The sequence below is a fragment of the Mytilus californianus genome, unplaced genomic scaffold (assembly GCF_021869535.1).
Source record: "Mytilus californianus isolate M0D057914Y unplaced genomic scaffold, xbMytCali1.0.p SCAF_3, whole genome shotgun sequence".
In the NCBI taxonomy this organism is placed as follows: Eukaryota; Metazoa; Mollusca; class Bivalvia; order Mytilida; family Mytilidae; genus Mytilus; species Mytilus californianus.
This window is the reverse complement of record NW_026262679.1, coordinates 5,267,118-5,401,320: the sequence shown is the minus strand read 5'-3', so window position 1 is coordinate 5,401,320 and position 134,203 is coordinate 5,267,118. Positions and strand designations below refer to the sequence as shown.

At 32.3% G+C, this 134,203-nt stretch overlaps 4 protein-coding genes and 1 long non-coding RNA gene across 12 annotated transcripts; 3 read left to right on the top strand and 2 right to left on the bottom strand.

Moving 5' to 3' along the window:
- The first annotated feature begins 1,375 nt into the window (after positions 1-1,375).
- On the top strand, positions 1,376-2,088 carry LOC127733350 (uncharacterized). The gene is made up of 2 exons (XM_052242719.1): positions 1,376-2,011; positions 2,056-2,088. Exons 1-2 carry the CDS (start codon positions 1,376-1,378, stop codon positions 2,086-2,088), a joined length of 669 nt encoding a protein of 222 aa, XP_052098679.1.
- A 46-nt stretch (positions 2,089-2,134) lies between these two features.
- Positions 2,135-5,350, top strand: LOC127733395 (uncharacterized). Of its 2 annotated transcripts, none has more exons than XM_052242762.1 (2): positions 2,135-3,068; positions 5,047-5,350. In XM_052242762.1, exons 1-2 carry the CDS (start codon positions 2,204-2,206, stop codon positions 5,049-5,051), a joined length of 870 nt encoding a protein of 289 aa, XP_052098722.1. In that variant the 5' UTR covers positions 2,135-2,203; the 3' UTR covers positions 5,052-5,350. The 2 variants fall into 2 exon arrangements, with proteins under 2 accessions (XP_052098722.1, XP_052098720.1); XM_052242760.1 differs by having other exon boundaries at positions 2,135-3,244.
- A 16,526-nt stretch (positions 5,351-21,876) lies between these two features.
- Positions 21,877-22,503, top strand: LOC127733872 (uncharacterized). Of its 6 annotated transcripts, none has more exons than XR_007997221.1 (4): positions 21,877-22,024; positions 22,126-22,205; positions 22,247-22,328; positions 22,370-22,503. It is a non-coding gene; the product is annotated as an uncharacterized LOC127733872 (long non-coding RNA). The 6 variants fall into 6 exon arrangements; XR_007997220.1 differs by having other exon boundaries at positions 22,085-22,166; XR_007997219.1 differs by having other exon boundaries at positions 22,085-22,205.
- Positions 22,504-23,318: 815 nt separating this feature from the next.
- LOC127733871 (RNA polymerase II elongation factor ELL2-like) lies at positions 23,319-77,750 on the bottom strand. The gene is made up of 12 exons (XM_052243318.1): positions 77,619-77,750; positions 59,860-59,907; positions 48,523-48,629; positions 44,688-44,813; positions 39,002-39,337; positions 38,421-38,491; positions 34,446-34,608; positions 34,010-34,088; positions 32,791-32,938; positions 32,226-32,271; positions 31,205-31,376; positions 23,319-30,856 (listed from the first exon to the last, which is right to left on the bottom strand). Exons 1-12 carry the CDS (start codon positions 77,748-77,750, stop codon positions 30,698-30,700), a joined length of 1,587 nt encoding a protein of 528 aa, XP_052099278.1. The 3' UTR covers positions 23,319-30,697.
- A 21,332-nt stretch (positions 77,751-99,082) lies between these two features.
- LOC127733869 (uncharacterized) lies at positions 99,083-131,050 on the bottom strand. 2 transcript variants are annotated; one of them, XM_052243314.1, is made up of 13 exons: positions 130,839-131,050; positions 121,160-121,302; positions 117,321-120,526; positions 114,887-115,051; positions 110,328-110,495; positions 109,818-109,907; positions 109,303-109,384; positions 108,354-108,430; positions 107,098-107,235; positions 105,178-105,315; positions 103,090-103,235; positions 102,523-102,682; positions 99,083-100,962 (listed from the first exon to the last, which is right to left on the bottom strand). In XM_052243314.1, exons 2-13 carry the CDS (start codon positions 121,191-121,193, stop codon positions 100,876-100,878), a joined length of 4,491 nt encoding a protein of 1,496 aa, XP_052099274.1. In that variant the 5' UTR covers positions 121,194-121,302; positions 130,839-131,050; the 3' UTR covers positions 99,083-100,875. The 2 variants fall into 2 exon arrangements, with proteins under 2 accessions (XP_052099274.1, XP_052099275.1); XM_052243315.1 differs by lacking the exon at positions 130,839-131,050 and adding an exon at positions 129,437-129,541.
- Between the last annotated feature and the right edge of the window lie 3,153 nt (positions 131,051-134,203).

The following is a 134,203-nucleotide window of genomic DNA, read 5'->3' as shown; positions in this document are numbered from 1 at the left end:
CATGTAATATTAGAAAGCCAGCATTGTACAACATGGGTTATGTCCGGGAAAAAATATATCACAAATGGACTGATAAAAGTAAGAACTTGATAAATTGACATTCATAGCAGAAGGTCAAGAAGGAAATCTGATGGTTACTAGGTATGCTTAATTTGATATGGCAGATTTAATGAGTCATTTTTTTAAGGAAATCTAAAATTGACATTTTCATTGATGTTCTCTCTGTATTTTTTCCTTTGATACGATTGACAATTTTACATCGCTGTTCAGTTGGTCTTTTGGATCTATTATTCCTTTTTGTAAACACTTGCATTTGTATATTGTGTGGTGACAGTCCTTGGCAGGTACGTAATTAACTATATGAAAATTGTTATCAACTTGAATTGAAAAGGCATTGGAAACTACATTGTTCTTTGTTACCAAGTCTAATTTTTTTCGTAAGTGAAAGGTAGGTAAAATCAGGTCATGCCCATATTGGCAATATGGTACAAAAGGTCGGGTACTTGTAAAACGCATTATTTAATTGTATCTTCGAATAAAAGATTTGGAAGTAATTGGTTTTACTTATGTTTAAATCACTAGAGGGATGGGGGATGTTTAAATCACTAGAAGGGTGTTAAAATCACTAGAGAGATGTTTAAATCACTTGAAGGATGGGAATATTTAAATCACTAGAGGGATGGGGATGTTAAAATCACTAGAGAGATGTTTAAATCACTAGAGAGATGTTTAAATCACTAGAAGGATGGGGATATTTAAATCACCAGAGGGATGGGGATGTTAAAATCACTAGAGAGATGTTTAAATCACTAGAAGGATGGGAATATTTAAATAACTAGAGGGAGGTCAATATATCTAAATCATTTAATTGTGATAATCTAAAATTGTGTACAAAAATGTTAGCCATGTAACAGCAAGTACTAAATATGCACTTTTTTTTTACAAATTTGCGCGAAAATATAATTTTAAAAGTATTATCCTCCATTGCTATGCAATTGCAAAAACAATAAACACACAAGCTATTTTGCAAGTTTCATCACAGAACAAATCATTTATGTTTCAGAAGATGCATGGGATAGTAGCTCTCCTTTCCTTTTTCCTTCTGAAAAGTGTCTTAGGAGATGAAGAAAATAATGGTTTAGACACTGCGATTTTTAAAGCTTTATTATCAGCTGATGGAGGCGGTGGAGGTGGCGGCGGCGGAGGAGGTGGAGGAGGAGGAGGAGGAGGAGGAGGTGGTGGTGGTGGTGGTGGTGGAGGAGGAGGAGGAGGAGGATCAGGGTCTAGTTTATGGGAACAAATGTTTGGAGCCGACGCAAAGAGCTTCGGAGGACAAGGTGGAAATCCTTTCAGTGGGTCCTTCTTAACAGCCTCAATGGCGGATATGGGAATAGAAAATATTGCATTACTAGCATTAATGCATTCTGCGAATTCTGGAAAAAGTTCTTCGGGGATAGACATTGCTTCAAGTTCTTTAGGAATAGGAGGTGCTTCAAGTGGAGCTTCGGCATCCGCCGGTAGTTCTGTTGGCGGAGGATTATCCGGTAGCGCAGTTGGTGGTGGAGGATGGTCTGGTGGTGCTGCTGGTGGTGGAGGATGGACTGGTGGTGCTGCAGGGGGTGGAGCTGGAGGCGGAGGATGGACTGGTGGTATTGCGGGAGGCGGAGCTGGAGGCGGAGTTTGGAGTGGTAGTGGTGCTGGGGGCGGAGGGGGTGGAGCTGGTGGTGGAAGTTGGACTGGTGGTGCAACTGGTGGTGGAAAATGGACCGGTGGTGGAACAGGGGGCGGAGGATGGACTGGTGGTGCTGCAGGGGGTGGAGGTGGTGGAGCCGGAGGCGGAGGATGGACTGTTGGTGGTGCTGGGGGAGGAAGTGGTGGAGCTGGAGGTGGAGGTGGAGGTTGGACTGGTGGTGCAACTGGTGGTGGAACAGGGGGCGGAGGATGGACTGGTGGTGCTGCAGGGGGTGGAGGTGGTGGAGCTGGAGGTGGAGGTTGGACTGGTGGTGGAACAGCGGGCGGAGGATGGATTGGTGGTGTACATGGTGGTGCTGGTAGTGGAGCTGGCGGCGGAGGATGGACTGGTGCTAAAGCTGGTACCGGAGGATGGACTGGTGGTGCAACTGGGGCTGGTGGATGGACTGGTGTCAGAAGAGGTTGGCGGAAAGGCTTTGGACCAAGAAAACCGTTTTTTTCTGGGAAACCAATGCCATTTCCTGATTCAAATTTTGTTGGACCAAGCAGTGCTTCGTCGGGCATTTCAATGGCTAATTCTTTATTGAATAATTTGGTTCTTAGTGATTTATCTTCGACTAAAGGAGCAGATCGTGGTGGTAGTGGATCTACACATGCTAACATTAATATGAATGCTGTTTTGTCTGCAATAATTGCAGCAGGTAGACACGATAGAGTAGCTTTGGAAAATTATCTTCGGGATTTAAAGATGAGTAATAACGTTGTTAATCATCAAAACATAGCTAACATTATTTCAAGCCTTCAAAGTTTTAAAGGCAGAGGCCAGCAACCATCGATCGTTTTGATTGGATTAGACAGTTCTGGTAAAATAAATGCACATGGTGGTCATGGGAAAACTGAAGATAGAAACTTTGACACCGTGTCAAGAACTAAAGGCCAGTCTATGATCGGTACACATGGAGGATTTGATCCTTCGTCTGGAAAAAAGTCTAAAGATGTAAACTTAAATATAGTCGTAAAACAACAGCATCCTCTGTCAAAATCATCTCCACCAGACTTTCACAAAGGTGGACAAAATGGTAGGTTCTTTTCATTTAAAAACAATGATCTTGATAGATCAGACTTCTCACACGGTGGTTTTGGACCAGGAAAACAGAGCATGGTTGGTCAAAGCCCAGCTCAGTTTTCTTTCAAAGGGGCCACAGATGCGAATCAAGGATTCGGAGGGTCAGTTGACATGCGGAAATTTTGGAAAGATTCGGTGGGTGGAGGACAGCTTAAACCAATACCCAAACTTGTAGCTCAAAAACAAATGGCACATTTCATACAAGGAACAAACCGTGGCGACCTGTGGAATCGAATAGGAGGAAATAAAGGTATGGCAATAGCTGATTTTAAACACGGATTTGTTCCAAATGAGAATTATTCCGGAGTTGCAAATCCTGGGACTCAGTTTGAACATAAACAGCAGATAATAGCTTATCCAAAGAATATGGACCATATTTCTCTTCCTTTATTTAAAGTACCTAAAGGCACCACTAAACACAATTAGGTATGTTCTAAATGTCTTATTACCTCCCTTCCGATCTATATATTTTTAGAAAAAAAAAAAAAAAAATACGTAGAAAAACTCTTGGAATAGCTTCTTTGATAGTTCTGATAAATTCTGAACCACACAGCTTATGATGTTTCTTACACCTTCATACGTACGCAAAGCAAAAGACTTTAACTTAACTATACTCGTATGTAAAAATCAGGAGATGTGGTATGCCTTTGCCACTAAGACCATTATTCACAAGAGACCAAAGTATTAATATGTAAACAACTATAGGACACCGTCGGTCCTTCAACAATGACAAAACCGATGCCGTAAAGTAAGCTTTAAAAGTCCCAGGTTTGTGCATGTTCATTTCCTTGCCGTCTTCTATAAGTTTTGAAATCTATTTTCATAATTTTCAGTAAAAATGATATTGACTTTAATTTAGTGAATCGTATATCACTGGAATATAAAAAAGAAAATGACATATCTTTGTCAACAGAAAATTTCTCGATGTATAAGTGATATTATTCCTGTACAAGGGAACTAACTACCGAGCTAGTGATACTATCTGAGACTGACCATTATCTCTTATATTAGCATTAATGACATAGCTATCCGAAAACCCGGCTGTGTAAATGATCAGACAATGTACCTTTACCTTCCCTTTACGAACATTTATACATCAGTATCCTAGATGCTCACCTCTCGGGTAATAGTTTGATCGTTTTGAAGCGTCTTTGTAAAAACCAAAAGTTAACCCTTTTAACAAAATGTCAATGGATTTGTTGTGTTACTTTTAACATTGGCAGATAATTTATATGTTCCGATGTATTATGAATTTGGTAATCTCTTATAGTGAGACAAAAGACGTCGTTTCATACTAGTATTTAAAATAAAGATACAAGGATTTCTTCATACAAGACAATGACCGACCAAAACAAATAAGCCATTGAAGAAAAGTAAGATATTACAATAAAACAACACAGAAAATTTAAGTAAAAGAAAACAAAACCGCAAATTTAAAAAGTTGGCGTAAACTCAGATGATCCGGAAGAGTAAACAGCAGGTGTTTCTCCAGTGGCACTCATAAAAATATAATAATCGTCATATCACGGTTATAAGTCCTAAACGGTTTCACGTAAAGATGATTTAACACGAAACGTGTTTATGCCTCCGCCGCTAGCCGAAGGCGGCATTAAGTGTTACCCTTGACATAGTTCCATTTTTGTTTCCTCACTTACCTTACTAGAGTTGTGCCCTTTAGAAAATTTTTGAAAATTGCATTTTTTTTTTTCGTTTCTGCACTCTAATTTAAGTTTGCCTCATGCAAATTTTATGAAACTCAATGCACAATGCTATAAACCAGAACTCGCAGACAGAGTTCTAATTAGGACAGTGAGTCACTTACTGTTCAAGAGTTTTGCCCCTCTATAACTTGGAAAATTACAAATTTAGAATAATAGAAATATTTTAAAAAAAAAATAGCAATGTCTCAAAAAGTATGCGCTGGAGCATTCGTGTCTTCAGACACATTCTTCTTTTATTTATTTTTTTTCTTTCTTCAAAATTCTTCTTTTCTTACCAAATGGCGTAGTAATAAAAATACACTTTGAAAATGAACAAACAACACGATAACCGAAAATGACAAAAAGACGAAAAATAGTTAATAAATAATATTCTAACGTAAAACACTTAAGATTGAGCATCCTGAACCCCGGGAAAAATAAATCGTCTTTATATGTTCATATAATGCGCAGAATACATTTGTTCTCCGATATGTCATTTGGCTTGTTATAATATCATTTTTATTTCAGGTTAGAAAGATTCAAAAACTTATCCAGATAGTTGCGTCGGATTTTACAACGAGATAAATATTTACCATGAAATAAAGACGAAAATGTGTATACAATGAGTAGAATCTTAATAGGAATAGTCGTGGAAATGAATGATCATTTGTAGAAGGACATTAATGAAGCATGTAACACTAAGAAATACTATCTACGCAATAACTCAATTTTCACACAAAATGACTTACTTCAGAATATTTGCACCTTTAATTCGTTTCACCACAATTCATTTCATGTCAAACAATAGTAATTGTTAATATATAATGACTAATGGGGATACAATTGTTTGGTTACATTTTATCATTATTAAAAAAGTCATCAAAGATACCAGGCTTATAATTTTATACTCCAGACTCCGACTTCATACGACTCATTAGTGCCACCCGTATTAAAACAGTTATAAGGACAAATAAAACACAAAGTTGAAAAGCTTTAAAAACCGATTATTCCGAAAAGTTATGTCAAATACGGCTATTGCAATCTTTACTTGGGGTTGAAAAATCTTAGTTTTTCGAATGATTCAGCATTTTATATACAGCGAATTTAAAGAAAATGAACATATCAATGATATTTCACGTCAACACAAAAGTGCTGACTACTATGCTGGTGATCCTCTCGGGGAAAACTAGTCTACAAACAGTGGCATCAATCCAGTTGTTGCAAAAACTCGTCAAAGATACCAGACTCATCGTTTCGACTACATATGACACTTTAGTGGCTCTCAAATTAAAACAGTTGGAAGGCCAAATCAACTACGAAGTGATAGAGTTTTCAAAACCGAAAATTCAGAAAAGTTGGGGGTAGGAAACATTAGTTTTCGAATAATTCAACATTTTCAAAATATGCAGTAAATTTACAGAAACTTAACATACCAATGATATTTCATGTCAACACGAAAATAATTGTGATTGATTTGGTTGATTTGGTTATCATATTTGAACTGCCAATGCAACATTATTGGCAATGAATAAGAATGTTTTCTCTTTTTTAATCTAATGACTTATCTTTGTTTATTTTTATATTTGCTCTAGCAACTTTATTTAGAACTTATACCGTTTGAAATATCATTATTCCATTAGCAATGATTGAAACAAGTCTTAATTCTGTTCCGCTACATGTTCGAACAAATATTGTATATTTGTTATCGAATTGCAACTCAATTGTCTTTTCTAATTTGCTCTACATGACGCTGTTGTCATCCCTTAACGTACGTCTATACCCAATTTACATTTCCATAATCTCCTCCAAAACCACCAGGCCAATTTGAACCAACCTTAAAAGTTCGTTCCGATAACACGACCACCAAAAGATATAGTTGATGCTGATTGGCCAGTTTTAAATAATCTCTACTGAATCTGCATTGCGAAATAAAGGCAACAGTAGTATACCGCTGTTCGAAACTCATAAATCGATAGAGATAAAAACAAATCCAGGTTACAAACTAAAACTGAGGGAAACGCATCAGATATAAGAGGAGAACAACGACACAACAAAATCGCAACATTAAAATGTATCACACACAGAAACGAACTATAATGTAACAATGGCCATTTTCCTGACTTGGTACAGGACATTTAAAAAAAAAATGATGGGTTGAACCTGGTTTTGTGGCATGCCAAACCTCCCGCTTTTATGGCAATGTTAAATATAACATTAACATGACAACATTACAGGACATGACTACAATACAAATAAATGGGAGAACATATAGGACAAAGAAACACACGAATAATAGCTAACAAAAGGTACTAGGTTTAAAATTTAATACGCCAGACGTGCGTCTCGTCCACACAAGACTAACCAGTGACGCTCAGATGAAAAAAGTTTGAAAGCCAAAACAAGTACAAAGCTGAAGAGCACCGAGGACCAAAACTTCCAAAAAGTTGCGCCTGGGACAAGAACATCCTTATTATTTAGAATAATTTATACTTTTGCAAACAGTAAATTTTATAAAATGACTATATAATAGATATACATGATAAAACCGAAGTGGGGACTAACTACAGAATAAAAACGGATACATTACATAAAACAACTTAATCCAACACATAAAAATACACAGCCGAGTTAGGGCCTGCTCCAAAGCCTCAACGCACAAAGTGACGTCACATTTGAAATTCTAAAAAAACACACAAAGTGACGTCACATTTCAATTTGTAAAAATATTTCCCAAAAATAATATAGAATTAGGATTGATTCAAGATTAGATTTGTAATACTGACATTACATTTATTAATAACAATGAAAATAACAATACTATTAACATCAAATTGTGGTAGTAATTAGACAATTAATTGTATTATCTAGCTATGTCGGTGTTTCTTCTGAATCAAACTGTAAACCAAATATATCGTATAAATTTCGTTGAACCAAACTTACATCTAATAAATGAAGGGGGTGATTAATTATCTTTACCCTAACACACGAATATAACAGAAAAGACGTTAAGACATTTGACAAAATCCGACGAGAATAACAAATATAACATCAAAATAAAATACATGAATTTGGGATAGAAAAGTACAGTGACACGTCTTATAGCAATGCGGTTTCACACTCAGCAAAACAGTCACAATCGGGAATAAGTCACGTTCGGTAATTAAAGGATCAGACGACGTAATGACAAACCACAATCTAACACGTGGTAAATATGTCCTTAGTTAGTTTGGACAACGACACATTGTATGGATCAACCAATTCGTGATGGTGTCCGTAAAATTTACGGAGTGTCATTTTTAATCTGTCCTCCTCATAAATTTGGTGGAGCAGTTTCTGCGTAAGGAGCACACTCCTGTATATGAAGTCCGTATAGTGTGAACAAGCACGAGAATAACGTATCAATTAAGATATGTAAACACCATACGAAGGGGCAGAGGGTATGTTATTGCTGAGAAATTGGAAATTGATAATTGGGAAGTTGAAATCGTCCTATTTATCATAGATTTTCGTGTGAAGTCGTTCATCTGTGTCAATATTGAGGAAAAGATCAAGGTATGAAGCAGTCCTTCTAGTATCAGTAGTATCCTTAATTTCAAGTTCACTGGGATATATGAGATGTAAGTATTGGCTGAAATATGGGTTATTCAATGATAGAACATCATCAATATATCGGAAAGTAAAATTAAAGAATTTCGCCAGGTGCTTTTTCTTTTTGTCTTTTGGAAGGTTGTGAATGAATTCTGCTTCATACGAGTACAAAAACAAATCGGCCAGTAGGGGTGCACAATTAGTTCCCATTGGAATACCGACTGTCTGTTGAAATATAAATCCTCCAAACTCAACAAATATATTGTCGATCAAAAAGTCCAGCATTTTGATAATATCATCTTCAGTATATTTTCTGGTAGATTCAGTGTGGTTTTTCACAAAATATGAATAATTGTAACCCAAAACAAGAAATTTTTATCTACGATTCCCATTTTTATACAAAAAGCTCTGTTTAATGAGATGGTGAAGTCGATCTTTCAACTGAGCATGGGGAATAGTAGTGTAAAGCGTAGAAAAATCAAAAGTCTTTATGTTGCTGCAAAATTGCAAAGATTGTGATCGAAGATTAAGCAGTAGATCTTTCGAATTTTTGAGAATCCACATCTGGTTAACACCACTGGTAGAATATATCTCATCACAATATTTTTGAAGCCCATCTTTAACTGTAGAAAGAATAGTAGTCAGTACTTAAGAAAGATGTTTAGTCGAACATTTTGATGACCCAGCTATGTATCGTTCTTTATATGGATTTTTGTGTAGTTTTTGGTTGATGTTGATACCAAAAGAAAGAAGGACAGATTTGTGAGTTTGTAAAATTTCGTCCTTGGTAAATGATGTTAAAGAATATGTAGGGTTACCAGTAGTTCAATTTATTCCAAGCTCTGTTGTGAGACATTGCAAATAATGGTTTTTACATATGAAGACAATATTATTGGAAGCTTTATCTGCTGGAACAACAACATATTTGTCATGCAAAGAGGATAAAGCATCCACATCATCCGGATTTTTGAAAGGGTTAGTAACTCTTGTGCTCATATTGCATCGTAGGTTTTGAATGCGCTTCTGAATGCATGATCGAATAGCTTTGATCCATCCATTTCAGAAGTGTCCAGTTCTGGTTCGTCTGGTTCGCGCTTTACCCATTTTCTTGCATAGTCCTCAACTGCATCCATCAGTAACTTGAAATTCTTTTTCCAGTTGATGGGCTGGGGAATTCTATATTTTGGTCCCTTGGCTAACAACTCTCTTAGTTGTTCATTGGTAACGATGCCAAGGTCACCAGTAATAACATGACCAGCTGGACTATACTTGTATTGTGACGATGCACATGAGCAATCCGGAGGCTTGGATTTCACATCTTTGAGGTCAAAGACCTCCAAAACTCTCTTGTGGTTGAAAATCTTGGATGCAATAGACTTGGTGTAAGTATAAGAAATAACAGGTGTAGCTTTATTTTTGAAGTAATCAGGTATAATTTTTTGTACAGATTTCTGATGGAAAATATTGCTAATATTTACAGCATCTAAACCTTTATTGGCGAATTCTACCTTAAAAAAATTACGTTTTTCCTCATTTTTGGATGTAGTCGATACGGGTTTGAATAGTCTATGGTTAGCAATGTCCATGATTATTGCAACTAATCTATACAAAACAGAACGAGAATCAGTAACGGAAGGATTTTGGGCCTCTTGAAATAGTAAAAAAAGTTTTGACAATGGAATGGAGTATAATTTAGTTCTGATATAATGAATTCCTAAAGGTTTTTGAACAGACGTTAACAGACTATCAATTGTCACGGTGTGCACAGCAGGTGGTATATATTTTCTGTGACCATGACTTCTATTTCGTCGAGCAGAAGTATTAAATAATTGTTATGTATTGACATTACTACACCTGGGACTAGACAAAATACCTACACCATCAATTTTGTCATTGCATCCATAGGGAATGGCTGTTCCCAACTCTCTTATCCAAAAGTCTTCTCTTTGTAAACGATATGGTGTACTCAATATGGGGTCATTTGTTGAATGATATATTTTCTCTATAATCCGGACTTTCATTGAAACAATAGAATGGTCAGGCTGATTGAAATGTTATAGAGAAATTTGTTGTTATTAGGATCATTTACATTAGACCGATGATCATTCATTCTAAAATTGAGTCTTTGTCGAGTTTCCCCGACGTAGATCAATCCACAAGGGTACATTCAATACCGTACACAATATTGGAAGCAGTGCAATTCGGATCCTCATGACTGTGTGTATTGTAACTTTTGGTGGTTAAATTACTTTGAAAGTGGGTATCAGATATTAGTATATCACAGGTTTTACAATTTTTACGGTTACATTTGGAAATAGAGCAATATTGGTGGTTGTCATTGAAATCTAAAATATCTGAAAGTTGAACAGTACAGGGCCGAATATAAACAAATTTTTATAGTACAATGAGGATTCAGAAGACTGCACATGTGTCATTTTCATTACATCATTTAAGATGATCCTGGGGATACCTGATAAAATCGGTGTTGTTGTGTCCTTGACAACATCCGATTGACACCTTTTTATCCTGGGCGGCATGTCATCCAGTAAAATATTTTTTTATTCTACTAGTTTTCATGCTTAAAACGTAAAACGTCTGAATCTTCAGAAGATTGATGTACAAGCGATCATCGTTTAAAGTGGATGTGGAAGCAAATTTAACATGGAGGCACTTGTGACATACAGTTCTCGCCGAAATCCTTTTGCAAACACATTTTAACCTTTTCTAAATCTACCATTATAATTTTAACATTAGTAATACAAGTTGTCTGAAATAAATAATAAACGGTTGCCGAAGGCCACTACGAATAACTTGCATAAATTCTTTATAATCTTTCATTTAATATATAAACATCACTCAGATTCTTGCAAGAACAGCAATTATGGTAATTAAATAAAATTAATGTGATACTTCATTGGCACCACAACAAGTTTATCTTGAATGATCTTCAAGTACGTTCAATGCCAGAAACATTGTGAACATAAAAATAACTAATTTTACGGAAAACGCCGAAGCCATAGGAGGAAAACAAATATTTTACGGTTAATGCAATCTTATATGTTTTCATACTATTTCTGCCATTTTTTTATTTGCTTTTAAATATTTAATAAAAAACTAAATGATCTAAGTTATTCAAGAAACACGTGTCTCACGAAGGTTATTCCGGAAACATGGGTTTTATGAAGATTATTTCCGAAAAAAAAACTAATCAACGATACCAGGCTAATAATTTTGTACGCCAGACGCGCGTTTCGTCTACAAAAGACTCATCAATGACGATCGAACCAAACAAGTGAAAGGCCAAATAATCGTGTCGTGTTCACTGCGGATGGTATGACTCACATGAATTAGAAGATGTGGTATGATTGTCAATGCGACAACAATACACTAGACACCTAAGGACGAGGAAGTTAACAACTCATTACATAAAGTTTGTGCTTGTCAATTGTTTCCTGATAACAAGAGCTTTGTCACGGATATCTATTTAGCACATTTTTTTTGCACCCATTGTAATGTTTCAAGTAAAAACCTCAGTGACAAATTAAATTCGGTGTGTCAGAAACGAGGAATTGAGGACGGGATTGTGACTACGACAAGTAGAACATATGCATATCTTTATCTCTTGCACAGATATTTCATCAAAACACGATGGCATCAGTTAAACTTTTGGGTATTTTAAGATATTTGCAACAGATTGCTTGTAATTTTTCTCTGTTTTGTCTCTTTTCTCTAATCATTCTTTGATTTTCTGTTGCATTCAAAACAGTAGGACCTTAGCATTACTGAAAGAGGTTTATCCGACAGAATAGCACTTCTAATACAACAACTCAATTCTGTATATCGGTAACTGATGGACAGTTTTGTGTTTGGTGGTCATTTGATGAGAAAACCAAGACACTTGATAATAAAGAGCTGCGCCAAAGAATAAAGTTCCATAATTTCTCAATGTCATATCAGAAATTTATAAAAAAAACTACAGGGAGTTTATTTCAATAGATATAAACCAGTCACAAAGTTTCATAAAAAAATCTCAAAGCGCTTTTGAGTTATTGTACGAAAACTGGAAAATCCCCCCTTTTTTCTGAATAAAATCCCATAACTCGGAAACGTAAAATCTAAAATTTATAAAAATCATAAGGGAGCTTACGTCAATAGATATAAATAATAAACCAAAGTTTCACGAAAACTACTCAAAGTATTTTGAGTGATTGTTCGAAAAACTGGGAAATCTCCCTTTTTAATGAATAAAACCCCTAGGAAATATAAAATCTAAAAATCATAAAAATCGAAAGGGAGCTCACGCAAATTTTTCAAGCGTTTTCGAGTTATTGTCCGACATGTTGACAACGGACGGACGGACGGACAGAAGGATGGACAAGGTATACCATAATACGTCACGTAAACAGGCATAAAAACTGATGCAACCAAAAAATCATTGAAAGCATATTTCCCCTTTGGTAAACAGTTATTTATTCTTATGACAGGCGAGGCTGAAACGATTGGGATCATTTTCCTTCGTGATACGTCAAAAAAAAATGAGAGATAATTTTATCTTATATCCAATAGAGTAGCTATTAGCAAATCAATTATCTTAGGATTTATTAAAAAAGAACACACACACAACTGTAGTTTACATCTGGAATACAACATGACTTAATGATAATAAAACAAAAGGCGGAAGATACCAAGGGGACATTCAAACACTCGTCAAGTCGAGGGAAACTGACCTAGTCAGAGCAAAAAATAAACGAACAATCACGAAAAGATAAACAAGAGTCTACAAAGTACTACAAAGAAAACTAGTGACTATATACGCCATAATGTCTTATGTTGTACTAGTAGAAGCAGAACCATAACCCATGCGACAATAAAAAAATATATGGGTGTGATTGTGCAATGAAGAAAAAAGAAAAATATATTTAGGTGATACAGTTATCAAGGGCAAGATATGCTCGGTGTACGTTTCACAAATTGCACATATACGGCAAACGAGAGACGAAAGATACCATAGGAATATTCAAACTCATAAGTCGAAAACAAACTGACAATGCCATAGCAAAAAATGGAAAACCAGCAAAACAAGCAAAAGACAAACAATAGTATATAAAACACAACATAGAAAACTAAAGACCGAGCAACACAAACCACAAAAAAAAAGAGTTGATTAAAGTCCTCCGTTTGGCTTGTGCAAATGAAAACATCAGATACAGAGTTCGCAAGGGTCTTTTTTAAAAGGAAACCGACCAGAAACATTTATAGAAATAATATCGCACTGTCACAACATGTACACACATGCACACGTGCATGAATCTACTAGATATGAACAAGACTCGTATTCCTTATTGGTATAAGTGATACTGTAACGGTACTTGAATCAAATGCAACAGCTAGTAATCAAAGTATTAGTGATCATGATCTATAGAAAAAAGTGAAATAACAAAAATACTGAACTCCAAGGGAAATTCAAAACGGAAAGTCCTTTATAAAATGGCAAAATCAAAAGCTCGAACACACCAAACAAATGGAAAACAACTGTCATGTTCCTGACGTGGTACATGTATTTCCTTATGTAGAAAATAGTGGATTAAATAAAGGCAACAGTAGTATACCGCTGTTCGAAATTCATAAATCGATTGAGAAAAAACAAATCCGGGATACAAACTAAAACACATCAACTATAAAATGAGAACAACAACACAACAGAAACACTAAAATGCAACACACACAGAAACGAACTACAAGATAACAATAGCCATTTTCCTGACATGGTACAGGACATTTAAAGAAAAAAGTCGTGGGTTGAACCTGGTTTAGTGGCTAGCAAAACCTCGCACTTTTATGGCAATGTTAAATATAACACTAAAATTACACCATTACACGAGAGGACTACAATACAAATAAATGGAAGAACATACAGGACAGAGAAACACACAAATAAACAATACAATAGAACATTACGACAAGCTAATAGTTATTAAAGGTACCAGGCTTATAATTTAATACGCCAGACGTGTGTTTCGTCTACATAAGACTCAACAGTGACGCTCAGGTTAAAAACCTAGTTTTATAGCTAGCTAAACCTATCACTTGTATGACAGTCGCATAGAATTCCATTATATTGACAACAATGTGTGAGCAAAACAAACAGACATAATAGGTAAAAATGTCAAAACTTGGGGTATAGCAGTCAACATTGTAATATAATCTTAATAACTATATAAGCAAATAACTATTTCAACAAAGAAAAACAAAATGGAATTGTTGAAAGAAAATGAAAATTATTGCCTCCTCATAGCGATGACGAAACTTGAAATTAGTTTACCACAATAATCATAGAATCAGCAAACAAATGTGTACCAACAATCACAAAATACAGGATGACACCGTTAATTAGAAATTCAGGCTAGGGACAGATTAATATTTTTTTACAAATAAAATCCGATTTGATATGAGAAATGCAAAAACGTGTTAAGATTAAAAAGAAAAATATGTTTAGATAAGTATTAATAAAAATTAAAAGAATAAAGGAATATTATTAATTAACAATATTTGAAAATAACTCAGATGCTTGTAAACTTCTTGCGAAGAGCCTAGTTCTATTGTATTTTCACTAAAACGATCGAAAAAAAGTATAACAAAAATACTGAACCCCAAGGCAAATTCATATATGGACAGTCCATAAAAACTGGCAAAATCAAACGCTACAATTCAACGGATTGAATATAAAGAGTAAATTTCATTTGATCTTGTTGTTTTGATAAAAGTCTATGTTATATAACAGATTAAATGACAAACAAGCACCACTCCTATAATTTGATAAATAAGGTCAAAATACGAAAGAAATTATGAATAATATTTTTCAAGCCTTAGAGAGTTATGACATTATATTTTTTTATATTCTGTAGTGAAAGTAATGAGTTTGCTAAAGCGGGTACTGCTCGCTTAAAATTAAGAAGTAATCGTTCAATGACAGGCTTCATTTACGAATTTAGAAGGAGAGCAAAATTTAATGAAACACACGATAGACAAGGTTTGTGTTTTGCGGGTATAAATTATCAGTCCTCCTCTTCATGTGTACATTATAGATATTAACATAAAAACGCAATTTCGATTATTGGCAGTAAGATAAATACAGTTCGAAATTTGTGATTTTTACTATTATCGAACATCATTTGTAAAGATCTGCAAACAAGTGTTATAATTTGCAGTATCAAAAAAAGTGCAAGCTTGCAAACTGACAAGTGGTGAATATGGCAAATATGAATGAAGTATAGGCTAATCTTTTCTTTCCTTTTTTTTGTTTTCATGTTTTGATTCTTAAATATTGTTATCATATATTAACTCTTGATATGTGATAAAATCTTAGATTTGTAATGATAGGTTAATGAACCACAAACTTTGTACTAGGTAAAGGTCATATGTTTTATATTTGGTTTTAGTTTATTGTATATCTTTATATCTTAAACTTTTAAAGCTGCGTTGTAAAATTTTAACTTTTAATAAAGGCATTCAAATGTGCGCCGACGGACACATTTCCAAAATAGGAATGTAACATAAACTCCTCTTTTTTTAAATAACAAATTGCTTTCTTTAAAAAAAGAAAAGCAATACGTGAACATAAGACCGCTGACTGGTCACCAAAAGATTGTTGCTGAATTTTTGTTTGCTTTCAATTGAAATAATTGACTGTGAATAGAAGAAGATAATGATGAAGTTAAACTACCTTTATTAAAATATGTAATAATGTGTACATTCTTGCACAAGTCAGTTGAAAGCAATGTTGGATAGGTGTGAATAGAAAAGTGTATATACAGCTACTACTTGAATATACATTTTAAAGCTCGACTATTTCATTTAGTACTTGGGATTGTACATCATTTTTTATAATCCTATTGCTAATCCCAGTTTCTACAAACCGGATGTATAATGCAAATTGCACAAACCAATCGCAATATAAATTTAAGCACTCAGTTTGCTTTATAATCTGGGTGCATTTATTTTATCTATCACATCTTTATATTTTGTTTCCTGCATGGATTCCTTCATATTCTCAACTCGTTATTGAAGTTGTCTGTACTAATGGTAGATGTTGTACAGATAAATTTAAAGTCCATTTTCCATGTTAAGTGAAACCCTGTGGCATGCAACTTATAAGAAGGTTTCGTATATTTTTCTTGAGAGTAACACACCAGCTTCATTTGGACCTCTTATATAGAGACTTATTTTGGTCTCATAAAACATCTCAAATTTTAAGGATTTCCTGATTTTACTTAAATCAATCCAAATATTCTACAGGGAAACTTGGTTTGGAAGAATATCTTATTTTCAGAAGTCTTATGAATACATGAACATACTCTCAAAAGAACCAAATTCTATAAAAAGACATGTAGATATAAAAAGATACCAGGATTAACATGTTGTACAAAAATGTATGTCAGACGCGAGTTTAGTCTACAAAGAATCATCAGTGACGCTCGAAAAAAAATAGTTAAAAAGGCCAAATAAAGTACGAAGTTAAGTAATCTATTCCTTGGATAGAAAATCCTTGGCATTTCGAAAATGTCAAAGTTTATAAAAGGACAGTGACTCAAAAAAGAAAACAAAAGAGTAACAACTATGGTCAGAAAACCGTAAGCAATGATGACCGTGCTTGAAAGTCACATGGAAAGCTCTTATTGCCTGTCCTGAATTTAGATAAGAAAAGCGAAAATTCGCATTCGCAAGTGAAATTAATATTTATGAATGAACGTGGTATTTTTGCGCAAGAAATGGTAAATTGAAAGCATACGCACTGATACTCTGGATAAGAATACGCATTTGCGTCATCGCATATTTCAATCTAATAGTTGAATTTAGATGTCAAACTACATGTACCTACCTCGAGTGTTTTAACTCCGGATTCATTGACATTAAATCCGGAATTTTTGTGAACGCAAACCGATAGTGTGCGTGTCAACAGGGTGATGTATAATGTGAATGAATCAAGACGTGTAGGATAGCTGACCAACACAATGAATACATTTTTCAAAACCGTACCATAGTACAAATATTTATAGACGCTATAAGGTTGAAGTAATAAAAGAAGAAAATAATAATTAGCATTATGATATATAGTAATTAAATTTTGTTATGTTTATTGTAAAATATTAATTATGTTTTTTGTGAGATGCAAGGATTTAAAATCCTTGTGAATTGAAACCACGCAGGTATTTTTTCATTCACGACCGTTTAAAATTTAGATATTTAGCTAACTTTGAGTAAGCATCCCTGCTCATTGGTGCTCATACATTACATATAATTTTCATAAATGTAATGACTGATCAAACCTGTGAGACATAATGCACGTATACATTACAATTTTAATTATATTTTATAAGTATTAGGAATAAATTCAGTCTCGATTTTACCTTAACAATGAATATTCTCTCAGTCTGGTAGTATCTATTAATGAAATTAGATACTTTTTTACAGAAAAATCCTTTTGATTAATTATCTTTCCGCTTTCCGACCACTGTGTTTCTGTCCTTAAATAAATATTTTTAACAGAAATATAGTTTTCTTAATTTTCTTCATTCTTTCCGACATTTTCTCATGCTATGATTGAATACTAAATATCAAATGAAAAACGTTCAGAAATAATCAGTTTATTCTGGGTCATTGTATATCAATAAACTATTCCCAGGTTTATTAAATACAACACACACAACGCGTAGATGGACCGTCTCATTGCATGAATTATATAATTGCGTTATCATTATACTTGATATTTAATAAACATTCACATTATTTTGTCAAAAGGCAAATAGGTTCTAACATATAAATGATTTTTAGAATGCAACCTAGTCTTTATTGTTTTACTTTCAAATCTACAAATGAACCGTTTGCCGGATTGTTGAAATATACATTGTCACGTTGTAGCCTATCCATAGAGGAACCGTATCAAAGACATACATAACTACCTGTATAAATGATGGAAAATTTTCGAGACGTTCCGAGAATCGTGATTCCGAGGATATCTAGTGGCCCATAGACACTTCCAAAACTCGCCAATATATAAGCGTGAACCCCTCAGGGGGTTCACGCAAAAATTAAAACTATAGGACTCAGGCAACGACAGTAGCAACTTATTTATCACTTGAATTATGGTGCGTTATCTTCAAAAAAGTTTAGTTTTGGATTAGATTATGGGTATGTGAATTAAACATTAAGGTTTCATATTTGTTATTCAATCAATTAACAGTACTGCTAACATTCTTATATCTAAATACACTTCCATTGTATGTTCTTTATTTATTTTTTTTCTTAACAAAGGTAACTTATCTTGTCATTTTCATACAACATACAACATGTTACATACAAATCACTTGTCATTTTGTTATGTTTATTGTGTATTGACGAATACATACTAGTTATTATGATAATAGTTGTAATGTGGTCAGAAGTAAATAATAATTTGAGACAGTTATTGATGACGGAGTGATGTGGGTGGAGGATGTACACGACACGGGAAATTCAATATTCTTACTTTTGTACTTTTTAGGCATGACATTTACCTCCCTCCTCCCATAAAAAAGAAGAAACTATGGATTCAGAAGAATTAACTAAACTACGTGAGGGATGAGAAAGGTTTGAAAAAAGGAAAAATTGGTAATACTTTAATCAACTGAAAGCAATATCAAAGTACAAGTTCGATTGATAAACGGGTTGTTTTTACCCTGATTCACTTGGAACACCATGGCAAGAGAAGACAAATGCAATGCAACGGTTAAAACTCTAAGAAAATGTATCTTTATGTAGATTTCAGAAAGTTGGGTATTGGCTGGATTGAGAACACAGTGTAACAATAGAACAGTTCTTGGATTTTAAGATATGTACTGAAAAAAGTAAAATAAAAAAAATACTGGACTCCAAGGAAAATTCAAATCGGAAAGTCCCTTATCAAATGGCAAAATCAAAAGCTCAAACACATCAAACGAATAGAAAACAACTGTCACATCCCTGACTTGGTACAGGCATTTTCCTTATGTAGAAAATGGTGGATTTTAGTCTGGGAAGACATTGATTTATTTAAAAGTTGAAATTGAATTTGAACTAGCTTTCAATAACTGTGTGTACTCTTAGATCGGTACTTTGTGTTTTTTGTAAAAAAAGGGGGAGGTCCATAAAACCTGACAAAAACAAACGTTCGACCATATCAAACAACGGAACGAATGGAAAACGACTGTCATATTCCTCGATTTTCTGAATAAAATGGTGAAGTAAACCTGGTTTCATAGCGAAACCTCCCACTTGCATGACAGTTGTTATAGTTCCGTTATATTAACCGCTGATTTTTAAAGTCTGTTCTTATGTTGTGCTGTTACACCACTGTTCCAGGTTAGGGGAGAGTTGAGCGCTCACAAATATGTTTAACCCTGCCACACTCTTTATGTGCATGTCCCAGATTTGGAGCTTGTTAGTCGATGATTATCTTTATTGCTGTCTGCCATATTTACTTGTCGTTTTTATTTCTAGCATTAATCAGAGCGTTGGTTTTTCTTATTGAATTGGTCCACATTTTATCACGTGCGTACCTTGTATAGCTTAATTTACGGTTGTCTAATTAGTAATCATACTACAGCTCCTTATTTTATAGTATATTCTACAAAAGCACGATGACTATCGACAACAACTGGTGTACAAAAGTTTGATCCTTGTATCTATGATGAGTTTATTTACAACCACTGGGTCGATGCCACTGCTAGTGCAGGTTTCCTACCTTGTGGTTTCACCAGCCCAGCAATTTGTATTGTCATGAATTATCATTGATATGGTCATAATTATAAATGAATTGTTTATAAAACTTTAAAATTTTCGAAATTCTAAGAAATTTCTACCACAGGAATAGATTACCTTAGCTGTATTAAGCAAAACCTTTCGGAATTTTGGTCATTTTGTAGACGAAACGTGCGTCTGGCGTTCATAATCTTAATCCAGTGTATCTGTGGTGAGATTATTTACAACCACTGGGTCGAAATTTATTGAATGAAATACTTAGTTTTAAGGGACTTAAAAATAGTTTTTTTTTCAACAAATGTGTTATCCCGTGTTTTAAATATTATTAAGGTAAGTCAAACATTCAAAAAACATCTGTGGATTGTAGATATTTCATGCCAGAAAAATAGACAACCAAAAAGTGTTTTAGACATCATTTGTCTTCTGTGTTTGGGTGAGATTGACTGCCTTTGGATAGTTACAGTTGGTCCGATTGATTTGTAATAATTATTGTCAACCATAAGTAACATCAAGTACCACAGGCAGTAATCTCAGATTTGTTTAACTTATATACCTTTATATAACACAAGGTACTCAACTTTCATTTTCGTGAAATGACACTCGGTCGCAAATTTTTGGTATTTTCTATCATAGTCCGCGGTCCTGTATCCCAATTAAAATTATTAAACCGGAAATCAGCAATAATTTATCTACACAATTGATGTATAACACACCTACTTTTGCTTTCTAAGTTAATTCATGGCAGGCCTTCCAAGTAGTCCAACACTAAGCCATATCCTCATATCATAATATCATAACATTTGGTTGAGGAACGAAAATGAAACATTCAGCAATTTTTCCATTTGTAAAGGGACATTACTCTAGAACGATTAAAGTGAGGTCACCAAAATTCAAACTTGATCTGTGTTTTGTGGTAATAAGTATTGTGTATAAGTTTCAAAATATTTGGTTGAGGCAAACTAAAGTTAGAGAACGGAAACCAAATTTGGGACGTACGGACGTACTAACGGATGGACGAGGGTAAAACTTAATGCCCCCTCTGCTATGGCGGGGGCATAAAAATAATTATAATGAAAACCGTAGCTACTATCCGTTTAATGATATATTGTAAATTTAGAAATTATTGCGTGCATTTATTATTGCAATTTTTGAAACATGGACAATAATGCAAGATTAATTATTGCGATTTCGGGATATCTGCATACAGATATAAGATATCAGAATGCGAGTTTTTTTTATTGTGATACTCAACCAGTTACATTATACGCATCTATAAAAACCTCGCAATAATTTCTGAATTTACAGTATCTTATTTAAACTTGAACCCTACATGAGCAACATGATGGGTTCCACATGTGGAGCATGATTTGCTTACCCTTCCAGAGCACCTGAATAACACCCAGTGTGTGGTGGGGTTTGTGTTTCTTAGTCTTTAGTTTTCTATGTTGTTTTTTGTGTACTGTTGTTAGTCTTTTCGTCCATTTTCGTTTTTTGAATATCCCTTTGGTATCTTTCGTCTCTCTTTTAATACTCTTATATTTACCATTATTGAAATCATATTATTTGTCAATATCTGTAAAATAAGGTGTGACAGCAGTGAATAGCTTTTCAAATAGTTCTAGGTTGATTGCCAATCATAATCTCCATAGATTTAAACCAACATATTATCATTATAACCATAAAGTAACAAGTTATCAGAAATTGCCCCTCTCTTTGGTGCTAAGTGTTTTCAGTTTCTGATTGTGTAGCTTTGTTACAACCATTAGATTAGCTAAGACACACATGAGAAACACAAGGTGTTTCCAAAATGAAAACTAGAACCCATATTATTTTTGCAATGCGTGATTTATTATGTCAAAAATAAACATACAGGGTACACAAGCAAAAAATGCAACAATGATATAACATGGTATCATACATCCACTCCCCATTCCAATATCATTCACATACCTGTCAGTCATAACACTGCTGACAATCAACATTAATAAATTAAATGTAACAAGGAAGTAATATAACCTTGTGCTTACAAAATGGAAGACTTGTCAAGTAATGGCAAATATTGAACACTATAACATAAAGACAAATACAAAGTAAGATAACAATATTCAGAATAAAGTATTATTATACCCATATCTTTCTCAAGGTTAACAGTAGGATAACAGTATACAGAATAAAGTATCATTATATCCAAATTTATCTCAAGGTTACCAACCAATGACAGTCTGTCAACAAGTAGATCTCAAGGTTACCAACCAATGACAGTCTGTCAACAAGTAGATCTCAAGGTTATCAACCAATGAGTCTGTTAACAAGTAGATCTCAAGGTTATCAACCAATGACAGTCTGTCAACAAGTAGATCTCCAGGTTATCAACCAATGACAGTCTGTTAACAAGTAGATCTCAAGGTTATCAACCAATGACAGTCTGTTAACAAGTAGATCTCAAGGTTATCAATCAATGACAGTCTGTTAGCAAGTAGATCTCAAGGTTATCAACCAATGACAGTCTGTTAACAAGTAGATTTCAAGGCTATCAACCAATGAGTCTGTTAACAAGTAGATCTCAAGGTTATCAACCAATGAGTCTGTTAACAAGTAGATATATACAGTGACAAAAGTAACAGATATACACTGATTTTCAGGAGACAGTTTTCTAGTTTGACTGCCAAACCAATATGTCAGCTAACACCAGATTGATTTTTCCAGTCTCTGATAGACTTTCAGATATCCCTTCCTTAATAAAATTGTAGGAATTAAAGTGGAGATTTGCAATTTTAAAAGAGACTTATCTATTACTAGAATTTAATTACTTCACAAACGTTTATTTTATTGTTGTCAGCATACAACCCTGAATAGTGGATATCACAATGTAAACACTTTCAAAAGACATTATTATCATATCTTTCTATGTATTTGAATTTGAGATTAAATTTCATAGTTTACAATTTGTATTCCAGTTCTCTGAACAGAACTTTGTTTCAACTTTTACAGAACATTCAATTTATATTCAGATCTTATTTATTCTTTTTGACTCTACAGTTATATTCTGTGACAAAATTAAGCACAGAATAAATGAAAAAATATACATGTATATAAAAATAAGGAGATTTGGTATGATTGCAAATGAGACAACTATCCATCAAAATTCAAATTAAGTGAATGTAAGCAATTATAGGCAACCGTACTGCCTGTCTTTTTGCACAATGAATATGTATAACCATTTATCTTCATTCATTTAAAGTCAAGATCTTCCATTTTGAATACACAAGATCTAAATCAATTAATTAACGAGCAAATCATTATTTACATTTCAATGTAAATGTACATGCAAAACAGAACAGATAACAATTAACACAGACAGCAGTGAACAAGAAATTTTTAATGTTAACTTTGCATAAAACAACCTATATTGCCTGCCATTTATTTATGTTTAGATCTTGGAAAAAATGGGACAGCTTCAGTTTACAGGAAATATCTACTTGACTCTGACTAGAATAAACTAATTATGTCTTACACAGCTAAAATAAATGTCAGTGGCCACACTATAGACACTTAATGGCATCTAATTTCATTTAAGTTTACTTGTTTATATCGATCAATCAAATATAATAATCCAGTTTTAGGATTATTTTTTTTTAATTACAATAGCTTTCCATAATTAATTTCTCTTTTGACCGAGTTGGCTATAATTCATTGGTTTGATGCTGGAATTTACTTTCAGAATGCAATTCATTAAGCAATAACACTTGATATTCCCAATCAATTTGAAAAGACATTTACTGTTGATATTTGTAACACAGACTTTTGATAATTTTAAGAAAAGAATGGAAGGTTGGTGTCCATTCTATATAGAAAATCATTAATTGTGGAGTAATGCAGAGTGATGCCTTGATTTCTTTTTTCTTAAACATGAAATAATATGAGTTATTTCCCCTTATAAGGCTTATTTAAAACTTTTGTTAATTCTAGTACTGCCATATCTCATCATTTATCCCATCAGTAATACTATAAGCTTAAACAAGCAGGTGTCCACAAAATAATAAGAATAAAAGTTTGGTTTAATACAATGATAGGCTTGTATCTATTACTTCACTGATATCAATTATTAATGATGGACTACATAAGATATCAGATTTGATGAGAAAAGTATTTTCTAATGATTTATTTGAGAAAATACTGAACATATTACTTTACACCGGCTGTGTGTAAGAATTGGTGGCAAACACATCTGATAAGTTCAATGGTTATTCTTATAATTCAGGTTTTATTTTGTATGGTACTGTTTTGAAGAATGAAATACCATATATTAACTTCCATTTGAATAGTGAGGATCACTTTTTTTCTTCTTTTTTTGTTCATTCCTTACTCATTATTCAAAATAAAGGACAGCTAAAGGTCATTAAAGTTCTTTAATCTTCAAAAATAAATGATCAAAAATCTAAATTTCATAACACAGCTGGTTTCATAAACCATATTTTTCTTAATGACTTTTTTTTCTTATTTTCCATGATTTTTGGTCAATCGTTATGAAGTTCCCCATTTAGTCTCTACAATACATATTTATTTCAGTGAATCCTATAACGTAGGGTCAGAACACTTGTAAACATCAGCACCAATAATTGAAATAACAGTAATAACACTTTTATTGATATTTACTAAAGTTGTGTAGAATTCTGAACAGAATACATGAACAGTCATTCAATTACCTTTCTTTACCTTGTTTATAAATATTCAATAATGAACTACATTTTAATAATTTGATCAAACATTCAGGAATTAATTGCCAGAGTTTTTATACTTTATAAACAAAGAAATACCCCTAAATACAGAAATGTTATGTTTAGGATTTATTTTTGAAGATTTAAAGAAGTCAAAAGTACTACACCTTTTTTCACAACCCACGAAATATATTTACTTATATTTTGCCATCAACACTACTAAGTTATTCTTTATAAGTAACAGAAATGATAAATGTTTGTGCATATTTTTTTTTCTCATATCTTGCTCCTGCAGAAGTTGGTTTATAGTATTTCTTTATTAACCATACAAAATGTTACACCTGGTTTGAGGATCTAGTATGGGGTTTACAGAAATTAATGCACCAAATCTACTGAAAAATGGCCAAAAAATAGGGCAAAAAATATAGAATAGAGCATAAGGGGAGCTATAAAAAATAGAGGATAATGGCAAAAAAATAATAAGAATACAGAAATGGATGACCCCTTATCCAAACCCTCTGGTTTGACTTGCAGGTTTAGAATATTGCAATTGCGGTAAGTAGATTGTATAAATGGACATTCATTTTGTTTTACATGGCCTTATTTTGTTTTCCTTCAAGATAAACTGGTTTGTAACATATGTAACCTGTAATGTATCAACATCCATATGACATATGATAGAACAAGCTTATAGAAAGTCATTCAAATCTTCTATTTACAGCTTCATCTATCATTCTTTCCATTTCATTGACAAATTTGATATACACATTAAAATCAAATATTTTACAAATAAACAGTAAAAGGAAAAACTGAACCCAAAATAAAATCTGACTGTATACAATTATGTACAATTAAATAATTAGAATAAATTAAAGCACTAGCTATAATTCGATAATTTAAATGAGAATAAATTATAGCACTTGCTCTTTCATGTGGTTCAGAATACCCTATATTTAGATAGCAATTCATTATTTGCCTCTCTTAGCTGAACACCTGAGCATTAAAGGGAGATAACAAAACTTTGATAATGTATACCCCTGTAAATCCATTCAAACTGTCATATACTGTTTCCATCACTGACCTGTACGTACATACTAACTTAGTAACTTCTATAAAACAGACAGAGATGAATTACTTATGATTTTATAGAACATCATGAATAGCACCAAAATACTGCATAACAAGTATATATGATTGGAACTTTATCTCTTCATAAGATATCTTTATAAAGTTGTACTTGAGCATGAATATCATTTTTTCTATATTCAGTCATTCCATTTCTTATAGCATCAAAAATATCCACAACAAGAAAAAAAGTTAAAAGAGTCAAAGATAAATTTCCCAGACAAAAGCTGACTTTGGCCATTAATATTAAATTTCTTATCATTACCATTTAGGTTAAACCTCTGTACTCATTTCATTCATACAAGATATTATATATCTACAACCATAGTCTGATAAAAATACAAATTCTCAAAAATAATGACAATTATCACAGATTGTTAACAATGTCAATGCTATCATTTGATCATGAAAGTGCACATGCACTCATTCTCACCAATCAATTAAAACAAATCACAATTCTTATTCTATGGTTTTACAGTAAGTTTAGAAAGTTTACATCCTTAAATGAACAAAATAAAGTTTTGAATATAAAATCCAATTAAAGTGATCACCATATCTTAAGGATGTATTCTTCTGACGTTTCAGTCTCGTTGAAATCTCGTTCTGGAATTATTTCCAAAACATGTGATACAAGTGGAAAATATCAATGAATTTAAAAAATATTATAATCAAACTTAACTCTGTGAAAAAATTGTGTATTTACAATAAGTAGTTTTTAAGTAATAAAATTTTCAAATTTTATAACCAATCAAGTCAGTCTCATTAGCCAAAATGTTGTGAAAATGGGTGAGGAGTACAAGAAATGATTTTACCAGATACATGTACATCCCATATTAAATTTTACTTGTTAAATTTCTTAGATATGTATTTTTTCAATCATTTACAACAAAGAAGTTGAAATAATATGCTTTTTGTTCTAAAAAAAGAGAAAAATCCCAAATTTACAAAATTGACAACATGGTAAATATGACACTAAAAAGCAACAAAATTTTATAAAACTTTCTTATATCAACACCTACCTATAGTTTTTTTTAAGTCAAATTTATTCAGATTGGTCCACTTCATCTTAAGTGAAAGTATGAAAAAAAGTTTAATTGTGAAACTGTGATTTTTTTCATGATAATAGCAAAAAAATGGGTAAAAATTGATGAAAAATGGGAAAATCATCAAAATTGGGTACTTTCAAATGGCTGTAGCAAAAAAAGTGCACCACCATATGAATTTTTCTTCACCAATTATTTTTTTACAGTCATATAAACCCAAAAATAAGGTTAAGAAAAAAAGTTTAGTTCTAGAAATTTTTGGCTCCTCAGAGGTGTACATCCTTAATAGTAAAGTTACTTATTGCCTTTTTGATGCCAAATCATATCATCTATTTGTTTATCCAAAAGATCTTTTGACATTGTTATCTTGGAAATTAAATCAACCAGATAGAATAACAGATCCTGTGTCCACGCTTCCCTTACAAGGATCTGAAAACACTCCATCCATCCTATTTTAAAGATCTCTTAATAACAGGATCTGCATTGTTATCAGATTGAAATTAAATGGAATGTTATATAAAGTTTTAATGTCATTAAAAAATAAATCTACCCCAAGAATTTTACATATTTGAGTTAACAGCTGTAACAAAAATTATTTCGTTTTCAGTATAAAAGTTTTGCATGATGAACAAGTGGCTAAACTAACTGTAAAATCATGATAGAACATAAAATTCACTTTTCTAACATGCATTTATGAATACAATTGTTTATTACAAGAAAAACAGGTTTTCGATTTGAAACTTTCACTATGAGAAACATTATCTGCATAGCATACACAAATTTTGATATTATATGACATTACTGTCTATTCATGAAATTTCACGAAATCTCAAACTAACCCTTAACTTTTCTTCATTTTAAGCTCTTAAAAGTATAGCCTATAACAATAATTTTCATTTTATCTATTTATTGCTTTAATCACTCAATCTGAGATGTATCAGGATGTTTGCTAGTCATGTTGTTCATCTTGATTTTTTTTAATCAATAGCATTAATATCTGGCTTAATATTTAGTAAATGTACCTAAAAAAAAAAATATAACAATCATTTTAGATCCTTCCAACCTCCTTAATTAAAGACTGAACAGATGATAAAAACAGATTAATCTTATTTTCATTGCAACTTTGATTTTACTTTTTCGTCACCTTGTATTAATTGCTTCAAAATAAAGGTCTTTAAAAGAATACAACTGCATTATTTTTTCAACATGTATACCTCATAACTAGATGTGTCAATCAGTTATTTGACAGCACCAAATGGCTTTATAAATATATACCCTCAAACAATCAATGCTATTCATGAATTTTGATCAGTTATTTGAGGCACATTGGTAGTTTTACACAAATATCAGATTTCACAACAAAAAGTTAAAATAATGACCTTTGACCTTTGAAAGACAGGTAGTTGTGTAAAATATGATAATTATGGCAATAAAAACATTCTGGCTTCTCAATGTTATTTATCTCCTCTTCAGTTTGGAAAGAGAGGTTTTGATTAAACTTATTTTCAAACTTTGGCAATTAAGATGTTTTATTTCATTCTTTATCAATGTTATGGTAACAAAAATTATTTATATGAAAACTGCTCCTAAATAAACCATCATCTTTGTCCTACATAAAAAGACATTTTCTAATATGTTTTGTGTATAATATGAATACTTTCAAATCTCATATTTAAATAAAATGCATAAAACATTTTCTGGTTTTAATAAGTTCAAAGCACAACATATGGAATGAAAGCTTTAACAGTGAAACCTTTCTAAACACAAAATATGTATATCATTAATACTTTCAATCCAATACCATTAAGCCCCCCTTCACTATTTTTTTTAAACTAAAATGAATCAAAAGCATTCCTTAATTCAAATGTTTTACAACATATGGGCAAAAATATTATTTAATTTTATTCTCAATCTATCCCTTAATTATTGAATTATCATTCTTTAGTTTTCAAAAGCCATGTACCAACATTTCTTTATCAGTAAGTAAACTACAGGCCTATCTCCTTGACCCCTTTAAACATTGAAGCCTCCAAACAACCTGTACTGCTCACCTGGACTGAAAGACAGGTTTATAAACAAAAATTAGATGTCATATTTACAAATGTTCCAACAGTCACAATTCATATGTGTACTACTACAACTAATCCTGACTAGATACAGTAATGGAACAAGGCTAACAGAAATTAAAATTGTTCAAAAACCATAATTTTCTACAGTCAAATATCAGTATAACAAGTTGAATTTGGCTGATTAATAGAGGAATTTGTGCATGTAGACCTCTAACATGGCAACAAAAGGGAAGTAATTCTTGCTCAAATTGAGTTAATCAAAAACTATCTGTACCATGAAATGTTGAATTGCCATCTTGCCTAAATTCTGTTCAACTTAATGAATAAAATGTTGGTTGGTTGACATCAGCACAAGATAAAAGTTTCAACTAAAAATCTAAAAAAAACATTCTGTTTTGGTTCAAATTGGAAATGTTTGTTGAAGAGATAAAGATTTGTTTTACAGTGTAAATGCATGGACCCATGGATGACAAGTAATGGCAATACTTCACTTTGAGTGAGTAGAGGTCAAAAGAGAGATAAGATCTAAGTTTAGATAGGTTTCACCATGCATGGAATGTGTCAGGTTTTAATGCTAACTTGAGCCCTAATAATACTACAACACTGTTCAGAATACTGATATGACTAAAGGACAATGTAATGAACTTGGAGAGGTAAACTTATTAAAGCAACCCTTGACCTTAATTAAAGATAATAAGTTTCATTTTTTTAATTTAAACACTCAGTTTTCTAATTTTTTTTTAAAGCATTTTTCTTATTCTTCGAAACATTCCGGTAATATATTTGTATGTTGAAACATACAACAATACACCAATAAGGCATGTTGAGTGCAATACATAAATAGTTTTCTCAATGAAATAGTATTCAAGTTAAGTAATGTTTTTATCCTTCCACCTTTTCCTTTATTCTGCAAATGTGAGAAATACTCAAATTTAAGTGATTTAAAAAAAATGTTTTTTTTTTCTTTTTTTCTCACTCAATATGTTATCTTAGTGTATTACCTTTATTTAAGAGAAAGTTTATTTGTAGTAATCATAACATAGAAAACAGAGGGAAAAATGACACCTACCCTCCCTATCTACACACCTGGAAATAGATATCTCAATCACTGAATGATGCATATTAAAGATGTCCAGATATAAGTTTTACCCAATGATTCAGACATATAATGCACTTGTAGAGCAATGGAACATGTTTCAAATTGAGTTATCTCCTCTTTATCATAGAAAAAAAACAAATGCATTATACATAAATCAAATACTTAAGTAAAATATAATTTATGTTGCTTCTCCTGATATCTCTATTAAATGATGTTATAAGTATATAAATAACAAAGCAGACAAGTAAGGTATCACATTCCATTGTATTACATTATTCTCAACAACATCAGGTAACAATGTCACTATTCTCAACAACATCAGGTAACAATGTCACGTTTTATATTTGTCAACTAAGCAGACTCATTTGTGTAAACATTGTAAGAAACAAACTGTGAATTCAGTATTATTTGTTAAAGAATTTCTATAAAACAGAAACTACTTTTTAAAACTTTTCCCCCTTTTGATATTTTTATAATATGGCACTTTATAGTGAACTTCTGTCACCAATTTTCTCTCACAAATAAAACATTACAAATACAAATTTCATTGAGAATACTATTTAGCTTTCCTGAACACTGAATACACATTTGACAAAATGATCACATGTGAACACATACATTCATCACATAGCTTACACAAAGCAACTCATACATCACATGACTTAAAAAGCGAAATCTCCAGATCCATTGGCCAGAAACATTGTTACAAAAAAGTAACAATTAGGTTGTCAACAAAAATCCACCGCAGAGGTGGAACTATCGCTATGAATCCACAATAGCTTGAGATCGGTCATAATCTAATATTAACTCCTTGATAAAGCCCAATTTTTTATGTAAATATTCAAATCTTTTTTTCTGTTCAATGTACTTGATATCTTCTTTCTGTACTTTATACTCTGTCCTGATTAATTCCTTTAACTTCTGCAACAATAGAAACAACATTTTTTTTTTTATTGTACAAAAACTCTGAAATGTCAAATACACATTTTTAAATTCTTATTGTGTTTACAGCTGACTTTAACAAATATGTTATTATATCCAAGGCATAGCTTCTTTTTACTGTATTTTGATGGAAAGAACAATCTTGTCAAATTTTAAGCTCTGGCATGTTATCAGTTCTTTAATACAAATTAAATCAACATCATGATGTATAACAGTGTAAAAATCCAGGATTTGACAGCTTACTATGCTCATTAAAAAAGCCCTAAGCAAAAACATAATTTTTGACACATTAATGTGCTATTATTTAATATTGAAAGTAATTTTTACCTCAAATTCTTCCGTTCCTTGCTGTGTCTGTCTCATTTTGACTTCCAGGTCAGCAAACTTCTGCGTCACTTTCTCTACGTTCTTGTGAAGATTACGATACTCTTCATACTCTAAGTTAAATTCCTGTTTGTATTTATTTCTCTGATCCATACTCATAATATTATTATATTTGCTGAAATGTGAAGTTCAGAAGTCAAAATTTGTAGTCGAAGAAAAGGAGTTGTATCTTTTGTTATTACCCCAGTTGACCAAAAGAGAGAGAGAGAGAGGGGTGGATACTCCAAATATGTGTTGAATCCTGACACTTAATGTGTCATCACCAAGTCGTTTTTATTTTCTATATCTTGGTTTATTTTTATCCATATATTTCCTTGATGTTGATTGCAGATATCCGAGACGGATATTTCATATTGTAAGGTCTATGTTGTGATGAACATTTGATAATGTCACGACTATGTTCGGAATGTTGACCTCAAGATGTTTTTTTTGTGTGTAGTTGTTTCTAGGTTCTCGTCTTATTAACATCCACTTTTAATTGTACTGTCAAATTCTTAGTATTTTATGTTCTGACTATTCTAAAAGTTATGATCATTCTATACTGTTATGAATATATACATTTGAACCCTTTCTATACTTTTTTGTTATATAATAAAGTTACACGTTAATTTAAATAGAAATCAATAGGTTTGTTAAATTTATTTTTCTCTTTTTACTTAATATCAGATAGCCTTCCAACTTTTGGTACAAATCATCATAAATTCATTTGCAAACATCTTTTCACTCCCTCAGGCAGAGCTGACTTTAGATAAATTTTGATTTTCTTTAAGGCCCATTTTGGTCATATTGCTTCAAAAGCTTCTGCATTTTTACAAATCCCTAGCTTTCAAATGTTAAGGTTTGATCATTCTTGATAATGGTAAATCCAGAAAAGTGCTTCACACACAAAAAATGAGTTTTATTTTCATTTCATATGAGTGTTAAGAGATTATTCCTAAAGACGATCTATATATCATGAACTTACTTCACAAAGTCCAGATCACTGGTTGTGGAGTCTACATTGGAAGAATCTGTAACAAAAATAACAAATCTTAAAAGGAAATAGCTCAAAACCACATTTTTTATAACTTAAAATAGACAGTTGGCTCATCTTTCTGCATAATGGACAGGGAAACGTATATGAGGTATGCCATATTTTATATGACAGACAATTTAAAAATCATCTTCATCCAATTTCTTCAAGTAAATACTTAGTGACAAGACTGTATCAACTATCCTTCTTAGCCTAATATCAAAGACATTTGATATCTCAGACATTTCTGACTATAAATGCAGATTATAAATGATTGAAAAGAAATTGATATTGTTCTTATAAAGATAATGTAAGATAAAAGTATATATAGGTACAAGGTGTCCTTCCTATAGGAAATGTTACCAAGTTACACTGAACATGCTATAAAGTTCACAACTTTCAAGAATTTTTGCATTTAACATTTCTAATGACATTATAGAAGACAGTACAATTATAATGTAGTATTTTAGATTCCCCAAACTATATATATAAGATGATTTGGTTTCAATGCAAGTACCATCAATATTCTCTTTGGTATGTTTCCTGTCATGCCCATTGACTGATGATGTCACTTCCTGCTTGCTTTTAATGGTTTTATCATAATGTGATATCCTCTTCTGTTTCTTACTTGGTGGGAGTTCTACCGAGGGTTCAATTGGTCTTTTCTGTAACAATATACATGTCTCATATTAACATTCTTGTAACATAAATTTAACTGTTACCCATGCCACATTGGTAGTGTAAATCATCCAATTAAATGAACATATTTAAATTACATATTTCTATAAATGTCAGTATACTTTTACATATACTTAAAATAGATTGTCAAATTAACAATATGTTAATGAATAACAATGGCGACAACTATGTTTTGTGTTAGCATAAGACATTTACCACCTAGCCATATGCTGAGGATTCTGATATTTGGCCACTAGTATTGAAAAAAGTGCTTTATCTATTGTTTAAGTGTGGAGATAGATAATTTTGTCTAATCACTAACACATATGTCATATCATAACAGAGTGATGATTTCTTTATGCTATATAAAACAATTTGATTTCATGTCAATTTTCAGAAATATGAATCCTCACAAGAATAGATGATTAGAAGTTTTTGACCTTCACCTTTCATCTACTGATAACAAGACCTATAGCTTTCTTTTACTGGATAACAACAAGACCTTCTTCACCTTTCACCTACTGGATAACACCACCTTCATATTTCTTCTACTGGATAACAACAAAATCTACACATTTCTTTTCCTGGATAACAAGCCTTCACCTGTCACCTACTAGATAACAAGACTTTCACCTTTCACCTACTAGATAACAAGACTTTCACCTTTCATTTACTGGATAACACAACCTTCATCTTTTACCTACTGGATACCAAGACCTTCATCTTTCATCCACTATCTACTGGATAACAAGACCTTCACCTTTCATTTACTGGATAAACTGGAGACTGCTCTAGCAGTTAGGGACTGAATACAGTAACTGCAGATTTCTCAGTATGCATGCATAAATTTCTAGGTATTAATTACACCACAGATGTCACAAATCTTTAAATTCTGACAAGCAAAGATAACCACAATTTCAAATTTAGAATACAAACTTCGCCCCCATTCGGAATATACACACTAAATGTCTAATAAATGAGCTTTTTATCTTATCGTCAACCTGTAAAATACTGATAAATGTAAATATGTGCCAATAACCATGTATATATTGTTTTACCTGTGGTACTGAGCTAGTAGGACTGTCAGGTGAAGGATGACTGGCAGGTGAAGCTGAAGGGGACAGACTCTGTAGTTTGCTGAAATTATAACTCACTATATTCAAATCACCTTTATATTTTTCATTGTACATTGTATTTTATTAACATTAAATAATAAATATGACAAAAAATATTTTGTCATTTAAATCCACTGCAGTCTTCATTATATAATAGTAACTTAACACAACTTTCATTTTCAGCCAATACTATTGTTGGATTTTAAATAAACAAAATATCTTATATAAAATAAAATTTCTTCCTTTTTCCATTTCACCGACTTCTGATCACACTACTTAAGGTGCATGTATCCAAATCAACAAGTATTCATAAAAGCATATTTAAATTTTTTTTTAATCTTTATTGAACTAAAAGCTGTTACAACAACAATGTTTTTACCTTTTGACTATGTCTTTATCACTATCTGTATAAAAAGGCCAGTCTAGTGAGACATCTGCATACAGATGTTTAAGGAGGTAATACTTATTATCACGAGGATTAAGGGAAGCCACACTTGTTACATGCTGTCCAAAGCTGTCCTTATCTTTTTCTTTCATGCCATCTGAAATATTAAATTGAAGGTACACAATAGAATAAACCCTTTTTGACTTTCATGACATCTTTGATGGATTAATGTCTTTATTAGCAGAGATGTCACAATATTCCAGTGATTGAGTAGGATATATCCATTCTCTCACTCATGTTGTTATTTTTCATAGGATTTTTAATCTTCTTTTTTGTAGTTGAAACTATTTTATCTTTACAAACTTTGTACAATCAACATTGAAATGAAACTAATCAATAATAAGTAAATTAGCTAAAACAACGGTGTACTTCAGATTGTGTAAAAAAATATGCTTTGACAAAAACTTATTGATTTTTATTTATTTTAGATTCAACCTCTCTTTTAGGAGACAGGTCTATAGAAGAAATTTCCCAATTTTGTATCAATATAATTGGGTTTTCTACAGATATATTGAAATAGTTGACACCTATGTTATTGGACAGTCTATATGCTCAATATACATAACAAAATCCTTTTCTCATCCTTTTGTCTATGATAGATGGACTAGATTACAACTTATATCATACATTCTCAAACAATAAAATATCCTAAATGTGCCCCATTAGATGGCAACCAAATATTTATCAATCAAAATCTCAAAAATACATACTGAACATATAATACAAAACCAAAGACGCAAAATTAAACACCATTGAAAATCATTTAAATAAACAAAATGGCCTAACAGAACAGCCAAATCTACAGGAATACAAAATGATGTTTTATGTAAAATATTTCATTAAAAAAACATGCAATATGTACTTCAATGAATAATAAATGATTGTGAAAATAGCTTTTAGTTGTTTACTTATAAATTCTACCACTGAATTGAGAGTGATACTACATTTCTCATCTCAAGACAATTAAATTACCACTGAATTGAGAGTGATACTACATTTCTCATCTCAAGACAATTAAATTACCACTGAATTGAGAGTGATACTACATTTCTCATCTCAAGACAATTAAATTACCACTGAATTGAGAGTGATACTACATTTCTCATCTCAAGACAATTAAATTACCACTGAATTGAGAGTGATACTACATTTCTCATCTCAAGACAATTAAATTACCACTGAATTGAGAGTGATACTGCATTTCTCATCTCAAGACAATAAAATTACCACTGAATTGAGAGTGATACTACATTTCTCATCTCAAGACAATAAAATTACCACTGAATTGAGAGTGATACTACATTTCTCATCTCAAGACAATTAAATTATCACTGAATTGAGAGTAATACTACATTTCTCATCTCAAGACAATTAAATTTTCAAACTTAAAGCACAAGGTTTACTGAGCATTTTAAGTAGAACTGTGAGAGTGGAGAATCATTTTATCGCACCAGATATGGTGGTGGAAATTTGTTTCTCTAATGTTTTTAGAATAGATGTAATCAAATTTTATACACTGGACGTTAAGCAATCAACTATCAATCAATCAAATTTTATATCCCTTTTTTCAGTGATCTACTAAAATATTTTCATTTGAACTGTCTTTATAAACAGGGTAACTTCAGTTATATAGACCTTACCCAACCAAAAACCATTGTAAATAGTAACAATTATAGAATATTGATGTAAATAAGATGTATTAATTCAAAATAAGACTAAACAGGTCTTAGCAGATATAAATTTCACTATTTCAAATTTCAAAATACTTGAAACTTGAACATATTTTTACCGAGATGATGGAGTGAGTTTGTATTTTGGAAGGAATATATCTTAACCATGTCAATGACATCTATAACATGTATATGGAATTCGGTGTATGACATGACCTAACTATAGAACTGCAGGAAGGATGTTTCTATCCTGGTAGCCTCAGGCAGATCATCTTACATTCTCAGTCTTTAACCTTAATGATCTTCTGAATGTTTAACATAAATAAAAATGTCATTATTCTGACATAATTACTCATTAATTCAGGTAAATTCCACAATTTCAATGTGTGGAATAATACTTTATTAGATTAAAGTCTAATATTAATGATAACCCGCTCACGTTTTATGAACTATAATAACAGTTACTCAGTTTCTCAGTTCTACCCCCCAACTAAAATCACAAATAATGTATATGAGCATGTTTATAATACAACAAAGATTTGAGTAGGCCTCCATGTTTGTTGTTGAGATATCAATACACATTATATGACAAGTTAGAGTCAAAAGAAGATAGATATAATATCACATGTTACATGTTCTGTTGTTAAAGTCATGCAGAGACTTCTGATAAAGTTCAAAATCATTAACTTATCATAAGATCTTCCTTCAGTATTTAGAAACTGTTTGCTTGTATTCAGGTACATTTCCTCTAATATCTTTTATCTATTATAGTTGTAGATTTTATGATTTAGTTAAAAAAGAAATTAACAGGAAAAAATCTCAGATATCAAAATTATTTGATTAAAGTTTTTTTTATATATTTGCCAACATTTAATAAGAGAACAGCAATGTGTTGCAAAAAATTCCTCCATGGTTCTATATCTGTACTGTTGTCTGTAAAATTGTATTTACAGCTCAAATTGACATTACATCACTTTCTAAAAATAATACTTCTACTTGAAAGCTCCATAAATGTTGTTTGTTTTTTTAATCCTGAAAATGCTTGCATATTGTTTCCTTGATATTCAATAACTCCTTACTTAAACAACACATATATACTTCCTATAATTTGGTGTAGTGAAATCCATGATTTTACTGTAGGGAAGTTTACTTGAAAAGATGATTTCACAGTTCACACCTTTAATAGGCAATTTATAAACAATACTAGAAATATGATCTATCATTTTAAGTTTGTAGATTTGTAAAAAAGTAAATGTTATGATCATTACTGTGCATCTAAGAGCCAATTGGATGTCCTCTAAAATCATTTTTCTTAAAGGAAAATCCCTGTGTGCTGGTTTTAAAACTAAACATGTTTCATTAATTTACAATGGCCTTGCATATAATGAATAACATGTACTTTTGATTAAAACAAAAACATAAATAATTGTGGCAGTGCATAAATATCCAGTCAACTAGTCTCCAAATCTAAATGTCAATAGAAGAGTTTTTTTTTAGGTATATGTTTTTCGTCATACTTTTTCCCCAATCATTAGCAAAAATAGTTAAAACTCACGAGAGGGTCATAAAGGGAGTACCACAGATAAAAGTGTAATAAAAGTGTGACTTCTCAATGAATTTAAACTTATTTTGTAATATGTGCATTTTCACCTCTGCAAACAAGGCTATTCCAGCCCCCCCCCCCCCCCCCCCCCCCCCCCCCCCCCCCCCCCAAAATAAAACATTAGAAACAGGTGGCATTAAATAATCCTTAAGTACCTTCTAATAAAAAAAACCTAAAATTTATAATCCTATGAATGTATCATTCAATAAACAAAAACATGTTACAAAAATATTACATTCCTTTAAGGGATTCAAATATTATGAAACATAAAATAATCATCTAAAAAAAAAAAGTTTTACAAAATTTGTACAGTACTGGACTTGTTTATTCATGTCTGCAACTGGACGTTAAGCAACCAACAATCAATCAATCAATCATGTCTGCATAGTAAATGTCATAACATACTCTTATGATTATTTGAGAAGAAGTGAATGCAGCATTTTCCTCTGAAATTTACGTAAAATAATAATAGGAACATTGATGGTCTGACACTAGTAGCATAATGGGGAAAGAAATGGACACACAGAATCCCCATCACTGTTTATTATATGTAATTATAATAAATAAATGAGAACTGACAATAAGGGGAATCTGTCTTAAAGTACAGTAGATGTATCTCTGTTCAAATGAACTTACCTCTTTTTAATCGCACCAATAGCTCAGGTTTCTTAAACGGCCTTACAGCTAGTAAATGTAACAGTCTTTCCCTATAAAACATAATTAATAGTTATATTTACATACCAGGAAATCATGGATATTCAGAAGGGTTATTAACAGTCAAATTACACTCTCAATCTATGAGTAAAAAATTTACTCCCAAGCAAAAATCAATTATTATTCATATATATTTAGGAAATCTATTGCTTTTTCCATATTCATGTAATTGTTATTTGTGAAGCAAAGTGCTACCATGGTAACTTTAAGTAGGTCATTTGCATTTTTTTTAGGTGTTTAAAAGCCATTCAAAAAGCTTCAACTTATTCTGCAAAGCATTTCTTTCTAAGGAACATGGAAAATATTTAAAAAAAACTTTAATGATGAGAATGAAAAAAATTTATTTGCAGATTTTTGGAAGTTCGTTATGAACATCACAAAAGAAACTTTTTTTACTAACAAAATCAAACTTTAAAATTACTTTTCGCACAGATGTAACAACACTTGCAAAAAATAAATGAATGCACCACCTCTGATATAATTAAAGTTGAAAGTTAACTTACCTGAAAGGTTTTTGCATCACAGCAGGATTAACTGTACTAGCAGGTTTTGTAGAAGTAGGGATGAATCCTTTGTTAAGATTGGAAGACGTAACAGCATTATTACGATGAAGCGCTGATGTTGTTGAGGTGACAAGGTTTGTTGGAGGTTGGCGTTGAGGCACTGACACAGGCACAGGCATCGGAGAAACCACAGTTGGCTTCGGTTTATTTTGGTTTATTGCACTTATTGTTGGAGATGGTTTGGGTTGTGATGTTTCAAGTTCTCGTTTTGGATTTTTAATTATGTGTTTGACCCTTTTACTAATATTTGGTCCACTATGTTTGATTTCCTGGGTTCTGAAATAAGAAAAAAGATGTATTTATTAAAACCTTTCATGATGATATTACACAGGCATGTTCTGAAACCTCTCTATAGCAAAGGTTGTCCTATTAAAGTGAATGACAAAACCAGGATCTATTTATTACAGAAATCCTATATTTAACCCTCCTGAACATCTTCTTAGCATGCTTATGAATAAATGAGGATGTTGGATAAACATCAATGAAACAGCTACCCAACAATAAAAAAATAACCAAATGACATTAACAGGACAAGACACACTTCTGAACAGGTGTTTATATCATGTTCTAAATAGTCAGCAGTTTGGACAAAGATCAAATTCTATAAAAAGTTATCTTAACAATGTTTATTAGATCCAAAAGTACCTCATCATAAGATGTTTATGTATCATATATTATATATGCATTTAGTTACTATGTCCAAATATATATAAATATTATATCTAATGACTTTCAGATTACAGTCAATGTCATCATTAAAGCATTAATACAAACATAGGGAAATGAAGCTGACAATTTTCTACCGGTTTGTTTAATCATACAAAATTATTGCAGTTTATATATCTAATCGTACAACAAAATGACACTTTATGTTTTTCTTTTTTTTTAATTTTTCATGAATAATGACCAAAAAATTGCCTTTTATTCAACATCAGATTTGTTTTTTGCTTTGAGAAACTAAAATTCCTTCATACTGAAATGGACATTTCTAACTTTTTCTAGCAATATTTAATGTACAAATCAATAATATTTTTTATTATGAAATTTTATACTTTGCAATTTTTCATAACTCAAAAGGTTTAAAATCCAATGTAATACAAATCCTACCCATTGCTTATTGATGTGTTAATCTGAGAACCTTTAAAGATCACAGCTTGAAATGTAGTTAGTTCTCTTTAATGTTTTTTTCTAAAGGAAAATTTACAAAAATATTGACAGAAGTACATATATTAATTGACAGTTTTATGAACTTGTAACAAAGGAGTTATATAATAATTTGTATAACTAATATCTAAATCAGAAAAAATAATTGATATTCAACAGTAATTTGTCATTTAAATATAATTGTTTCTTTCTATCAATAACACACAGATGTGATACATGTAACAAAATCCTTTAATTTAAGTTCAGTTCTCTGTTATGTTTTAACATCAACAATATATTTCCAGTGAAATTGGTAATGCCTGTGTGAAAGTTGTTAAATCAATGAGTTTAGCATATTTAATATCAAATATTCTAACTTTTAATGAGCTACCTTTTTGTACTGTTTACAAATTCTATTGTAAACTTCTCTGATGGAAGACAAATAACCCAAAATTTTAATTAATTTGAACAACTTTAAATGAACAAGTTCCTCATACCAATGCACACAAGGCTTTTAACCTGATCATAGAAGGAGGTAAAGAATTCTTGGAACAGCTGCTTTAGCTGAGAGCCAAACCGTTGTATATTACATGCATCAACAGAAAAATCCAGCATTGAAAATAATTTCAAACAGGTAAAACTGACAAACTTTAAAACTTCTACATAATGAACAATGATATTTTTTAAATTCCATTTTTTAAACTTTACAAGAAATCAGAACAAAGTGAATTTTTGTTAAAGTTGAAATAAATAAATAGTGAATGTGTCCAAGGGACACAGATGATGCCCCAGCTTGCATATAACATTATAAAGGGACATAATTCAAGAACGATAAAAGTGACGCTACCCAAATTCGTACTTGACCTGAGTTTTGTGGTAAAAAGCATTGTGTATAAGTTTCTTAGCATTTGATTGAGGCAAACTTAGTTAGAGAATGGAAACGAAAAATTCAGAACTTTTTCATTTGAAAAGGGCATAACACTCTAGAAGGGTAAAAGTGACGCCACCAAAATTCAAACTTGATCTGTGTTTTGTGGTAATATGCATTGTGTAAAAGTTTAATAACATTTGGTTGAGGCAGACTCAAGTTAGAGAACGGAAACCAATTTCGGGACGTATGGACGTACAGACGGACAAGGGTAAAACTTAATGCCCCCTCCGCTACGGCGGGGGCATAAAAAGATATGTGATAAAATTATTTTCGTAACAGACAGTAGTCAAAACCAAAACTGACAAACCTGAACTAGAACCTCACAGAAGATATAAACAGACAAATACAAACAGTAGTAAGTGAAGAAGACACCAAACAATTTGGCAAGTGAAGCCCCTTATAAAGACTTACCCATTCAGTTCTATACATCTGTAAGAACTTTTTAAGTGAAGCCCCTAATAAAGACTTACCCATTCAGTTCTATACATCTGTTTGCAAGATATGACAATTGAACAGAAAAATATATAAGAAACAACCTTGAATTGGTCACTTCACCTGGATGGCAATCTAATGCACATTAAACCCATATCCCCTTTTATCTGATACATGTTTATAGTGAAACCCTTTTTAATGGAAGTTGGCCAAATCTTTTCTTCAGACGCTTACTCAACCAGAATGTATCATACTTTTAGTGTTGAGCATTATGTCTTCTACAACATAAAGAAATTCAGGACTGATAGTGCTAAGTCTTCTATAATAGTCAATAAAATGCTCCGCTGGGCGCAGCTTGATACGACAGCAGAGGTCGAACCCTGAACAGTTGGGGCAAGTATGGACACAACATTCAAGCTTGATACAGCACTGAATTTGGATTGTGATTAAATATTTGACACAGCATAGGTTTCTGACACAGAATGAATGTGGTCTAAGAACTCAAAATTTTGAATTTACCTATTCAAACCATATCATTATTATTTGCTTTAACATATAAATCAGAAATAACCAATTTAAAATGGTAAATTTTAAAGAAAAAAAAAGGAAAAAAAAATCCCTCCCCCAAATTTTTTGAACCTCCTTATGATTCATCAACCCCAAACTCAATCCCAGCCTTCCCTTTGTGGTATGGTACCTTGCAGTACAATTTCAGAGAGATCCATACACTTGAACACAAGTTATTGTCTGGAAAACTAGAAAAATGCTTGATTTTAGGCCCCTTTTTGGCCCCAAATTCCTAAACGTTTAGGGCAATTACCCCCAAACTCAAACCCAGCTTTCCCTTTGTGATATGGAACCTTGTAGTACAATTTCATAAAGATCCATACACTTACACACAAGTTATTGTCCTGAAACTAGAAAAATGCTTATTTTTGGCCCCTTATTCCTAAACGTTTTGGGCAATTACCCCCAAACTCAATTCCAGCTTTCCCTTTGTGATGTGGAACCTTGTAGTACAATTTCAGAAAGATCCATACACTTACACACAAGTTATTGTCATGAATGTTTGTTTTTTGCCCCTTTTTTCGCCCCTAATTCCTAAAATTTTGAGGCAATTACCCCCAAAATTAATCCCAGCATTCTCTTTGTGATATGGAACCTTGTGGTACAATATCAGAGAGATCCATTCACTAACAAACAAGTTATGTCTGGAAGTTACAAAAATGCTTATTTTGGCACCTTTTAGCCCCTAATTCCTTAACTGTTGGTACCATAACCCCCAAAATCAATCCCAACCTTCCTTTTGTGGTATTGAACCTTATGGTAAAATTTCATAGAGATCCATTCACTTAAACTAAAGTTAGAGTGCGAAAAACACAATGTGTCTTGGACGACGACGACACCAACGTCATACCAATATACGACCACAAAATTTGTTTGCGGTCGTATAAAAACTTCTGGACAGTTTAAAGTACATATCTAGTCAACTAGCCTATCTAAGAAAATCTTAGTTCAGTTTTCAGAAAAATTACATGCAACAGAAATAAGACATGAGATAAAATTGTAACGAGAATATCAAATGAACAATACTATAAATCACCTGTTGTTTTATTTTTACAGGTTTATTGTCAAAGTCATAACAGTGTATCAAAAGGGAAAGATTTATTGTCAGTGAAGGATTTTATGTACATTATAATACATGTACTTGTTAATTCAAAGACTTAATATATGACTGACATGTTCCACATGGTACAAATCACTATACAAGGAAAAATACATAAATCAAAAAACATATCTATACAATTACATAATTGATGACTTCATAATACACAAAATAAATGTACAACTATCAGAAAAAATTATTCAACTTTGAACTCTAGAAGTTACACTTCAGGCTGTTGTGACGTAAGGTCATTCTGGCCATATATTAGCCAAGTGGTTTTAAGAAAAGGTATTGCACAAAACATTTTCATTAAAAGTTCACTAATTATATCAAATATTAAACTGAAAGATTACCATCTAGGGATTATCCCTGCCAAAATTGGTTTATATTGATTACATCAGATTTCCAATTGCAAAGAAGAGGGTACAATTTGGTGCTTATTTGGCCCTGTGGAAAACTTAATGGATGATACAATCATTGGCTACTTTATTGGCTAAATGTAGGCCTTGTCTTTAGGAAAATAACAATATTGGATTAGTCTTGATGACACAAAATGATTTTGATGTCAGTGAAGTGAGTCATAGTGGCTATTTACCAAATTTTGGCAAAAAAAGAGAGGCTAAATTCATAAACACAAGCATCGCTTAAAACCATTTCCTATCAGCAAGTAAATAAACATAAAATACTCATCCTGTGTGAATATCTTTTTGGGCGAGACTTGTGCTCTATTTTATTTCTTAACATCTGTGCAATTACAGAATTTACTGTCTTTAAATTGCAGTATTACCAATGAATGGCACTAATTTTAAAATAATACCAAAATGTTTTATTATTAAAGAACATAGATTTAACATGTAATTCTGTAAATTTGACAGAATTTTAAATAGAATTCATATTAGGGCCAATATGACCCAAAGTCATACTTTGTCCTTTAATTAAAAAAATATTTTCATCTTTATTGTAACAGTGACCAGTGGACTTATTTCCTAAACAGTGACCAGTGAGTGGACTTATTTCCTAATTTCTGTAAAAAGCAATAAAGGATGATTGGTGTAAACCTACAAAAAGTTGTCTGTTGATCAGAATATTCCAATTTCCTGAAAAAAATATGGATTGAATGCTGTATGAACCTGTTATCCTTACCTAACTTTACCCCATTCCTATAAACCTGTTATCCTTACCTAACTTTACCCCATTCCTATAAACTGTTATCCTTACCTAACTTTACCCCATTCCTATAAACCTGTTATCCTTACCCCATTCCTATAAACCTGTTATCCTTACCCCATTCCTATAAACCTGTTATCCTTACCTAACTTTACCCCATTCCTATAAACCTGTTATCCTTACCTAACTTTACCCCATTCCTATAAACCTGTTATCCTTACCCCATTCCTATAAACCTGTTATCCTTACCTAACTTTACCCCATTCCTATAAACCTGTTATCCTTACCTAACTTTTCCCCATTCCTCTTGAGCACTTTTCATTTGTTCTCTGGTTTGTTGGAAAACATCACTAGTGGCTATCACTGTCATTTTATTGGTCATAGAACCCTCAAGTATCATGTGGTTTCCATTGCTGCAAAATAACAATTATAACCTTTATGTAGCCAACAAAATAGGACATAAATTCTACCTCTGTCCTCATAATTTATGTTGTGCAGTATTTAAGATCCTCATGTTAAATAAAATGAAAATAACACTATTAATGTGTTGCTTCTGAAATGATTTAAAGACAAAACAAAACCTCAAAAATAATGCAACACCAGTTCTTATTGTTCCATTACGGAAATCTTGGATCCATTATGTCAAAATATTCCAAGCAGACTAGTTTGAAATGTCAGTTACTGGTACTAGAACAATTGTTATGCTTAAAACAGATTTCTACTGATTCCAGGCTTTTACTGAATATTACAGATACTGGAAATCTTGTCAAGTTATAACAGTTTCTACTGAGTCCAGGCTTTTACTGAATATTACAGATACCGGAAATCTTGTCAAGTTATAACAGTTTCTACTGATTCCAGGCTTTTACTGAATGTTACAGATACTGACAATCTTGTCATGTTATAACAGTTTCTACTGATTCCAGGCTAGGCTTTTACTGAATATTACAGATACTGGAAATCTTGTCAAGTTATAACAGTTTCTACTGATTCCAGGCTTTTACTGAATGTTACAGATACTGACAATCTTGTCAAGTTATAACAGTTTCTACTGATTCCAGGCTAGGCTTTTACTGAATATTACAGATACTGGAAATCTTGTCATGTTATAACAGTTTCTACTGATTTCAGGCTTTTACTGAATGTTACAGATACTGGAAATCTTGTCAAGTTATAACAGTGTCTACTGATTCCAGGCTGTTACTGAATGTTACAGATACTGGAAATCTTGTCATGTTATCACAGTTTTTGTTTAAGACAAGAGTGCACACGCTGAAATGTCTCGCCTTCTTTACTAATCATTGATATTATGTTGATAGTCCTAAATATAAAGCTTTATTACAACTGTCACATAAACTTAACATTAACCAAGTAAACTAAACATTTGACCAATGAACCATGAAAATGAGGTCAAGGTCAGATGAACCATGCTAGGCAGGCATGTACAGCTAACAATTCTTCCATACAACAAATATAGTTGACCTATTGCTTATAGTTTAAGAAAAACAGACGAAAACACAAAAACTTAACACTGAGCAATGAACCTTGAAAATGAGGTCAAGGTCAAATAAAACCTGTGTGACTGACATATAGATCATAAAATATTTCCATACACCAAATATAGTTGAACTATTGCATATAGTATTAGAAAAAAAGACCAAAACTCAAAAACTTAACTTTGACCACTAAACCATGAAAATGAGGTCAAGGTAAGATGACACCTGCCAGCTAGACATGTACACCTTACAATCATTCCATACACCAAATATAGCTGACCTATTGCATGCAGTATTAGAAAAAAAGACCAAAACTCAAAAACTTAACTTTGACCACTGAACCATGAAAATGAGGTCAAGGTCAGATGACACCTGCCAGCTAGACATGTACACCTTACAATCATTCCATACACCAAATATAGTAGACCTATTGCATACAGTATAAGAAAAACAGACCAAAACACAAAAACTTAACTATAACCACTGAACCATGAAAATGAGGTCAAGGTCAGATGACACCTGCCAGTTGGACATGTACACCTTACAGTCCTTCCATACACCGAATATACTAGACCTATTGCTTATAGTATCTGAGATATGGACTTGACCACGAAAACTTAACCTTGTTCACTGATCCATGAAATGAGGTCGAGGTCAAGTGAAAACTGTCTGACGGGCATGAGGACCTTGCAAGGTACGCACATACCAAATATAGTTATCCTATTACTTATAATAAGAGAGAATTTAACATTACAAAAAATCTGAACTTTTTTTTCAAGTAGTCACTGAACCATGAAAATGAGGTCAAGGACATTGGACATGTGACTGACGGAAACTTCGTAACATGAGGCATCCATATACAAAGTATGAAGCATCCAGGTCTTCCATCTTCTAAAATATAAAGCTTTTAAGAAGTTAGCTGACGCCGCCGCCGCCGCCGCCGGATCGCTATCCCTATGTCGAGCTTTCTGCGACAAAAGTCGCAGGCTCGACAAAAACTAGATATAAGTAAACTGATTTAACTGTATAACATACTAGTTATAGGTCGATAGGCACTGGTCAACTGAACATGCAAATGGGGTTAGGGGATTAAAGGGGTATCTTTGATTTGTTGCTTGTTATATACTTTCATATTTTGTAATTAAATTATGCAACATTCAGACATAGCTGAGAAAAAATTCATCACAATGTATGTTTAATATACTAAAAGAAACCAAATGTGTCTTCGGACGACGAAGGCGCTGCCGACAACAAAGACGACATGACAGCATTATACTAACGCAAAATTTTTTGCAGTCGTATAAAAAGCATAATATCAGGACAAAGTCAAACTCATTACTTAGTCAGCAAATTCATTACCTACATCCTATTTAAAATTAGATTAGCTTTAACTTTTTTATTTTTAATTTGTGTGTAAGGATATCTTTATATTATTGAATTTCTACTTATATAATTCAAATTAGCATGCATCATAATCCTTATCGGATGAATATCAGATATTGTAACCTCAAGGTTTTTGCCATATTTTGTTATATATAACTAATTAAGATTTTATAACATGGTCATGACTGACAGCTTATATCTGAAATACATCATGTACATAGACAAAAATAACAGCAACTTATTTTACCCTGGAAAAAACTATTTAACACTTAAAACATAAAAAAATAGAAGCATATACAATGGCTTAACCTTACATTTTTTGTACAACCCTGCACATAAACCCCTTTTCTGTACAATACTGCAAAAAAAAAATCATTTTCTCTACAATCCTCGACATAAAACCCATTTTCATTACAACCCTGTTTATAAAAACACATTTTCTGTGCAACCCTGCATAAAAAAAATATTTTCTGTACAACATGTATATTTTTAATAACATTTGTGTTTCTTGCTGTTGGTTATTTACTTATATTCCAACAGACTGAAGAACCGACAATTGGTTCTGACAATGAGTATCTTGTCTTTACTCATCCTGTTATCTTGGTTATTTACTTATATTCCAACAGACTGAAGAACCGACAATTGGTTCTGACAATGAGTATCTTGTCTTTACTCATCCTGTTATCTTGGTTATTTACTAATATTCCAACAGACTGAAGAACCGACAATTGGTTCTGACAATGAGTATCTTGTCTTTACTCATCCTGTTATCTTGGTTATTTATTTATATTCCAACAGACTGAAGAACTGACAATCAGTTCTGACAATGAGTATCTTGTCTTTACTCATCCTGTTATCTTGGTTATTTACTAATATTCCAACAGACTGAAGAACTGACAATCGGTTCTGACAATGAGTATCTTGTCTTTACTCATCCTGTTATTTTTACATATGGGATAGAAGGATTTTCTTGATTGAAATACATGTAGTGTCCACACAAGTAAATACAAAACAAACTAATGCACACAGTAGTAACTTCCTTTCTTGTTCAATATAATAAACCTCTCCTGCTCATAAATGATGTATATACTGACCCTTTCCCCAAATAAATTAATACCCTGTGGCAGCATGGTGTCAAAACTACCATTTTCTACTGACATACCCAAGTATAAATAAGTAGATGTGGTATTATTGCCAACGAAACAACTATCCCAGCCCCACTGCCCCAAAAACCAACACATACCTTGGAGCAGACTGCTGTACACAGTCATAACTTGGTTCTGATAAAGATGCTAAAGAAAACTGGAATGTTCTACTATCATCAGAGGATTTCTTTGGAATTGTAATGACCTGAAAAATAAGAATACATGTATAATGTAGACTTACAAAAATATAGTATCTTGCAATCAATCTTTTAATTATACAAATAAATGTATGTTAACATTTTTTAAAATACATGTAGTATACTATGATTTCATTTATTTTCTTGGATACCAATTTTCGCCGATTGAGGAGAACTTATATTTTCGTGGATATTTGATTTCATGGATTTGCCTAAGTCTGTATATATAAGCATGAAGAAAATATGTATTTCTTTGAACATTTAAACCTACGAATCCACACAAATTGGTATCCCATGAATAATAATAAAATGCTTCGCTGGGGCGCAGCTTGATACGACCGCAGAGGTCGAACCCTGAACAGTTGGGGCAAGTATGGACACAACATTCAAGCTTGATACAGCTCTGAATTTGGATCGTTATTAAATATTTGACACAGCATAGGTTTCTGACACAGAAAGAATGTGGTCTAAGAACTTGAATTTTTTTAATTTACCTATTATGGTCCAATGTCCAAAATCAAAATACATGGTTAGATTCAGCATATCAAAGAACCCCATACATTCAATTTTTGTTGAAATCAAAAAAATTTTAATTTTGGACCCCAACTTGGACCAATTTGAAAACTGGGCCCATAATCAAAAATCTAAACACATGTTTAGATTCAGCATATCAAAGAACACCAAGAATTCAATTTTTGTTAAAATCAAACAAAGTTTAATTTTGGACCCTTTGGACCTCAATGAAGACCAATTTAAAAAACGGTACCCAAATTAAAAATCTAAAAACACGGTTAGATTTGGCATATCAAAGAACCCCAATAATTCAATTTTCGATGAAATCAAACAAAGTTTAATTTTGGACCCTTTTGACCTCAATTTGAACCAATTTGATAGCGGGGCCTACAAATAAAAAATCTAAATACATGGTTAGATTCAGCATATCAAAGAACCTCATATATTCAATTTTTGTTGAAATCAAACAAAGTTTAATTTTGGACCCCAACTTGGACAAACTTGAAAACTGGGCCCATAATCAAAAATCTAAACACATGTTTAGATTCAGCATATCAAAGAACCCCAAGAATTCAATTTTTGCTAAAATCAAACTAAGTTTAATTTTGGACCCTTTGGACCTTAATGTAGACCAATTTAAAAAACGGGACTTAAAATTAAAAATCTAAATACATGGTTAGATTTGGAATATCAAAGAACCCCAATAATTCAATTTTTGATGAAATCAAACAAAGTTTAATTTTGGACCCTTTTAACCTCAATATGAACCAATTTGATAGCGGGGCCCACAAATAAAAATTCTAAATTCATGGTTAGATTCAGCATATCAAAGAACCCCATATATTCAATTTTTGTTGAAATCAAAAAAAGTTTAATTTTGGACCCCAACTTGGACCAACTTGAAAACTGGGCCCATAATCAAAAATCTAAACACATGTTTAGATTCAGCATATCAAAGAACACCAAGAATTCAATTTTTGTTAAAATCAAACTAAGTTTAATTTTGGACCCTTTGGACCTCAATGAAGACCAATTTAAAAAACGGTACCCAAATTAAAAATCTAAAAACACGGTTAGATTTGGCATATCAAAGAACCCCATAAATTCAATTTTCGATGAAATCAAACAAAGTTTAAATACTGGACACTATCTTGGACCAACTTGAAAACTGGGCCCATAATCAAAAATCTAAACACATGTTTAGATTCAGCAAATCAAAGAACCCCAAGAATTCAATTTTTGTTAAAATCAAACTTAAGTTTAATTTTGGACCCTTTGGACCTCAATGTAGACCAATTTTAAAAAACAGGACCCAAAATTAAAAACCTAAATACACGGTTAGATTTGGAATATCAAAGAACCCCAATAATTCAATTTTCGATGAAATCAAACAAAGTTTAATTTTGGACCCTTTTGACCTCAATATGAACCAATTTGATAACGGGGTCCACAAATAAAAAATCTAAATACATGGTTAGATTCAGCATATCAAAGAACCCCATATATTAAATTTTTGTTGAAATCAAACAAAGTTTAATTTTGGACCCCAATTTGGACCAACTTGAAAACTGGGCCAAAAATCAAAAATCTAAATACATGTTTAGATTCAGCATATCAAAGAACCTCATATATTCAATTTCTGCTAAAATCAAACAAAGTTTAATTTTGGACCCTTTGGACATTAATGTAGACCAATTTGAAAACTGGACCCAAAATTAAAAATCTAAATACACTGTTAGATTCGGCATAACAAATAAATAAATGTGATCAAAGATTTTACAAATCTAATGCGCCATACTGTGCAATTAAAGATTACTTCTTGAAATTTTTCAATATTTGAAATTTGAAAAAAAAATAATATTTGAAGAATAATTCTTTTTAATTTCTGAAATCTGAAATGAGAAAAAATTGGCCCCCCACAATTTCTTTTTATCCCCCCCCCCCTTTTTCCCTCAAAAAAATTCTTTCCCTCAAGATATGGTCATAATCTCAATTCAAATTTCCAATGGAGTTGGCAACCATAATTACCCATTTAAATTTACCATAGTGCTAACTTAATCTATTTTATAATAGAATTAATAAAAATATAGTGTCAAATCTTTCATATGGATTTTTTTGTAAAAAAAAAAGATGAAAACATTTGCAGATATTTTTACTGGTCTTCCTTTATAAATATGCATTTCTTTAAACATAATTTAAAAGCAGTGTAAGGGAAGTAACCAAAACGTATTTGGATTACCTCCCTTACACTGTTTTAGATTATCTTTATTGTTCATTAACCATTACTTTATACATAATTTAAAAGCAGTGTAAGGGAGATAATTTCAATGATGTATTTGATTTATCTCCCTTATACTGCTTTAAATTATGTTTTGTACTAAAGTATTTGTCCATTAACCAGGACAACCTTGTTTTTCCCCCTTTTTTGCCCCTAATTCCTAAACAGTTTGAGCCATAACCCCCCAAAGCAAATCCTAACCATCCCTTTGTGGTATGGAAACTTGTAGTATTATTTCAGAGAGATCCATACACCGTTCCACAGTTATTGTCAGGAAACTAGAAAATGCTCATTTTTGGCCCCTAATTCCTAAACTGTTGGTACCATAACCCCCAAAATCAATCCCAACCTTCCTTTTGTGGTATTTAACCTTATGGTCAAATTTCAAAAAGATCCATTCACTTAAACTAAAGTTAGAGTGCGAAAACCAATATGTATTCGGACGACGACGCCGGACGACGACGACGGACGCCGACGACGACGACGACGCCAACGTCATACCAATATACGACCACAAAATTTTTTTGCGGTCGTATAATAAATACACATAAATTGGTATCCCATGAATAATAATGAATCCAGGTAAATTGGTATCCCATGATTAATAATGAATCCACGTAAATTGGTATCCCATGATTAATAATGAATCCACGTAAATTGGTATCCCATGATTAATAATGAATCCACGTAAATTGGTATCCCATGATTAATAATGAATCCACGTAAATTGGTATCCCATGATTAATAATGAATCCACGTAAATTGGTATCCCATGATTAATAATGAATCCACAGTACAAATATCTTTTCCAGGTATCCTGCTTCTAAGAAACAAACTTCAGTAAGAGATCAGAAATGGAAAATTCAGCAATTTTTCCATTTGTTAAGGGGCATAACTCTAGAATGGTTAAAGTTACACCACCCAAATTCAAACTTGATCTGAGTTTTGTGGTAATAAGGATTGTGTATAAATTTCATGACATTAGGTATAGGCAAACTAAAGTTAGAGAATGGAAACCAATACTGGGACTTCTGTCTGTGACGGATAAGGGTAACAATTAATGCCCCCTCCGCCGCGTTGGCGGCATAAAAAACAAACATTTAACAAAGAATTTATAATTTTCTTTGAAATTTCAGGAAAAAGACATCTACACTAAACACTACCAACACACTGACCTTAATTTTGCTGGACTAACCTGATGAACTAAAAAAAAAATCTTTTTTTATCTGAAACCACAAACATTTTTTCTTGTGAATGAAATGTATTACAGGAAAACATGTAATTCCCTCTAGTAGCAGAGAAACTAGAAGTTTGTGTATATCATGATATTGTTTCAATAAATGTTGACATAGATTTTATATGTTTTTGAAATTTTTATTATTACAAAACAAAGGCCTTGACCCACTGATCTACTTTTTTTTTTTTATGTCAACCCTTTGAGTATGAAATGGTGACAAACTGTTTTAGTATGGAAATTAAATACATTTTGTTCTAAGTTAGTCTTTTTTTTTTATCCCATCTGTCACCATTTAGCGTTCATTGGATAAGTCAACACAAATAAAAGAAATTTTCATTACACTGGAGGTTACATGAGCCTATCTTGCTCACATGGAATATAAAGATAAAAGTAAATCTTTGAAAAAGTAAACAGATAGATAACAATGTTAGGTAAGGGCAATGGCTCATACGACCTTTCACCAGGTGACCAGGTGAACTAACAAAAGTATTTATTTGATATACTGAAACAGGTGTTTATAGACAGTCATTAAGGTGATACTATACTTGAGTGAAATACCATTCATTACATCATGATAAACATTTAAACAATTTACCTACAATTCTTAGTTGTTCATACTTGTGATATTTTGGGTGGAAAATGATTCAGATGTACCCATGAGAATGTACACATACAAGTTGTCATGAGAACATTCTGAACCTTTGCATGATGATTTAAAGTAACTTTTCATCTATCAGAAGTTTAATTGTATTTTGAAATTTTCAATAATCATATTGTACAAAATATATATATGTAATTCATTAAAGATTATTTTTTTCTTTAAAAAATGACCTCTGGTTTTACACCTTTTCAATTTAAGTTCTTAGTCTGTTTTTTTTTTTTTTTTGGGACAATTGAATTACGCAGCTCCATTAAATATTGTTTGAAATTCATGAAAATTTGAAAGATTCCACCATACACTTAGTTCCTAAAATTGATTGTTACCTTTAGAGGAAAAACAAAACTCATTTTCTAATCTATTTCTCCTGGGAGACATCACAAACTCTCTACATATACATATAAGCCTTTAGGAAACCATAATGCTTTCCTATTTGCTGCTGACACAGGATGAGTCATGGACATGCTTAATTTCTACTTTCTTTTTGGCTAATTATTATATATTTAATTGATCCAACTTTTTGTGTACTATACATATGTGGATATCTATTTTTCTTTTTTTTCTTTTTGGGCTGCTTGTTTGTTATCTATATCAACCACACTTGCAATAAAATGCATTAGTATTAAAAAAAAAAACATGCTATAGATTCTTTATCTACGTATTCTTTAAGAACTTAAATAGTTCTCGTTTAACTTTTTTTTTTTTTTTTTTATCTCATTGTTTGTATTGTATTATGAAAAATTATTGATGTTGTAATGTTTATGCCCTTTGGGGCCCATAATTGGAAATAAAATATCTTATCTTATCTTATACAATGTAGGAAAAGGTAAAAAAAGAAACAATTTTTTTATCAGAGGAAAAAAAGGTCTGATTTGAGTATGTGATATGACAGTAGCCAATAATTTGCACAATTTCATTATTCAGTTTAAAAATAAGGAAAAGTGGTATGATTGCCGAATAGACTCTCTTTACCAGACTTTAAATGATTTAACCAATTATAGTCCCTCTATGCCTTCAACAATGAGATAAACTCATACGGTATAGTCAGCTATGAGAGGCCCAAACAATGAAAATGTGAAACAAGTAACGTAACGGTTTAATTTATAACAATTGAATCTACAAAAAAAAAATATGACAAATATGACTTGGTACAGGCAGATGAAGAATGTGGCAAGGTTAAACATGCACATTATGTATGTCAAACTAAAATTATTATAGGAAATGTGAAGAATGGTTTATTAATATTAATGTAAAAGGCAAAATAGTAAAAAAATGACAAGGTAAAATAAATTGTGCATATGGATCCCATGTATGGTACAAAAATAATTCTTCCAATACCTAACATATCTTTATTTCCTAGTACTCAGTACTAGTAGTGGTCCAAATTTCCTGTATTTCACCCCATTCAGCTAAAATTGGATAACCTATTTAATTAATTTCTTACTTTACATGATAGCAAAGTGTTGAGTAATAAACAATTCCTATATAGTAATATTGAAAGTTTTTTTTTAGGAAAGCATATTTCTAGTAAACTGTTAGCTTGAAACCGGATTAACTGACGTATCTATTTTCAAAATCCCAAAGCTTAAAAGATCTAATAATTAGCTATTAGGTATATTTACTGATAAACTTTAACTGGTTAAAACCTAGTGTGACTTTTAGAATAATTACCCCATGTCTGTCGACAACTAATTGAATATTACAGCTTATTGAGTGGGTTTATCTGTACAATATTGTGCATTAATGGAGGCCACAGGAACAATTAACAAACACACACACACGCACATAATTCTCTTATTATATTCTGAGTGGGTCCTTTCAATGAAACCTATCCCCACAAGAAGTTAAATCTAAATATGAATTATATTTCCGGGAATCAGACCAAAACATAAGGTTTAAATTCCAGTCATGACAGTAGGAGATCTAACACACGTCATAAAATATATAATTTTACTGTTCACTGATCATAGAGGAGGGTATTAATTTAACTAAATAATCACATCTTATATATTTACGATATGTGACATAATTCAGAAAAAGATGCTATAGTTGTTTTCTAACAATTATCAGAGGGACAATGGTATACCAACTACCTTGTCAACAGGTACACAAAAATAACTCATATTTAGGCTTCTGCATATTTATACTACACAATTATAAATACAATCAGGAGTCTTTATTTTCACCTGACATCTATGTATTGACAAGGATAAGGATTTAAAAAAACAAAACTTCAAAAAAAAAGTTTAAATATCAATGGTAAAACAGGAAAATATGATGGCCCAAAAAATTAAAATAGAAGGCTCCAGCAGTCCATAAACAAAAATAACCAAAATACATCTAAAGGTCATGGTTAAAACTCTCACAAGGTAAGGGAACCTCTTGATGATGAGTTTTACAACTTTGTTTTGATCATGCATTAATCTTACTTTGTGACCTACAATCTGATGTGGAAATGAAAACTGATAACCTTGATTATTGCCAACACATGTCAACTGTTTAATTATGTAACAATTTTGTGACTGTCATGCAAGTAATAATTTATTGCCTAAGTTTAAGTTGTTGTAAAATTTACTTTTAAACCAAAAATAAGCCAGTTTCATTTATAAATTTAACTTGTGTGCTGTCCGGCAATCACTTGCCTGCATAAAACTACAAGTATTGGGACGTACAGACAGACATAGACGTATAGGGTTAATCTTAATGTCCCCTCCGCTATGGCAGAGGCATAAAAATACACATATATATTTTTTCAAACAGTTCACTAAACCATGAAAATGAAATCAAGGACAATGGGCATATGACAGAAGAAAACTTCATAACAAAAGGTATCTCCATACAATGTATGAAGCATCCAGGTCTTCTACCTTCTGAAATATAAAGCTTTATACTAATAGTTTATGCTATCACCGCTGCCTGATTGTAAACCCTATGTCTCTCATTCTACAACTTTCCTTGCAGGTGAGTCAAAAACAATCTGTTTATCATGTGACACTCCAAAAACCTATCTCACCCTAGATAATCTTTACTAATCCTAGAGTCCAGTTACCCTTACTAATAGTAGGAAGCATGGGTAACACCAGAGTCCAGTTACCCTTACTAATAGTAGGAAGCATCAGTAATACCCGTGTCCAGTTACCCTTACTAATAATAGGTAGCATCAGTAATACCAGAGTCCAGTTACCCTTACTAATAGTAGGTAGCATCAGTAATACCCAAGACCAGTTACCCTTACTAATAGTAAGTAGCATCAGTAATAACTGAGTCCAGTTACCCTAATTACTAATAGTAGAAAGCATCAGTAATACCCGTGTCCAGTTACCCTTACTAATGGTAGGTAGTATCAGTAATGCCAGAGTCCAGTTACCCTTACTAATAGTAGGAAGCATCAGTAATACCCATGTCCAGTTACCCTTACTAATAGTAGGTAGCATCAGTAATACCCGTGTCCAGTTACCCTTACTAATAGTAGGTAGCATCAGTAATACCAGAGTCCAGTTATCCTTACTAATAGTAGGTAGCATTAGTAATACCCAAGTCCAGTTACCCTTACTAATAGTAGGTAGCATCAGTAATACCAGAGTCCAGTTATCCTTACTAATATTAGGTAGCATTAGTAATACCTGAGTCCAGTTACCCTTACTAATAGTAGGTAGCATCAGTAATACCAGAGTCCAGTTACCCTTACTAATAGTAGAAAGCATTAGTCATACCTAAGTCCAGTTACCCTTACTAATAGTAAAAAGCATCAGTCATACCTAAGTCCAGTTACCCTTACTAATAGTAAAAAGCATTAGTCATACCTAAGTCCAGTTACCCTTACTAATAGTAAAAAGCATTAGTCATACCTAAGTCCAGTTACCCTAACTAATAGTAAAAAGCATCAGTAATACTCGTGTCCAGTTACCCTTACTAATAGAAGATACCATCAGTAATACCTGAGTCCAGTTACTCTTACTAATAGTAGGTAGCATCAGTAATACCTTTGTCCAGTTACCCTTACTAATAGTAGGAAGCATCAGTAATACCTGAGTCCAGTTACTCTTACTAATAGTAGGTAGCATCAGTAATACCCGAGTCCAGTTACCCTTACTAATGGTAGAAAGCATTAGTCATACCCGAGTCCAGTTACCCTTACTAATAGTTGGTAGCATCAGTAATACCTGAGTCCAGTTACTCTTAATAATAGTAGGTAGCATCAGTAATACCTGAGTCCTGTTACCCTTACTAATAGTAAAAAGCATCAGTAATACCAGAGTCCAGTTACCCTTATTTATAGTAGGTAGCATCAGTAATACCTGAGTCCAGTTACCCTTACTAATAGTAGGTAGCATCAGTAAAACCTGTGTCCAGTTACCCTTACTAATTGTAGGAAGCATCAGTAATACCTGAGTCCAGTTACTCTTACTAATAGTAGGTAGCATCAGTAATACCTGAGTCCAGTTACCCTTACTAATAGTAGAAAGCATCAGTAATACCAGAGTCCAGTTACCCTTACTAATAGTAGGTAGCATCAGTAATATCTGAGTCCAGTTACCCTTACTAATAGTAGAAAGCATTGGTAATACCCGAGTCCAGTTACCCTTACTTATAGTAGGTAGCATCAGTAATACCTGAGTCCAGTTACCCTTACTAATAGTAGAAAGCATTGGTAATACCTGAGTCCAGTTACCCTTACTAATAGTAGGTAGCATCAGTAATACATGTACATGTATAATGATTCATAATATTTATATCCACTGCAAAAACAGACTTTTTTTTTATAATTTAACAATCAATCTTCAAATGAAGGAACAATATACATATTAAAATGTGGTTCATTCTGCATAAATAAATAACTAGATCACAAGTACGTGCATAGCAAACTGGTTGTACAGGAAGTAAGGTTATACAGAATGTTACAGATAAAATGTAATATTGCATGTTTATTTTCTATCATGTACATGTATCTTGAGGGTTTAAACAGGTCAACGTATTGAAACCCTGATTATATCCAGTTGTAAAATGACAGGTGAACAAACTGACAACAGGTGTAAAACAAAGGTCAAATACCTGCCCTATTAAGCTTAAAGGTTATATATACCATGTGTACTGTGCCATGTGGACAAAAGGCAACTTTTTAAAAATAATCAAAGCAATGCATTCTTAAATAAAAGAATTTTTTCTCAAAAACTGCCTGCTTCACACCTCATAATAACAAATAATCATGTATTTGACATAGAACCTATATATCATTAATCACAAAATGATAAGTGCATAAATTGCATTTGATCTTTAACACACAGTTGGGTTTTAAATACATAAACATAAAGCTGCTGACAAAATATGATCAAATATGAAGTAATTTTGTTCAGTGGTACTCAAGTAAAGTGTGACCAGAATATTTGTTAGAATAACAGACAAGGTCAATGCAAATTTAAATAGCCCCCACTTAAGAGTTGATATATAATCTTAACAATATCAAAAGCTGAATTTAATATTTGAAGAAAACAAAATGTTGACTATGGAATGACACAATATATATATATAAGAAAGCTTTAATCTCACCAATCAATGATGGATGTACATGTTACACCATGTCACAACTTTCATATCTAGTTTCACTGGACACAAAAATTATTGAGATTGTCGTTGCACAAATATTTTAAAAGCACAATTTAAATTCTTATTGGACCTATAATATTTATAATGCATGCCATGTATGTAAGAGTCACATAAAGTGTTGTGTGACACAGTAAAATATGAAGAATAAATCAAAGACGTTCATTTCACTATATGTCATTATATCATGTTGTATACTTGTACAGTAAAACTTACATTTATAGACTCAAACATCATGATTGTATGTAACACTTGAAGTTTTTATAAATTCTACACTACATTATGGTCAAAATCTACATAAGCTTAGAAAACAGCTATAATAAGACCATATGTTGGTGGTCATTAGCTATATATATAGGTTGTAAGAGATATGTATGTAGTGGTGGGTTTTTACAGTATAATAACTATTGTTCAATAAAGTCATTTGTAATATATGCAGAGATGGAGTTTCATGATAAACTTATTCAGTAATGATCTTGTTTTGGCATTGAAACGTCTCATGAACTCATTTCTAGTCTGATTTTAATGAAATTTTCCATGTTAAAGCAGAATAGGTCAAGCTTAATTTTCTTATTAGCATATGTTTTAATTATTAAACTGTTCAGCATTTTGAAAAAAAGAAAATGATTTTTTAAGATTACATCTCCAAAATAATTGAAAGTTACTTGATAAACTTAAAATAAGAATTAAAACAATAAATAAATTAATACCAGTCTGAAGTGTTATCTAATCTTAGGACAGAGGCTTTCTCTGACCTGCATTCTTACACCAAGTTCTAGATTGTACGTTTGAATTAAAGAGATGTGGGGTCCATGAAACAACAACAAAACATCACAACCAAAAAACATTTATAGGTCAACATACAGACTTCAAAAATAGACTGCCCTGAGAACAAATAACGGACTCTGATTTCCGGCTATTATTGGAAAAATATGTGATATATATACTTACCCCCTGACTGCCTTGAAACTGAATACTGGGCTTTGGGTTACTACCATTCTGAAAATACAAATACAAAAACAATGAAGATCCAATGAAATTGATTTATCTTCAGAATACTGAAAACCACATTTTACTTACAACTTGTGATGGAAAGGATTTCCTTCATTTACTGAGGACCTGAATTAAAATACACCTTAGTCATGTGTTTTATACAAAGGAGTTCCTGCTGACTGAAATCGACAACAGTTTGCCAAACACAAAGACTTATGATTTTCAGACATGTATATTTGTATCATTCCAGACTAAAGTTTAAGTCAGGCATGAAATGTAATACCTTTGTAAAGATAAATAACTAAAACTTTCCATGTAATGCATTGATTAAGGAATCAAACCATTTAATAATGCTAAGAATTCACCAGACTTACAACACATAACACTTTTCCAGACAGATTTTCTGTTTCAGTCAGCAAAAAGTTCAAACAGTCATTTTATAGGAAGAAAAAAAAATTTTGTTCAGTTTCTAAAACTATTTAGTCAGGTTACCATAACATTTATATGATTTTTACAATTAATGGGTTCGTTTGAATCACTGACTCACATCTAGTCAATACCTTATACACATATTCAATTAGAATATTATAGTCTTAATATTCTTATCATTTGCTTATATGTACTTTAATAATTCTACATGTTTGATTAATAAATCTAGTTTAATAACAGAAACTTAATTCATTGATTGTTGTATGTATATCACAATAGAAACTAAAGAGAAAGTCGGGAGTCTTATAAATCCAAACCCTAATGATTTCAAATTAGTATCTTGAATACAACTGCCCAAGTTTTGGCCAATTATTTTGACTGTATTATGTAGTAATTTACTATAATTGTAATTGTTTACATCCTCTACATGTTGTTTGTTTTATACAGGTCATGTTTGTAAACATTACAGATAGGTGATGTCATTTACCTAGCCTCTTCAGTACTTGTTCATCTAAATGGACATGATAAATGTAGAAAAATAATCTCTAATGTAAACACATAAAATACCCAGCTAGTGTTGTTGTCATTATAAATCAGACTTTGAATAACTTTCTTTTATGATTTCAGGCAAAAATTATTGAAAAAGCTCTTTTTGTCTTTCTTGGGAGATTATTTAAAGTGAAATTTTCAGATGAGACTTTAAAATATACAGGAAGCTAAAGTGAAATTTATAAATAGATCCCTTAACCAAAAGCCCTAAACAATTGATCATTCAGCTATTAAGTTTGTAACAAATACTGAAAAACACCAACTTATTCAGGTGAAAATGAGTTCTCAAAAGCTGTCTTTTCCGTGTCATAAAAGCCTTTCAGTTTTTCAGCGTTACAAAAAGCCTTAAAATTTTTCAATGCATGTATGTACTTCAGCCAGTATATCAGCAAATCAGAAATGGAAAGAAATGCCTCATGTAGTGGAGTCATGAATTTTCTTGAACTATAAATATGTTTCATAAACTGACAACAGCATGAATGAAAAGAGGTCATGTATGATCAAATGGTCTTATCTTCTTATTATTTGTATGACCCCATGTCACCTTTACCTCACGTCATGAACATTCATTACGTCTTTTACTCTAGCGATGTATTTATTTTGTGCCTCTGATGATCTTCCATTATAATTTATCACACAAATATAAAAGTCTTGCATTTCCGTTTAAATTGATGGATTGTTATGGAAACTTAGGTGGAAATGAGATCAGTCAATAAATTACTTTATATATTTTTCACTTCTGCATAAAACTGTAACAGGTTTCAAAATTAGCAGTGATCGAGAGGTAACATTTACCTAAAACAAAGCAAGTTTTCTGATTTTAAGGCAAACCACTAACTTTGCAATGTCCATTGTTTTCCTCCTTTGATTTAAGCTATTGATAGAATTTCTTCTCCCCATCAATGATCTATTACTTCATGTTATACCCGAGTGTAAAGTTTTAGATGATCACAGTTAAACCTCCCCCAAACCATATCTAGTCTTTTTTTAAACTCAAAAATAGACTGACAGACAGCATAAATACACTAAGAATAACTCAAAAGAAGAATAAATGCACTAAGAAAACTAAAAAAACACAGACTGACAGACAACGGAAGTATATTTAGAAAAACCCCAAAACAGAGACTAACAGATTACCCAATAGATATAAGAAGATGTGGTATGAGTGCCAATGAGACAGCTCTCCATCCAAGTCAAAATTTATAAAAGTTAACCATTATAGGTCAAAGTACGGCCTTCAACATGGAGCCTTGGCTCACACTGAACAGCAAGCTATAAAGGGCCCAAAAAATTACTAGTGTAAAACCATTCAAACGGGAAAACCAAAGGTCTTATCTATATAAAAAACGAGAAACGAGAAACACTTATAAACCACATCCAATAAAATTGAGAATGGAAATGGGGAATGTGTCAAAGAGACAACAACCTGACCATAGAGCAGACAACAGCCGAAGGCCACCAATGGGTCTTCAATGTACAAGTACATTTAGAACATCTCAAAAACAGACTGACAGAGTGAGACAATGTGAGTACATTTAAAAAAACTTAAAAAACACAGACTTACAGACAGCATAAGTAAAATCTTATAAAAACTACAAAAACACAGACTTACAGACAGCATACATGTAAGTATAATCTTATAATAAAATGCTCCGCAGGGCGCAGCTTGATACGACCGCAGAGGTCGAACCCTGAACAGTTGGGGCAAGTATGGACACAACATTCAAGCTTGATACAGCTTTGCATTTGGATCGTGATTAAATATTTGACACAGCATAGGTTTCTGACACAGAATGAATGTGGTCTAAGAACTTAAAAATTTTAAATTGGACATTCACCTATTATGGTCCAATATCCAAAACCTAAATACATGGTTAGATTCAGCATATCAAAGAACCCCAAGAATTCAATTTTTGATGAAATCAAACAAAAAACGTTTAATTTTGGACCCTTTTGACCTCAATGTGGACAAAGTTGATAACGGGGCCCAAAAATCAAAAATCTAAATACATGGTTAGATTCAACATATCAAAGAACCCCATATATTCAATTTTTTTTGAAATCAAACAAAGTTTAATTTTGGACCCCGATTTGGACCAACTTGAAAACTGGGCCCATAATAAAAAATCTAAATACATGTTTAGATTCAGCATATCAAAGAACCCTAAGAATTCAATTTTTGTTAAAATCAAACTAAGTTTAATTTTGGACCCTTTGGACCTTAATGTAGACCAATTTGAAAACGGAACCAAAAATTAAGAATCTAAATACACGGTTAGATTAAAATTTCATAGAGATCCATTCACCTAAACTAAAGTTAGAGTGCGAAAACCAATGTGTCTTCGGACGACGCCAGACGACGACGACGACGCCAACGTCATACCAATATACGACCACAAAAATTTTTTTGCGGTCGTATAAAAACTATAAAAATGCAGACTAACAGACAGCATACATGTAAGTATAATCTTATAAAAACTATAAAAACACAGACTTACAGACTGACAGACAGCATAAATACACTTATAAAAAGGATACAGTTAAGATTATAATTATATAATACAAACAAATCAAGCCTTAGTTATTATAGCAGGATATAGTATATTTGTTTAAAATTTGATGATACAATAACATGTAAACATATGGGCTAGTGACGTCAATCTTAATAGCTTATTTGACAAACAGTTGGTCTTCAAGTTCTTATTTATTCTTAACTATCTGATACATTGTATATCATCATGCCATCATTTTATGACCTTTTAACTGAAAATAATTCATGGACAAAAAATTAAAAAGTTCATATCTATTTTAGTTTTCATGAAATAAGAATGCCTAACCCACATACAATGTATATAATATATATATCATTAAATTAAGTAATCAATAATATCTTTTAATGTCAATGACCAGATTAATGGAATGAAAAATAATGTACTTTTAATAAGTAACTTTAGCATTAAATAGAAAATGAATTATTGAATCATTCAAGCTAAAATAATCTAGTTATCCCAAAATAGATTAGTGCAACACCCTGTCCTCTTTTCTGTGTTCCCCACTGCCCACTTCAATCACAAGATTGTACATATTTGTATCTAAACACTTTTCAAACTATATATGAATTTCCTAAGTACAAATTGATTGATTGATTGGTATTTAACACCATATTCAGCATTATTGTGCTATTTGTGGAGGTCAGTAAAGTTATTGGTGGAGGAAGCCAGAGTGCCCCGAGAGAACCACCGACCTTCAGTAGTAAAAACTGACAATCCTAGTCAATTAAGATTGGAGTCAAGCACACCTGCCATGTGCAGGTTTCAAACTCACAACCTCAGTGTTGACAGGCAAATGATATTGTTGTTTGACTACTTAGACCACTCGGCCACTTAGGTCCCTTATTAGGAACAAAATTTGTAAGGGTTTCCGAGGAACCCTGTGTCTCGCCTACGATTGCTGCTGTCAGTGTAAAAGTGTAATGTTGACTTAAAAAGTGAGTCCATTTATCAGTAAAATACATAATGTTAAAAAAGATTTAAACTTTCTCTTTAGATGCTATTTCTTGGTCTTAAAGATTAGCTTCTGTCCAAGTTTCATAACAATCCATGAAGGTTAACAAACTTATCGTGTCAAAAAAATCTAATCCCAGACTGTCAGTAAATGTTAACTGTAAAATTAGTCCATCTATCAGAAAAATACTGAAAATGAAAATATATCTTCGAAAGTGTGCTTCAGACATTATCTCTTAATCATAAAAAAGTTTCATAAAATTCTATGAAGGTTTGACAAAGTAATTGATGTGTAACAAACTTTAACCCCAGACTGGATGTAAAAAAAAACTAAGCCCATTTATCAGATATATAAATCAAAATAAATATTTTCAAGATTTGCTCTGGATACTGTATTTTCTTCATAAACAAGCTTCTGTCCAAGTTTCATCTAATTCCATGTAGGTTTGACATAGTTATTGTTGTCCAAAAAAACTTTAACCACAGACTGAACCTAATTGTTGATGCCGCCGACGATGGAATCTATGTCTAGCTTTAGCGAAGGCTTCACAAAAATGAGTTGTATATGATAAAAGATGGTAAAGTAAAACAAATGAAATGTTACAATTGATTATAATATCGATATTTCTTATAATTTCAAGTTATATTTATGTGCCCTTTTTGTACCAGAAAGCTTGATGCAGTGCCCTTCTTTAAATTCCTTTATTATCTATTTTTCCAAAATCTCAAAGTGAGGTTTCTAATTACTTCATTGTATCAAGAATAAAATGCTCCGCAGGGCGCAGCTTGATACGACCGCAGAGGTCGAACCCTGAACAGTTGGGGCAAGTATGGACACAACATTCAAGCTTGATACAGCTTTGCATTTGGATTGTGATTAAATATTTGACACAGCATAGGTTTCTGACACAGAATGAATGTGGTCTAAGAACTTCAAAATTTTAAATTGGACATTCACCTATTATGGTCCAATATCCAAAATCTAAATACATGGTTAGATTCAGCATATCAAAGAACCCCAAGAATTCAATTTTTGATGAAATCAAACAAAGTTTAATTTTGGACCCTTTTGACCTCAATGTGGACAAAGTTGAAAACGTGGCCCAAAAATCAAAAATCTAAATACATGGTTAGATTCAGCATATCAAAGAACCCCATATATTCAATTTTTGTTGAAATCAAACAAAGTTTAATTTTGGACCCCGATTTGGACCAACTTGAAAACTGGGCCCATAATCAAAAATCTAAATACATGTTTAGATTCAGCATATCAAAGAACCCTAAGAATTCAATTTTTGTTAAAATCAAACTAAGTTTAATTTTGGACCCTTTGGACCTTAATGTAGACCAATTTGAAAACGGAACCAAAAATTAAGAATCTAAATACATGGTTAGATTCGGCATATCAAAGAACCCCAATAATTCAATTTTTGATGAAATCAAACAAAGTTTAATTTTGGACCCTTTGGACCTCAATTTGGACCAATTTAAAAACGGGGCCCAAAATCCAAAAATTAAATACACGGTTAGATTCAGCATATTAAAGAAACCCAAGAATTCAAGAATAAAACTCCATTGAAATTGGTCAAGAAATAAGCAATTTATACGAAGTATCTTCTTTTGCACAATACTGTGCAATTAAATATTTCTTGCTATTGCGCAATACTGTACAATTGACAATTTCTTGCTATTGCGCAATATTGTGCTATTGGATATTTCTTGCTATTGCGCAATACTGTGCAATTGAAGATTTCTTGCTATTGCGCAATACTGTGCAATTGAAGATTTCTTGCTATTGTGCAATACTGCGCAATTGAAAATTTCTTGCTATTGCACAATACTTATTATATAATAATTTACACATCCTGTTTGGTGTGTATCTCCTACCATATCATTATTATTTGCTTTTAAATATAAATCAGAAATAACCAACTTAAAATGGAAAATTTTAAAAGAAAAAAAAAATGAAAAAAAAAAAAATCCCCCCCCCACAAATATTTTGAACCCACTTATGATTCATCACCCCCAAACTCAATCCCAGCCTTCCCTTTGTGGAATGGTACCTTGCAGTACAATTTCAGAGAGATCCATACACTTGAACACAAGTTATTGTCTGGAAACTAGAAAAATGTGTTTTTTGGCCCCTTTTTGGCCCCAAATTCCTAAATGTTTAGAGCAATTACCCCCAAACTCAAACCCAGCTTTCCCTTTGTGATATGGAACCTTGTAGTACAATTTCAGAAAGATCCATACACTTACACACAAGTTATTGTCCTGAAACTAGAAAAATGCTTGTTTTTTGCCCCTTTTTGGCCCCTAATTCCTAAAATATTGAGGCAATTACCCCCATCATCAATCCCAGCCTTCCCTTTGTGGTATGGTACCTCGCAGTACAATTTCAGAGAGATCCATACACTTGAACACAAGTTATTGTCTGGAAACTAGAAAAATGCTTATTTTTGGCCCCTTTTTGGCCCCCAATTCCTAAACGTTTCGGCAATTACCCCCAAACTCAATTCCAGCTTTCCCTTTGTGATATGGAACCTTGTAGTACAATTTCAGAAAGATCCATACACTTACACACAAGTTATTGTTATGAAACTAGAAAAATGCTTGTTTTTTGCCCCTTTTTTGGCCCCTAATTCCTAAAATTTTGAGGCAATTACCCCCAAAATCTATCCCAGCATTCCTTTTGTGATATGGAACCTTGTGGTACAATGTCAGAGAGATCCATACACTAACACACAAGTTATGTCTGGAAGTTACAAAAATGCTTATTTTTGGCCCCTTTTTGGCCCCTAATTCCTTTACTGTTGGTACCATAACCCCCAAAAACAATCCCAACCTTCCTTTTGTGGTATTGAACCTTGTGGTAAAATTTCATAGAGATCCATTCACTTAAACTAAAGTTAGAGTGCGAAAACCAATGTGTCTTCGGACGACACCGGACGACGCCAGACGACGACGACGACGACGACGCCGGACGACGACGACGCCAACGTCATACCAATATACGACCACAAAAATTTTTTTGCGGTCGTATAATAAATGGAATCAAGTGGTAATGCATATCTTAATCTAAAAGAATAACAAGAATGTGTCCATAGTACAGGGATGCGCAACTTGCACTATCATTTTCTATGTTCAGTGAACCGTGAAGTTGGGGTCAAAACTCTAATTTGGCATTAAAATTAGAAAGATCATATCATAGGGAACCTGTGTACTAAGTTTCAAGTTGATTGGACTTCAATTTCATCAAAAACTACCTTGACCAAAAACTTTAACCTAAAGAGGGACAGACTGACGAACAAATGGATGGACGAACCAACCAACCAACGAACGGACGCACAGACCAAAAAACATATATGGTACTTAACCTATATAAACTTCTATGGTAGGTGGTAAGTTTGGTTCAACAGCATAAATGTTAATATGTACAGACAAAATACAAGTATTTTCACACTTGACCTATATCATGCAGGAATGGATTAGACAGGGGAGCATGTGATGCCCCCATCCTAAAAAAGATAAATGTGGAATGTGTCCATGGGAAACAGATGATGATGCCGCATGCATATCATATAAAGATAACTAAAGAACGGTAAAAGTGATGCTACCCAAATTTGTACTTGATCTGAGTTTTGTGGTAATAAGCATTGTGTATAAGTTTCATAACAAATGGTTGAGGCAAACTAAAGTTAGAAAACAGAAACGAAAAATTCAGCAATTTTTATGTTTATAAAGGGGCATAACTCAAGAACGGTAAAAGTGACACCAACCAATTTCAAACTTGATCTGTATTAAGTGGTAATAAGCATTGTGTAAAAGTTTCATAACATTTGGTTGAGGCAAACTAAAGTAAGAGAACGGAAACGAAAAATTCAGCAATTTTTATGTTTATAAAGGGGCATAACTCAAGAACAGTAAAAGTGACGCCACTCAATTTCTAACTTGATCTGTATTATGTGGTAATAAGCATTGTGTATAAGTTTCATAACATTTGTTTGAGGCAAACTAAAGTTAAAGAACGGAAACAAAATATTCAGCAATTTTTGTTTATAAAGGGGCATAACTCAAGAACGGTAAAAGTGACGCCACCTTATTTCAAACTTGATCTGTATTATGTGGTAATAAGCATTGTGTATAAGTTTCATAACATTTGGTTGAGGCAAACTAAAGTTAGAGAACGGAAACCAACTTTGGGACGTACGGACGGACGGACATACGTACGTCCAGACGAACAAGGGTAAAACTTAATGCCCCCTCCACTATGGCGGGGGTCATAAGAAAATAGTAATTTATAGGTAAAATTACAGCCAATTTCTAGTCAAATAATGAAGCACTCCAATCTCCTTCTTTACATCTAGATCTGTGTCTGTAATTTGGAACAAATAAGAAACGGTTATATAACTAAAATGAAGCTGTGAAAACTCAGTGGGTGTCTGCTCGTAATAAAATCCATGTGTTTCCACATGTGAATAATGTAATGTGAACAGGTTGTTAGCTAAATGATATAAATACATTTTTTTTAAAGTTTACAAAATGAAACAGTCTTTTTTTCAATGATAATACTTTCTTATTATCATGATTATGATTCTTATATATTTTAATATAACCAAGTATAGTTCATTCAAGTGACATGTGGAATAGATCTTGTCATGGATGCCACACATATTACAGACTCTCAATTACACAAAACATGATGTGTGGAATAGATCTTGTCATGGATGCCACACATATTACAGACTCTCAATTACACAAAACATGATGTGTGGAATAGATCTTGTCATGGATGCCACACATATTACAGACTCTCAATTACACAAAACATGATGTGTGGAATAGATCTTGTCATGGATGCCACACATATTACAGACTCTAAATTACACAAAACATGATGTGTGGAATAGATCTTGTCATGGATGCCACACATATTACAGACTCTCAATTACACAAAACATGATGTGTGGAATAGATCTTGTCATGGATGCCACACATATTACAGACTCTCAATTACACAAAACATGATGTGTGGAATAGATCTTGTCATGGATGCCACACATATTACAGACTCTCAATTACACAAAACATGATGTGTGGAATAGATCTTGTCATGGATGCCACACATATTACAGACTCTCAATTACACAAAACATAATTACACAAATAACATGACAATAAATAGGTATTAGCCAATGTCAAAGTGCCTGAGGTGTGACATCCTGATGGCCCATAAATTAATATTTTACACCTTTGTACACAAAGACAGACCTAAATGTTCTACAGGAAGTAAAGATCAGCTGTTACATGTATTTTGTAGTCCACTAAGGTCAATCAGTTGTAACAAAACATCAAACATGTACATGTAGTCCACTGAAGTCAGTACCTTGTAACAAAACATACAATATTTATACATTGTAGTAAAAACATTAAAATATATGTAAATGTTTTGAAATATTTGATTTGACAATCTATTGAACTGTTTCTTGATTAAACAAGCAATTTAATAATATAACTAACATTTTTATAGTTCAAATAAAACTTTTCTTCTAAACTGAAGTAGATTATTCCTTTACAATATTACAGTGCAAGTTCTGAGACTAATACATGGACCTTAATTATACATGTATAACTATAGTGCTGTAACCCAGCAAATATGACTCATGAGACAAATTATGTACCACCAATAAACTGAATTTGAGTGCTCGGACCAATACATGGACCTTAAGTATATACCTTTAGTGCTGTAACCCAGCAAATATGAGAAAAATTATGTACTTCCAATAAACTGAATTTGAGTGCTCAGACCAATACATGGACCTAAATTATATAACTTTAACCGTGGAAATAGTATACACTAGAGATTATCTCCCTTAAACTTAAATCTCTCAAGGCAACCTACATCCCAAGACAACTAGTATAGGTTCCTTCTACTAAAATAAACATAAACTGTGTTTGGAGTAACAGACCAGTTCTTCAAATTGATCTTTCAAGGTAGAATCTGACAAAATGGAAAAAAAAATGACAAAAAAAAATGAATGCATGCTTTAGATTTATCTTATAACTTGACAGAAATTACCTTTGTTATACATATATTTATATATTTTTTAATGAGATTGACTGTACCCAGTAGTTCACCAGTACATATATAATAACTTTATTGCTCTTTGATGGAGAATGAATCAAACTTTTCTCCAATCCTGATATCATCAGTGCAGGTCATACTAGTATGTAAATTTTCCATCAAGGTTGTTTGTTTTGGTTTTTCTTTCTATAAATAAAGAGTTCATATATACTTATGCAACTGCAAGTGAACTTTTTTGTTGTCAAGATATATGTGTATAGATTTGGATAGTGGATTATTTTCTATCTTGACCTAGTCATAAAGCTTCCGAAGAGAAAAAGTTTGTGAAACAACTAACTTCTTATCTCTTTCCATTTGTCTGACCTATTAAACAACTCTACTTTTCAAAGATAGCATCACCAAACAACAAATTAAGTAGGTAAGCCAGACAAAGGTGAACATCAAAAAGTTATTTACTAAATCATAAAGCAAATATACAGTACAACTTCTTTCCTATAAAATATATACCACAGGGGTACTACAATTTTATGGGTGAATACTTCTAGAACTCCAACTGTGTTGTCAAGTCAATTGTAGTCAGATCAAAGGTCACTAATAATTGATTAGAGTGTAAGGTTATCTGGTACCTTATGTAACATTACATACTTATTACCTAAATGCATACTCTTTCTTATTTCAATATCAACAAAAGTTTAAATGAACTGGAAGTTTGTTCTATGTTTATCTACTGTTTCCTACTGAAATTTAAAGTAAATGCTTTCATCCAGTTGATAGATTACTTTATTTTTAATCTTTGCTTGGAATAAATAAAATCTTGAAACCTAAGGTCTTGTATTCTTTTAATGTAATCATGTTTGTGGTCTATTTATCATTCTGTGGTGACCACAGCAAAGTTTCCATTTGTCTGGCATTATGTATCAGTCAGGAAAATATTGTTTGGCATTAAATAGAATTGTTTCTTTATAAAAACTGTTTAAAACTAAATTCAAATATTTTAATTGAGTTTTTATTATTGTTCCAGTTACCTTAATCTGCCTCTATAAGCATGATAAGGTAGATGAGACAGAAAATCAATCAAATCAAATGGAAAGATTGGTAATAAAAGAACTACTGGGGTAGATGTTCCATTAGCCTTTTCTCAATAAAATGGACAGTTCCTTCCTATAGACTATAGTACAATACAATGAAGTCAATTGACCTTGGGCAAGTTTTTTGGTTTTAGATATAACGGATCTTACACAAAGGCTCAACTACTCAAATAGTACCCCACCTGATATTTTCCTAGTTTTATACGAACATAATAATATGTAAAATCAACAACACTGAATATTATCACCAATATACATATCCTAAATTTTATCACATGATACAGTGTATATTTATTGATAGCAATATGTGACCTTACAATTATATTTATTTCTTTTGTTAATTACTCAATGAACTGTGATAAAAATTAGCATATATGACATTATACATGTACATGTCATTTAAATAATCCAGCAGGTGCACCTTGGTGCAGTTCAATATCATTTATAAACAACCTCAAGTATAGCTCAGTAAACATACTTGTCAGTGCAATGTATTGACCTGGTTATACAAAATCTGTCAATTATTCATCTGTCAGCTACTGGTGCAGTATTTCATGACAACATTGCTAACATTTTCTGGTGCAGTATTTCATGACAATATTGCAAACATTTATTTATAACTGATTCAGTATTTTATGACAATACTTTTATCATGTACTAGTACAATCATTGAAAACCTGATAATGTACATGAAGTGCAGTAACTGTAATAACCCATCCCAGAGGTTATCTTATTCCCATGAGTTGTCTATATTGTCATGTTGAAATACATGTACTGCAGTAACTGTAATAACCCATCCCAGAGGTTATCTTATTCCCATGAGTTGTCTATATTGTCATGTTGAAATACATGTATTGCAGTAACTGTAATAACCCATCGCAGAGGCTATCTTATTCCCATGAGTTGTCTATACTGTCATGTTGAAGGTGTACATGTAGTGCAGTAGCTGTAATATCCCATCCCAGAGGTTATCTTATTCCCATGAGTTGTTTATTGTCATGTTGAAGTACATGTAGTGCAGTAACTGTAATAACCCATCCCAGAGGTTATCTTATTCCCATGAGTTGTCTATATTGTCATATGTGTACTATTATGATACAGTTAAAATTACAGTCAAAAACCTAATTTCCTCTTCTAGTTCTGGAATGTTGTTTTCATCAGATTACTTTATAATGAGCTACCTACATATATACATTTCTTATTTACAGTGAATAATTACATGTACATTTTGTAGTACTTCAAGTAATTCAAAACATATCTCTATTTTGGTTTAATGACATTTGGCCCACTTCCTAAAGTATTCTCTGTACTAGGTATGACTTAGGTTTGTTCCTGACACTTTAATGAATTTGATAATCTTATTAACAATGTCAATTTAGATGTAATGAGAATTAATAAAAAGTCCAATGAAATTCTGTGTGTTATCAAGGTGTGAAAGTCTGAATATAGGTATAGTCTTAACAAGACCAAAGATCTTAACCCCATGGGAATTCATCAAACAACACAGATTCAGTAAACAATTTCTGGACAGTCCCATAGCTTGGATATGAGTATTTTAAATAGTTGAAGCACTCAGATGACCAAGTTTCAATACTTATGGTTTTAATACTTTGAATGGCTGAATAAATTTATTACACTGGAAATTAATATGATTTAGGCCTTTTAGGGAAACCCAATCTGAAAAGCCAATTACATAAATGGTATCATGGGTTTAGGTCTGGAAAATAAATGTGTACACCTTTCAATAAGGTCAGGTTTTTATCACCATTTTGTATTAATTTTGGAAACAAATTATGGTCTTCTGGAAATAACAGGTTGGAAACAACCCCCCAAATGAGGGATATCCCTTAAATGAGGGATATCCCTTAAATGAGGGACTGTCCCTCAGACAAGGGGTCATTTTACTGTTGTAGAAAAGAAAAAAGAAAAACTTACATTTTTTAACTTAAAAGGGGGAAAATTCATTATATTTGGAACAACTTTTCTAAAAGAGGGGTCCAATTATTTTTCAATAATAAAGAAGATACAAGTCCAGGAATATTGCAAAATTCTTGGACATGTTTTGACCATATAATACCAGATAGATGTATAGTTCTTTGGGAAAAGTTTCTTCAAATAATATAAATATTTGCTCATTTGTACTAAAAAGTGGTTTTTACTAAAAAATATGTTTTATCACTTGAAATGTACCCCTCATTTGAGGGGTTGTTGCCAACCTGAATAATACTGTCACTATAGTTAAGTATAAATCTTGAATGATTTTAGAACAACGGTAAATTGTAAGATATTTCATGAAGTGAATGTGGTAAAACAGTCATTATAAGTTCGTTAATGCAGTACTAGTGAATCGTATAAATTCATCAGTTTGAAACAAGACCAAAACTGATTCTAGACCTGCGTCCCTGCATGCCATTTTTTCAGGTAACATGTATACTGAAGCATAACTAATCATTCACTTTCATTAAACACAAACAAAATGTGAACAAAATGTCATGTACAATGAGTGATTCAAAATATCAGCAAATAGGAAGTGACTGCATGGCTGATTTAAAAATTAATAAATCTTTATACAACTAAACATCCTCAAGATGCAGACAAAAATGAAAATATTCCAAGATGAGTTTAATGAAATTTTTCTTTACCCAATGAGTGCCGTAAAAATTCAACTGATTTACAAACAGGAACTGGCTACACAACGGAAGTAAACATTGCTTACTCGCCAAAACGATATTTTTATCTTTCAAAAAGTTTTTACTGGTTTCAACAGAGAATTTTAAAAGTGCTTGTTCAAAAATGACCAAAAAAAACTTTAGGATAGGCACTAGAAATTAGAGTTGGTCATGTTTGCTGAATGCTGAAACCAATGTATTTTTTATGCTCAACTTTTACCATCAGGAATGTCAGCTATTCTAAGGCCCTAGGTAAAATGCTGAAGAAGGAGTAGATTACAAAAGATGGCTACAACAGAACTAAAACAAAATCAAATGCACATACACCTGAATATTTGCTTTAAAACAAATCTTAATTAATCAATATGCAAAGCTTTGGGTTTTAGCATTGAAAATATCCATAATAATAACCATAATTATGCTAAATAACTTTTCATTTCATGTATATATCTATACGCAAAAATGTTGAAAAATTTCTTAGTATACTGTGAATTCATTATTATTCGTTGGATACCAATTTTCGTGGAGTTCGTGGGTATTGGTGAACCACGAAATTAAATGTTCAACGAATAACAAATTTTCTATAGGCTTGTATGCAGACTTCGGCAAAACCACGAATTTAAATATCCATGAACATGCAAGTTTTCCTTAATCCACGAAAATTGGTACCCACGAAAATAAATGAATCCACAGTATTATATAGATTCTGTTCTGTAATAATACTCAATTGCAGTACATTTTAACACATTATGCTATAAATGGGTTTTTTAAATATCTTGACCACACAACAAATCTGTAGTTTTTCAAACAATTGAAAGGCTGTAAACATTTAATTTATAAATATGCCCATATCACTGACATTTCATGTCAAGACTGAAGTGTTGACTACTTGGCTGATGATTACATCAGGGAGGAAACCCCCACCACCAATGGCAACGATCCAGTTGTTGACTACTTGGCTGGTGATTACCTCAGGGAGGAAACCCCCACCACCAGTGACATCGACCCAGTTGTTGACTACTTGGCTGGTGATTACCTCAGGGAGGAAACCCCCACCACCAGTGGCAACGACCCAGTTGTTGACTACTTGGCTGGTGATTACCTCAGGGAGGAAACCCCCACCACCAGTGACATCGACCCAGTAATTGACTACTTGGCTGGTGATTACCTCAGGGAGGAAACCCCCACCACCAGTGGCAACGACCCAGTTGTTGACTACTTGGCTGGTGATTACCTCAGGGAGGAAACCCCCCACCACCAGTGACATGGACCCAGTTGTTGACTACTTGGCTGGTGATTACCTCAGGGAGGGAACCCCCACCACCAGTGGCATCGACCCAGTTGCTGACTACTTGGCTGGTGATTACCTCAGGGAGGAAACCCTCACCACCAGTGACATCGACCCAGTTGTTGACTACTTGGCTGGTGATTACCTCAGGGAGGAAACCCCCACCACCAGTGGCATCGACCCAGTCGTTGAACAAATGTTACAAAAATATCATTTAAGATACTAGATTTACAATTTTATCAGACATGAGTTTTGTCTATAAAAGATTAATCAGTGACGCCTGAATCAAAAACTTTAAAGGACCAAATAAAGTATGACGTTTAAAACCATTAAGGACCCACAATTCTAAAATTAAAATATATAAAAAGGTTAACAGGTTTCTATTCAATTGCTATTTCTTGGTCTTCATTTAGCTTCTGTCCAAGTTTCATAACATTTTCTGAAGATTTAACAAAGTTATTTTTGTCTGAAAATTTTGTTCTGAGTCCGTATGTCAATGTGAAAGTTCTGCAAAAAGCTAAGTCTGCATAACAGTAAAGTAGTGGAGAAATGGAGAAAAAAATATATTTGGAAAATTTTGCTTCAGACATTATCTCTTAATAATCATAAGAAAGCATCTGGAATCTGCCGAAGTTTCATGTAATTCTATGTATGAAGGTTTGACTAGGTTATCAACGTCTTGAAAACTTTAAACACAAGACTACATGTATATCCAAGTTTCATTAATTCCATGAAGGTTTGACAAAGTTGTTAGTGTCTAAAAAAAGGAACTACATACTGAACCTAAATTATGCACAGCCAATGACAGAATATAGGATCGCTATGTCTTCCTTCATCAACAAACAGGCCATATGAACATGATGAATTTTATGTCTCATTGATGAATAAAGTTTAATTATTAGTTGCTGATTTCAACCGTAGCAAAACATTTATAGGTTGTAGTTTGTGAAGATTGAATGCATTTAAGAATTTAAAGATAATTTTCACTGCTGTAGGATAATTTTCAATTTGTTTTTTTAAATGTTGACTTAAGGTCAGTTTCTGTGTACATGATGTAGGGCTCTATAGATATAAAACAGATTAATCAAATAACAAGTATGTTAAAACTATATAGGAACAGAAGTAGAAACAAAGTTCTAATCACTAAGTACAAAAACTACTTTTTTTTAAAGCAAGGGGTGTTTATTATGTGCAAGAAAGTTTCTTGAGCTCTGCTAAAGGTAGCTTTTTCAGAGTGGGAATTGACCACTCGACAGCTTTCCAAATGTGAGTGAACTTTTAAATTTTGTTTGGTATTTACCCTCAATAACTAGCCAATTTGTGAAGCTGCTGAGACTGTGAAAATGAATTACCGCAGTCATGACAGTGAGAAGTGGAACCACTGAATTGGTCCATTCTAAAAGTCTAATATTCAATAGTCACATCTACATTGTTGAATTGCAAAGTAATATATCATTTTTACTAGACAGTCCATAAATGCATCAGCTTTTAAAATTATAAATTCAAAAGAGGCTTGTGACTGTTTTTTAAACAACTATTAGGTAAAACACATATTATGAAAAAAATAACATTAGTGCTGCATGCAACATGAAAATAAGCATCGTATTTCAAATTTGAATGTCATTAACTTGTAATCTGAAACTAAACAAAAATCTGGGAAACATATGTTTCTCTGCAAAAGTAGGTTATAGAACATTTATGAAGTAGAATCATGCACTAAGAATCACAAATTCCAAAGAAATCCTCATAGATAACTTGGTATCTATGAATAGTACTGACATGAATTAATCTCGTCAGAAAGGACCAATGAAGCCCAAATATTTGTGGTACTGATTTTTTTGGTTTAGCGAAGTTTCACAGGTCCACATATGGTTCGGGGAAAAACGGTTCATTACAATAATCCACGGGACACCATGAATGAAAATATTTTGTACAAATAGTGAACTTCACACCTAAAATATCAAATCCTTCAGTAAAATCAGGAACAATAAATATACGCAAAAAATATTCGAACTAAAATCTGTTGAGTTTGCAATTTTCCATTGCCAACACCATATTTGTACAGACAATTGTGTGATATTTTTCAGTAAAACGTGTAAATTTTACCTTCAATTTTAAATATTCCTCTATTGCTCTTAGTGCTGAATCTGTTAATTTTACTTGAACGACCGTTTTTTGGTCGTGAGGAGAAAAATTTGAAGAGAGCCCGTATTTCTGGCCTTCCACTAGCGCGGCCATGTTGGGTCTGATCACAAAAGTTACTGTTAGGGAAAATTTCAAAGTAAATTTTTATTTAGAGTTTCCGGTTGGTTGTCGATTGTCTGTTACACAAGATATGAATTACAAAAAGCAAAGTGATTTGATACTTAAGTTACTTTTGATATACACACCACATATAAATATATTCTTTTTATTTTCCGATTTTTTAAAACACAAATATAAATACTAATATTTAGATACATTGTGATACTTTCCCCATGTAGAGTACGATTGGATAAAACAGCAGACGGAAAGGGTGCAAACCGGAAAATAATAACTGTTTAATGATAAAAATAAATAATAATGAAACTACCAAGAAAAAAACACAAAAATCACAAATAGATAAATTATTTCGCCAGAGAAGTAAAATATAAAAAAAAATAGTAAGTACGTTCGAATGTCAGAGTTTTCAATCTAGCATACATATATCGATAGTTTAAGAAAAAAAAATGCAGTATTGGACTTTTTCAAAGCCTGAAAAAAAAAGAATAATAGAATAATAAAAAAACAAAAGATAAAAACACATGACAAGCAAATACGAAATAAACAGATTTCCAAACGCTTATCAGATACCAAACGACTGCCAATTACTAAGATGTTGAAAGCGTGACCATGATTTTAGTAAGGTAATTTGTCCGAAAATTCATTGTAATAAACCAGAGGATACATCAAGATATTTGCTTCCGTACAATAGGCGGCTGTATACAGAAAGGGGGTGTGTAGAGCACCCCAAATTCGGCGGATACAAAAGACTAAGAAAATGACAGTAAATCTTTGTATGTCAAAAAGTAGGATTAACACTAAACAACTTCTTGTCTTTCAACTTTCATTGCACCACCAAACCCTCTTCAATTGTTTATGAAAAGTAGGTTGATTTTAAAACTTGATTGTTTCAAGTATCATAAATTATGAATATTTATATAAATAGAAGTTTCATTGTAGTATTTGATGAGCACACGTTTGAATCTGGGTATACGATATAAAAACTCCTAAAAATCTAACCGGTTGATTTTGTAAATTTGCCAAGAAAGGCATTCAAAATTCCGCGGAAACTTTACAAACTCGTCATCAAATCGGTTGCGTGATTTGAAAGCAGCTGCAAAATATCACTAACATGCTGTTTATTTTATAATGCGAGATCTAATATAAAAAAATCATAAAATTGGATCATGAACTGAATCGGAAGACTTTTTACTTTTTTATTATCAATGTGATCCAATTTATAAGAGTATAGTCTCTGGTATAGTGTTTTAAAAAATGTACGACGGGAATATATGCATGACGATATTGAATGAATAAGACAATTGCGACGACACTGAATTTAGCGCCAACAAAAAAAAAGGGGGGAGGGGGGGAATGGGATCTCCAGTGTTTAAAAAAAGATTTTCTAGTAGTGAAAATAATTTTGACATCTTGAAAGGCATGTGGAATGTGTTACAGAAAAAAGATTTAAAAAGCCTTTCAAGACGTCATAATTATTGGGACAAGTGTTCTAGCAAAAAGTAAGCACACGGATTCATGTTTTCCTTTTCCGATCGACCGTGCAGTTCCGAAAGAATGTTATATCGTATAATTGTATGCAAAAATCAACGGTCGATGTTTTTTTTTTGTATGTATTTGTTGAGTGGCAAGAAAATTGCGTAAGGCTGATTGTAAGGATTCCACATTTTTTTTATCGCACGTACCCTTCATTTTGCTGACTTGGTTACAGGCATATAATATAAACAACACTTTGCAACATCTTTCCATTTAAAAGATGTGTTATTTTTTTGGAAAAGTATTAAGATCTGAAATGTTGTGCTTATTCATGTATGAAACATGCAAAAAATCAAACTGAAATATCTCGGGGGGGAAAAAGGTATATTTTCTTTGCATATTTCGAGAGAGCATATCAACGTACATTGCCTTTGTGTCAAATTTTCTATGAATATCCAATGTAACATTTCATCTGTATCGTATGCTCTTATTAAAGAGATATGGCCAACTTCCCCGGCAATCATCTCACTCGAGTTATGAAAATCAAAAAGTTGCTAGAGACTTGAATATGAAAAGGTCTATATAATATAGATAAGAGAGCAATTTAGAATGTATCCATATAATCAAAATTTAGAGAATTTAATTGATTATTGTATACTAGTATCAAAAACATTCATATTCAAACAAAATTTTGCACCGATGGTCATCACAAAACAAGTAAGAACTTTTACTAAAAGACAAAACAAAGCTTTACTTCCGAGATACTAGTAATTCGGATAAACAATGCATGTTCTTCTTATTCATTTTTTTATTAAAACTTTTAATTTACCAAAATCTATCAAAATTGTAGTTTTGTGCATTCTTTTTTGGCATTTATGTCGTCCTTACAAAATAATACGCCATAATGTAGTTAGTTTCTTTGTAGGGAATTACATATACACATCCGTTTGACAAAGGGCACATTTTCTTGCCCTCATTTTTTGTGATATATAAATATATTTGTATTTAGAAACGACCCCTTTACAACGGGGGCACTTGCAGGCGTGGTACCTCCAAATTCGTCTACAATAGAGTTTACAATGACTATATGTACAATCAAGTAAAATACAATTAACATAATATCAGAGTTAACAAGGAATGAGCTGTCAAATTGACAGCAAACTGGGCTTTCTGTATTTTGAAAGGCACTTTCAGGCTTTTTTTGACTTGCAAAATTCTATGCATATTTTCCAATCTATCAAGGACCATAACTCTTAAACGGCAAAAACGGAAATCTTCAATATCAAACTTAACCTCCATTTTGTCATCAGTAACAGCATATTAAAATTTTATTAGCATTGTCTAAACGGTTCATAAGCAATTGCATGGAAACAACATAAAGTGCAAATTTACAGTATACCAAGGACCATTACTCTTGAATGGCATAAATGAAAATCGTCGATATCAATCTTGACTACCATTTTGTCATCAGTAACAGCCGATATTAAAATAGATAAACCATAGGCAGAAGGATTCATAAGTTTTTGAACGGAAACGAAATAAAGTGCCATTTTCCAATATATCAAGGACCATAACTCCCGAACAGTAAAAGTGAAAATCGTCAATATCGAACTTGACCTCCATTTTGTCATTAGTATAAACATATTAAAATTTGAAAAGAATCGGTTACAAGGTTTATCAGTTATTGCTCGCAAACTGTTGGCAGCCGCCCGCCCGCCCGCACACCGCCCGCCGTAAATCACCAAAATAATAACTGTTTTTTTTCCTTAGAAAAACTCAGTTAAAAATTGTTACCTATTAAAAGAAGTTAACTTTCATAAAAGACATTTTCCAAGATCGAAAGATCTTTGAGAGTACATATCACTAAACAGCTTTGTACCAAACTGTCCATGTATGTTTACTGACATGTGGATCAACATGATAAAGATAAGTCACCAGGCAGTATGTTTATTTTTTATGTAAGACATTAACTATGTGAAGCAATACCGGGAAAAGTTAATACTCAGATATTCATTAATATCAGCATATAACTCGTTTCGGTATATGCAAGACATTCGAGTACGAAGTATTCCACGGACTCCTCAGATCTACATTAACACATTTGACAAATGGGAGTCTCGCTCAGATTAATTATATACACAACTTAATTCACAGGTTAACAGTTTGTTCGTGTTAACAATTTCAGACTTGTAGACTTAAAAGCAGCAAGCGGTAATGTCATATTACTTGCTTTTCTCTTTTACTAACAGACTTTGAAAAAAATCAAATATATTCAAGTTAACATTCGAATTAGTTAAGTGATCCAAATCAATACATTTATCATATTAAGCACTTTAGCTCATCAAATATAATTCAACATAATCTACATTTATTCCAAGTCATGAATCCTAGCGATACTCTTATTTCGCTAGTGTTGAATTATATTGTTGATTTATATTGTTATGTTTCAGGTTTTGTTGACTTGAAGCTGATGACGTCGGCCAATACAGCACAACCGTGTGTGATAGATGGTCGTATTACAGAATTCCATGCGGCGTAATGTATTTTATGGAGTGGATTGTTGGAGTGGAGTATTGGAGTGAACTTTTGGAGTAAAGTTTTTGGAGTGAGATTTTGGAGTGAAATTTTTGGAGTGAGATTTTGTAGTGAAAATTTGAAGTAAAATAGAACACAAAAATAAGAGAAGAACTACAATTACAATGTTATGTCCGAGATTTGGAGTTAGATTTTTGAGTGAAATTTTGGAGTACATAGTCTATTAGGCAATATGGGATGCGTGGTTGCATGTTTTTTTTTTTATAATAACAAAATACGAGATATGAGATACATGAAACAAAATATCTGTGAAATATACTAAAATTAATATCACAATTAATTAAGCCGAAGTTTCAATTAAGCATGGCAGCAAATGTCATTTAAAGTAAGCATGTACTGAAGGGTTGAGTACAGTGGAGTTGTGGACCGGAGTGGAGTGAAGTGGATTTGTGGGTTTATTAATTCAATAAGTAAACCAATTTTCAATATACAGTTTTTATTCAGTCTGAAAACATGGAATCACTTGTATGTCTAGTAAAACTTTTAACTTCATTCTTTGATTATGATATGATTTTTGATAATACATTACATATAATACTTTGTATCAATATTATAACTAACTCAAGGTTATACGTGTATCTCCAAACATGCAAAGTTGAGGTCACACACACATATTTGAAGGTGCTTTGAAATAGTGTACTGGTTATAACTTTTTACTTGAAAACAAAGTTTTGTTATTTTTTGAAAATACAAATACAACAGCATAAAAAAACAGCAGCCTCTGACAAAAAAAACAGAACTTTTAGTTTTATAACATTCTGTATTTTTTATTTAAAAAAGTTATGAATTTGCTTAATTTGTGACAGATTCGAATCTTGAAGAAATTAACATGTATCTATGGAGATCAGGATCATTCATTAAAGTAATTCTGAATTAAAGAATAAACCAAAAAAAATAGTGACTGATTTGTTTTAACATAAAAGTATAGTTAATTATTTATCCCATGATTAATAAATAATTTTGATATATTTCAATATTGAAGGAGGACGGTCAATTAAGAATAGGACCTAGTCACACCCATGAAATGTAGCATATCATATGAGATAATTTGTCAAATGAACAAATCATTGGTCACTTCTGAAAATAAAAAAATATACTGACAATTTGTTGAAAGATGGTAAGTTTATGTGGAAAAGATCATAAAATTGCATTTTATCAGTACCCATTTTATCGCAATGCCAGCAATTAAACAATTTTAAAGGCAGAGGCAATTGGTGTAACAATACATCTTAACATCCTATCATAGTTTTCTTTTAGGTGCAACATCAAAAGATAAATGTAGGATTAACAAGAAATTGGAACCCGAGCCAACCAACTACAAAAAAGTTTATCGCCAGAGGGCTGATTTATAAATAAATTTAATGGGTGATTGGAAGGCACTTTTTTTTTTGCATAAAACTAGCGATGACAGGTCCACAGATTTGTTTGTGCCGAATTTTCATGCAATTGAAAAAAATCTGCCAAGAACCCCCCCCCCCCAAAAAAAAAAACCCAACCCAACCCCATTTTTGTATCCGAAATTGACCTTTTGATGTAAATCCTTAATAGAAAAATGTCTTGACATATTTTCTCAATGAAAATCTCGGACATAACATTGTAATTGTAGTTCTTCTCTTATTCTTGTGTTCTATTTAACTTCAAAATTTGACTCCAAAGTATCACTCCAAACATTTGACTCCAAAATCTCACTCCAAAAATTTGACTCCAAAATCTCACTCCAACAATTTCACATCAAAAGTTCACCCCAACACTCCACTTCAATACTCCACTCCATAAAATACATTATGCCATCCCGTACAGAGGTATACGATTAAAAGATCCGTGATCATCTAGAAATTAAGTCATATACTTGAACTTGCGCTCAAAGTTATCTTTAAATAAAAATTGATATGGTAAGCAAAGGTCAATGAACGTGTAAAATAAACACAAAGATATTTCTATTCACTAGTATTTCTTATTTGCATCTAACCATATAACCTTGAATTAATTTGTTTGTGTTAAATTCTAGATTCCACTTCGATGCAAATGTAACTGTTATATTTAGCTGATGCGGAGGTTCCTCGTTCTTCGGACTTCCCGATTAGGACTACATAGTCAACAAATGATAAACAATTCAGTAGTTGCGAGAACAGTTTGATGCCCAAATTACTGATATCAAGCATTTTTACGACGTCATTCATTCGAACAGAGAAAAGAGCCGCGGACACAAGACACAACGTTGTTTTAGGCCCCGCAATAAAAAACAATACTTTATTTGATACATTATTGTAAAGTGACATGAGCAGTTTCCAACACTTAGCATGGATGCATGTTTTCCATCTCGCCAGACTCAGTCAAAAGCTTTTGATAGGTCTAGAAAGAAAGCTTCTGATAGGCATAAAACACGCGAGAACCCATTTTACATTTTCAGCTTTCAGAAAAGACAAATACATTGTACTTTGTATTGTAAAAATATGGTCTCCCGTTATTCCATTTTTTCTAAAGACCTCCCACCTCGCCTTGACCATAAATCGAACAAAAGAAAACAAAAAGAACAAAAGACAAACAAGTTCACAGAACTAAATATGAAAAAAACTGAGGATTACAGCAACACGACCCCTTCGAAACAGGAGGTGATAACAAGTGCTCAAAAAGGGCAAGTTATTCAAGCTTCACAAGTAAAAGAGAGGCGAAAGAAACCAAAGGGACATTCAAACCGTTCATAAGTCGAAAATAAACTGACAACACTATGACAAAAAACAAATAGAAAAGAAAAAGACCAAAAGACAAACAACCGTATACAAAACACAGCATAGAAAACTAAAGACTGAGCAACACGAACCCCAACAAAAACCGGGGTTATCCCAGGTGCTCCGGAAGGGTAAGCATATCCTGCTCCACATGTGGCATCCGTTATGTGGCTAATGTAAGTACAATGATGAGTCTAATTCGGTAGGTCACATTCGGGAAAAAAGGAAGGCGGGATTATGGTTACGACGATTGGAACATATCCGTCGTCATCTGTGAAACAGATATTCCGTAACAGTCAACCAACTCGTGACGGCGTCCGCAAAATTTTCGAAGGGATGATTTCAACTTCACCACTTGGAACTCTTGGTTTGATAGCTTCCTTGTGAGAAGCAACCCCTATCAAGGAAATCATGATAGGAAACGCAAGCCCTTGGATATTATATCAGTTGGGAGATATATATATCCCATATGCAGGCGCTGCTGGAACGTTGCTACATAGAAATGGAAAGTTCACAATTGGGAAGCTGAAATGATCTCTTTTGTCGTAAAAGTTTGTTCTCAAACCGTCAATTAAACATTCAATGATAAGTCGCATAAGGTGATATCATTTCAAAGGGGTGATTTCAACTTCACCACTTGGAACTCTTGGTTTGATAGCTTCCTTGTGAGCAGCAACCCCTATCAAGGAAATCATGATAGGAAACGCAAACCCTTGAATATTATATCAGCTGGGAGATATATATATATCCCATATGCAGGCGCTGATGGAATGTTGCTACATAGAAATGGAAAGTTCACAATTGGGAAGCTGAAATGATCTCTTTTGTCGTAAAGGTTTGTTCTCAAACCGTCAATTAAACATTCAATAATAAGTCGCATGAGGTGATATCATTAATAAGAGATAACAGTAGTGTTCTGATATTCAAATCTCGTAAATCCATTTTGAAATTTATAGTAAATAACGAACACCGAGAAATCGCTTGATCTCGAAACGGAGCGAAACAGGGTGCGTCAATAGGATAAGCGTCTCCTACTATTATGGATCACCCGCCATGAAAGAGGAAAGGTGGAATGGATTTTTGGCCAGAACAAATAAACATATCCGTGGTCGTCTGTGAAACATGTATTGAATAACGGTTAACCAAATCATGATGATGTCCTTAAAACTTTCGAAGAGACGATTTTAACTTACCAAGAAAACCAGAAGAAACAATGACAAGAAACGCAAGCCTTGCAATATTGTATCAAGTAGGAGACGTTAACTCCGGAACTCCCAATTGCTACATAGATATATAGAAGGTTCACAAAAGGAAAATTGAAGTCATCTCTTTTCTTTTTTCCTCGATCTCTTTTTCTTCAATCGACCCTCACTCTTAATCTTAAAGATTTTTATATTTAAGTTAAGATATGAAATAGACCTAGCTGTATCTGTGGTACCCTTTATCCATCAACATAGCGGAAAGTGCAGTGAGAACATTATGTGGATTCCTTTCAGTCTTCCTTAGAAGCACCTGTATGAAATCCGACTTATACGAATAAAGAAGCAAGTCGGCGGGTTGAGGAGTATAGATGACTCCCATAGAAATGCCGAATGTCAGTTGAAAAAACACGTCCACCAAACGTAACAAACATGATAACAGTAAACAAATCAAGTATCGTAATGATATCGGATTCAGAAAACATTTTGTTAGAGTCAGATTGTTTTTTACACAGTTCCGTAACCGAGACAGATTACTAAGTACGTGTGTGATCGTTTGTAAGTGTCATGTAGGTATATGTTGGAATTCCAAGTGAATTGTCAATATACAAAATTACTTATTTACACTGTACAAGAGGCCCGACGGAACATCACAATCAAGAAAAGAAAACTTAGCAAAAGGAAAGGAAAAGACGTCTGTATTATTAGAAAATCGGTATTAAGATTACTTTTAATATCAAGGTAAAAGACAGTGGTCATTTTAAATGTTTGATTTAGTAAGAATGGGTTAAGGTGTATAAATTTCAATTATATATTTAAAAATCTGGATTGTTTACAGAGAATATATTATATAAATATCTGCAGGTATTGTTATAAATATTTATCAAGAGGGTTTTCGTTGGGTTTTATGAAGTTTCGCCATACACCGTGATTTATGGCAGAAAAGGAATAAAATCAGGCAATAAGTGGGACACAGTTAGTTCCCTTCGGAAAACAAATCAGTTGCCAGCATACTTTCCCTAAAGAAGAATATAAATATAATAAAGCAGATAAACAAAGCTAGGGATTTAATGATTTCTTTACAAGTTTTACTAGTGTTTTTTTTTATAAGTTTTATTATTGAAAAAAAATATTGACAATTTTAACAGATACAGTTTTACCCAGATTAATCGAAAGACAATTTCTATCAAATAGGGAAATTTCCATTTGATAAAACTGAATGGAATTATAGTACACAGAGTAGAGAAATAATTTTCAAGGGAGACAAACTGACCTTCAAAGGAACATAGGTTATCCAAATTTCTTAAAGTATTTCCCAATCCAGAAATGCTTAATACCGGTGAAGCTTTGTCCTCATATGTAATAACAATTTCCCTTACAGTTTTAAGAGCACAAGTCAGAAGAACCGACACGTGTAGTTGGTAAAGTTACTGGAGGTCAAAATTTATAGAAGACAAGACGACTCTTCTGATATTTTAAGAAAAATGTCAACGAAAGCGTCTCTTGTAAGTCCAGACACAGGCACAAAGTATCTGTCCACCCATTCATGATGGTAGCCGTAAAATTTGTGTAGTGTCGATTTTAGTCGTTCTTCCCCGTAAACTTGTTCTATAAGTTTTTGCTTGAGGTGGACACGATTGTGAAGAAGTAATGTGAATATGTATGCGCGTTATGTATTATTTAGATGGTTATGTAAACTTCATACGATGGGACACTGGGTTTGTTACAGACAAAACATATTATTTGAATTGTGTCAATATCAAAGTACTGGCTATTACCAAAATGGTACTCTCGGGGACTGATAGTCCACCAGCAGCAATGCATGTCCTGCGGTAATCGGGTACATCCTTGATATGATTTCCGTGCGGACAGTAGTATGTTTTAATAACAGTCAATTGAATGGATCTGATGTTCCCTATCCAACCAAACGTGAATATGTTCTGGACCATATGAGTATTTGGAACATACGCCTATGGTCATAAGCATATGCGTATATACTCATATGGTCTTTGTATTTGATACAACGTACGTTGCATTATATATGGCCCTTCAAGGTGTCATAATTAGGAGTTTCTAATTGTGACTTATTTCAATTAAATAGTAATCATTGATATATGATTAACGAAATAAAGTGAATTTTAATCACAAATTAAAAGTAAAGCCAAAGCATTTTTACATGGTCATTATCGAGTTTTCCTTACTAAACTCAATATGTCGACTTCGACTTCAAGGAATATTTGAAAGAACCGTTAAACTAGCAGTCAACTGTTTAACCCTCAGGTACTTGGTGGCACTCTCTTTTTTCTTCCGTCTCCTTTCATTTTGATATTTTGATTTGTTTTTATTAAATTAGAATTTCTTAAATATTTCAAATTATTTTTATTTTTTTTTAATTTGATATTTTTAGTTATTTATTGTGTTCAAGCTCCTATTCATAGAAGAGGGACGAAAGATACCAGAGGGACAGTCAAACTCATAGATCGAAAACAAACGGACAAATAATATTACAGATGACACAACATAGAAAACTAAAGACTAAGCAACACTGGAAATAAGTTTTACTAACTTTTGTGGGTCATCCTAAGATATTAGGCTACAGTGAAAATCTAGTCAAGTTAAATTTCGTTCATTATTTAATCTAGTCTAATCATATTATCAAAATATCATGAAAATTATCATAATTTTATTTTTCATTTCTTAAATTGAAATTTTTAGTAAACATGTATATCATTTTAGTGTCTATAAAATATGTCTAGTGCTATATCTGTGTCTTTGTAATATTGTGTATCTGTCAAATTCATGCCTTTTTATCTTGAATAAATATATATATAACACGAACCCCACCAAAAACTGGGGGTGATCTCGGGTGCTCAGGAAAGGTAAGCAGATCCTGCTCCACATGTGGCACCCGTCGTGTTGCTTATGTTATTACAAATCCGGTAAATAGTCTAATTCGGTAGGTCACATTCGTTAAAAGGGAATGGTATTGTAGTTACGACAAAAGGAACATATCCGATATCATCTGTGAAACGGTTATTCCATAACGGTCAACCAACTCGTGATGGCGTCCGTAAAATTTACGAAGGGATGATTTCAACTTCACCATTTGGAACTCTTGGTTTGATAGCTTCCTTGTGAGCAGCAACCCTCTATCAAGGACATCATGATAGGAAATACAAGCCCGGGAATATCGTATCAATTGGGAGATATATACTCCGTGTGCAGGCGCTGCTGGAATGATGCTACTTAGAAATGGAAAGTTCACAATTGGGAAGCTGAAATCATCTCTTTTGTCGTAAAGTTTTGTTTTTAACCGACCCTCATTGTCAATTTCTAGATGTAAGTCCATAGGAGTTTACAATCACAAAAGTTTATACGTGAGCCATAAAAGTGTCCTGTGAAAAAGTCTCCATCCGGACCACCCGGACACTTTTTCACAGAAAAACTATATTTAAATGGTGCGAAAAAGTGTCCACTTCATCGGACATAATTTCATGATAAAATACTATTAAATTCTGTCCTGTAAAGGTTGATTTTCAATAATAGGACACTTTTTCACAGTAAAAAGTATCCTTCAAATGGAGATAATAAAAAAGTAACTGAAGTGTTTGAGCTATATTTAATTTTCTATTACTAAACCAAATCAATTAAGAACCAGAAGGTGTTGAATTCCAAATAGATATAGGAAGATGTGGTATGAGTGCCAATGAGACAACTCTCCATCCAAGTTACAATTTATAAAAGTAAACCATTATACAAAGCTTTTTCAATTATCTTAGCTATAAAGATGTCGACAAAAAGTATCCCCAGCCTCAATTGACAACGAGAAAAGAATTATCAGGAGAAAAGCATCCAACTATAACAGTATTTATGAGTACTATTCTTGAATATTACATGATTTTGTAAATGAATTACACGCATTATTATTCACTTAGTTCATATTCAGTTCTATTATTTGTATTACTGTTATTGTGTGTATTAGTACGTTTTATTGTATAATTTATGTTTAATTACACATGGTGATGATCACATTTTTTTATGAATTCAATACTCCAGTGTACCTGCCATGTTTTTAAAATTTTAATAGAGTCAAACCCCCATGCTAATTTCAAAACTTCAATTTAGATAAAGAACTGAAGCTATGTATACATTTTGTAGGTATTGAGAGCTAGTAGACACTTTTTCATGTGAAATACTGTCCTTTCTATGAAGGACACTTTTCCATATGAAATATTGTACTTTCTTTGAAGGACACTTTTTCACAAATGTGGACACGATTTCATAGGTAAATATCGTCCGCACGAAATTTCATAATAACATTATGTCCGTGGACACAATTTTCTGTGGAAAAAGTGTCCGGTGGACATAATTTCATGGCGGACAATATTTAATCCTACAATCCTGCGAAGGAAATAACCAAACGAGTATATCCTCTCATGGTCCGACCATACGCGTTTGATATGGCCATGACCATACGCGTATGGTCCAAATACTCATATAGTTCGGAACAAATATAAATTTAGACATTCAGTAAATAATGTGAATATGCATTAACACGTCTGTTGTCGGTTTTGATTTAGTGACGTACGTGTTTCTCCGTTGTTGGAACTGGTAATCCAGTCACGTCATTAATGGCTTCGTTTTTATCTGATGATCTTGATACGTATACGTCACATAGATAAGAATGTCTGTCACAATTCATGATGGAAACTTCAAACATGATACGATTGTTTGTAATCTTGATTTGTCATTTTAGTCGATTTATTAGATTGAAACCTCGGTTAAATACTGTTTCCCTAATTAACGACAGTTTAGATAAAAAAAAATCAAGTGTATTACTAAAAGTATTGTTGACTGTGAAATAAACCTGTAACCATGCTCGATCAATAATAAAAAAAAAATCTTTACTTCAATGCAATTTGGTCTCTGGTGGAAAGTTGTCTCATTGGCAATGCTACCACATCTTGTTACTTTTATATTTAGAAAAACCCAAACTACCGTGATATTCAGATACAACGATCATACTTCAGAAATTGGCATAATGTTCATAGTAAAAAACACCAGAAAGGATTAGGAAGGAGGTTTTCAAAATTAGTTCACAGCCTTAGGTTTAGCTGTACGCCGAAAATTCGTGAAATTTATGTCATATTTATGGCTCTTGGTAAATTAAATTAATGTAAAACAACGAATCCTGTGAAAGAAAAAAAAATTAGAAAAAAGAAAAAAACCAAACAAAGAACCAGCACCACTAAACCTGTGTAAACACAATCTTTTTATTAGCATTTGCTCTGGCATTATTTATCCAACTGGAAACTGGCTAAACATATCATATTAAATACTGCTTTCAGCTTTCGCCATAGTAATCTTAACCAGTTGTATTTACTGCTGTTAATATAAGCAATGACAAATTCCGCGACAGGACGAAAAGACATATCATGAAATGTATGGGCAAGTTTTTTCTTCTTTAATATTTGGGATTTTATTCTAGCTTAACTCAACTAGCCTTTGAACAACTATGTTCGTCACACTGTTCTTAGTAACTACAGATTATAATGATCTTATAATTCAGCAGCTTAACAGTTATGGACACTTTTTGAACCTATCAGATACCACTACTTTCCGATTGTGGATACTATGAATTGTTCGATGTGTTGAATGAAAACGAAATTTTTCTCATGAACTGCCAAACAGAATGATTTTATTTTTGGTCAACAACTTGACATTGATGAGTTGTAACGTATGAAACTTTTTAGATATGTCGGACACCTACTTCCTATTTCCCGAATCTTGAATTACAAATGGAATGTGCTAAGCAGGTTAACGTATGCAACTTCTATATTATGAGCCTGCTATTTTTTCTCCGTTTTTAAAACTCCTGGGTCGATGCCATGGTTGGTGATCGTTTCGTTCCCAGGGGTTTGTAGTTATCTTATGCTGACATGAAATATCATCGATACGGTAATTTTCTGTAAATTTATTGTAAATAAAACGCTAAAAATCATTCAGAACACCAAGTTATTTCTACCCCGAGACAATAGTTGTCTTAGCTAGATTTAGCACAAGTTTTTTTAATTTTTAATTTTCAATGCTCTGCAACGTCAATATTAATTTGACATTCTAGCTGTTTAGATTGGAGCTCCTCCGACGAGTCTTATATAGACCAAATGTGTCTTTATGTTAGATAAAGATAAAACAATAGCATTTTTTTCTAACAAAGAATAAGAAACTTCTAACCAGCAAATACATTGAAAATTAAGGATAATACAAGATAAAAGATGCCATTCAAATATATGTTTGGAAAAAAACCAATTTAGGACCATTTCGAATACCGTATATAAAATACAGGATTTTAGTTATAATTCAAAGAATACATAATCAAAATTGCACAATACGGAGTAGTTATGATTCAAAATATTTCTTCTATAGACCATTTGAATTTGTTGGATTTATCAGTATCCAACATAACTAACATAAATATATATGAATGGAAACAAAGTACAATTTTGATTTTTACAATATCGATAAAGCATAAATATGTTATGACAAAATATGATTAAATTACATTTTAATGTCCATTCCATGTCTAATCGTTTGACAAGTTTTCAATGTTTCTATTGATTTCGTAGACTTTTCCCCACTATCGTGTCCTTGCTCCACATCTGTGTCCTATAGCTGGTGAATATCTGTAAACATCAATTTTTGCATAAAACCAGACCCCTTGTTGTGTTACTATGAATGGCGTAAAACTCACCAAAGATAACAGGCTTATAATTTGTTACGCCATACGTGCGTCCTGCTTTACAAGACTCGCCAGTAAAGATTAATTCAATAGTTAGAAGGCCAAAATCAAATACAAAGTTGCAGGGCCGTTTTTCTGTGACCAAAACGAAAGACGATAGACTAACATCAGTCCACAAAATACTATCACACATTTCCGTAAAAACAACAAACATTGTACATCACGAAACCCGCAAAATAAATTGGAAATGAACTCAGTTGCTCTAGAAGGGTAAGCAGTTCCTGCTTCACTTGTGATCCAATTTGGTTGACGAGGCTTTAATGACATAGTTTAATCAACTATATATGCAACCTTTAATGATGCGCAAGTGCCAAATAATCGGTAAAATTCTATTAGAACTGTTTAGAATCTCGTAAATTTATTTTCAATATACAAACCAATTCATGAGGGAATCGCCTGAGTTGAGTTTTACACATAAAATGTATCATGTTTATCATGAAAATGCAGATCAATGACTACTGGGTAAATGGTACTATTTGTCCTACTTGGTTTTATCAGCTCTTTATTTTTGATTTTTTTTTATTGTATAATATTTTGGCCTCGAAGCAATACTGAAGACATTGTCGAAATGCGCATCTGGTGCAGTTAAAATTTGTACCTTTAATGTTATTACTACCACTGGATCGATACCTCTGCCCTTGGACTGTGAGTCCCAAAGGGTTTCACCAGCACAGTAGCCAGTACCTCTGTAATGGCATGGATATACGGATATTGTGTTATTGAAATTTGCTGTTACAAAATTTTGGAAGTCATTTTGACTTGAGGAAAATATCTCCCTCGTACAAAGCTCTAGTTCCTTGACCGGGTTTGGCTTTACTATACGTCCTTTTTTGGTTTTATCAGTTGTTCAATTTTAGAATAATTTTGGATTTTCAAATATTGTGGCCTTGAGCATCACCGAAGAGACATTAATTGTCGAAATGCGCATCTGATGCAGTAAAATTGGTACCGTTAATGCTATTGAGACCGTTTGATAATCCAAGAGAATCTGTGCAGACCAAATGGTCGGGAACAAAATCCAATTTCTTTGTTCAATCATAACCTGTCCTGCTAAGCATACCCCACTTGTAATTCAAAGTATCGAAAAAGGGTTCATTCGTCATCACTGTTTGGCTAACTCGGCTGTGAGTTTTTATGTGCTGGTTTAAGTTGTTTTATGTATCCGTTTTTATTCTGTAGTTAGTCACCACTTCGGTGTTATCATGTATATCTATTATATAGTCATTTTTATAAATTTCCTGTTTACAAAAGTATGAATTATTCTAAATACTAAGGATTTTCTTATCCCAGACATATAACCTTAGCCGTATTTGGCACAACTTTTTGGAACTTTTGGTCCTCAATGCTCTTCAACTTTGTACTTGTTTTGGCTTTCGTACTTTTTTTATCTGAGCGTCACTGGTTAGTCTTGTGTGGACGAAACGCGCGCCTTGAGTATTAAATTTTAAACCTGGTACCTTTTGTTAGCTATTATTCCTATGTTTCTCTGTCCTATATGTTCTCCCATTTATTTGTATTGTAGTCCTGTCATGTAATGTTGTCATTTTAATGTTATATTTAACATTGCCATAAAAGCGGGAGGTCAACAAAACCAGGTTCAACCCACCATTTTTTTCTTAAAATGTCCTGTACCAATCAGGAAAATGGCCATTGTTATATTATAGGTTGTTTCTGTGTGTGTTACATTTTAATGTTGTGTTTCTGTTGTGTCGTAGTTCTCCTCTTATATTTGATGTGTTTCCCTAAGTTTTAGTTTGTAACCCGGATTTGTTTTTTCTCAATCGATTTATGAATTTCGAACAGCGGTATACTGCTGTTGACTTTATTTAAGCTTCTGACTAAAAATCATGTCATCCTGTTAAGTTGTTTCTGAGAAAAGTGAAGAAAGTATTTGTTGGACGAACGGATGGACGGACAAGTTGGTTGCAATATAGCCCCTTTCTTGAGTGAAGTCCGAGACGTCACTGCACACACAAATGCATCTAACCAACTAAGATATGTGCGCTGCATAATATTGAGCCAACGGAACATCACGTCCAAGGAAAGGAAATTTAACCATAAGAAAGAAAAAAAATGGTTAGAATATTACAATGAGAAATTCTAATCAAGATCTAAAGTAAGATATCGGTCACTATAAATATTTGAACTAGTAAAAATACGTTTAGGTAGGTAGATATATTTATGGTAAATTCAGAAAAAAACAATGGATTGTTTTGTACAGGGAAAGATCATCTGAATCAGAGATTTTTTAAAATTGGTGTTTTGTTGGGTATTTTGTGAAGACATTTGTCTGTCGTAAAAGATTGCTTGGCTGTGTTTACACCTCTATATACACACAAGTTTAAGAGAGAAGTACATATATTTACTTCAGAATATGAACGAGACCATAAGGATAATTCAGTTAGAAATCTACTACTTATATGTTAAAAGTTAAGGCAGATGACATGATAGCGTGACAGAGCTTATTGTCAAATTTTTAAAAATGAAATGGCAAATTACATTAACCTACAGTTGATCAACATATACAAGCAGTAGTATCAAACAGAAAGTGGTCAAACAAAAGAAAAGATGAACATCGATAAACTATACTGTCGCCTTTATATACAAGGTTCTTCTTTCGTAACCCCCTCCCTGTTTAGGAATACTTCAAATTTATATTATAGAATCCGTTACCACAAAATACAGTGTATATACGACAAACATTGCACTACACAATTTTAAAAAGAGAATCCATCTAATAAATATTTTTAATTGTCAGAGTAACTGAATGCTACACTTAAAGACCGATCAGTTATGATTGACCGACCATCACACAATGGTTGTTTGTCAAATAACATAATCATTAGAGCAAACTATTTGCATGGAAAGTTTTCAAATCAGTTGACAATGTAATTTGTTCAATCCCCTTTTGCATATTCACATCGTCTCAAAAGAGTAATATTTTTTCTGTACCTGGTATTGACAATTTATTATCAGCTGAGTTATGCATTGATTCCTGTTTTCATTCTCGCATTTTGTCGTCTTTGACTAAATTTGAGATTGTATCCAATACATTGAGGATTTGCCTATTTCTTGATGGTCAGCGAAAAGCACATGGAGTGTAGTTTTATCGGCAGGCTGTTCTCAATAAGTGCTTTACCGGGTATATCTCCAATTTATACGTCCAGTATGTCTATCAACCACATGAAAAAACACTCTGTTGGTGTATGATCGAAAAGTTGCTTCCACTCAATTACCCTAATAGAGTTGATTAAACTTACTTCTATTGAGTGCAGTAGATTTATATATCTTTTATGGAGTTCAGCAATAAGTTACAATTCTCCCTGATGTCATGTTCAATTCGTGGTAATACATATACATGGTGAATTGAACAAGCAGTTCTTGGATTTAGACCATTATACCCATGTATACGCCAGTTTAATTCAGGGAATATAACGAGTCTTCTAAAGAAAATAGTGATTTGGCGGCACACAATTTATATAAGTGTTGTTATGAATTTCTAAGATGTAGGACTGCATGGAGAGCAATGTCACCAAAAAAATAGTGAACGGAATAACCAATACCAGCTAAAAGTTGGAGAAGATACCAATGGGGCAATTAAAAACTACAAGTCGAAGAAACAGACAAATCCAACTGACTTAAACTTGAAGCTTTAAAGAGCCCATGTTGCTTCGCTCACCTGAATTATGTACATCATCAATATTGCTCACTCTGTATCATTGCAGACTAGAATATAATTCATTACCAACATCTCTTTTGTGATGATCGTGTCTTGCAGTCATGAGTAACAGTCATAATTGAAGGGCAATGAATCCTATAAGGATTTGTCTGACAGTTTTGTCCATGTTGATGTATTTAGAGATCTTGTCCTGCTGAATTTTTTTTATATTTCTATTTCACTATCGATCTATTGAAGCTTTCGAGATAAAAAGCAAGTACGCAAAAAAGGTGAAAAAGGTTATTTCAGGCCAGTAACTCTCATAGAGTCAACCAACGATTTCGGCCATCTACACTTTAGATATTAGATCTTAATTGTCTCTTGAGGATTATTTTTGCTCTTCAAAATGTCTCTATATTTATATAAAGCCTCACTTTAATAGGTAAAAAAGAAGGATAAAAAAATCGTCATTAAATGGCAATAACTCCAATAAGGAGCCAACTGAATATTTTGCGTATGTTTAACTATTATGTATATCTTTCTTGCTGTTTAAAGTTGTTTTGTTTTATCTGTTATGGTTTTCAAGATAATAGACAAAAATGGAAAAAGGTAAAATTTCTATCTATAGAGGTATTCAAAATAATTGAATAAACTTTTTATCCCTATGTTCCATTTTAAGGAAAGCCAAGTCGACATTCCGCGCTCTTTTTAGTTCATTAGAGTACACAGACAGCAATATAATCAATTTGAAAATCGGCCTTAAAAGAATTGAGAAAAAAGTTTTAACACCAACTTCACCTTTGAGAGTTTCAATCTTTTTTGGTAAAACTTACATTAATCAAACGACAGGTCATTAAAATGTACATCATTCATATGGCAGATGATGCATGCATATCAGGAGATGCTAAACATATTGATACACCCAATCTTACTCCATTTGGAGTTAAGTGATTCCCTCAGTTGTTGTTTGTTACCTTCGATTGTCTTCCTAATCGATTTATGATATCCGTAAACTACTGCTGCCTTTATTTATGAATAAAAGTAGATCATTGCTAGAACTGAAGTAGAAAGTTCTGGGTCAATGATACCAATTTGGGTTTAACAGCACACCAGTAAAGATATCCATTCAATGGCTGTAGATTATACTCAAACAAAAACTACCATGTTAATAAGGTTTGGAATGCTTTTTTCTAGGGGTTTAAATTTCACCAAGAATTCTCAATATCCAAATATTGGGAAGCCAACATGAATAAAAAGGTGTGGAGCATAATGAGAACCTATTTCAGATTTTAAAAAGAACACTGACAAATACAGTTAAAGTTAAGTTAAATGGGTTATAAAATGAGGGCGATACAACTTTTAAAACAGGCAGGTTTACCTTAAATTTATTGTTCATATAAAACACATCATTGAAAAAACATCAGACATTGTCACAACGATATAGCGGATTCAAAGGAATTAAGGTAAATTTCACATCATAATTGAATTTTGACCTATACAGAACTGAGATCAATGGAACCACTCATTGATTATAAAAAACAATCTACCTTTTGGGAAAAAAGCATTAATAATCAAAGAATAAATGAAAGGACTATATCATGCTTTGTACAAGACTAACATGCTGATCAGTATTTTATAGTGTTGGCTTGCAGGGTATCAGTCAGCAGGAAGTCATGTCACAAACAATCTGGGCACAGTATTCTCACTCTGAGCCAACGAATCTTTAATTGCTCTTATTACTACATGCTGCATGTTTGGTGGAAAAAAATTGAATAAAATGAGATAAGGGGTATATGTCAATAAAACAGTAACAATACCAACTCAAGTCTTTGGAATTTCCCAGCAGTCATCAAACCCATCCATGGGCTCTGAAAATCAAAGATAACATGCTGCATACAGGAGACTACCATAGTAGTTTGGTTACATGTGAAAATGGAGCATATGGCATTGAAACAACCCCACACATTCAACAAAACCTGACACCTGGTGGTCACTGTACAATATCCAATTAGAAAGTTGCAAAATTTTACAGCTGAACTGAGTTAGTTGAAAATAAAATAAGAGTGCACACGCCTGTTTTACTGACCATTGATTTCAAGTTGAAAGTCTAAAAGATAAAGGTTTTACTACAAGTATCACATAAACTAAACACAAAAAATTAACAATGACCAATGAACCACAAAAATGAGGTCAAGGTCAGATGAAACCTGCCAGTCTGACATGTACCCCTTACAATCATTCCATACACCACATATAGTTGACCTGCTGCTTGTAGTATCTGAGTAACGGACCTATCACATAACTTTAACCTTGATCACTGATCCATGAATTGAGGTCAGGTTAACCCTGTCTGACGGACATGTAGACGTTGCAAGGAACCCATATACCAAATATAGTTATCCTATTACTCATAATAAGTGAGAAATTCACATCACAAAGAAACTGTGATTTTTTTTCAAGCAGTCACTGAACCATGAAAATGAGGTCAATGACAATGGGCATATGACAGACGGAAACTTAGCTACATAAGGTATCTGCATATAAGGTATGAAGCATCCAGGTTTTCTACCATCTGAAATATAAAGCTTTATAGAAATAGTTTATGCCGCTGCCAGATAGTATTACCATTGTCTCGCAAACAACTTTTGTCTAGCAAACAACCTATGGAGCTAATGCAATACTGTATCATCAAAATACTTCTTGGTCCAATCCACAAAATTTGGCATCCATGAAATAATATAAGTACAATGTTTACATTGTTAGTATGTTAGTATCAATAAAACAAATATATTAAGAGAAGAAAAAGAAACTTATAAACTGATTGACAATACCTTATACAAAAACAACAATAGATATCAGGATTTGGAAACATTTTATTTACAAACTATTTGGCACTGTTGGATTTATCACTATCCAATGTAATTATCTGGATATAAACTGAAACAAATTATAATTATATTTCTGAGACCATCAATAAAACATATACATTCTATGACAAAATATGATTTAATTACATCTTAATGTCTATTCCATGTATAATTACAATATGTTTGATACTTTCCAACCTTTCTATTGATTTGTTTACCTTTTTTACCAGGTAGCATCCTAGTATTCACTGTTTTACCATCAATATAAAGGCTTGATGAACGCAACAAAAGATTAAAAGAGTTTCAATAGAATTGTTACAGAAACCAGAAATCATTTTTATAAGTTTTATGGACACAGGAACAAATATTGAAAAATCTGATATCCAGCTCCGTAAAAAACTATAATTGTTTTGATTTGTTTTGAAATGAAATGAGCAAAATTGAGTATAACAAGGACACTTAAGCAATGAAGATTGCCAATTGGAATGATTAAGTATAATAATTACAACTTATTTAAATAAAATAGGTACTTATACCAGAAACCAGTTACCTGTAATGCTTTGTTTATGCAAAATCTTAAATGAAGGTTTTTTAATGTGTAATTCTTCTCATTCTTTTATGGCTCTATGGCATTAGGTTCTATTTGTTTTTGTTGTATTGTTGGTCAAATCAGCAACTTGTGTTATTACATATAATTCTTAAATGGTGTTTCACTATCTATTTATGATTGATGGCATGTATGATCCAAAATTATTCAAAGGTCAGTTTTTTATTAATATTGTCACATATGACCTATGCTACTGATTCAATAATGACATTAAGAAACAACCCTGTAACAAAAATAAATATGCTGTTTGCATTCCCCTTACGAACCACAGTCAGGGTCAAACTGAACAGTACCATATGCTCATATTGAAACTCATAGATATAGTATTGAGCTTAAGCTTTAGTTTTAACTTTATTTTAATGAAACACTATTAAGAGCAGTGGAATGCTTCCAATGTTGTTTTGACAATTTTCCTTGTAATCAAAAGTCAAAATTTATAAAAAAAATCAATAAACATAACTTATATTTGACACAATTAGAGATATTAATGAACTATAAGCTTCTGTTTAAATTTTAAAATAAAACAAAAAAAAATATTGATTTTGATCAGTGAAATGCTTAAGGAGCATTTTGTCAATCTCTGTTAATATATTGAGCATAATTCTAAAAATTATAGAATAGGACTTGACTTCATTTTACGTAGTTAATAGCATAAAATAAGAAACATTAGGCAATAACTTTCCAATATAAATGACCAAATCAATTTATTCAGCATTTAGCTACATATAATACATTAAAATTGGAATAACTTGATATCACAGAACAGTATTGGAATGTAACATTTAATGATAATAATCTACAGATGATTAATTACATTAAAAAAAAAAACAGTTAAAAAATGAGAGAAAATATTACAATTTAATTATTAATGTCCTCTTTTTTATTATCACTAGCCCTGCACATGGTGCCACATATAAGAACAAATTGATTTCTGTCACAATCGAATGATATAATGGTAATATGTGTACCTACCAGTGACAAACATTTTTTTCAGTTGAAGCTATCTGTCCCCCTTAACAGCTTGTTACTTATTGATGGCAGACAACATGGACTTTGACATTTGTTCATGCAATTTAAATCTTCTTTTTTCAAATAACATATGTTTTTGAATAAAACAACCACATTTAAATGCATAAAAATTTGGATCACAATTTTATATCAGGCTTCTGCCACTTCACAGCATGTTCTGAAGAGTAGCAACAGATGATGACGTTGATATTGATGTTGGAGTGTTCATCACTATGGCATACTCACCCACAGCCTGAAAACAATAAATAATAATAAAATTTAAACTGCCAAAGCCCTCTATTAAACATAAATATGAGAAAAATGTTAATCATTTTCTGAGGTTTTAGTTAGGTGTATGTGAACTAAAAATCAAAAACATTTGTTAGAAATCATGCAGTTAAATGTTTCTACACATCATGTGGTTTTAATTTTAAAAAACCAACTCAAATTGAGACTTTATCAAATCCTTGAGTGTTTATCAAATATGAGAAAAAGTATCATTTGAATGAATTTTTTGACTGACTAAAAAATCCGATGTAATGTCAATAAGACATATCTTATGAACTTGCAACCTAATTCAATGTAAAGGTGAAGTCAGTACAATTAATTTTTATCATCTTTTATAATTATATTTGAGTATTATCTTTTGTAAACAAGAATTCTGCCTACCAGAACATTGCTCGATTCAAACCAGACATTTCAATTAAATATTTCATCTGATTTTCTTTCACAATATAAAATGACTATAAATACTGAAGACATAGGGCAACAAATTATAATTTAAATATTTATATAAGGCAACTAAGGGCATTATTAGAAGTTACAACATTGGTAACTGAATTCACAGAAAGAATTTTTTTGCAGTATTTTATGAAAAAATATGGACAATCAGAAAGGAATCCATGTTGTGTAAACCAATTTTCTCCCAAGTGGTAAATTTGATTTTTAAATTTTATCAAAAGCTGTTAAAATAGATCAAATGCTCAAAAAACATTTCTGAAGGTAAAGTCACATGAAGCAAACTGTTTCACCTGAACAATGTTGATTAGAATACCAATAACTTTTCATAAGCTCTGAAATTCAAACTGAAATGAAAAATGACCCGTTGTGAAAAAAAAAAACCCAACTGGTTGACATTTGCATAGTAAGGGACGTAATGCTTTAACAAAATCAGCAATTCTTTTTCATACTGGTTAAATTCCTTAAAGTTGTAAGAGGAACTTCTGCCATCTTGGATCATAAAATAGCAGAAATCAATCAGTTTAGATATTTGCTGAAATATGCAAATTTTGAGGCAGGAATGTATTTCATTCATAAGACTTTTCAATTAAGTGAGGAAAATAATGTGATTTTATTCATAAATATGATAGATTTTAAAAATTAAGAATTTTTTTTGATATATTTCCGAAATTTTAAACATATCTTTATACGGCAATATAACTCTGATATTTTGATTTTATCAAGGAATGTACAGTATATTTTTCTAATATGTATTATGGAAAGAAAAAAATATACGGTAACTCATTTTTATCATTTAATATTCTAAAAGCAATTTATAAGAGCTATCTTGTATTTTATTTTAAAGTTCTGTAAATTAGTTTTCTTTCTATTCATATGATAATGCTTTTACCAATGTAACTAATACAAAATGTGCCAATTTTCTCAACCTGTACTTTAAAAAAAAACTCAATGTCATTTTCATTTTTGGAAAAAGCACAGTATTAACTATATTTTGACCAGAAGGAATACATTTGGTTGGTCGTTTGCTTGAAAGAAACATGAGTGTATAATAAATCAAACAAGTTATGAATACCTTATAAATGAGGTTATACTCGTCTTTAGTGTGAACTACACCAGCTCTCTCTTTCCTCATTTTATACACAGTGTTAAGGACATTGACTGACCTCTTGTCCTCAAAAGATCTCATACATATGTCTATAGTAATTAGAGCACCTGTCCTTCCTGTTCCTGGGCTATAAATGTTAAACATATGTTAATATTCAGATGACAAAAAAATAACACATCAAAAATACTAGAGAAGCAATAGATAGTAAAAGTACACAAAATTGATTTGTTTTTATGTGGATTTTATATGCTAAAAAATTTATTACAGATACTAGGTGAGCAACCCAGTATATGATGAGGTAACATCTTCTAGGTTTTTTCACTTCTTCATTTTTAGACTGAATGATCAACCTTTTAGTTCAATTTTTTTTTAGATTCAAAACAAAGATGTAAAAATGTAGAAAAGTAAGAATGATTGATTGCTTTTTGTTTGCTTTATATCCAGTGGCAAATATTTCATACATTATCAGGACAAAATTTGTGCAATCTCGCAAAATCCGAACTCTAAAGTCAAATTTAGACAATAATAATATACCTGCAGTGTACAACAACAGGTGCCCCACTGTCTTCATAGTAAGGTCTGGTATCTAATACAAACTTTACTAAGGAGATAGGTTCTGGTGTACTGTCTGATGGCCAACATGTATACCAGAAGTGACGAACTTCTCGCACTAAATTGTTCTACAAAAAAAGTCAGTATTACAGTTAAATAAAATGAAAACCTATATGATAATAAAAATATGATATGAGACAGGAACCATTGCCAAAGGCTCAATGTGATCATTTGTTTTTATCATTCATTAATCATTTAATTCTTTGTTGAAATAGTATACTAAAACATTAGTGGGGCTACAGTAGGGTAACCCCTCACATCATAAGGTCACATCTAAAAATTGAATCATGTCATCTGTCACTTTTAAGCAAATACACATTTTTAAAGGTCATGGGTACTTTTAAATGAGACGTCAGGTTGCAAGGTCTTCTGCAAACCCCCCCCAAGGTCACAGGTCAGACCATGTTAGAGCCACATTAGGAATAAAATAAAATTTTAATTCTTCGTTGAAATGATGTACTGTTAAACTTTTTGGGACACTGTAAACAAACTATCAAATTTCGCAAAAAAAAGAAAAATAACACAAATATGAATCTGGTGAATCGGTAAAACTTGGATTTTCCCTTATATAAAAACATCAGAAAATAAAAAAAATAAATTGCTGCAATGTCAGCTAGAAAGGACTAAATCTAATGCAAAATAAAGTATCAGCAAAAATAAGGTGTACAGTAATTCAGATCAAACTCACATATATGACATAGAAGTTCTGGGTTTAACTTTCAACAAATGTATACATACTGTATCTTATCTTACTACCAGATTATCACTTGATGTAAAGGGTTATAAGTACTGGTAGTCTATATATAGAACATATAATCTGAGTAATAGTGGACAACCTACCTAAAAAGAATACCAAACAGACCAAAAATATACTACTTCTTATTCTTGTATTGAAGTTTAATTATGCAGTTAAACCAATTCTGATTAGAAACAAGACCAAAAACCATGTCTGGACCTGTGTTGCACTGTGCTGTTTTCAAGAATAGCCTTCAGTGCCATGAAGATTGTAGAAAATATATAAATGTATACCTAGAAACTTTTGAGTAAAGGAATAGAGTAAATACTAAAATAAAAATTTAATAATTTTACAAACATTTCACAATTTTTTTAAGCTACTGGTCCAGTACCAGTTACCGTCAGAAATTCACAGTTTTTCTCAAATAACTTAACAGGAAATACTTTTGGAAATATTCTTTTATCAAGAAAAGGGTTACCAAAAATTAGGTCTAGGACCATAGATTTGGACTTTAATTGCTCTTATATTCAGTGATAAGCAGGGTTTTTGCTTGAAATCTCATTGATATGAGAACCAGTTAACATCACTTATGAATCTAGTTCCTAAATTATAGAAATGTCCTATTAATAAGAAAATTGTTGTCACGTTTTGCTGTTTGAGGCAAACAGAGATGGAGGTTTGTCAAATGAACAAACAATATCGTCATTTCGTCCATAAATTCCGAATCTCTCTGACGTTCACTCAATCTAAACAGATCTCAAATTTATGTCTGGAATTAACAAGTTACACTGCGTTGAAAGGGATCATAGAAATTGATTCTAAAATTAATAAACCTTTTATATTCCTTTGAAGGAAATTTTTTGTCCAAAGTAAGTTTTGATATTACTTTATCTAAAATCGAGGGTGTCATAAAGTTATGACGTCATGTCCCAGCACTTGTATCTTCCAACAACGGGGTAAAAGAAAAAAAAAAATTTCCTAGTCTTGATTGAATCAAACAAAACCAAGTTTTTTAAAATAAAGTATTTTATGAAGATGATAGCAGTATGCTGCATTTACTCAACATGCAATATTTCATTTATGCTATTGCAAACATTTTATAAAGGAAAAGTTTTATGATTGCGAACCTGATGCTCACACATTTTTTGCATGAAGAAAAACATCCCAATAATTTCTGAATTTTTCAGAACTTTAAATAGTTCAAGAACTAAACAGTACAACATATAAGTTTATAACTGTTTAATGAATCTTTCTCTTTTGAATTGTATACATACCTCTATATCTTTGATTTCTAATACTGATACAATGTATTCCTGGTGAACTTCTTTCTTCTTCAGAGTAATAATAAAATCACTATAGGTCAATCTGTTCTCCATACCTGTCTTCTCTGGCCAGTATGGTATACATCTTGGCTGGAAAAAAAACCAGTCTGCATTTGGATATAAGGAATAAGTGAAACAACCTAAGCTATGTATAAGTCTTAAATGTTTTTCAGTACTTTACAATGTCTACAGACCATTCAATTCCTTTAAACCAAGATCATGATGATGTACTGAGAGCCATTATATCCCAGCTCAATGTGGTTGACTATTATTTGCGGTAAGAAAAATGAGACAAAAATTTCCTTTATGTGCATGACATTTAATAGATATGTTTATAGCAAACTAGAAGAACATCAAACTAACTAAAATTTTCACACAGTTTGGCATACCATATATTAACAAGCTATGACAGAGTTGCTGAGAAAAATGTGACAGAAATGTGTTACGGACAGAGGTAAACCAGTATAGACCCTCTTTTTGGAGCAAGGATATAATAAATGAGTAGTCAAATTATCTTTCAAGCAATTTATAATTTACACCTTGAGTCATCAGATAACAATTTTATGTGCGCACAATTTATTCATATTTTGAGTAACCTTAATTGTATTAATGTATGTTGGAAATCAGCCTTCAAAATATATTTTCAATTACTGTGACTTGACTGTAAGTGTTGCTCTCCACCTATTGCAACTTATTCAAAATTCTGACCAAATTGCAATTTGTTTAATAAACCCAAACTGTTCAACTTGTTAGAAATTTGAACAAACTGCTGTAGAAAACCACAGTCAAGTCACGAAAGTGCAATGTGGTAAAATAAAGCATACTTACAATCCTATAAGACTTCAATGATATTATGAAAAATCTGTCTAACAGTTTGTATACAAATTTTATTGTTATTGTCATGCTAGAGGTGATAGTTAGTAGTAATTTTGAATTGCTATAAAAATGTCCAAACTAAGCTTTCATACAATTTTTCTTTCGAAAAGTCTTCTATATTCATATGAATCAGACACCATTTTAATAAAAACATCTTAATATTCAGTAAAATATATGTGAAATTACAATACATTGTTTATAAGTTTCCATGGGAGATAACCTTAAATTATTATTCATTTGAATATAGAAGACTTTTTGAAAGAAAAATTGATTATCTCCCATGTAAACTTATACACAACGTATTTTAATTTCACATATATTTTACTGAATATAAGATGTTTTAATTCAAATGATGTCTGATTCTTATGAATGCAGAAGACATTTGGAGAGAAAAAATTGAATGAAAGCTTAGTTTGGACATTTTTATAGCAATTCAAAATTACTATCTATCACCTCTAGCATGACAATAACAATAAAATTTGTATACAACCTATTAGACAGATTTTTCATAATATCTTTGAAGTGGAATTAAAGTCTTGTAGGATTGTAAGTATGCTTTATTTTATCACATTGCACTTTCACGACTTCACAGTGGTTTTCTACAGCAGTTTGTTCAAATTTCTGACCAGTTGAACAGTTTGGGTTTATAAAACAAATTGCAATTTGGTCAGAATTTTGAATAAGTTGCAACTGGTGGAGAGCAACACTTACAGTCAAGTCACAGTAAGTGAACCAGTATTACAGTTAAGTTACAGATTATAACCCAATAGAGTGAGGCCTTGTAACTATAACTTCAACTTACTGTAAATTCAAAAATTATTGTGTGCATTTATTATTGCGATTTTATAAGAAATTACAAAAATACAAGATCTATTAAAGCGATTTCAGGAAATCTGCATACAGGTATATGTATCAGATATCAGAATATGAATAGCAATACTCAACAAGTTGCATTATAAAAACTTTGCGATAACTTCTGAATTTACAGTGTTATACCTGTCCTCTCTCATCCATATCAGTTAACATCAGTATGACCCTTGATTGCTGTTCCCACACCATTCTCCAGAAATCACCAGCTGTACTAGACAATGGTGCCTGTGTGGCTATGTAAGCTCTTAAATCTTCTTTATACCCCTATATAAAAATTACAATCTGTTTAAACACTTGTTTAGATTCTACTGGTTGGGTTCAAATTATATACTTCAATAGTGTAAAAAAATCATTTTATTTATTTTCAGCTAGTGCAAGTAAGGCCTTTAAGCATGGCCATTGTTCTATGGACAACCTAAAATCTGTGACTTGAAGCTTGCAGTTTTCATTAAGGACTAGAGTGTCATATTGGTATAGACCTGAACTAAAGGATAGTGATAAGAGCCATCACAGAGGGCCCTGCTGCTTGTAAATAAGTAAATTTGTGACGAAAAGTTAGAATTAGTCAGGGTTATTCCATTTAGTCTTACCAATTTTTAAAACTTGAATAATTGCATCTTTGAATAATTAACAAAACAGTGTAAATAAAATCATCATAGGTACAAGGATTAAAATTTTGCACACCAGACATGCATTTTGTCTACAAAATACTCATCAGTGATGCTTTAATCAAAAAAAGAAAAAATCCAAATAAAGTACGAAGTTAAAGAGCATTGAGGACCCAAAATTCTGAAAAAAGTGGATTGATTTGCAGTTATAAATAGTTTTATTATCTCTCCTGACAAAATCAAGATTCTTTGATTCATGAACTCAGGTTAATAAAAAAATATCTTTGAAAATCAAATAAAATGTTTATACAAGTGAAGAACCAAGAATAATGAACTTTTGATTTTGTCTTAATATTCACAAATTTAAAAAATATATTATAAAATTTACATAATATATTATTAAAGCAACAATACTAAGATTTCAGCCACCAGATGGGGTGAAATGGATGCTGAGTTTAACAGTATCGATCTACCGTAAGTTATACTTTTCAAGCTGTATTTAGTTTAACATCATATTATTATTATTTTATGGTTTGTTTTATATTGGCTTGTATTCTTACATGTCATAAGTTTTATTATCTATATAGCATCAATACATTTTCTGATTTTAGCTGGTAAAAGTAATTGCAACCAATTTGCTGTACAACTTTTACCGAATTAGAAACTTCAAATAAAACTCTAATCACAATTAAAAGATGTAGTTTTGGCCTAGAATATTTGAGGATTTTCTGTTAACCATTTGAAGTCAATTTCTCTCTAAATATTAATCCTTACCGTTATGTAGTTGGCATTGATATAATCTGAGAAATCTTCACCTGGAATCTTCTGTAACTTTACTCTGGAATGTGGAACTGTATACAAAGAAAAGGAGTAGCTACACAATGTAATCTGATATGAGTATGAAACTAAAGTCCCTAAAATTCATTATTAGTCTATAGTGCATCAGACACACAAGATTCTATTATCAATTTGGTATGTAAGCTTATAGCAACCTTACTATTAGTCATATACATATGTTGGTTATTTTTTAAGAACTTCATCCTGTCAACCCTAGACAGACTTTTTTTTTAAACATGATTTTATCATAAGACTTGCCTTTATACATAAACATTGCTATCTTGACATATATGTTATTACTGTTATAATATAATTCTATGTGTGATTTAATATAATAAATTAAATGAATTAAATAAAAAGAAGCAATATCAGAGATTGAATTTGAATATAGATTCTACCACTGCATCAAATGTCATACGATATTTATCCACTCAAGACAGTTAAATTTTCAAATTTAAAATGTGAGGCTCGTCGAGCATTTTAAATATTTATAATTCAACTGTCAAGAGTGGATAAATATCATATTGCATAAGATTTGGTGGTGGAATCTGTTTCTCTAATGATTTTTAGACATATATAGACAATTCTAATCCTTCTTTTTGAATGAATTGCAAAAAGATGTGTTCTTTTTATGTGATGTCAACAGGCATGGTTGCCTTTTTTTCATGACGTCATAATAGGAGATTCAGAGGAAAGCAAGAAAAAATTTAAAATCATACTCGAATTTTGACCAATTAAGAACTGAGATGAAACAAGCCACACGTTGATTAAATAAAAATAATCAACAGGTCAGGAAAAGGATAAATCAGCAAGGAATTAGAGAAATATATTTACACACAATGTTTTTCAATGTATAAAGTTGATGACATTGCAGACATAAACTTACATGGAAGTACATTGGCAAATCTATTTTTATCTTCTGCTCCAACTGGCACACATGACAGTCTAGGTGTTTCATTTGGAATCAACTATTTATAAATAAAAAGGCAAACGACATGAAAAACATATCAAAATTAACATTTAATTCCATGAGATAAAAAGTAAGATTATGAAACACAACCAAAATATAAAAAAATAAAAACTTTTAAATTCAATAAGCAATAAGGGGAGATAATTTGTCATAGAATCCAAGTTTAAGTTTTTTTGATGGACACAACATGTGTTGTTTCATATATCAAATTAAAATAGGATTAACTTAAAGAAAAAAAAACTCCATTAAAAGTGTCATTCAAAGATGCAATTATTCAATTTTTTTCAGTTATCTGTTGTTTTACTTTTGATATTCAAATTTCTGTAAATCTTTAACAAATAGTATGAAGATACATTTAACAATTATAAGTGCCTGGTTAATTACAAATAATGTTTATTTCACATGAATTATGCACTTTTGACATTTACTACCTGAAATTCTTGACAGATAGCATCAGTCTCCAAGGAAAAATCTGTCAGTGTTGAATACATTAGTGGATGAGATGGATCATTACAGTTCTCCTGAAAAGTAAACAAAAATTTAAATTAAATTCACTGCTTCAGAATTTAATGCATTTTGGGTAATATTTTTTAATTATTATTATTCTACATAAGGAAATGCCTGTACCAAGTCAGGAATATGACAGTTGTTTTCCATTAGTTTAATGTGTTTGAGCTTTTGATTTTGCCATTTGATAAAGGACTTTCTGTTTTGAATTTTCCTTGGAGTTCGGTATTTTTGTTATTTTACTTTTTTTTTCAAAAGCTTACACCATTAAAACATTGACTGCCTTCTATCAATATTCCACCTCTGACATTTTATTGATTTAATTACTTTCAAACTTTTTTACTTCATGTTCATGCTTTCTATAGTTTTGTTATCACTAAATGAAGTAAAGTGATCATCCCCTGTGTTTATAATGATAACTAAAATATATTTACATCACTGATATCTAAACCTGGATTCCAGAGTCCACTGTTGGGTCGAGACTTGGATACAACCCCCAAAGCTATTGAGTTCAAACTCCTGGTAGATAATCGGCTGGAACAACTACCACTCCCAGGGAAGTAGGGGTGCATTCTTTTTCCTGTTCTCTTGTGAATTATCAACTGTAAAGCAGATTCTAAATACTTTGTAAATATAGACAAACTAATCCAAGAATTGTATATGGAATAATATTCCAAAAGTGTCTGACCAACACATTACTTCATACATACATCTATTGCATGAGTAGGTCAATATTTTTGATATTTGAATTCTTGGTTAATTTATTCTTTTTATTACATTGACTTTACATATAATCAAATTAAGAAATAATTCTTTCAAACCATGTTTTATGCTCATTTTAACATGGTTAGGCATTATATTTGTCAATATCTTTACACCGAGCTTTAGCAGGATGTAAAGATATTGACAAATATAATGCCTACCCATGTTAAAATGAGCATAGAGTATGGCATGATAGAATTATTTGAATTCTAATAGGAAATTTTTTTTAGATTTTGTACCTGGAGGCTGACCTTTTACACATGTTTGAAAGGCAGCCATTTTAAATTAATGAAGCCAAAACGTAATAAAAAAAGAAATAAACCATATAAGATAAAATAAATTGCTTCGCCGAGCGCAGCTGGATACGACTGCAGAGGTCCAACCCTGAGCAGTTAAGGCAAAAAATTAAATGTTTGACACATAATAGGTTTCTGACACAGAATAACTGTAGTCAAAGAACTTAGAATTGGTTATATGATTTGAATTTATATTCAATTTTTTTGCTTTTGTGCAATTCACTATGCTGTTGCGAATTGCCCCCCCCCCCCCCCCCCCCCCCCCCCAAAAAAAAAAATTTACCCCCCCTTTCTTTTTAATTTCTAAAATCTGTAATGAGAAAAAAAGAATTGTTCCTCCGCCCCCCCCATTTTTTTTCACCTCCCCTCCCCCTCCCCTTTTCCAATCAAAAAATCTTTCCCTCAAGATATGGTCATTATCTCAATTCAAAAATGATTAGATACGAGATTTGATGAGCTGGGGGCATTATCAGTTTATTGATTTATCAGATCGGCATCATTATTACTGTAATCAGATTATTTATAAAAAGTGATTGATTACACTGACAGATTAAAACAGACTATTTTGACCGTTATATGGTAATTAATCTTAATTAAAAAAATGGACAGATTCATGCTGTGATGTTCACTTAGCAGATATATTCAACAAGTTACGGGTGCTATTTCATTACCATATCTTAGGTCATAAAAATAAAAGTCAATCAACACCTAGGCCATATGGTATCATGAAGTTTTACCTTAAACTATGTATCTCAACAGGCGACAGTTGGACAAAATTAATATACCCTTAATAATTATAATCATGTTCTGACAGTTACCGTTAAAACATATGTTCAAAATACTAGCTCTGATTGCATGCGTCAGAGACATATAACATTGTATTATATGTCTCTGCATGCGTGTATTAAATTTACATAAAGGTATCGAGCTTAATTCAAATGCATCAGATATTGACAATTTTGAAAGGAGGGGGATCTGGGTCGTTCAGCATTTTATCTTGTCTTATCGTGAAGCATACATAATATAGTATGCAGAATATCTAGTTAATTTCAATGAGATTTTATAAGATCTTAAACAGAATAAAAGATACTTTATATATTTTTTTATATCTTCAGAAAGTAAATTTTCACACATATATATAGTTTGGCATTTGATTACATACTTTTAATGAACAGATCTGTTGTATATTTATTTTTGTGTCAGAAAATTCACGTTAATAGGTAGAAAAATGATAATAAATGTGAAAAAAAATATTGTTATAATACAATTAATTTAGAAAAAAGTACCCCCCTTAGACAAAAAAAAAAACAAAATACAATGATAGTCGTCTTGTCGAAAGCAAGGAGATCTTCAAGATTTATGAGTGAAATAACTGCCTACTTGGATCTTTTGACATACATCCCTTTTTTTGTCAAGCTTGAGAAATTTATTTCGCGAAAGCGAGACTTGGCGATCCTATATTCCGTCGTCAGCGTTAACGCCGGCTGCGTCAGCATTTAGGTTCAGTCTGTGGTTAAAGTTTTGTTTTACATCAAAATCTTTGTCAAACATAATGGAATTTCGGGAAATTGGGACAGAAGCTTCATGACCAAAATACAGTATCCAGGACAAAATTTTGCAAATATTTATTTTCATTTTTCTGTATTTTATAACTAAATGGACTTCGCTTTTCCTTAACAGTTAAATTCAGGTTTTGTCTCAGGTTAAAGTTTTTCATGCAGTCATCAATGACCGTTTTGTTTAATCATCCAGTTGCAAGTTAAATGCATATCCATGCAGGTCAAGATCATGATAATGATATATGAATGTTAAAACTGTTTTGTTCTACATTGCGCTGGACTTTTCACTTGTTTCTTCAAAATGCAACAGTCCGAGTAAAGACATTGTATAGCTTATTAGTGGGTGTGGCTTTTTTGCTAAGAGTTTAATTCCATACGACAAACTGTACATAGCTGCTTGTTTTTATGGGAATTTTTTTATTATGGGTTGAACAAGGAACGTATGTACTATTCCAAGGTTTAACGATCAGACTATTTATACAATATTGAAAACATAACATTTATGAAGCCATGGTTATAGTTTATTGAATACTTCGCATAATATCATTCATTATATCGACTAGCTTTGTGCTATGACAAGAAACAACTTTTCAAAAAGCTCCGTATTACATGACAATCACATGGTTTAAATTGTTTATCTATATCCGACCGACACAAGCCAAAGAGAATAAATTATGTGTCACCGTTGAATGATATACTGTTTTTGGCAATAAATGCCATTACGTCAGCATGTATCAGGAAATTATTCTCCATCTCCAAAGATGATATTTCTGCACATAAACTTCCTCGAAGTTCTTGGAAGCTTCCAGGGACTTGTAGGCCCTCGTTCCTTCTTTATCAAACATTTTGTTTTGGTTATTTGCAAGGTTAATTTCAAGTTTCCTTTAATTTTCTTTCCCAATTTTCTCCGTAATTTTCAAACACTAGGTCTCGAAATTCTACACAATATTTTTTTTTTACTTTATTAAACATAAACATAAACCAAAAAACAGATGACACTCAACGACTTCACAGGTAAACGGGAAAGCGGCTGGCATCCTTTACATCGAATATTAATTTGAACCAAATGACTTTGCCCCCAGTTCATCCAAATCTTGCATATTCTCGCATGAATTTTAATTAAACGCTTTACCCACTCAGAACTCTAGGTCACGAACAAGCTTTCCCTGAACTAGAGTATTACCCATTTAAATACATCATAAAAGTCTTAAAATAGAAAATGACATACATAATCATGTCTAAAAATAATATATCTTTAATCAGCATTTTTATTAGTAACTTCTAAAAATAAATTGACAGCTAATCACCTCAAGACAATACAAAATTTCTTTATACATAATTTTAAAGCAGTGTAAGGGAGGTAATCCAAATTTAACATTGTACTTAAAAGTGATTGTCCATTAACAAGGAAACCCTTGTTTTTCCCCCTTTTTTGCCCCTAATTCCTTAACGGTTTGAGCCATTACCCCAAAGCCAATCCTAACCATCCCTTTGTGGTATTGAAACTTGTTGTACAATTTCAGAGAGATCCATACACCGTTCCACAAGTTATTCTCTGAAAACTAGAAAAATGCTTATTTGGGCCCCTTTTTTGGCCCCTAATTCCAAAACTGTTAGGACCATAACCCCATAAATCAATCACAACCTTCCTTTTGTGGTTATAAACCTTGTGTATAAATTTCATAGATTTCATAGATTTCTATTTACTAATACTAAAGTTATTGTCCGGAAACCAAGTGTCTTCAGACGACGACGACGATACCGATATACGACCACAAAATTTTTTGCAGTCGTATAAAAAAATGAACAGATACATGTTGACTTACTTTAAGAATGATATTATTTAATTTCCTAGCAAATAACACCAACACAAATGTCAATTTTGATCTCCAGCGTTGTTTAAAAAACATCTGCCACAGCAATTTCAATTGTGACATCAATCACTTTCAGCCCATGTTCTATTGGATATAAGAACATGGCTTTGTTTTCCAAAGCAAAGAAGAACATCACATAAGAATAGAAAATGCATGGAATTTATCTTTCTCAAAGATTTCTCTCTTCTTTTTGATGCAATTTCTTTGTCGTTGACAACACCTATTGTTGTATGACTTCAGAGGAGTAAAATACAAGTTCTTTTTCACATGTGAAGTATTGGTGTTACTTTAACTGAGAAATCATGGTATTTAAATGAAACATATGAAATAGCTTATTTCTACTTTATATTTTTTTTTATATTGAATCCAAGCTGATAATACTTAAAACTAAACATAGTTTTAAATATCACATTCTCCATTGATCTAGGGAAAAAAACCATCTGTATCTGTAGGTAAATTTTTTTCAAAGTTATAATATGGAGTTCTATTCATGAAACCATACCTGCAAAATCAATAGAGCCACACAACAGAAGCCACCTACAGCTGCGATGGAAATGGCTATTGTAATACCAGTTTCTATTTCCTCGTCTATCTTTGAAGCACTCTGTCCATTTGTAGGATGCATTTCATCTATGTTTGGTTCATTCACAATCTTTACACTCTCAAGCTATAAATTACAACAATAGTTTTATGAAACATAATTTTCTCTGATTCTTCACTCATTACTGTCACCAAAATTCTAAAGAATTCTCTAATTTTTTTAAGCGACTTTGTGAAAAAGTTCATTATGCTGGATGTAATAATTTTTTCATCCACCAGAAAATCACTTCGGATGTCTATAGGAGCAGAAACTGCCCACCTTCCTGTAGAACCTCAGTTTTCTTTTTAGGGTTGGTGCAGCTCTAGTTTTCTGTGTAGTATTTTATGGAATGTCTTTTCATAGTTTTTCTATTAGTCATGGCTTTGTGTTTTTTCTTCCACTTATGGTTTTTAATTGAGCCCTTGGTATCTTTTCAAGTAGAGTGGTAAACTCTATATATCAAAGGATGATATAAATTACAACAAATATGTCACTGATATTTCTTTTAAAGTAGATTTTCTTAAATTATCCTGAAAGAGAGTTTTTGTAAAAAAAATGTTAATGTACTTATTTTCAAGAAATATGAAAACACTAATCTCATTATTGTCTCGCTTTGAAGGAGTCAAAAGCGAGACATAGGTATGCTGTTTTACGGTGTCGGCAGCGTCAACAATGTATTAGTTTGTGATTAGGTCAGTTTGTGGAAAACCACTAGTGGTAGGTCAATGATATTTGGTATTCAGTTGAATTAGCATTGGCACATCTCATTTCCATGGAGATTATTTGGCCTCCTCCTCCTCCTCAGTCATGGTCTATTGACTTTGAAACTTTTGCTTAGTTGACATGTATTAGTTTGTGATTAGGACTACTGACTTTGAATATTTTGCATAACTTACATGTTAAAATATTGCTATTTTAATTTCAACATTTGCATTTTACTATCAAAATAACAAAAAGGCGAGACATATGTCTGTGTCAACAGTTTATTATTTGATATATATCATATTTGAAATTGATTCTTGTCAAACAAACAAAAAATCATTAAATAGTCATTATGATGGTGACTGTTTGCATCATCACTTTCAGTTTTTTTTTTTTTTATTTAATTTTTCTTTATACTTCTGAAAATAGTTCAAAACAGGTTGGTTTCTACTCAAGTAATTATCTCCTCCTGAATTGAAACATATGAACAAAAGTTATCTCCCCTGTCCAACTAACCTATTATTTTATTCAAGCATAGGGCTATCATTCTTACAAATTTCTAAAATATATCATTTAGTTTATGTTTAGGTGTTGTAAGCAACTGCAATATATTTATAAGAAACCAACTAATAGAATAAGCAACATAACTTATGGTGTTTTAATAGCTTTCTTGGTATCTATTCCAGTGGAGTGTTAAAATCTATATTTCTCTGTAAGGAGATATACATAACAACAAATATGATACTGATATTACTTTGAAAACAGATTTAAAAAAAGTTATCCTGAAAGAGGTCAATATACTTATTACCAAGGAACATGAGAAAGCTACTCTCATATACAGTATGTGTAACTAGAGAGAGGTGATTCTTATAAATAAATCACATTTTCTCTTCTAGGACTTGAACCCGTGACCTATGTATTACAAGTCAGCGCTCTAACGAACTGAGCTAAAGAAGTACTTCCCTAGCTCAACTGCTTATGGATGGCTAATTATCTACTTTTGAAGGGAAGCATTTCCTTCACACATGTAAAGAAATCATTCTTGTCCAAAGAAATAAAAAAATATTTCTATAAGGTTTTATGATGGTGATTGTTAACATTATCACTTTCAAGAATAAAAATGAAAAATAGTTTTTTTTATCATTTTCTTTATATTTCTGAAAATAATGTAAAAACAAATTGGTTTCCTCTAAAGTAATTATCTTCTCCTGAATCAAAACATGTGAGCAAGAGTTATATCCCCTGGCCTTTTAACTTATTCTTTCATTCAAGCATAGGTCTATTATTCAAATATATCTTATAGAATATGTTAAGCTGTTGTAAGCAACTGTAATATCTTTTTAAATTCTAAAAACATACAAGAAAACCAACTTATAGAATAAGCAACATAACAAAATGGTGGCCAGTTGGTAGCAAGCATATACTCTGACAGTTTTTTCATCAATATGAAATATTAATTGGATCTACAGAACAGATAGACACATGTGCTTCACCCAACAATTATTATAAGCTTAATAAGCATTTTAAGAACCTTATTATTCTTGACTATAAGTTGTACTTTTTTATAATATTATTATCAACTTTCCATTTAAGCATTCTCTTCACAATAATTTAACATTTCTTTAAATGATATATAAGTTTAATCAATACTTACCTTTTTCCCATATAATTCTGATGACTTCAGTCCAGGTTTGATATTTTTGGCCATATCAATGGTCAGACTTCTATCTAGTTTTCCCGTAATATCTAAGACATATATCTGTATCTCCACCTCCTCCTTAGGATTATCCCAAGGCTGGTCACAATCATCTGCTATAGGGTACTGTAACTTTATTTGTTCCTGACTAATCTTAGATTTCTGAGTATTGTACATTATATTTGCTAGTTGTGACACAAAATTCTGCTGTAGTTCACAGAATTCATACAGAGTCATTTTCATGTCTATATTTATATATATTGATGATGTAGGTCTGTCTTTGTTCTTTGATGGTGTAACAGTATGTTGGTTAGATGTCACCGTAGGAGTAAAAGAAGCAGTATGTTGGTTAGATGTAGGAGTAACAGATTCTGGTAAGTGAACCTCTGTTGATATAGTAGATATTCCTGTAGAACCAATGTAAGAAGTTGTTGGTCTGTATTGAGAACTAGTCAGTACATTTGTTGACTCACTTGCTATAGACTTCTTGTGGTTTGATTTGGAGGAAACTTCAAAGACTTCTGGTATTGAGGTTGTGATCATGTCTGGTAATGTAGTCTCAGTGCTGGATAAGATTGACGATATTATTTTTATACCCTGTAAAGTATTAAAGTCAGATGAGTACAATTCAGTATAAGATGGTAAACTTGTTGAAACAGTTCCTGTAATTTCCTGTATAATATCCTTTGTTGAACTTAAAACAGATAAAACATTCATTGATGATACAAGATGTGGAGAAATAGAAATGCAATCAAAACAGTCTATACTAAAATATTGACTCGTGTATGACCCAGTTTGCTGTTGACTTATAGAAGGTGTAGACATTTCAGATGAAGATACAATAAAACTTGATTGCAGTTTTACTTCAGGTACTGATATCTCTGGAGATGTGGATGATTTCTCTGTAGAACTTGGTGCTATTATGTAGGAACTTTCAGAAGATATACTCTGAGGTAATTTGCTAACTCTAATTGTTCCAGTAGGAGTTATGGATGGTGAAACAAGTGTTTCATTAAAACTTGACTCTGTAGTACCATGGGTAGGCTCTGTTTGGCTGTGTATACTAACACCTGAATGTCTGTGTTGAGGTCCTTCAGTTAACTTAGATACTGGTTTTCTAGTGGTAGTATGGGTCATTCCCTCCCCATCGTGGGGTAATAAATGCTCTCCTTCAGTGATTTCAGGCTCTATTTTTCTTGTGGTAATTTTATTACTGGATGTAGTGAACTCATCAGGGAATGGATTCTTCTTTACAGTTACCTTTGGTGTCATCTTCTTAGTTGTTTTCATAATGACTGGCCCTTCATGATTAGGTATGATTTTTGTACTTCCAGTAGCCACCCTGATAGTTGTTCCAGTGTTTACTAAAGGTGTACTGTAAGATGATGATGTGTGCATGGAATCCCCATGTTGCCCCTCAGTAATCTCAGGTATCTCAGTTGTAACTAATTCTCTTTCTGATACCTCTGGTTCTGGTTTTTGTGTTGTTTTAAATATCTCTGATTCATTATGAGGAAATAAATGTTCTGTTTCAGTTATTTCATTTCTTCTTGTTGTGGTCCTAGATATGATCTGTCTGTGTTGAGGTCCTTCAGTTAACTTAGATACTGGTTTTCTAGTGGTGGTTTGGAACATTCCCTCACCATCATGGGGTAACAAATGTTCTCCTTCAGTAATTTCAGGCTCCATTTTCCTTGTGGTAGTTCTGAACATTCCCTCACCATCATGGGGTAATAAATGCTCTCCCTCTGTAATTTCAGGCTCTATTTTTCTTGTGGTTGTTCTGAACATTCCCTCACCATCATGGGGTAATAAATGCTCTCCCTCTGTGATTTCAGGCTCCATTTTCCTTGTGGTAGTTCTGAACATTCCCTCACCATCATGGGGTAATAAATGCTCTCCTTCAGTGAGTTCAGGCTCTATTTTTCTGGTGGTAGTTCTGAACAATCCTTCCCAATGTCCTCCTTCAGTTATCTCTGGTCCTATTTTCCTAGTTGTTGTCCTTAACATATCATGGCCATGTTGATGAGGTAAGACCTCCTCCTCAGTTACAGTAGGTAAATGTCTTCTAGTTTCTGTAGTATGTGAACTATGTTCCCCTTTATGTTCATCAGGTATGATCAGACCACCTTCCTCTGTAATGTCAGTGTGTTTAGTAACAACTACAACATGACCTTCATGTCTCACATTTTCAGTTGAGATCTCAAAATGAGGCTCTTCTATATGTTCCTTTCTGTCTGGTTTAAGTACTGGTTCCTTGTCATGACTTTCTGGTAACTGTCTTACAGATTCATGTTCTGTAGTAACAGGAAAATCAATTCCATGCTGAATAATTCCAGACATTTTCCCTCTGTTGTTACCATTTTCTCCACTTTGACCATTTTCCACATGATGACCATTTTCTCCATGCTGTCTATTCTCTATACTATGACCACTTTCTCCTAGATGATTATTATCTGTACCATGACCATTCTGATCACTGTCTGAGAGCCAGTTTTCTTCCCCACCATTCATATCAGGCAGATCTCTGACTGATTCAGTGTAGTCTTGTACAAATGGATCATACAACATATCAGTAATCTCAGAACCATGTCTAAAATAATGCTCATCTAACTCTGGTGCTTTAAGTTCTGATTCAGTCCCATGGTCACTACCCTGCTCTGTAACATTAACAGACCTATCATGATGAACATGTGAATCCTCTGTATTTGGTACCATTTGACCATCTATTCCCGGTGCCATCTTGTGTCCATCTGGAGGCAGGTGATGACGATCTAGTTCTAAGTTTTCATCTCTATCGTTAGATATATGAAACACTTGCTCATTTCCATTAACAATTTGTTCATTGTTCCCATGCTGCCTTGACTTATCATTCAGGTGTATATCATGTGTTATATTAAGAATTTGTTCTTCAGTGTTATTGTTAAGACTAACAGCATTGTTTTCATCAGCATGATGTCCTCTTTTTTGAACTACAAATTGGTCATTGTCTATTCCACTTGCAGTTAGTATTCCATGGGCATTGTCTTCATGATGAACACCAGTAATGTCGGATATGACTTCCTTTCCTTCACTATCTAGTCCGTTATTATGATTGATGTGAAGTGAGTCCTTACTGTCTATGATAATTGGGACTCCTGTTCCGTACTGCCAACCTCCAAGACCTAAAATATCAACAAAAGTCTTCTAAAGTTTCAAACATTAAAACATGTTAACTGATTACTTGTTCATACTCAGTATTCTTTTTGTGCAAGTTGGAAAATTTAAATTTATGCAAATTTTTTTGTCATAATAAGAATGAATAATTTTTTAGAAAAAAGACATTCTTCTTTCTATTTATTATCATAAATATGATACATTGCAATAATGGCAACTTTTAGTACTAAATTGAAATTTTAGCCAGAAATATGGAGCATTATCAAAGCTACTCTTTTATAACTGAATGAAGTTATCTCCCTTGGGAAATACTATAGGTCAATGGAAATGCAGAGAATCAGTAGGATGTCAATAAATAATCCAATATTAATTATATTACTGCAGATTATAAACAAGAATGTTTCATTACTCAAAAGGTGATTTAAACAAGGGATTTAAAGCAGCTTGAGTCTTTGCCAAAACCAATATTCACTCTCAAGCAAGGGAAATAACTAGCTTGAAATGATGCTTTTAGAGTCTGATTATTTTGGAATTGAGTTTCAGGGGAGGACACTGGAAGTATAATAACAAAAAAGAATAGGTACTAAATTGTTGAATGGATTTTCCAGATGACATCCTAGTTTCATCACTTGAGTACTTACAAAGTACAACTAAAAGGAAACTGATGCTTGACATCACTTAGTCCAAATTATGTGGTCTGTGGGTAAATACTGCCATCCTCTGAGGTTAAACAACACTTCTAGGAGTAGGTTCTTTATATCTAGTTCATTGTTAATCATTCAATCTGCAAAATATAGAAATCTTTTCAATGAAAAAATGCAACTGTGATCCTGATCTTTTCTCATTAATACACAGCAGAGTAAGTAAAAATAACGAGGTCCAATTTGTTAGCCGGCATGACATAAAAACAAAGAATCAAAGAATCCAACTATATATATAACTTATATAGGACAATGGTGTTGATTAAAAATTACAATATTCCAGGCCCTTTTTTTTCCACATAATTAATATTACCAATAGTGAACAAGTTCCGGGTCGAATCCGATACCGATACCAATTTTTCTTACTTTTCTTTCTTTGTAGTAAATTCTTCTACTATCTGGAGCAACACAGAATATCTGTGTAACAGAGCAACGGATTTAAAAATATGTGTATAATAAAACTTCTTCTGCATGTGTGGGCCTAAGTTTATATCTTCACAACTACACAGAAGAATATAGTCTATACAGCAACACAGTTATATACACATTAACCAACTACTTATAAGAAAACGTAATGTACAGCATTCTTAATCTAAAAGTCTACTATTTGTTTTAAAACAGTATATGTCACATGTAGTTTCCCGTTGTAGTAAGAAAACCAGGAAAGTTTCAAACAGAAAAATTTTGAATGCAGAGAAAACTGTACCTTATAATCAGCATGACTTTATCAGATGACAATACGAATACTAAAAATCCAATTTGTTAGTCTGCATGACGTAAAAACGACTAATCAATGAATTCAACTTTATATATAACTAATATAGGACAATGGTGTTGATTAAAAATTACACCATTCCAGGCCCTTTTGTTTTCCACATAATTAATATTACCATTGTGTTAAATTTTCTTAATAACCTTTATCTTGAGAGATGAGAAGTACCAAGGCTTTTAATACCAAAGATAACAGGCAACATCTGAGAAAGGGTTCTTTATTAAATTGGTGTAATCACACAAGCTTTACACACTGGTAAATTCAAGGAAAGTAAAGATTGTGACTTCATTTCAGACATTCTCGGTAAAATTTCAAGAAAGGCATAAACATAAATAAATTAAAGGCCAAAACTTTCCTTCCTTCGATGTCTGATAAATCACTGAAGCAAATGACAGGTGAACTTTATCTGATGCACATGTATGCTAGGTGACCCAATACAATCATTCTTCACAGCAAATAACCTATTACTCATAGAAGATCAAGTCCTCAGAATAACCTATTACTCATAGAAGATGAAGTCCTCAGAATAACCTATTACTCATAGAAGATAAAGTCCTCAGAATAACCTATTACTCATAGAAGAAGTCCTCAGAATAACCTATTACTCATAGAAGATGAAGTCCTTAGAATAACCTATTACTCATAGAAGATGAAGTCCTTAGAATAACCTATTACTCATAGAAGATCAAGTCCTCAGAATAACCTATTACTCATAGAAGATAAGTCCTCAGAAGTAATTTCACCATAAAAGTATAACCAAATACATTCTCTTTTTGAATGAAATAAAAGATAACAGCTTGAAGCCTATCATAAATATTGGTGACTCAGGACAAAGTATATTAATGAAATTTGCATACCTAGTATCATGGCCTTTGATGGGACATGTTTTGAAATGATTTGAAATGTTTTTGAAATATATATGTGCTTTTTTGTAGACATTAAGCTTTGTGGTGGTTAAATAAAGCTGAAGTAATAAGGTACACATGGTGATTTGTTATAAAACAGTTTTTTAATATTTTTATCAAATATTAGAAAAAGACTTGCAGTGCTTGCATAAATACTTGCATGTAAAATATAAGCATCCTTTCCTAGCATTTTTATATACATGCAGTTAATCATTAGATGTAAAATTTCACACAGATAACCAAAAATTATTATATTCTATGTCACGCATTCATCTCAATGTATTTTATTTTTTACATGCTCCTAAAATAGCAAAAAGGTCTGATAAATGGACAAAGCTGACTAGGGACAAAGGTATGAAGAAATATTTGCAAAGTTCACAGAAATGCTCACAAAAAAGGAAAGGTGTCAGAACCCTGTCAAACATGTACACCTTACAATGATTCCACAGACCAAAAATCATTAACCTATTTCTATGTAGAAACGACAAACTATTAGCTGTTGACAAATGCTAGAAGAAATAGTTTCAATAATTTTTTTTTCAAATTTTCCCACAATCATAATTATGTTCCAAGTGATAAAATTTAACTATAGTACAATGCAAATAATCAGCTACTTAAAACGTGAGAAGACAGACAATTTGACGACTTATATCTTAATACCACTTCATACTTAAGATGTAAGATGAATTATTTTCCACCAGACTCATCAAAGAAAAAGTTTGATTCTAATATTCTAATGATCTCTAATAAAGAAATGTATATCAAGTGGATGAGACAAAGGGAGACAAATGTGTACTTTGCAAGTCATCAGCTACAACTCTTTTACTTTTCAAAAACATTTCAAAACATGGTCCATCAAAGTCCATAATACTAATAATACAGGTGTCATTTACATAACTGTAACGATAGTTGTTTATTTAGCAATATCCCTAATGTCCACTTAGATTAATTAGGACTATCATAAGATAAAGTTTTGATATCTAAAATTGACTTTCCTTTAGAAATAAAGTTGTTTTGCGGTAAAGATCTGTCGCCTGTAAAACCAAGGAGTCCTTGGTAAAACCGATGTTTTAAATCATTCATCTACATATCCTAATGACATACATTCATGTATGGTCTTCATATTCGTGTTCGGATTTCCTTGAAATATTCGCGGTCGTTTTATTTTCACGTTTCAACTCTTACTGTGAAAATAGCGAAAATAAAACTGCCGCGAAAATTTCCCTGTTTACAGTATACAAATTTCATGAATATACCTGGATTTTTATAGTTTGTTCTTATGTTGTGCTATTACACTACTGTCCCAGGTCAGGGGAGGGTTGAGCGCTCACAAACATGTTTAACCCCTCCACATTCTTTATGTGCCTGTCCCAAGTCAAGAGACTGTAGTTCAGTGGTTGTCGTTGGTTCACGTCTGTCATATTTGTTTTTTGTATATTGTTTTGTTATAAATTAGGCCGTTATTTTTCTCAATTGAATTATTTCATATTTTTCATGTCCGGGCTTTTTATAGCGAACTATACGGTATGGGTTTTTCTCATTGTTGAAGGCCATACGGTGCCTATAATTGCTTACATCCACTTTATTTGAACTTTGGTGGATAGTTGTCTCATTGGCAATCATACCACATCTCCTTATTTTTATATTGGTCCTGCGTCAATAATATTAATGATAGGCTTCAGATAACTCATTATGATTTTCATATTGAATGTTAAAAAAATAGTTCTTGTTAATTATCTCCCAACACTTATTGGTATTATAGTGTATATTTTACACTTTTAATATCTCCAATTACCAACAAGATATTACCAGAGTAATTAACATTAGGAAAACGACTAAATATTCCAAACCTTAAAAATATGACCAATTACAATCAGGCATTGACAGTGCTGGCCATATTTCTTGTTAAATTTGAAGAATAGAATAAACACATATACATTATTTTGGGCAAGTTTAGGAATACATTATTTTGGGCAAGTTTAGGAATACATTATTTTGGACAAGTTTAGGAATACATTATTTTGGGCAAGTTTAGGAATACATTATTTTAGGCAAGTTTATGAAATTTTCCAATAAGAAAGAAACAACATATCTTTATAAAGGTTCAAAATGGTCTCATAGTTTTAAACAAGTTAAACGAATTGTGAAAATTTTAAAAGGGTAACAGATACCTAGTGATGGCAATATTTTTGTCCCAAGTTACTGTATGTTTATAGTTGTATTTTGACATCAAATTAAAAAGGGTTTGATGATGATCCAGTTTCTAGTTAAAATTTGGATTAAATAGCTATTATTGCATTTATAATTGTTAAAAAAATGATATTCAGTTTCTTGAACCGTCTGCAATTTGCCTAATTATGATCGAAATCCCCAAGATTTTGTCAAATTTTGAGAATGTAAATGGCATGCTCAACAAAGATAATTCTATTTCAGTTTTATGAACATTTATGCAAATTTTTTATCATGAACTAGTCTACTTAAAATTGGGGTCAAATATGGCCATTAACACACCCTTTGTTTCTAAATCATGAATTCATCAATATCAAATTCTTAAAGTTATGTGACAATTATTATAAGGAGCTTCAAAATATTTTTGAGATTTTTAATGAAAATCAGGGTAAAATAAGTTCAAAATATCTTTTTGATAATTTATAGATTTAAACAAAATGTATACTAGAAAAAAAAAAAAAAGAAAAAAGAATGACTTTTGTCCACATACCATATTATAAAAAAACAAAAATTGTATAAGTAATCTGCTCTCTTTCAGCATCAGTATTTTATACCAGTTTACCTTTTCAGATAATATTTATATAATAAACAGGAAAAACTCAAGGTTTTAACTTACACTTGATCACAGTGATAATTGTGTTAATTTAAAAATAAAATAATGGATCTTAATGTATGGCATTTAAAGATCAAAACAAATCAGACTTAGAATAACAAAACAGAAATTGGAATCCTGAAAAAATGCTTCAATACAGCTATCTAGTACAAGTAAAATGAAAAAAGAAAACAACTGCTTGTATATCAAAATTGTGCTCCTATGACTGAATAAGAAAACATTTATAAATGGATTTATTTGAGAACAGACATCCACAGTAATATAAGTACAGTGTCATTAAGTAACTTAAACTTATTAAATGTATATTACTATGTTAATAAAACAGACTTTCTTGGAAATATTATGCTGAAGACAGGCTTAAATTTAAAACAACAAATTTAAAATAATTCATATCTTACCTTATAGTGAGTTAATTATAAATTCTGAAATCATGTGACATTGGACAAATTAAATATTATTTACTAGATAGCCAATATATCTATTATCTAAATAACCCACTAATGAGGAAAGATAAAAATTTCACCTTGTCTTTCTAAGTGAATATCACAAATAAACAAGAGAGGCTGGTGTAAATAAATACAAATGACATTTAGTTATTATTAAGGATTGGCCAAGTCTAGGTTTTATTTCAACAGTAAATCCTTGTTTTAATAAAAAACAATTTTTTTTATCACTTTTTTAAATAATAGACTGTGAAATGGATGTTTGTTGAGTATAAACAAGTTTCTAATGCTCTTTTAGACAGAACTTACTTTGTTTAGGACCATATTAACTCAAAAAACATTCTCATCATTGTGAAAACCGTAGCGCAGAAATAACAATTCATATACCAGTTCCCTTAATTTGCACAGTTATGGCCAGGTTCATGTTTAGCTATGGGAAACTCTTAAAATAACACAGACCAAAAGTTCAAATAAGAGGTGCTTATGCCTATAAGTATTAAAGATTATCTGGATATATCATTGAAATTCAGTCACTCAGGTTGTAGGAGTTGCAGTTGGACAAAGGAACTTGCATAGGAATGGACACAACAATCACTATCCCCTCTAAGCAGGTTTCACTAAGAAGGGGATACAGATACAGGGTAGGTTGACAAAGGAACTTGCATAGGAATGGACACAACAATCACCATCCCCTCTAAGCAGGTTTCACTAAGAAGGGGATACAGATACAGGGTTGGTTGACAAAGGAACTTGTATAGGAATGGACACAACAATCACTATCCCCTCTAAGCAGGCTTCACTAAGAAGGGGATACAGATACAGGGTTGGTTGACAAAGGAACTTGCATAGGAATGGACACAACAATCACTATCCCCTCTAAGCAGGCTTCACTAAGAAGGGGATACAGATACAGGGTTGGTGGACAAAGGAACTTGCAAAGGAATGGACACAACAATCACTATCCCCTCTAAGCAGGCTTCACAAAGAAGGGGATACAGATACAGGGTTGGTGGACAAAGGAACTTGCATAGGAATGGACACAACAATCACTATCCCCTCTAAGCAGGCTTCACTAAGAAGGGGATACAGATACAGGGTTGGTGGACAAAGGAACTTGCATAGGAATGGACACAACAATCACTATCCCTTCTAAGCAGGCTTCACTAAGAAGGGGATACAGATACAGGGTTGGTTGACAAAGGAACTTGCATAGGAATAGACACAACAATCACTATTCCTTCTAAGCAGGCTTCACAAAGAAGGGGATACAGATACAGGGTTGGTGGACAAAGGAACTTGCATAGGAATGGACACAACAATCACTATCCCCTCTAAGCAGGTTTCACTAAGAAGGGGATACAGATACAGGGTTGGTGGACAAAGGAACTTGCATAGGAATAGACACAACAATCACTATTCCTTCTAAGCAGGCTTCACTAAGAAGAGGATACAGATACAGGGTTGGTGGACAAAGGAACTTGCAAAGGAATGGACACAACAATCACTATCCCCTCTAAGCAGGTTTCACTAAGAAGGGATACAGATACAGGGTTGGTTGACAAAGGAACTTGCATAGGAATGGACACAACAATCACTAACCCCTCTAAGCAGGCTTCACTAAGAAGGGGATACATATACAGGATTGGTTGACAAAGCAACTTGCATAGGAATGGACACAACAATCACTATCCCCTCTAAGCAGGCTTCACTTAGAAGGGGATACAGATACAGGGTTGGTTGACAAAGGAATTTGCATAGGAATGGACACAACAATCACTATCCCCTCTAAGCAGGCTTCACTAAGAAGGGGGTACAGATACAGGGTTGGTTGACAAAGGAACTTGCATAGGAATAGACACAACAATCACTATCCCTTCTAAGCAGGCTTCACAAAGAAGGGGATACAGATACAGGGTTGGTGGACAAAGGAACTTGCATAGGAATGGACACAACAATCACTATCCCCTCTAAGCAGGCTTCACTAAGAAGGGGATACAGATACAGGGTTGGTTGACAAAGGAACTTGCAAAGGAATGGACACAACAATCACTATCCCCTCTAAGCAGGTTTCACTAAGAAGGGATACAGATACAGGGTTGGTTGACAAAGGAACTTGCAAAGGAATGGACACAACAATCACTATCCCCTCTAAGCAGGTTTCACTAAGAAGGGATACAGATACAGGGTTGGTTGAAAAAAGAAACTGGCCCAGGAATGGACACAAACAACAATCCTATCAAGCAAGGGAAACTCAAGTTACCATCTGTAAAACATTTGTTTTAAAATATTTTCTATTTTTAGTAGCTGTGAATGGACCATTGACCTATTGATCTCAAAAGCAATAGGCTTCTTCCCCTTCCCTCTATCTTCTGACAGTATAAGTTTCATTTCAACCAAGCAAGGGATACTCAAGTTATCACCTGGAAACCATTTGTTTTGGATACAGACAGAATGAGGGATGAACAAAGTGATTATTCAATATACTCCCACATTTTTTTCTGTAAGCATAACAAACATAGACAAACAATAGTCAAGAAAACACCAAAACATAAATATTGAGCAAATGAACCCAGACAAAAACTTAAACAATTATAAGTTTCTGTTCCATCAGTAAAATATGCAGTGTCATTCATAGAAAAATCTGGTTATAATGGTCAACCAAATCTTGATGATATTTGTAAAAGAGAGGCGGAAGATACCAAAGGGAAACTTATTGACAAATGCCATGGCGAAAAAAAACCCCGAAATACGATCAAATGACAACCAACAGTATACAAAACACAACATAGAAAACTAAAGACTGAGCAACACGAACCCCAACACAAACTGGGGATAATCTCAGATGCTCCATAAGGGTAAGCAGATCCTGCTACACATGTGTACTTCAGTAGGTCACCTTGAAAGAAAAGAGTACGGGATTGTGGTTACGACAATTGGAACATTTCTGTCATCATCTGTGAAACAGATATTCAATAAATGTAAACCTACTAATAATGGCGTCCGAGTTTTTTTTTGAAGAGATTACTTCAACTTCACTACTTGCAACTCTTGGTTTAATAGACTTCGATTTAACAGGAGTAGTAGTTTTCTTGTTAGCAGCATTTCCATATTAAGGAAATCCTGAAAGGAAACCAAAGCTTTGAAATATCATATTAACTTGGTGATATATACTCCAAATGCAGATGGTTGGAAATGTTCATTCATAAAAAAAAAGAGGGAATGAGTCATAAAGTGAAGTTCCCAATTGAAACTTACTCATTTTCAAAGTGTAAGTCAAGGTATGAAGTCGACCTTATGGTATTTCTGCTATCCTTTAGTTCAATGAGATAAACAAGATCAAGGCAATCCATAACCTTCAAATTAAGTTGTGGATATTTTAACAGCTACAAAAAGCCTAAAAAAAATATTTTAATCAAATATTTCTGTTTTATAAAAATATGCACAAGAAATGGTTAATAATGCATAATATGAACACCTGTTTGAACATCCGAGGATATATTACATAATCTTATGTAAACTAACATTCACATACTGATATCTTATTTATCATTTATTTTTAATCATGTTATTAAGTTTTGACAGAATAACATTGAGTATTTGCAAGAGATAACTGAATATATCAACACCAGAATAAATCTATTGGGCCAGAAAGTTTTTTGTCTGAATTTAAAAGTTGGGTAAAATATTGTTTCAAGAGAACAATCAACATGCATGTTCTACTATCATTGAATTAAAACTGAAGCCACTTTTATGTCACATTAGTTAAGTTAGGTTGTCTGTCATTTGTCAACTATTATACAAATACTAGTACCCAATAAGAATAAGATAAGATAAGATAAATTTTATTTCCAATAGAGGACCCATTATAGGCATAATCAGTACATTGATTTTTTTTATCACACAAATGCAATAGACAATACACAAGAAAATAAAAAATAAAAAATAGAAATACAACTGACATAAAACATGAATTATAAATTGAGTTAATAATACATGTAGTCACATAAACCAGTATGTTAAGTGTTTTTTGACCATGCACCAGAAGCAGCATCACATCCATTATAGAAAAAGCTTTTGAGTTAAGTCCTTCAATATATTGATGAATTGATTAAAACTATTGGATGCTAAATTTCAGTGAAACAAATGCATACAACAAATACGAATATTCAAAAAGAATTTGAACATATTCTTTCTTAGTCAACAAAAATATTTACATACAATTTTATCTTATTAGGGTCTATCTTCTAGTAGAATTTTTCTTTTGAAGAAGACTGCTACTTGCCATACTATGACAGAAATATAATATTTTCTTATAACTTCCATTGATTCAACAATGATAGAACGAAATAGTGACATTAAAGTTAACAGCAATGTCATCATAGTCAATGGATTCACATAATTTCTTGAAATTTAAATATTAATTTAAAAAACTCTTCATACAAAAAGTAATATAATTCTGGTCTGATTTTAGCATTTTCTACCCCTAAAATTACATTCTTTTTTTCATGAAATGTTTACTATATGATCAATTGCTGTAGCTTTAATAATGTCTGTTGGATATCTAAGTACAATTATCTATATTTGATAATGCAGAGAAAATATTTTTGTATACAATGTGCCACTCCTAATAAACTAAATAAATACAAATTATAATTACCTTTATACTACATATGACCTGCATTTGGTAAATCCCTCTTGTAAAATGTTCATCATTTTAGAAGACCACTTGAGTTTGTAAAAGTAATTGCCACTTGTTGACTTCTTAACTATAAACCAATCAGGAAACTTAGGGAAGAATCAAATATCATCTTCACATTATTAACTATTACGTCTTTAGCTTATGTAAATGTCATATTTACACCAACTTCTCAATCTGAAAAATATATATACCATTATTTGCAGAACAAAACATGTTGTATAGCTGTAAGTCAAAGTACTTTACAATATAGAATCATTGATGACATTTAGTTACCTCTATGCTTATTTAAACACTATTCAGTATTTACCAGTCATTATAATTTCAAAATGTATCTTCACTTACGCAATAAAATTAGACCAATGAAATCTGATAAGGATTCACCTTACCACATATGGTTACATGTCTGTCTAAAGTCAGCAAATTTTGTTACCAGTTGTCATCTGTAAAACATTTACTCTTGTATGCACACCTGCAGTCTACTTTGTTGAATTGTTTCACAGCTGATTGCCAACTGTAGCCTCTTATTGGTATTTGTAAAGTCAATCCACCTCCTCCTTGAGACAGGTAGGTCTTTGTGTTTATATGATATTTTTAATTTTTTATGCTAAATTCCATAAATAAAGGCAACAGTAGTATACCATAAACTATATTTCCAAAACACAGTTTCAATGAACAGTTGGGGCCTCTATGGCTGATTGGTCTAAGTATTTCATCTAAAGTGATTACTAACAGTCAACACTGAGATTGTGAGTTTGAAACCTGTTTTAGGCAAGGTGTGTTTGACTCTGATCTTAATTGTACTATGATTGGCAGTGATTCTGTTGAAGGTCAGTGGTTCTCTTTCGGTACATTACTCCAGCTTCCTCCACCAATAAATATTGACCACCATGATATACCATAGTAGCCAAGTGTGCTGAAAGTGGAGTTAAACACCAACAATCAATCAATCATCAATGAACAGGATGACTACATGATATTCCCATTCTAAAGCAAAAATAATTTTAAAATTTCAGATACAGTGTGAACAGGGTATAACAAATCTGTAATGGCTAAAGATAAAATCACAAAAATAAAAAAAAGCATCTGTTATACATCTAAGTACTGTGTAAAAAAATGTTCCCTTGTAGCCATAAAAATAGAGAAGGAACATGCTTTCATGTCACAGTATACTGTACAATTTTCTCAAAGTTTGAACAAAGCTAACTTGAATTATGATTGTAGCAAAATGTCTATTTTTCCAGTTGACATAGGGTAAAAAAAGTATACTTGTTGGATGTACATTAAGAAATATATCTAATGAAATACCACATATTACCAATTTATTTTAAGGCACTTAATGATGTTGCTCATCCTGACAATTGCTAGGTCTTCAATGATTGGCTGATAAGCTTTCACCTTGCAGGAGGATTAGGCTGTAATTCATAAAAAATGAAATGAAGCTGGTCATGAAACCAAACATTTATTTAGAGATTTAATAAAAGAAATGTGAAACATGCTAAAACAGGAAAGTACTATAGATGGATAAGCAAACATTTGTATCTAATAAAAAATCCAATCTTGAATGGGAAATTTAATTATGTGAAAACATACCAAAGTATTTGGATATACATTATCATGTTATACTACACTGGAGATTAAAAGACTGCCATAGTTATTTGCTTATAAGTTCAGTGCAGAAAGTTAAAGAAAAATTCGTAAGGGTTCCACGGAACCCAGTGTCTCGCCTACTTTTTCTGTTAATCGCAGGCTCTACAAAAAATGAGGAAGTAAATCAATAAAAATATTCCACTTGATGCTATCTTTTGATTGTAAGAAGCTTCAGTCCAAGTTTGGTAAAAATCCAGGATAGTTTATGAATCTAATAAATGTTTAAACACTTTAACTGCAGACTGAATGTAATTTTATCTGGAAGAAAACAAAATTTCCTTCTAGATACTAGCATTTGATCATAAACAAGCTTCTGTCCAAGTTTGATACAAATCCAAAATAGTATAAGAAAGTTATTAAAATTTTAAAAACTTTAACCACAGAGTGAATGTGTTGTTTCCTGGCAAAAAATCTAAGTCCATTTAAAAGTAAAATACGGAAAAAATAGATTTATTTTTTTACAAAATTTCCTTCTAGATACTAGCTTTTGATCATAAACAAGCTTCTGTCCAAGTTTGGTACAATTCCAAAATAGTATAAGAAAGTTATTAAAATTTTAAAAACTTTAACCACAGAGTGAATGTGTTGTTTCCTGGCAGAAAATCTAAGTCCATTTAAAAGTAAAATAAGGAAAAAATGCATTTATTTTTTTACAAAATTTACTTCTGAATAATATCTTATGATCATAAACAAGCTTCTGTCCAAGTTTGGTACAAACCCAGGATAGTTTAAGAAAGTTATTAAAATTTTAAAAACTTTAACCACAGAGTGAATGTAATATTTCCCGGCAGAAAAACTAAGTCCATTTATAGGTAAAATACGGAAAAAATAGAATTTTATTTTTACATTATTTACTTCTGGATACTATCTTATGATCATAAACAAGCTTCTGTCCAAGTTTGGTAGAAATCCAGGATAGTTTAAGAAAGTTATTAAAATTTCAAAAACTTAAACCACAGAGTGAATATTTGTGGACGCCGCTGACGACGACGGAATGTAGGATCGCTATGTCTCGCTTTTTTGACTAAAGTCGAAGGCTCGACAAAAAGCAATACCTAGGCATATAGGTTGTCCCATTTTCTTATAAATAAAGCAGAAATTAAGATTTCCATAAAACCGTGTTCACATATCAAAAACATAACATTTAAATTCTTACCTGTTTGATTGATATATTACATGTACATCTTTTGAAGGAAGTTCAGACACCTGCGTTGACAATGACTGCAGGATGTATCCAAACTTCTCGTAGGTTAAATATCTAGACAAATACAGGTACTTTTTAACTTTCACACACATTTTTGATGGTGTAAGTTGAAAATGCATAACTCTGCTTCCTCAAAGATCCATCTCTTTATCTCTTTTTATTTGTGTAACATTTTTCTATCGTTAATCTTTTCCTTTCAGGATTACTTTCCAAATAGAAAATTTAATCGGAACACGTTACACATTTTTCAATGTAAACTTGAGGCTATAAGTATAACCACAGCTGTATGCTATATCATCTTGTCTTTACTTGGACTATTCCACTTATATATTAGTCCTAGATCTTGACTTCTAATAAAAAGTTTTATTTCCAAAAAATATCACTGCAAAATTAAGTCCCTTGTTATAGATTGACCTCTTGGCATCCAATATAAGGAATGTTTTTTGTATGATTTTTTGTCTAGGAACCAATC

Excerpts from the sequence above, each read along its gene's own strand:
- LOC127733871 (XM_052243318.1), bottom strand. The coding sequence starts at position 77,750 with ATGGCCGCGCTAGTGGAAGGCCAGAAATACGGGCTCTCTTCAAATTTT. Across the intron at positions 34,089-34,445 it reads GATAAAGACATAGTCAAAAG|CAAACTACAGAGTCTGTCCC; the intron begins GTAAAAACATTG and ends TTATAATTTCAG. Across the intron at positions 32,272-32,790 it reads TACCAAAGAGAATATTGATG|ATTCTTCCAATGTAGACTCC; the intron begins GTACTTGCATTG and ends TTTTTGTTACAG.
- LOC127733869 (XM_052243314.1), bottom strand. The coding sequence starts at position 121,193 with ATGTCAAGCATCAGTTTCCTTTTAGTTGTACTTT. Across the intron at positions 109,385-109,817 it reads CTATCTGTCAAGAATTTCAG|TTGATTCCAAATGAAACACC; the intron begins GTAGTAAATGTC and ends ATTTATAAATAG. Across the intron at positions 107,236-108,353 it reads TCAATGCCAACTACATAACG|GGGTATAAAGAAGATTTAAG; the intron begins GTAAGGATTAAT and ends ATTTTTATATAG.
- LOC127733350 (XM_052242719.1), top strand. The coding sequence starts at position 1,376 with ATGGCGGATATGGGAATAGAAAATATTGCATTACTAGCATTAATGCAT. Across the intron at positions 2,012-2,055 it reads GTTGGACTGGTGGTGGAACA|TGGAGCTGGCGGCGGAGGAT; the intron begins GCGGGCGGAGGA and ends TGGTGCTGGTAG.
- LOC127733395 (XM_052242760.1), top strand. The coding sequence starts at position 2,204 with ATGCCATTTCCTGATTCAAATTTTGTTGGACCAAGCAGTGCTTCGTCG.